Here is a 144,179-nt window from a genome sequence, read left to right on the forward strand (position 1 = left end):
GTGCTGCTGGATTTGGAAATCATTCTCATGACTAAATATTTGTTTGCCTAGTAAGAGCCCAGTGTAGGGCTGTGCTGCCAATGGGTGCTCAATAAAGATTAATGGATGACCGTGCACGTCTGTGTGGGAGTCGTGTGCTTCAGATCCGCTCAGTTCTCCGAAAGACACAGAAATGATGTGGGGAAGGTGGAAATCACAGGATCATCCCCTAACCTAGATCATTGGTTTCCGTATTTGACATTTAAGGGTCCCAAAGGCCCAGATGCTGAAAGAATGGGAATATGGAGTCTAGCGTTTTCCTCAGAAATGATTGGGAAGTGCTGTGAAAATTAGATTCCAAGGCCTACTTCCCAAATTAATATCAAATATGAGAGAAAACTCGGTTCTCAGATGAGGACTGCAGAGAATCAAATATTTTTTTAATTGACACATTTTCTATTATTATATACATATAAAGATGATGAGTAATATGCCATATCAGATGGTTTATTCAAACTGTCAGAATAAGGGCTGAAGCGTGAGTAACTTTCCAGTGAACCTTGTGAGAAATGCAAGCAGTGTAAAGTGGCAGTAACCAGCCATGAGTTCATCAACGACCCAGTCATCCCTGAAAATCTTGGGTGAACAAAAAAAGTTTCCCCCAACGTCTATGGTGGGACATTTCTAGAGGAAAGGAAGGAGACCAGTAATTGAAACTTACTTCACTAAAAAACCAAACGTCCAGGCACTGCCTGGGTTTGCACACTCAGTAGAGTAGATCAGCCATGTGGCCCGGGGGGTGATGCCTTCATTACGAATGATGACTACTGAGCTCCTTTCCAAATCTCAGCAGAACTCTAAGATGTTAGAGCCCTCACTTGCAAAAGCAAACTTTGCTTTGGCATCAGAGAAAATGGAAAGACGAAAGCCTCAATTACTGGGACCAGTACTGTAGGTCTTGGGCTGGGCTGGGATGTGTTGATATTGTGGTACAGAGGAGAGTGTACCAGCAAGCTCATTGGATGGCCCTGATTCCATGCCCAGTTCTGTGTCTCAGTCTCATCGTCTGCAAAGTGAGCGGGTAGAGACTAGCTCTAGGGTCCACTCCAACTCTGCTATTTCATGTTATCCATTATGAGTTCCTCTCTGAGATGAGCATTCTTCGATGGAAAACTCCATGTGTCTTGAGGTTTCCAGTGAGAATTTATTTATACAATTCTACCTTTTAAAAACTCTCCTTTTATCCCTCACTGAACTTTCTTCAGCAATAAAGAGGTCTCATGAATTTTGATAATTTGGCGCATCAGTAAAGAGTGTATTTCATTAATACATTAACCTCCATTGCCATCACACTTTACCATTTTGTCCCCCAAAAGAAAGGCTACTTTTGGGAAGCAACCCATAAGGTGTGATAGGTGTTATGGCCAGGAAAGAACTTACTATGTGTTTGCTGCTTAAACATATGGAAATAATGTAGCTCATGTGAACAAAATATTCTGAACTCTCTCTATATAATTATGCCCAAGTTATAGACACACATTTATAAAACCACAACCCTAAAATAAAAGTTAAAGGTTTGAGAAGTGGGAAGGACTATTTTCCAGTAGCAGGCACAGTGGCTTTCTCAGCAGCCAGGCGGAGAGAGAATGTAGAGACCGGGGGCCAGGCTGAGCCCCACAGCCCAGCCCTCAGTGTTGATTCTCCCAGGAAAGACCTGAAGGAACTGCTGACATTTCTCTTAAAAGAATCAATGAATCTTTGTTGCCTTCTGCTTGTTCATTTGACCTTATTTTGTTTTGAAACAGAGAAGGAAAGAAAGAATGAAACTAGTGGGGTGGGGTGTGGGGTAGGCAGAAGGAACAGAGAAGATGTCCGTGCTGTGGAGCCCACAGACAAGATCACAGGCCACTGATCGTTTCGGGGATGTTATTGTTTGCTTGCTGTAGTGTTATTTGTTCCTGCTTCCCATTTGAGATTCTCGCCCTGATGTAATAAGTCACCATCTTCCCAGCCATCATCCCTGTATTGACAAGCAAATGTCACCCACGTTTGATTGACATCCTTTGCTCCTGAATGCAAAAGTATGATTTACGAATCTATTCTACTTGTTCATTTAAAGCTGTTCTTGTGTGTCTTATATATTTGTTGGTGGGATAACTTGCCTAATATCTACACTGGGGCGCTTTCCGTTAATATTATGAATCCAGGCTTTTCCTTCTCCTGCTCTTTCACTGCAAATGGGGCCCTTTCTCATATTTTTCCTATTTTCCCCATCCCCTATCCTACACGCAGGAAATGTGCTATAGAGCTTATGTCTTTCCCTATCTTAGGAAAAGGTCTTGCCCCCCAGTACTTTTGTAAACACTGCTTGCTTTATCTTAAGACTTTTGAAGGCATTTTGACAAGTGATTATTTCTCATGCATGTAGCGCCTTTAAGTAATGCAACTTCAAATCCAATGCCAGTATCTCCTGGGCTGCTAGAATTGTAAGCCTGTGAGTAGAGTACATGCGTATATGTTCACCATTTGCAGCATTTGTAAAAAGAACCCCCCCCCCTTTATGTGGGCATGTTCATTTAAAGTCATTGAGAAATGTCCTTTGGCTTTTCAACACACCTTACTGTTCTCTGGTAACATCTTATTTCATTTTAGAAGGCTGGTAAGGAAAACTGAAGGTTAAAAAAAAATCACATCTACTGTCTGGAATATTCTAAAGGGCCGTGCTTCTGCTAAAAGTGGCATTTTGAAAAGCACCTTGAAGCACTGATTGTGGGTGAGCCAGTAGAGAAATATTGTCAACCAAGCCACCCGCCTTTCAACCTTCACCTCCACCCTTCAACTGGGGCTGCTGGCTGTGGGGGAATAAGGGACTTAGGTGTGACCCGTGAGTTCTGAAGGCTACTGCACATCTGTCTCCCTCCCCCCAGGCATGTCCAGCGAGAGCGCTGCCATCGCCTGGGTTCAGCAAGGGAGTATTCAGGATCTCACTGTTCATCCATGTGCAGAGAGGGGAAAAAAAAGAGAGGCCGAAAAAAAAAAAATCCCACATTGTCAGAGTAATGCCAAACTCGCTCTGAGTGGGATGAGCAGAGCAGATGCTGCTATGAGATGCCAAAGCGGCTCCCCTTCCTCTGTGCCTTGGGTGCCTATAAATTGCTCCGGCGCGCGTTTGTCAGCCTCCTCTTCTCCTGGCAGGTGGTACCCAGGCAGAATTCTGCGTTCAGTCTCTCTCGCGCTCCGCTCCCGGCCGTGAGGCGCTCGCCGCTGCTCGCTAGCTCCTCCGCTCCAGCCCGGAGCCTCGCCGAGCCGACCGTGCCCGCCGCCGCCGCTCCGCGCGCCCGGGGGGCGCCTGGCCCCAGCTCGCGCGGCCCGCGCGGGTCTCCGGGGGTGCGCCTCGGTTAGAGTTGCGGTGGTTGCAAAGGAGGAAACAACCAAACAAACGAGGCAGGGGAAGGGCGAACAGAGCGAGCGAAAGAAGAGAAGGAGGAGGCAGAAAAAGGCAACTTCAGACGGAAAGTTGGTGCGAACTGGCGCAGTCTGCAAAAACGGAAAAGTCGATGCAGGCAGCGGCGGCATAAAAGTGTGAGCGCCCGGCGAGCGCGAGAGGCGGCGGCTGGCTCTGCCCTCCGGGTGGCCGCGCCGGCGGCAGCCACAGGTGCGAAGGGGCTCGCAGGAGGCGAGAGGGCGCCCTGCGCACCCCTCCCCCCGCCCCCACCCCAGCCCCGGACTTCGGCTCAAGTCACTTGGCGTCCGAACTCCCTCCCCAGCCGCAGCCTCAGCGGGGGGAGCAGGAGCAGGCGAGGAGCGGCCGGCGCGCCCGCCCAGGGGAGTTGGGGTTCGCAGGGGGTTGTTTTCGGCTCTGAGGAGGTCCCCGCCCAACCTTCAAAATTTTGTCCAAAAGCAGACAAGAGGATCGCCCCGCGCTGAGCCGGCTGGTGGGCAGCAGGAGGCGCCTGATCGCCGCCGGGGCGCTGGGGGTGGTGATGGTGCTGCTGCTGGTCATCCTCATCCCGGTGCTGGTGAGCTCGGCCGGCACGTCGGCGCACTACGAGATGCTGGGCACCTGCCGCATGGTCTGCGACCCCTACGGGGGCACCAAGGCGCCCAGCACGGCCGCCACGCCGGACCGCGGCCTCATGCAGTCCCTGCCCACCTTCATCCAGGGCCCCAAAGGCGAGGCCGGCAGGCCCGGGAAGGCGGGCCCGCGTGGGCCTCCCGGTGAGCCCGGGCCGCCGGGCCCCGTGGGCCCCCCGGGCGAGAAGGGCGAGCCCGGCCGCCAAGGCCTGCCGGGCCCGCCCGGGGCGCCCGGCCTGAACGCGGCTGGGGCCATCAGCGCCGCCACCTACAGCACGGTGCCCAAGATCGCCTTCTACGCCGGCCTCAAGCGGCAGCACGAAGGCTACGAGGTGCTCAAGTTCGACGACGTGGTCACCAACCTCGGTAACCACTACGATCCCACCACGGGCAAGTTCACCTGCTCCATCCCGGGCATCTACTTCTTCACCTACCACGTCCTGATGCGCGGAGGGGACGGCACCAGCATGTGGGCTGATCTCTGCAAAAACAACCAGGTGAGTGCGGGCGGCGGCGGGGAGGGCGGGGAGGGAGCGCGGGAAGGTGCGGGCGAGAGGGAGGAGACCCCGGAAATGGGGGTGGGAGCCCGCGGAGGAAGGGCGCGGCAGCCCGGCTCCCGGGAGCGGCGCGAGGGGGGACGCTGTTCCACCTTGGAGAGGCGGGGGTCGTACGCCAAAGAGGGCGCCCGCCGGCCTGGAGAGGGCGGTCCCCGAGTGTAGGACCTTCACTCGGGGCCCGCGAGAGTGAGCGCGACCCTCAAGGGGCGGGAAACCCGAGCTCGGGCCCCTGGACAGCTTGTGCGCGGGGAGTCCCGGAGCAGGAAGCGCCCCCGGCTGTGGGGTCCTCAGCAGCGTAGGATAGCTCTCAGGCTTTGCCGGGAATGGGAGGGCTGGGGGGTGGGGTGGGGGGCGTCCCGAATGGGCGTGCCACGGTGACAAACCCGGGGAAGAAAGACAGGGGCCCGAGGGAGAAAGAAGGAGCCCGGAGGATCGGGTCCAAGCGGGGCGCGTCCAGGGCCGAAGCGGGACCGTGGGACCGGCGGTCGCAAGCCCCTGCGGCGTCCCAGACGGGGAAACTCACATATCGTCAAATTCAAGACGCAAACTCCAGTTTAGTTTTGGCCGCAGGAGAAGGGGGAGAGGTAGTGAGTGCTGATAACAAAAAGAATAGTTGCGAGTCCTGGGTTTATGCCCTAAAACAGCCCCAAACACAGAACCCCAACTCGCCTGGCTGGAGTAGGAGGGCGCACAGGCAGGCGGCCGAGCCCAGCCCCGGGGCTCTGGGCCTCAGTGCCAGGGTGACGGGCTTTCCAAGCCCTGCCTTGTAGCTCACGGCGGTGGCCTCGGCCTTGACTGTGCAATAGCCTCAGATGAGCCCTCGGCCACGGCCACGGCCACGAGGACTTGCTCTCCTGAGCTGGTCGGCGCTGCCAAAACGGCCACGGCTCTGCAGTTTTATGCTGGGGCCACTTTACCGTTTGCTTGAGAAATTCGCGGTCACTGCAAAACCGAAGTGCGTCTAATCCACAAGAGGAAAATAATATTTGTAACTACCTAAAAGTGTAATCAGATCCACTGCACGCGCTGAATCAGCAGCCCCCTTGGGGCGAGGCCTTGCAGCCTGCAGCCTGGGCTGAGTTTTTGGCTTTACCTCTGCTCATTGGGTGACACAAGGAATGGCCCGCGCCCCTGCCGTGGCCAACTTTGACTTTACAAGGGCTATCCGGCTTCATATCTCTCGCCCCTGGAATTCAGACCTTTTAAGCTATAACCCAGGTTTCTATAAGCACCGTTAAAGCAGAATTTCTAATTCTGACACCTAATTCAATGTCAGAATTCTTTCAAAAGTGTAAGACAAATATCCTACATGTTTAAGAGAGAGAAAGGGCAAAAGATTCTGTCCCTCCCCCTTCCTGCGTCCCCACTGTTCTAAAGGAATTTAGAAGTCAATGGCTTAAGGGACATTCTGTTCTATCTCAGGACAGGTAGAACAAAAAGAGGAGAAATGGCCACCAGGAGGCACTGACAGGGTTGTTTATTATAGTTATTATGCACGAAAATAATATTAAGATAAATAAAAATTATTCACAAAGCAGTGGGATAGTTGTAGGTAAATGGCTAAAAAGAGGAGGACTCACTGTGCACCCTAGAGCAATTGTGTCACCCTTACAGAATGGTCTAGGAACAACCCCTCAGTAGGCAGCAATGAGGCACCCATTTATTTACAAATTGGTTCTCTTCTGACTCAAAGGTTAGGTCTGGAAAATACTATCAAGCTGCAGAGCTTGTGTGTAGAGGTATTAGTTAAACTGGAATAAGATTCAAGTTTTATCAGCCAATGTATAAAAACGCTCACATCTTTAAATATCTGAAAATTTCAGTTGCATGAAAAACCAGGGAACCAGTTAAATTAATTTAAATGTTGATATCTAGACTGCTGAGCCCAGGTATGTTGCACCGATTCCAAGAAAACCATTCCATATATGTGTTCTATGGGCATTTTGTTTTTAAAATTAGTTTATTTTGGAGTGTAAGAAGCTCCTTGGTATAATCCTAGCATGTGGATTCTATGAGGATCAGGAAAAAAAATAAGGCAAAATAGCTGACCTTGTATGTGTAATGCTTTCCATTGGCATGATTAAGCTGCTACTTTTGCAAAGGGTGTGCAACAAGTAATTCAGAAAAATAAATATAGTAGCAAACAATATATTTTCGAGTTCACCATGGACTATTTTCGAAAATGGTTGTTACAGTATTACTGTTAAGGAATTTAATCTCTAGAATAGAACTAGTTTGTCAAGTCTGATCTGCAGGAAGTTGCAAATGAGAAATCTTATAAAATCTGTTTTTCATTAATATTAAATAAATACTTTATCCTTGATTCTCAATTATGCTCTCCTCCGATCACTTTTTTGAATGGCGGTTTCCACTCTGAGCTGACCTAATTTGTTTTCATAAAACAGAAGCTCAGAGATCCATGTCAGCGTAATGTTCTGTGGATTAAGTGGATTTGAGAAGCACAAAAATTAAACTAAAAATGCAGTTCACTCTAGGATAGAGGGATGCCTCTGAACTGTAACCATATGAGAACCATTTTATTTATGCTTTGTGTTGAATGCAGGATCACAGATGGAAACATCAAAGACCAGTAAATTAACCTGATGTGCCACTTAACCTTTTGTTTATGATTCCACAGAAGTACAATGAAAATGAAATTATGAGAACATCAGTAGCAATTAATTAAATTAGCAAATGTTACCATAAATATTGTCTCTAATGATAAGCCTTCACTAATAAGATAATGCTAAAACTATACAACCTATTACGTAGTCACAAACATACCAGTAAAAGGACCACGGTTTTCATATTCCCCATGAAACCATCAACCTAAATTTAATCTCACCATTTGTTGAGAGCCCATGACAGTGCATATTAAAGGTAAAAGTTGGACTCAAATAGCTTTACATAGAGACAGGAAATATTTTTAATATGTTTGCCTACTTTTAGCAGAAAACCTGAAGAAAAAATATTGCTATTTGAATACAATCACTATAATAATCCACTGTAATAAAAACTAAAACTGGCTCAAGATTAGAACTATAAAACAATTAAAGACCAATTTTTACTCTAAGAATTTATTAGTTATGGCACCAGTGAACATGAGATATATTGGAAACAATGAATAGTTTGTGGGTTGATATTCATTTATTAGCGAGATTAATGAAATGTCAAATTAATTATCTTTTTAGGGGCTGTGAAACATGCACTAAAGATCAAGCAGAATCTAAATAGTTAACTTATAATATGAAAAGATTTTAGAGCACATTTAGGTAGAAATGGGTATATCAGGCTAAAGAAAGGATGCATCATATTCCCAGAGAAAATGCTGAAATCAGTGTACATTTAGACACCTGAAAATAGCCTCCAGGGTGGATGCATTACTTTCCTCAATAGTTTGATGGCTTAGAGGAAGAATTGCTGGAAGTCGCTGAGCTGGATACTAGAACATGAAATTTGAAGTCCCATTATACCTCTAGAGTATACTCAGGTGAGCAGACATACTAAAGTCATGCATATCACACTGGAGTATGGCAGTGCTTTAATTGAGAAAGTCTTATGGTACAGTATAGGTTCAAATCTTAGAGAATCACTTTCATTACAAAGCAGTCACACTGGCTTTATCCAACAAAGGAGGTGAAAACTGAAAGGGTAACCTCCCAGTCTATGGGATCACACTAATGCATTTGCAGATTTTTGTGGTTACACCTACTGAATAAAAATGGAAACATTTACATGGGTTTGTGATTATACCCTATAGAATAAAAACTGCAGTGTGTATATATTTAAGATTATTGTCTCTAAAACAAGTGATTTTGATGAGTCCTGGTTCCCAAATGCATTCATATAGAAAACAATTTTAAAGCACAATATCTGTAGAACATATACTAAATACCTAAAGCACTAAATAAAATGTGTGTCTGGTTATTAATAATAGCTGAGAAGTATATTATGGATTGATAATTAATTAATATATTACAAATATGGCTAACTACTAGTTTCTATTTTAATTTTTCTCACCCATTAAAAATCCACACATTAAAAAAATCAGGTCATAATAGCACTATCCTCCTTGTAGATTTCTTTTTCCTGGGAATTAATGACTAGGTGAAATTAATGAATCAAAGCCTTCGACTCCTACAAACTTATGATTAATTCCTAGGAAATATTATGACATTAAATTATATTATTACTTAATGATCAAAACAGATCACCTCACTAAATTGGTGTATACATTTGAGTCAGTGCTTCTAACCATAATTGCATGGTATATGGCTTTCATTATATTAGTGTCAGCAGTGTTAAGCAACTGTAAATCCTTTAAGCTCTTTTCTCCTTTTGCTATACGATATCCAGAAAGAAATTTTAAAAATACTACTCAAATTACTTTACAAGTTCAGCAGTGTCAAAGAGCCTTCTCCTTTTTTAACATTTCAGCACTAATGTGAGAACATACCACATGAAAATTTAATTTGAAAGCCTATCATTTCAGTTTTGAAAGAAATGCATGGAAATTCTTGACTTATGTCTCATTTCTCTCATTTTGCCAAGTGATAAAATCCAGCATATTGTACCCCAAGTCATGCATTATTACACAGTGTAGATTTACAAAACCACTAAATCACTGGCTATGTTATTCAGGGAAATATCATTAGAGTGGAATGAAACAAGCCACAAAGTAGAAGATGTTTTACTGAAATAAATCAAATACAAGTCTGCCTACTGAAAAATTTTTTTCCAAGCCAGAATCAAAATATAGCTAAATGAATATGAAGCCTAATTTGAGTTGAGGATGTGACAGAATGTCCATATTACTTGATGTGATAGGCAATTTGACTGTTTGCAAGTGTCTATCAGCTCACTAATGAGATTACAGGCTCCACATGAGTGGATTATAAGTAACCTCTGTCCTCAAAGGAAACCACACATTTAGAATCACCTAGATATAAAGGGGTATTCAATGAGATCATTTGAAAATTCTAGAAATTTTAAGAGACCTCAAATCATGGAAATTTAGTTCCTCTTGTAACTTTTAGATATGTTGAAATTAAATAATTGATTTCAGTGCACACATCACAATTAAGTGATAAAAAGGCATAAATAGAAAAAAAGAACTTTGAAAACCTGAGTGATATAACAAGATGCTTAAATGAGTTAAGCTTCTGGTAAAAGGGGCTTTACTTGAATTAGATTTTGAAAGCCCCAAATCAAAAAGCTTTCTTCCTTTTTTTCTTCCTATATAGTAGAGTTAGAGTGGTGGTATTTCTCTGAGTCTTCACCTACTGTGGGTCTGAATTTTCTAATAAACATGAGAACTAACTGAAGTTTGGATTGAACTTCTATACTCATAAACAGCTAGTTAGAATATTACTATTTGGTTTAACTTAAAATGCAAAAAAATACCATTATTTCCATTTCAGGAAGTGATTGGGCATAGAGAGTCAAGGAATTAGAAAAAGTAGTGATTTAGGAAGAGAATAGATTCGTATGCATTGTTTACAACATATAATAAGAAAAGAGCACTATTTTTTCTCCTTTCCATTCCTCCTTTACAAAGACTTAGTTGAAACTGTTACAAAGACATCCTCGTAAAGCTCCGAGGCCAAGGTGGACTTTCTCACACTAAATTCTGTGCCATGGCAGCAAGTGTGCTTGTGATGCTGAGTGAACAGCAAAAAAGAAAACTTGAGAATGCTCTTCGACAAATTCTAATTCTTGTCTGTTTCACGTAGGTGCGGGCTAGTGCTATTGCCCAAGATGCTGATCAGAATTACGACTACGCCAGTAACAGTGTGGTTCTCCATTTGGAGCCAGGAGATGAAGTCTACATCAAATTAGATGGCGGGAAAGCCCATGGAGGAAACAACAATAAATACAGCACATTTTCTGGATTTATCATTTATGCTGACTGATAACACAGAAACTAAGCTTCTTAGTCTGAGTTTGGACACTGGATTCGTATGGCTAACGTCAGTGAATCAAGGATCCCAGGGGATGCCAGTTGCGGGGCACCTCAGTTGTGTATATGTGGGGAATTCAAATGCTACCTGACTCACATCTGTATACTCAGAAACATGATGTAAAAAAATATTAAAGGCAAGATAAGCAGATGTGTGATTCTCTACCGCCAAAGCAAATACTCCTTATTGTTAGTGTCCGTGTGAATGAAGTCCTCTATAGATCACAAATTTTTATAGAAAAATCTAAGACACTGAATTATTTCTTCAATATATATGATCCTTTGGTGTACTGTGATCTTGCTGCTTTTATCCATGTCAGCTTTGGTTCTTGTGAGTTTATCTGCTTATTATGATACCTGGAGTCCATTCCTAGGGTGGGGAAGAATGATTTTACCCTGCAGGAGAATGTCTGATTGAAATAATGCTGCTTGTCCCCAAAGAAATCGTTTGCCTTGTACTCTTGTTAACTTTAGAGCTAGACCTGGGAATGATTCAACTTCAAGCCTTAACCTGGAATTTTCTGGATTTGAGGGAATTCCCAAGCATATGATCACTTTCACATTTTCTTTTTCATATGAATTTTCTTTTCTCTTTTTTCTGGTGATAGTCTTTAAAAATAGAGGTTGAAATTGTATCATAGGATTACCCTCTCAGTGTGAAAATGTGTAATTATGTATGGTATTTAGAAAATCCCCTATGTGTCCATTTTGTCAGTGGAATGCGTTTAGATTTACTCAGAAAGTCAGAGAAATTTATTCTTTGGTCTTAAATCAGACTGAGGCTTTTGCCTTCTTTGGAACAAAAGATTATTCATAACCCAATGCACAAAGGTTTAATTTGAGCTAATGCATGCGTCACCAAGGGGACACTAAGTAAGGCCTTCAAACAGTTACTACAAGTTGTGGCCTGAGGTTATTTCAAGATGAACAATTTCACATATAAACAATATGACAACAAAGTGTATATATTTTATACAAATACCTGCTACATATATATGTGTGTATATATATATGTTAGATGAAATATAATATATAAATGGCTTCAGACCATAGGCACAGTGGCTGTATAGCTTCAAAAATTTAATTAAAAAAAAACATGCATAAATTATTTGACATTTTGGATTGAAATATATTTTGGATGACAAAAATATATGGAATAGCAAAATAATTTAAATGACTTCTAAGAGTTACCCAGAAAATTAAATTTCAGGAGGTTACAATGCCCTATACATCACATGTCTGTAGATTAAGCCTATGGCTTCTTGATTACCATATGCCAATCAATACTTTCACTGCATTCTGTGGCAGACTGTTACTATTAGGACTGCAGAAACAAAGTGGCTCTCCTTTGCCATGTTTATGAATTATATGCATTTGAATTATCAATTTTTTTCTCTTTTCTCAGGTGGATTGTGGCTGACAGTAAAGTAGATTTTGCGAGTAGTGCAAATCCTTTCTCTCTGGTTAAAATACACTGCCAAAAGCCATCTCTTTAATCTAAAACAAAGATTAAAAATGCACGTTGATATATCCTATCAGACAACTTCCACTATTACAATGAAAAATCTGTTCCCCTCTTAGTTGTCTTTGAAGACTTTTTGACAAGTAGATTTCAAAAACAGAGATTTAAAAATCTGCTTGTTTTTTAGGACGAAGGACATTTGCATTTTTTCATTTAAAGGAATTAGTTTGTTCTCCTGGCTCGTTCCTCTTGGGTACTTTCTGTTCTAATACACAGAAAGCTTGATCATCTTTGATCCACAGAAATATCTTTTATTTAGCAAACCTCAACTTTCCAAACGAGTTATGCATGGTGTTCCCATCTGAAGGTGCTTGGTTTAAATGCCTTGGTCTGAGCAACTGTCATGATTTATATGATTAAAAACACTTAGCCCATTCCTCAAGAATAATGACTCATTCTATTTGGGATTTCTAATATGTAAGATAAGGAGTTGTAATGGATTTTATTTCCATTTAACAATATATATTTATCAAAGAGGAATTGGCAGAAAGGATTTGGAGAATTTTTTTTAGATAACAAATACCATAGTAAAGATTCAACCAAAAGATTAATTTATAAACAGCATTGCACATCAGCTAAGAGTTTTAACTAAGAGTTTTTAAAAAGGTGTTATTTACACAAAACTTCAGGGCTGGGTATCTTTTAAAGAGTAGGCTCCAGAATCAGACTGTCATTTCTAATAGATCTGACCTTTCCTTCACATAAATAAGCATTATCTTTTCTGTTGAGGCCCAAGGAAAAAAAATAAAAGGTAAAGGAAATAAAGGGACTATATATAAGGCAAACATTTCTTTTTATTTGCATTATATATTATTAATGAATTAAATTGTGGCCTTTGTTATTATAAATGTAATGATTCATTAAACTATATTATGTAATATATTTTGACTTCTACGATTGAATTTTTATAATTCAGTACCATGTTATATGTTCATGCCCCTTATGCAAATTTTCCAAAACACAACAAAATTAACAGCAAAAATGGACACCAGAAATCCACAGGCAACAATACTGATTTATTATAAGTATATACAGATAGGTGGACAGCAGATAATTAACCCTCCACACTATTTTTTACCATTGTGAATTGGCAATTGTATTATAGTAGCCTTTGGTAAAAAAAAGTCTCAAAATTTAACTTCCCTTGCTGCAGAAGCTATTTTAAAGTGCCATATTATTCATTAAGCATTAATTAAAGAACAGCAGGTTAATTAGTAGGATCATCAATATTACAAGAAACATTAGATTGCTCCAGAAGGGGGTAATTTAACTAGAAACACTTTAAATTTTCTCAAGTAGTACAGCTGATAGATTAAGAAAACAAAACAAAACAAATTAGGGGATATAGACTGTAGATCATTGTTTGGAAATAGGTACTTCTGTAGTTATATTGTTAAGGCAAAACAGTAGGGCTCAATTAGGCTCAGTAAATCCCTAAAGGTGCAGATGTAATAGTCGGCCAGTTTCTGAGAAGACAAAACTCTTCTAAATCTCATAAAAAGGAAATGATTTTTCATTAGTCCTACGTAGCTCTGATTAATATCTCACAGTGGGTTTGAAATCACTGAATGTTCTCTGCAAGCTCTATACTCAACGTGTGAATTCATAAACAACCATCCTATTTGAAAGTTAGCCATTGCTTAGGGTTCTCTATTAGTATCTTATCAAGTACGTTCTCAGTTATACCTCTAAGCAACATTTTCGGAACAATGTTGGTAAGTATATGAGAATAGCCATGACCTCCATATTTCACGAGCCGATGCTTCGTGTGTATGTCATGTGCCATCAGAATTCGATCTTCATAGCCTTCATCCACCAGAAGACGCACCCTGTGAAAAACGTTAACTCATTATATGGCATTTGTCTCACATTTAACATTTTCAGGTGCTTTAAACTTTTTACTCATAAACCTATTGTGCTTGTCGTAAAGATATCGCCTTCCACTGTGGCATGTGTACTGGGAGACCCTTAATAAATGTTGCGTGGTGATGATAAAGATTTTGCTGCACCCTAGTAGGAACATGATCTTTATTCCATGCACTCAGAGGTTTCTAGCCTGTGATACTTATGACAACGCCTGGCAATACTGCATTAAAGATAGCCTTCAGCAGGATATGCCAGTTTGAATGAATGGCCAATTCAGCATTTCACTAAATAACTTTGTTTTGGATTTGCACCCAGCTCTCAACTCGGAGATACCTCTCTTAGTGGGCCCATTTTTCAGATCTCATTCTCTCTCCTTTTTTCTAGCAAATAAAATCAATGACTATTTGTGGTTTAAACAGGGAAACAGAAGGAATCTTCATACAAGTAAAACATTCTGAGACTAAAATCAGTGAGTTTGAAAGAGAAGGGCAAATGATAAGCTAGATAGTCTTTTTTTTTTTTTTGCTGAGGAAGATTCGCCATGAGCGAACGTCTGTTGACACTCTTCCTCCTTTTGCCTGAGGAAGAGCTGCCCTGAGCTAACATCCGTGCCAGTCTTCCTCTATTTTGTATGTGGGTCGCTGCTATAGCATGGCTGCTGACAAGTGGTGTAGGTCTGCGCCTGAGAACCAAAGCTGGGCTGCTGAAGTGGAGTGTGCCGAACTTAACCACTAGGCCATGGGGCCGGCCCCTAGATAAAAGGTCAGCAGTGGTCCCTGTGTATTTTGAGCATTTGTCCCTTTGAAGTCTATGAGAATTTTGACTTAGTAGTCTTAGAGCATTGGATTAAATTGACCAAATAAAAATTTACTCTGTCTTCTTCCCATTTCAACAAGATTGCTATAAATAATGAGCTGTTCCTTTAAATTTATAGTCAGTTGACTAAAGAACACCTTCCTGGCTACTGTCTAAGCATCTAATCCTCTCTGCTTCGTTAAATGCTATAATCTGTGGTGTGAGTCACCTCCTGACAGCCACCATCTGTATGTGTCTGGACTCTGGACAGTGTCTGTCGTGACTTCCATGGGTCTCTGAAGGCAGGAGATGCAACTTGGAGACAATGGCTCTTCTCTGGCATTTTCTATATAGTCTTGTCAGTCTTCAGATTCCCAAATGGGTCTAGATGCATCGACGGATAGCACCTTCCTCCAAGGGCTAATTATTTGAATGGTATCCTTTTCATTTTGACAGCATTTCTTGGCGTTCCGGTGCATGAGTCATATTTAATAATTAGTCCAGTAAGCAAAATGTGGGGTACTGCACAAAAAAACTCAAGCACAAAGCCCTGCCCTCTGAGAATATACATTTTAAAATAAATTATAATCGAAGGCTAGATCTTGTGTTTACAGGTCAAAGGAAGGCAAATGCCACAGAAGAAAAGCCAACCTGGGCATTTTGTCTAGAAATCTGCATTCACGTCACATGTACCCCATGTGTGTCCTCTAAGAAGATGGAATGCTATTTGTGTCACCATGGTTATCTGCCTCTTTACAATTTGTATAACATCTTGGGGGGCCGGCCCGTGGCCTAGTGGTTAAGTTCGGCACATTCCGCTTCAGGTTTGGTTCCTGGGCGCAGACCTACACCGCTCATTGGCGGCCATGCTGTGGCAGCGACTCACGTACAAAATAAAAGAAGACTGGCACAGATGTTAGCTCAGGGCGAATCTTCCTCAGCAAAAAAAAAAAAAAAAAAAAAAAAATTGTATAATGTCCAAAAGTTCTGATCTGAAGTTGCTTTTGGAACAAACTCTCTTTAAGGGAATTATCTAAGAGAGTTATATAGTCATTTATAAAAAAAAGAGGAAGATTTGACAGAATGCATATACAATGCTGAAGCTTAGTGTGACAAACCTTGATCCACAACTGAAAAGGAGAATCCTGTTACAGAAAATTTTAGGGTACACTTTCGCCCTTATATGTTCTGAGCATTTCCCAAAGTTTTTGTCTCTTTTCCTTGCATGAGAAAAAAATATCTTATTACTACAGAGGCATATCATATGGATAAACAAATCCCTGTAAGAGGCCTTGTGTCATCCCTGAAACACAAAGTTATTGAATTGTGACATAGTAAGGAAAGAATGTAATGGATAAGATGCTCATTTGAAAATGGGAACCCTTAGAACTCATTAAGTCAAGAATCTGGAGACTAGTTATCTCTTAAGAAAGATAATGCCGTGGCTCTGGAAACATAATTATATCCTGACTACCAAGAAAACTGCCAGTCACTCCTAAAATAAGAGATCGTCTCTCATGCTGTGCCATTGTATGGAAGAACAGTAGTTCCAGAGATGCCGCCAGAAGGAAGGAGCCACTACAGAGGAGAAGACAAAAAATGACAGTAATTATAGAAATACAAATGAGTTAGTGTTTTGCAAACAAATATTAGAGAGAGACTACAAAGTGTGAAAAGGCAGAGATATAATAAGATTTGAGAAATGGAGCATAAGATTGAAAACAGGTGTTAGACACAGAATTGCTGGTGCTGAAAACCAGAGGTAGGCAGAAGCCTGCTTCTGTGTCCTTGCGCTTCAAAGCTTTACGACTACTAAGCTCAGAAAAGCACCGCTGATGAACGATGAAAATCAAGCGCCCGAGAGGTGGGGGAGAAGGGGTACTGGGGCACACGCAACCCAAAATGTCATTCAGTAATTACCGTGAGCTGCACTTGAGTCAAGTGATCTAATGCATGGTTTTAATTTAAGGCAGATTAAGTATACATACATACACATATACATAGATAGACACAAACACACCCATATATTATATATAATTTTTGATGTATTTCCATACATTTAGAATATTTACATTTGACACAATGAAAGCTGACCAAAATTAAGTTCTTTTTCTTGAATTAATACCCAAAAGAAATACTGGGGAGCTGATGGTCATCTTTCCCCCATATCTCCTTCATAGCTCCCCCTCTGCAGATCCCCTCTCTTATTCCAGAAGGTCTGGGAGAATCACTGAAGGCACAGGGGTGCAAAAGATACACCTGACTGCCACAAAGGGCCTTAGAAAAAGGAAGCAGGTCCTGGAAGCAAACTTCCTATTTCCAAGATGAATTGTAAAACGTGTGTTGAGAGCCTTCATCAGAAAATCATGGTTTTGAGATCATGAAGGATGAGAAAGACCTACCCCACCACCCCATTTTAAATTCCAGAGAATATTCACCTCTGAGTATGGCATACCTACTAGGGCCCTAAGGAAACCTGTTTGGCTGTATTGAATGATGCTCCTGCGCAAGTAAATTAAAATCATAAAATAAAATAGACAAACAAAAAAGAAGCAATAAATCTGTTTATCAAAAAAAAAAAAGGACCTAGCAGGGGCTTGCCTGGTGGCGTAGCAGTTAAGTTCCTGTGTTCCGCTTTGGCAGCCCAGGGGTCGTCGGTTCCGATCCTGGGCATGGACCTACACACCACTCATCAAGCCGTGCTGTGGCGGCATCTCTATAAAGTAGAGGAAGATGGGCACGGATGTTAGCCCAGGGCCAATCTTCCTCAGCAAAAAAAAAAAAAAAAAAAAAGGAGGATTGGCAACAGATGTTAGCTCAGGGCTAATCTTCCTCACAAAAATAAATAAATGAATGAATGAATGAGTGAGTGACCTAGCTTTATTGATCGAGACAGTCAAAGCAGATTGCTCATGTAGAGCTGAGTGTCTCCATATTTATGTAGCTAATGTAACATTGATCAAGTAGCTCTCTCTAATAATATTAAACTTGAAGCATATTTTACTGCTAGTGAGGTCATCAAAGAAGAGTGCCAATACACAGGGACAGCAGAAGGCATACAGATGGAAAGGTCCACTGCCCAGGGGAAAGATCCTAAGGCTGTCTCAACTGTGGCCACTGGCTCAAGATCTTCCCCTCACCCCCAGTGTGGGTACGTTCAGTGATTGCTCCTTGAGCCTCACAGTGTCTGGACATCACTTCTCTACTTCGGCTTTGCATACTCCCATTCCAACCAGATTTCTACACTCATGACCACATTCTGGTCCTGGTCATCATGGAGAGCTACTTCCATGGAGAAATCTCAATATTCAGTTTCTCACTCTGACCACAAGTTACATCTTCCTGCTTTTTCACTCACCCTCTTCTACTGTATGTATTCATCCACTTCATTAAAGCTTCCTTCCATTTGCCCCTGCTATGTGTTCCCTATATATCTTCCCATTTCTTTCTATTTTTTTTTTTTTTTGTGAGGAAGATCAGCCCTGAGCTAACATCCACGCTAATCCTCCTCTTTTTGCTGAGGAAGACCGGCTCTGAGCTAACATCTATTGCTGATCCTCCTCCTTTTTTCCCCCAAAGCCCCAGTAGATAGTTGTATGTCATAGCTGCACATCCTTCTAGTTGCTGTATGTGGGACGCGGCCTCAGCGTGGCCGGAGAAGCGGTGCATCGGTGCGAGCCCGGGATCCGAACCTGGGCCGCCAGTAGCGGAGCGCGCGCAATTAACTGCTAAGCCACGGGGCCGGCCCTCTTTCTATACTTTTTTCCCTCCAGCTTGGACCTCATGACTCTCATCTCCTTCCTTGTGCCCCTGGCCACCAACTACATTTTTCAGACCGAATCCCAACCCTAGATCTCTCTAACATTTTTTTGCTTCTACTCACAAAGCTTCTTTGGTTCTACTACCAAAATACAAAACATTTTTTTGGGAAAATAATCAAATCAAGTGCATTGGTGCCAATATACAGTCATGTAGTCATGATCTCTAGCCTCAACTGGATCTTGCACATGGCATGTCTCTAGTCAGTATCTCTCTCTCACTTGCCATTGATTCCCAACCTTCATCTTCCTCTACAAGGTCCTGCCCTGAATCCACTCTTTCTTTCTCAGGGATGACCATGTCTGCTTCACCGGCACATTAGAGAACATATGCGGCCATATGTCCTCAGTTTCCTGTTCCTCTCACCAAGACATTTATCTGCATTCACCCCATTACTTGCCTCGCCTCCTCTCATTTCAATGGAGAAAGTATAGCTCCTTTCAACCAACTTTCTATTTGCTTCCCAGATTCCATCTATTTGTCCTATTCTTTAGGAGCCTTGCTCTATATCTATCTCTCCAGATTTTTTTCAGTTGACATTGATTGACCACTTCCATGTTCTACACCAGACACTCAGCTAAAAACTTTGCATACTTTATTTCACATAAATTCTATCACAACCCTGTAGAATAGGCACTACTTCCCTTGATTCATTCTCTGTCTCTGTCCTATCTCTCTGCTCTTGCTCTCAGCCACATAAACACTGCTCAACTCCTAACAAAACTTTCCCTTGATCCTGTCTTGTCTTCTAGCTTCAGCCCTGCCCTTCTGCTCCCCTTTACTACCAAGCTTCTTGAAAGAGTAACCTCCACATTCTCTCTCCCCTTCCTCACTATCTGCTACTCATTCCTCAAGACTTTTCTACCGAGACTGCACTTACTGATTGTGAAATGAGAACTTCTTGGTTCTGAAATCCAATAGATACTTTTCAGTCTTTATCTCACTTGGTATCTGCCACCTATTACAAGTGTTCAAGCCGTTCTGCTTTAAGCATTCTTTCCCACCAATTTCCATAACAACGTATTTCCCTGACATTCTTATCACTTTGAAAACTTCTCAGCCTGTCCTTGAGTGACTGTTCCTGAGTTCACCCCTTAAATGTCGGTGTTCCCCAGGATTCTGTCCGCATTCTCTTCTCTGAGTGATCTCATTCATTCCCACGCTTCCAACTATCACACACAAACCAACCATGTCTAGATTTATGTCTCAGTCCGAATCTCTGCCCTGAGCTTCACACCGTTATCCAAGGGCCCCACTGGAGAGCAATACTTAGATGTTCCCAAACTGAATTCATCCTTGTCAACCCCAAATCTATTTCTCCTTTCAGATTCCCTAACTTGGGGCATTCGATCTTCATATCACCTTGTAACGAAGACAAACCAGGTAGCCATCCATCCTTGACTCCGCAAATTTTCCACCGGGTTGCAGAGAATGACCCGTACAATTGTTTGCTTTCCCCACACATTAGACAAATTTGAGAGGCTGGATTTTATATGATGTTTGGTCTTTAGACGTTATACTTATAACATTTAAGTTGCAATCAACTCTTCAGTGGATACTTTTAATAAAGCCTTTCAAAAATTCATTGTAGGAAGTTATGACTTTAGCGTGGTCAACCCGGGAAAGAAACAGCTTACTTCATTAGGGATAAAAAGAGGGAAACGTCTTTTGTTCTCTTCTTGTCATGGCAGGGGTTGAATATTATCTGTGTTTCTTGTCAGGTGCCCACCTGCACTGAGCTTCTAAGGCTCTGCTAAGCTTTTGCCTACTTAAGATGACTCATTTTGTCCTTGAAATAATATATAGAGATTTTCTCCCTGGAACAATATAGATAAATTTTTCTCTGCAAGTCTCTGGCTCAGCTTGCTTACTGTTTTTTGAATCTTTGCTAATACCTACCTAGATATGAAAAGCAAAAAAAAAAGGCTGGCAAAAGGGAACGCTATGAGAGATTTCATCCTATTTACCTTTTAATTCTTTTATTATCATTGGGCATGTCAATAGCCGGGTTGAATTGGTAATGAAGGAGTTCGGTACCAAAAAGATCAAATTCCAAGTAACAGCCAAGTTGAGCAAACTCCAGTAGTTCCTTCTTATCAAGTATAGTCCTAGAAAAAATAAGACAGACATATTGTTGTTATCAAGAGCATATTTTGCACATATACAGATTAAAAGTTTTAAGTACACTATGTACTGAAACAGTTTAAATCAAGTAAAAGAACTTTTGAGTTTGCTCTTATGATGTGACTATGAAACAGTAAGTTCAATTTGTTACCAGAAATAAGAGAATTTAGCCATCCAAAATAGGAGTTTTCTCATCTACAGTGCTTGGAAACTATAGGCATTTTAATTATTCTGCCATTACTCAAAAACAATTTTGTAATTCTTCTTCAGAATTGTCTTCAAGATATGTTCCATGTTCTTTTGAAGATCTTGAGTGGAACTGCTGTGAACTACGGAAACTATCAAAGGAAATTGGCATCAGGTCTGGTGAACTGGGTGAGTAATACTAATCTGGGTAAAGCATGAAGCTAAGAGAAGGTAATAGAGAGATTTTCTTGTGAAGATCATAAAGTGGTTCTAAACTTAATTCCAAAGTCTATGTGACTATCATTGCAACTTTTTTAAAGGGGGCAACATTCCTACAGATATTTATGTTCTGGTATGCTTATCTTTTACATAGAACTTATTATTTTATGATAACTTTTATGGATATCTTCTCACTTCAATAGAGATCATAGTAAGAATATCACTATTTAGGATGTAAGACTATGTAAATGAATGAGAAAGGAGAGAAACGTTAAGAGAAGTACAGGCTACAGACAGAGGAATAGAGGCTAGAACAAGGGTAGATTATCTCAAGAAATTTAGATTATAACAAGTAAAAAGGGATGCATTAACTTGACCCCAAAAATGCCATGGTAGAGATTCAAATACAGAGAGAAATAGGAAAGAAAGACAAAAAATCCTACCAAAGATAATATGGAAAAAATGCGAGGAAAAAATATACCCCCTTAGACAATTGTGAGGGGAGTTAAGGACCTAGAGAAAGGAAGTGATTGGGATCCAAATTGGCCTGGAGAAGAGTTGGAATGTCAGACAATCATTGTCTTATTAGGCTTTTATCTGCTCTGATATTCTGTTACTTTGGCAACTCTAGGATGCACGGATTAAAGCACTATCATATGTCTATAAATCTGCTTCTAAGAGGTCACAAGCGTTTTCAAAGCCTTTCTTCCAAACCATAGGAGGACCAATTAAGCCTCCCTGTGTCACAAGTGCGAGAAGTTTCTGCAGTACTGGGATGCTTCCTGGGAGTTGACTATCGACTTTCCCTTGGAGCGATCATATGGTAACTGGCTCCTTTTTATTCTTTTTTTTTTGATAGCAAATTTTTTACATTTAATAATGACTTAAATTTGTCTCTTGGTTTAGAATTTATAAAAATCTATTCACCAATTTAGCCTAACTTATAGTTCACAACGTTGTTTAGGCAGGGAGGCTAAAAAATCTTTCCTTTATGCTATAAAATGTGCATTAGTTCTGTGTTATCTTCTATTAATACTACTTCTTTTCCATCTTCTTACCGTGGAGACCTTCTTCCGCTTCCAAAATTACTAGGCTAAAAGAATGTGTGTTTTTCTATAGCAAACATATTCTGTTTTCCCCCAAAGAACCACCATGCTTAAAAACAAAATATATACAATTAAAATAACATAAGGGAAAAGGGATAAGTTTAGCATTTTTCCTTTTGAGTCAGTTCATTCAGTTTGTTAATTACCAGGAGGGGCAAGGTACTGGGGGGAGGAGGGGAGTCCAGAAGGGGAAGGGAAGCACCAGTAACAGGTTGGATCAGACTCTTACATCTGCTCCTTCTTTTGGCCTAATGCCTTAAGACTAAGTTTTCTGAATTTTAACTGATATATTGAGGAATATATTCAATGAAAAGTCCATAGTAAATGAAAAGCCACAGGAAAATCTTTAGTCTTAGATCCAATTGAAAACAAAAAGTGAAGTTGCTTATCATCATCCTAGCTGAAAATTACAAGAACTTACTGTGCGTTTGGAATTGTGCTAATTGCTTTATGTTTATTATCTCATTTAATATTCTCCCTAATCCCATCAGATCTCAGTTTTACAGATGAGGAAACTGGGTCTTGAGAGATTAGATATTCACTCAAGGTGATATGCTGAAACATAAATTCAATCCAAGGCTAGAATCTGTGCTCTTAACTATCATACTATATGACTTCTCCTATTGCTAAATATTCTGTACTCAAAGGACATTTTCAAGAATTACATTGACTGGGTGTGCACATTGTGTCTTTTAATTTTTATTTTGAAATTTAATTCCCTTCTCATAGTACCCTCAAAGTGCACTTGAAAAATAGGGAATTTTAGCCTGGGGCCAAGGGGGTGATAAATCCAAAAGTAAGAGAGAATTACTTTGTGGAGGTCTTTAATTGCTAACTCAGAGTGTAACTACATCTAATAGACAGGATTTGATCATTACAGTTATTTTGGACAATTTGAATGACGTAGTCAAAGAAGGAGAAGGAACTATATTAATCATGACCGTTGCTTACTTTCTCACTAGGAGCCTGACATTGCCCTAAGCCTTTTACAAATATTAAGGGGCACATATTAAGGGTCTTCTATCACCAGACCAGATCTCTCTCCTGCAGTCCAGACTTGCATGTCTGATTGCCTGCTTGCCATCTCTACTTGGATGTCTAATAGACAGCTCAAGTTTAACATGTCTCAAACTAAATCCCTCATGTCCCACTCTAAACCAGCTGCTCCAACACCCTTCTCTGTCTCAGTTGATGCCAACTCCATCCATCCAGTTGCTCAGGCCAAAAACCTTGTAATCCTCCTTGACTGCTTTCTTCCTGTCATACTCCACATTGAGCCCACGGGGATAGATTTTTGGCTCAACTTTCAAAATATGACCAGAATCCAGACAGGTCACCATCTCCTCTGCTACTCCCCTGGTCCAAATCGCCATCATCTCTTGCAGGATCCCTGCAATAGATTCTCACTTGCTCTCCTTGATTCTATCTTTGTTCTACTACAGTTTATTCAAATACAGCAACCAAAGTCTATCTTCACACCTAAGTCAGATCAGGTCTCTCCTCTGCTCAAAACTCCACCAATGGCTTCCCATTTCCCTCAGAGAAAAAGCCAAAGCCTGACAGTGGCCCACGAGGCCCTGCATGATCTCTTTGGATGTGATCTCACAAAATCTTCCTTTAAGGAAGGAATGGGGAATGTAGGGATCCAACACTCCAGATGTCAATTATATATAAATGCTACTTGTATTATAAATGTTACCTGAAGAATATGACCATAGGTAGAGATCTCATTCTAGAGGAAGACTAACATGTTCAATAAGATTCATCCACTGATGAATCTAATAATTTGAAACATGTAAGTTTCAAAAGTAACCCCTGGGAATTCTTATCCCATAGAACAGCATATAGAAAGAAGTATGACTTTGAGGGAAATGGTCCCTCTGTGAAACACTCTCAAAAATTTTACAGTAACAGATAGGGAAAGAGAAGCAATTAAGCTGATATTTTGGACATTAGGAAAATGCAATTAAAAAAGGAGGTAGACAAATTTGCTGTCATTAAAAAGCCAGGAGACAGATAGATAGATAGATAAATTATTATTATTATTTTTACTGACATTTAGTTATGTGACGCTCTCTGGATAACTGAACATTAGTGTAAAGGCAATTAAGAAATGAATTCACTTAAATGCTCCTTACTAAAGTGCAAAATCCGTGGGGAAAAAGTAGTGTCAATGATCATGCATATTTTTCAAAGGAAAGTCCTGAAATAAATAGAATTTAGTATTAGATGTTAATAAGGGGTAGGATGGGAGAAGTAGGTGAAGCAAGAAAATAAACAGTTAATAATTAGCAGGTATTTAAAACAGCCCATTCTCATTTAATACTTACAAAAACTATATGACAAAGGTATGATCATTCCCATTTTATAGATGAGGAAACTAAGTCTCAGAAAAGTTAAGTAACTCAACTTCCAAAGTGAGGAGCTGTGAACCGAGATTGCATTTGTCTTCAGAAGCTATGTCATTTGAGCATGCTGCCCCTTTTGTGATGAGAGCACCCACCCACCACAGCAGCTCCATTCCTTCTCACCAGCATTCACCTATGGGGAAATACACCCCATTACAGAGACATCTCCGAGCACCCTGCACCATGAATGCCTAACAAGGTGACTTAACTACATTAAATTGACATTCAGTTGGATGACTTCCAGGGACTTTCAAGGTGCTACTGAAGTTGCATTTATGCAAGTGACTTTTTTTCCACTTGGAGAAAGGATTGACCCCAGATGTCAGAATGGTACCATGGGAAAATGTACTCTGCTTGACGTCTTTCAGATGAGGATTAAACAGAGGTCCTGCCCCTCCCAGTCATCAATGATCTCATAGCACCTCTCACAAGAGTAGAGGTGTCAACCTCAGCCAGTTCTGCTCATTCCAAATTCTCTATCCATGAATAATTATATTCTTTCTTATTCCAATCTTCCCCAGCTTTTAAGGCAAATATTTTTCACCTCTTGCCCTAAACAGTCAGTGAGGTGATTGTAAGATACAGAAGAGCCACTGCATCCATCTTCAAGGTGGAGGAAGTGATTGCAATATTATTTGTAAAATATCCTGGGATTTCCCAGGAGGAAGATGAGATTTCTGTATCAAGTATTTGTTCTTGTCATTCATATTGTATCATTTCTTCCATTGCATGTTTTACACATTTGCTTCTCAATAAACAAATTCTTCTATATAAGGAACAGGTATAAATTTTTGACAAACATATTGCCATCAGCTAAGAAAATGGTCTCTAAAGCAATTTGGCTCTCTTCATTTTCAGAATACGGTTATCACTTACTAGTGTTTTAAGGCTGGTACTAAGCAAGACAGTTGATTCTGTTTTTCAAACCTCTTTATATTCTAGATCTTATCCAAGTGCTGAGGGGTTTAGTTTAATGTCAAAATGCACTCTGACTGGGAGCAGAGAAGCCTGTGTAAAGTGATAATTTAGACAAGGGTCTATCTTGGTAGAAAGAACTAAGGCGCAGAGGAAAGGATATGATTCATGGGGGTGATCAAGATGATAACAATACCTAACATTTGTCTTGGGCTTCATAGTTTCAAAGAACTCTCAAATACATTATTTCATTTCATACATTCAAGCACATCTTCATGAATTCATTCAGCAAACATCTACTGTCCTGGACTGTCACCTACCTCGCACTAGCCTCTGTGCTGAGAATACAGATATGAATACGAAATTTAAGCTACTGTCTCAAGGAACTTAAAGTCTAGGGAAGGAGAGAGATATTTAAACTAATAATTACAATTAAATGTGTTGAAAACTTGTTATCGTAAAAGCATTCACAAAGGATTATGAAAGAATGATAAAAGAAGCGGCTCTTTTGAGTTGAGTCTTGAAGAATACTACTCAGATAATGGTTGGTGGGGTTCAAGTGTTGGATGAGGGATGGATGATCCAGAAAAATACCTGTTGAGAGGCAAAAAAAGAGAGCTTTTTGTTCTGGAAGATAAGGCTGTAATTGATCAGAGCATGATAAAGTGCATGAGAAGCAAAGCATCCATCCATCATCCATCCATCCATCCATCCACCCATCCACCCATCCATCCATCCATCCATCCATCATCCATCCATCCATCCATCCACCCATCCATCCATCATCCATCCATCCATCCATCCATCCATCCATCCACCCATCCATCCATCCATCCACCCATCCATCCACCCATCCATCCATCCACCCATCCATCCATCATCCATCCATCCATCCATCCACCCATCCATCCATCCATCCATCCATTCATCCACCTATCCAATAAGAAATTGTTGCTCATCTACTTATGACGAGATATGAACTGGGAAAACAAAGACAAATAACACAGAGTCCCACCCTTCAAGAAGTTCAGTGTCTATTAGGGAAGAGACATGAAAACAAATAATTGCTTTATAGACCTTACTGGTGTAATACTAAAAGTACTTCTAGGAACTGGGTTGGCACAAAGAAGGAGATATCAAACTCTGCTTGGCTCATTCAGGAAAAGCTCCATAAAGAAGAAAACCTCTGATGAGCGGCATATTGAAGAAAGACTCTGCCAAGCAGATAAGGGGGAATAGGGTATTTGCAGCAGAGGGACTAGCTTGTGTGAAAAACATGTAAGAACCATCAGCACGGGGCACTCAAAGTCACAGTCAGTTGTGCCTTTAGCCCAGATTCTGTGTGAGCACTGGAGACTGAGGGGAGATGAGGAGGAGGGCTGGGTGGGGACCAGATGACCAAGACGTTTGGATTTTGTGCTGAAGGTGAAGGAGAGCCATTGAAGGGTTGTAAGTCAGGGTGGAGGAATGTAATCAGATTTGCATTTGGAAAGATCAAAATGGTAGCAATATGGAGGCTAGACTAGGGAGCAAGACTAAGGGAGTGATTCCTGTTTGGAGACTATTACAATAGTTCAGGTGACAAATGAGGGCCTGAATTAAGATAACAACAGAGGAATGGATAGGAATGGATCTCTGAATGTATGCAGAGACCTTAGTGAGGCATACAGGTCTTCACATGTGGGGGTGCAGGGGGAGGGAGGAGCTCAGGCTAGCATCTGGGTGAATAATGCTATTGTTGACCAGTCTAGGGTGAGCAGCAGGGAGAGTAAGAGATGGGGCTCTGTCCCATAGCGACAGCAATGGAGAAGGAGAATCAGGGCCTGTCTTGGACAACTGATTAGATGTTGACGTCATTAAATGATACCAAGAACATGGGAGGAGCAGGTTCTGAAACTCACAGTCAACTGATGAAATAATTATGCTATATATTAATGTTATTGCATAAATGAAGAAATTAAAGCTTGGATCTTTTAAGTGATCAAGAACTCAGGTATTTCTATTCCTAGGCTAGCGCACTTTCCATTACACTGTGCTGTGACTTTGTGGTAATTCATCAGCCGTTCCAATCTGTGAATTCCTGGGCCTAGAGAGTAAGCACCATGAGAGCAGCTCTATTATGAGACCAGACTAGCTCAGGGCCTGATATGTATAGAACGAAGGAAGACATTCGATGCTAAAACTTAGGACCTTGACAAAGTAATTTTTAAAAATTGGCATATTAATACAGTAATAAGGAGATACTTATATACAACTGATTTATTAAACACAACGTTGAATTTCAATTGCTGATTATTATAAAAATTGTTTATCGGGGCTGGCCCGGTGGCATAGTGGTTAAGTCTGCATGCTCCACTTCAGCGGCCTGGGGTTCACAGGTTCAGATTCCGGGTGCAGACCTACGTGCCACTTATCAAGCCATGCTCGCGTGGCAGGCGTCCCACATATAAAGTGGAGGACGATGGGCATGGATGTTAGCCCAGGGCCAATCTTCCTCAGCAAAAGGAGGAGGATTGGCAACAGATGTTAGCTCAGGGCTAATCTTCCTCACCAAAAAAAAAACAAAAAAAACAAAACGTTTACCACAAAAGTAATTCCAAAAACACTCTTTGTTTCCCTCCCTACTGACTTTCTCAATTTAAAATCAATGGATATTTATACTGATAGTGTCTTGTGGGATTCTTTATTATTTTACAAGAGCTTTTCAAGAACATATTAAAAGAATTACTAAACTCAGCTAGAACTATTCATGTGATAACCTAAAATAAATTTTCAAATATTTATAATACAATGTTTAGAAGAAATTAATATATAAATTACTATAATCTAATAAATTCCATGTTAATATAATTTTAAAACACTATTCATGTATACTCCTATACTGCTAATGGCAGTCCCACCTTAACTATAAAATCTGAAAAATTCTTAACTGATGAATTGCAGTTAATTTTTTAATGTCAAAAATAAAAACTAAATAGAATGATGTAAGTTTTTAATCTATGGGCTAAACATTGTCTATGGTTAGAAAGTATAATTTGTTACTTCAATTAAATATTTACTGGGAACTCTGGTTTCACATAAACTGAAAACCATCAATTAGAAGGGTGGTATACATGAATATACTAGTTTATTTTCATATATGTAGGTATTTTACAGGTTCATTTATCTTTTTTTATAGGACTCTTCATCAAGGCATTACTTTTATGGAAGTCTTTAAATATTAGAAAATAATTGGGAATGAAAAACAATAGAAAAATAATTCAGATTGCCACGTATTTATTTTATTCCCCATTATCTATATTTGAACAGCATCTTCTTCCTGCATTATTCAGTTCTCTGACTCCTTGGGTCCACACCAGATGTTTAATGACATCACAGGAAGGAATGATGTCACACTTTCAATATTATGACTTCAGTGTAGGCTTAAGCAAAAGGAACAGATGGCTGCAAGAGAGAAAAACCCTTGTTTAAATAAGACTTACACCAGAAGTTGGCTCCGAATTGCGAAATGTAATTAAAACTTTATTTTTAAATACATTTCACAGTTTATACACCCTAGGAAGGGCTTTTTACCATATGAACTTTCCAGCTGCCACACAGCACAAAAGAGGTTGCGTTTTTCATGTAAGGCAATACACAGTTCAAGGAATGATGGTATTGAAGAGAGTGAAGATAAATCTCATAGACATGGCAATCCTATTTGTTAAAATGTCACATTTCATGGGAATGGTGTCAGAGTCATGAAAAATTGCTTTAGAAGAAAAAAATTACTAGTGGAAGGTTTTGGTGAGTATAATGTGCTAGAGAGACTACATGGCCAGCGCCTTCCTTTGCCCTGACATTGGGCTGGTCGGCCCAAATGTCTCTGTTAAAGAGAGCAATTTGGGATATTCAGCAAATATCAATTACCAGCATAACTTAATTGTATTTTATTTGGCACTATTTATGTATATTGAAGAGCTTTGCTATATTTCAGTTTGTTAAATGTTTGTCTGGATTTTCTATTTCATTTTCAATAGGTCCTGCAGTGAAAGGAAATTCATGATAAACAATAATGGGGGGAAATTTGCATAACACTTTAAAGGTTAAAAATAATTTTTCTTAACCGCTTTTGACAGATGAGCAAAAGATTTGGAGGTTTAAGTGACTTACTCAAGGTCATGCAACAAGGTCACGCAGAACTAGAATTAGGCAATGTGACCCCAGCACCCCTATTTCTCCATTGTCCCATGCAGACGTAGAATATACATTGCCTTGGGCCGCCCTGTGGCTCAGCGGTTGAGTGCGCGCGCTCCACTGCTGGCGGCCCGGGTTCGGATCCCGGGCGCACACCGACGCACCGCTTCTCAGGCCATGCTGGGGCCACGTCCCACATACAGCAACTAGAAGGATGTGCAGCTATGACATACAACTATCTACTGGGGCTTTGGGGGAAAAAATAAATAAACAAATAAAATCTTTAAAAAAAAAAAAAAAGAATATACATTGCCTTAATGAAAGAAATAGCTGCTGTCAATGTCATCACACAATTTCAACCTGAAATATATTCAAGGTTTGTGTTTCTGTGTCAGTGAGTACTCGCTACAAACCAGCGTAGACTTTTATGTAAAATTTAAAGTCCTTTTAAACAGGCCATGATGACTTGTTGAAAAGCATCTAATTTTTAAAAGCATCTAAAATTTCTTATATTTTCCTATCATCTACATAGTAATAACAGAAGAAATGTCAGTGGACATTAGTAAATGGAAAAAGGGAAGTGTTATTAGTAAATATTATCTTTTAAAAGTTTTCACTTGCTTATCAGGCCTCTACTTTGTTGCCTGAACTAATTTCTTTAGTTCTGAGCCCATATAACTAAATAAGTTGTCTGTATTATATATAACGTACACAACGTATATACTATACTATATATATATGTATGTATATACTATACAATGCACACCCATTCTTCTCATTGTATACTATACATTGTGCACATAATGCATGCATATACATAACCCTAATAATAAACTGTTAAGAAATACAGCATCGTACACACAGGATTCTAAATGTTATAAACCGTTTCATGTGCATAACATTCCAATTGTTCTTTTTTAAAACTGCTACCATACTACTAAATATATAAAGATGTTTTGCTCAATTTCAGTTTGCCAAACATTTGCCTGAAATTGTTTTTGAATGGTTTCACATTAATTCACTAGTATTCATAGGAATTAAAAGTGCACAGTTCCAAGGATTCCAGAAAATTATTTTTTGTGGCTTTATAAAGACAACCTTAAGGTTAAAAGTCACCATAATTATAATTAAATTATAATTAAATAATTATAATTTATTAAAAAAAATAATTATAATTAATAATAAATTATAATTAAATAATCATTTTGAAGGCAGAAAATGGGTCTTGCTCCCTGCTACATCCCAGTGTCTGGTATATGGTAATTAGGCACTCAATAATTATTTGTTAAATAAATGAATGAATGAAGTGATATTCCACTCATTTACTTCATCTAATTAAGTGCATGAAAAAAAATGTATCAAATTTGTGTCCTTGGAGTGGTGGGCGAGTTTGGCATGAATAATCAGGGATAAAGAGAAAGAAATGCATTGTTAGTCGATCGCCTGTTGCAGAAACTCTTGGGTCAAATTCCTCCACCTTCCACAGGGAGCAGTGTTCAAAGAGAGAGATGTGCCATTTTCTGCACTTAATTATCATTGTGCCCCTAATCAGACTCTAGGCTCTGGATTTCCATCAAAGCCCTTTGGTTTGTTCAATAGATAGCCACGTAGAAAAAAGATTGAGGCATAGCACCTGTCTATTGCTTTCCCGGGGGCTCAAAGTTTAATCTGTAAAGAGTTAGTACCCACATACCTTTCAGCCCTGTTATTTTACCCAACTTTCCTTGGTAATGAAAGAATCGTGTGATCATAAAAATACTTTCGGCTACTCTATAGTACAATACGGATACACCTTCCTTGGAGATGAACGGCAAAAAGACTACCCATGCGGTGTCTTTTTCAATCGCATATGCCCCGTGTTAGACCCGGGGTGGAGGCAGTGCTGTGATTATATGCCGCCTGGAAATGTGGATGGAGTTTTAACAGGTAGCAAAATTATAATAAATGATTAAAAGGCATAAAGCCTCTGTAGATTAAAAGCCGAAACAGGAACACTTAAGTGCTGGTGTGATTTTCCAATAAATGTTGACTTTGGGTGGCTATAACTGTCAAGGGCAGCCCCCTACGATGTTCTCTAGGGTTAACTTCACGGCAGTCAAGAAGTGCTTCCACAGGCCCGTATTTCTTAAGGAGAACAGATGGTTAGGGGAGGGCCTAGACACAGAAGCAGATTTATCTTGTCAGGCTGTTATCTCCAGGTAAATGACCTTAAGCACGGCACACATGGTCACATGACAACAGTGTGGTTCAGAGGTGTCCTAAGGTGATGGCCATTTGTTAACTCTTCCCTCTCAGGGTCCCAACTGCTCCTTTTGGATAGGCATATAGCAGTTTTGTTGTTGTGTGTGCGTGTGTGCGTGTGTGTACGATGTATTTTAAGGCAAAATGCCTTATGCATGAATGCTAGTGATGATTTATATACCTTCAAAAATATTTACTTGCATCAATGTGATTGTGGACATCCTGGAATATTTTATTTTGTATTCTCAAATACTAGAAATCCTACCTTTAAGAGGATAAATGAACAATTTTACAGGAAGTCAAAGCTGAGCATCAGTCCTGCTGGAGAGCCCGGTGTTCTAAAAGGGGCCTCAGGGCAGAGCCAGTGCCTTGACTTGCTACCTCCCCATCCCAACAGCCGATGGGTCCAGAACCTTCTCTTTTGCGCCTAAAAAGGCAAGGTGGGAGAACTGAAATGATTTTCTGTTTTTTTTTTTTTTTTTTTTGGAGGCCTTGTTTTCAGGATGCTCTTCTTTTTTTGTGTCGTCTGTGCATTTTGTTTCATGAAACACATGCCCTCTTGTGATTTGTCCCCATTAGAAAAGCTGAAGTCCTTGCCCTTTCAGTACAGATCAGATTGTGTGTGCAACCCAGCAGACCTCAGAGCATCTGTGAAAGGCTGACCTCGTCAAACTTCAGCCGGGCAACTGTCTTGCTGTGAACAGTCACATCAAAAAGCTCAAGTTGCCTGCATCTGCCTCCCTGATTACTTTTTTTTCTGTTACTTTATTTGGTTTGTTTTTCCAAATGCACTACTTGTTCTAAAGCCATTTCCCGCAGCTGCCTCTCCACTGAAATGTTCAGACTTCTATGTATTTCTTTTTTAGGCACTGGAACCCTGAATAATCCCTAATATAGGTACAGAATGGGTGGCTGCTCTAGAAATGGTCACAGGATTTTCTAGGATGCTCTGAGTTTGTCTGATGTTAGGTCAACCTCTCCATTCTGAGCCATTCTAGAGGGAGGCACTGAAACGGCAGCCAATGAAAATCAGATAACGTAGCTTTACTGTTTAAAAGAAAATACATATACATATGTGTATGCATACATATACATATGTATACCTATATATATATGTTGATTTTATGAGCAAGGAATATACATATATATATTTGATTTTATGAGCAAGGATGTCCTACTGTGCTAGGAGTTAAGATTTATTTCACAATTTCCAACAAAACATTTTCTACTAATGCCAACATAATTTTCTGATTTACTGACATGTCTAACTGTAAACAGATAGAGTTAGAGAGATTCTTCTTTAAGAATCATCGTGAGCCAGTTCAAGTAGTATGGCAGACTAAACATTCACAGAAAACCTTTCCAGCATAGTACATGTAAAATACTGAATAAAATGAAAGGGAAAAAAATCATATTTTTAAATGCTTGGTAAAGCTGTTGGGAAAGTAAAGGACCTCCTCAGGGGGCAGAAACAACAACAGGGCAGAGAAAATGAGGAGGAAGAGGAGATCTAGAGCTAGCATTTGCCTGGGGGTTTTTAATGGGCCAAGTGAGGCAGAGCTGGGGCCTGAATGGGGCAGGAGATAAAATGGAGACACAGCCTCCACCAGCACGTAAAGGGAGCGCCCCTGTCACCCAAAGACAACACCCATGTGGAGGGACTAGGTAAAAACTGGGCCTGCAGAGGGAGTCTTTGCAGATTATATGTCTTTTTCAGTCTTGTCTTCCCGTGCAAGGGAGGCAGGTTGAGAAAAACGTCTCTCCTGAGAATCCATAACCACAAGCCTGCACTCACTGAGTTTAGGGCCAGAATTCATAGCACCAGGGTGGTTCTAACCCCTCAAGTCAAAAGTTTAGTTTAAGAAGTCACAAAAAGACACACACTGTATCATTCCACTCATATGAGGTACCTAGAGTAGTCAAATTCATGGAGAGACAGTAGGAGGGTGGTTACCACGGGCTAAGGGGAGGCAGAATGGGGAGTTGTTGTTTAATGGGTATAGAGGTTCTGTTTTGCAAGATGAAAAGAGTTCTGGGCATTGGTTGCACAACACTGTGAATGTACTTACTACTGAACTGTACACTTAAAAGTGGTAAGATGGTAAATTTTATGTTATGTGTATTTTACCACAATTAAAAGTTTTTAATTTTTAAAAATTTAGTTTAAAGTAATCTCAGGTTGGTACTGCCCTCTAACTGCCTATAAGAAACAAACAAAACAAACAAATAGGAAAAAAAATCCCAACTCAGGACTCATAATTTCCAAGGAATCTAACATCAGAATAAAAAAAATTTTTTTAAATACAAGGAAATAAGCTCACGTGAATGAGACCCAGAGGAACCAACAAACTGTAAAATTAGAGTAAAAAAGACAGTAGAAATTGGATTTATTTAATTACAAGGTAAACATTGTATGCTTAATATTTTTTTAAAGATTGAATTGAAAATATGTTGAAGGACAAGGAAATTATCAAAATTAACCAAGCAGATTTGAAAAGTAACCAAGTAGAACTTATAGAAATGTTAAAAAATTATAGTTCTTAATATTATAAACCAAATTAATAGGCTAGGCAACAGACTGATTCTGCTGGAGAGAGAAGTAGTAAATAGGAAAATAGAACTGAAGAAATTACGGCTCAAAGATGCAAATGGATGGAAATATGAAGGAGATGTTAAGATACATGGAGGACAGGCAATAAGAGCCTACATATATAAAATTGGAGTTCATGATGCAAATAATAAAGAAAATGTGGGTGAAGCAATATTTGAAGAGACAATGGCTACAGTTTTCCAGAAACAAGGAAAGACACATCCTCACATCCAGGAATCCCAAGCAAACACAATTAAAAGAAATTCACACTGAGATAGATCATAGTGAAAATACAGAATACCAGAGACAAAGATATTAAAAGTAGTCAGAAAAAAAGGCATATTACATCAAAGGAAGCACAATTAGTTTCAGCTGATTTATCCACAGCACCAATGTATGTCAGTTGAAAGGAATATCTTTAAAGGGCTTAGAAAAAAATAACTTCTAAATAGAACTATCTATTGTAATTAATTATTATAAATTATCTCTTCTATTAAATTATCTCTTATGAATGAAGGAATAAAGTCATTTTCAGATACATAAAATCTAAGCATTTATTACCAAAACAGATCTGCACTAAAGGAACTTCAAGTGATGTACCTAAAAAAAATCAAGGATAAAGATCTAAGATGTAAGAGGGAATGGTGAGCAAAGAAAATAGCAAACAGAAACACAGACCATTTATATGTTTTATAGTAATAAAATAGTGTCTGGGGCCAGCCCGGTGGCCCAAGCCATTAAGTGCACGTGCTCCACTGCTGCGGCCCGGGGTTCGCCAGTTTGGATCCGGGGCGCGCACTGACGCACTGCTTGGCAAGCCATGCTGTGGCAGCATTCCATACAAAGTAGAGGAAGATGGGCACGGATGTTAGCCTAGGGCCAGTCTTCCTCAGCAAAAAAGGAGGAGGATTGGCAGATGTTAGCACAGGGCTGATCTCTTCACAAAAAAAATAAAATAAAATAATGTCTAATCACTAAGATTAAAAAAAAAATCATGCAGACACAACATCCTGGAAAAAATAGCATATAACAGATGGTGAGTGACTGATGTTAAAGGGTTCTAAGGTCCTTGTATTACTAGGAAGGATGGTAAAAATATTTATTATATTTAAATTTTGATATCATCAATATACATTTTAAATTTTCTATTATGACCACTAATAGAATAGAAATAGTATATATACCTTCCAAAGAATTAAAGGGGAAAAATAGAATAAGGAGGTGAAAAAAATCAATATAAGAAATCAAGAAAGGATAACAAGAACTATGACAAAAAGAAAAAGTGGAACAAGTTATATCAATGTAAACATAGTCAATGTAAATAGTCAGTGTAAATAAACTGAATTTTTCATATAAAAGAAGGGACTGTCTGACTGGCTAAAACCCAAAACCCAGCCACATGCTCCTTATATAAGACACATCTAAATTATAAAGACTAACATAAAAAGATTGGTATGGTCACATTAATATCAGATAAAACAGCATTTAAAACAAAAAGCACTACACGAATTACTAGAGATAAAGCAGTTCAGTATATGTTGATATAAGTTTCAATTCACCAGAAAGATATAACAACTTGTATGCATGTGATAACATAGCTTCAAAATACATAAAGAGGGGCCAGCGTGGTGGCATAGTGGTTAAGTTTGCACGCTCTGCTTCGGCAGCCCAGGGTTTGTAGGTTTGGATCCCGGGCACAGACCTGCGCACCCTTCATTGAGCCAGGCTGTAGCAGGCATCCCACATATAAAATAGAGGAGGATGGGCAAAGATGTTAGCTCAGGGCCAATCTTCCTCAGCAAAAAAAAGAGGAGGATTGGCAACAGATGTTAGCTCAAGGCTGATCTTCCACCCCCCCCAAAAAAAAATATATATACATAAAGAAAAAGATTGAAATATGTACAATCAGAAACTAAAAGTCCACCATGATGGATTTTAACATATTCTCTTAGTAACCAATAGACTGAGCACTCAAAAACTCAGTAGAAATATAGAATATTTAAACAATATGATTAACAACTGTAGTCTAATGGACATGTATAAAGCATTTATATAATAACAGCTGAATACAGTATTTTCAAGAACCTAAGAAATATTTATAAAATTTAAAAATATGTATTATCTCTACTCATTTGTATGTATGACCTACTTCACACTCTTAAAAAGTATTTAAAAATCATCCTTCTTGATTAACGATGTTACATATGTTACATGTATTCTATATCATACAGAGTAACATTATTAAATATGTTATTTTAAATTCAAATGAAAGTACCCAAGATCTCAAGGCAAATAGTAGAGTCAAGATTTACAAGTAGGTATATCTGGGTCCAAAGATTCTATTCATCATACTACGATGCAGCATCTAGGAGCACCCCTCTATTTTATCAGTACAACCAGAAGATTCCAGAAGATAGCCAAGTACTGCTCTTGATGCCAACCCAGTTGCCAGGAGAATTTCCTTTACCTTGATGTTACTCAGTTTCCCCATTAATAACTGGCTTCTCTGTTCTGCCACAATTATAACTTGTTTTATTTTTTCTGCATAGGATTTTACAATATTTTTATTAAGTAGAAGCATGTTATCAATACATTCTGTAGGATCATTAGTTTGTTAAATCGTAGAATGTCAGGTATGATGATGAGGATTTATCAGTCTGTTAATATGGCTTTATTCCAATATGCAAGATAGAAGTAACTGCAATGTATTATTAGACTTATTTGTACTGTGTTAATTCCTTAATCAATTCAATCTAAAGGCTAATGTCTAGCCTTTGCAACACTGTTAGGCTTCTTCATAAAATTAACCGCAGCCAACATCTATATATTTAGTCAACTATTTTGCTGACCCCTACCCAACTATATAATGTGTAGGGGGTTGAGCAGTGGACCCCAAAAAGACATGTCCATGTTTTATCCCTCTGAACCTCTGGAAGTGACTCTATTTGGGAAAAGGGTCTTATAGATCTAATTAAGGATCTTGAGATGAGATCATTCTGGATTATCTGAGTGGGCGTTAAATCTAATGACAAGCGTCCTTATAAGAAACAAAAGAGGGTCCAGCCCTGTGGCATAGTGGTTAGGTTCGAGCACTCTGCTTCGGCAGCCTGAGGTTCGCAGTCAGATCCCGAGTGTGGACGATGGCCCGCTTGTCAAGCCATGCTGTGGTGGCGTCCCATATAAAGTAGAGGAAGATGGGCATGGATGTTAGCCAAAGGTCAATCTTCCTCAGCAAAAGGAGGAGGATTGGCATCGGATGTTAGCTCAGGGCTGATCTTCCTCACACACGCACAAAAATAATGAAGAAAAAAAAAAAAGGAGGAGAAGACACAGACAGACAGGAGGAAGCCATGTGAAGACAGTGGCAGAAACTGAAGTTATGCAGCCACAAGCTAAGGAATGCCTGGAACAACTAGACAATGGAAGAAGGAAGGAAGGAGTCTCCCCCAGAGCCTTTGGAGCAAATGCAGCCCTGCCAACACCTAATTTCAGACTTCTGGCCTCCAGAACTGTGAGAAAATAAATTTCTATAGTTTTAAGTCACCCAGATTCTTATTATTTGTTACAGTTGCCATAGGGAACTAAGACAATACCATCAAACAAATAATATACCTATTACTATTATTTTTTATAATTGCATTTCCCAAAATTCAGATGATTCAAACCACCAGTCACAACAGCAAACTTGAACATTAATATTTGTGGTTTTCTTCAGGGTGAAACCATTCGCTTTCCCTTCCCTTTATATTTGCAGATAAATTTATCACTCTAACTACGAGCAAATACTGAGTATGTGGAACTGGCAGCTACTGTGATGTCAGACCCTGAAACAAAGAAGTGAAGTAAACAGTGACACCTACTCTGAAGGGTTATGAAGGATTAAGTAAATTAAAAGAAATGACTCATGCAAAATACCTAGGATACTCTCTGACATAGAGTGGGGACAGACAGAAAAATGGCGGCATTGACTTTTATTAATGTTTACTGTAACACTTTATAATTACTATCTTCCAAGTAGCTAGTGGTTTTCTCTAGGTGATTAGTATTTGATTGACCTGATGACTTTATTTATTTGATCAGCCATAATCATCTGATGGTTTGCAGTAATTTATAGATATTCTGCTTACCTATCAAGGTGTGACATAACCGTTCTGGAGATATCTGCTCCTGCTTCTTGCAACACTCGAATAATCTGAAATGGTGCACTTGCATTCCTTCCAGGATGAACGATAACAGGACAGCCAAGCTGAGCCTGAGCATGAGCGGTTGCCTGAAGAACCTTTCTTTCACTCTCGGTCAGAGGCCAGGAGCAACCAATTTCCCCAATAACACCACACTTGATACTGGTTCCATCGGCTCCATGGAGAATTTCATTAATGAGGACATCAGTAAGCTAAGGAAGAGTGAGAATGCAAATATTTTACAGACTGTGGAATTGTAACATAGAGTTGCCACAGTATGTGAATGAATTTATTTGTTTAGGCATTCATTCTTTAAAAAATGTATTCATCATTCATTCCATTAATACTGGCCAATGAGAAAGGCATTTTGCTGGCCAAATCTCAAATTCAACAAGTTATTCTAAATGAAAGATTTAATAATATCTTACTGTGTTTATTTAACAAGAAATTCATGGACTTAAGAAAGTCACCATAGGGGAAAAAAGTGACTTAATGAAAGTACATTCAGATTGAGAAAAAAATCTATAATTTAACCTGAGGAGCATCTAGGACATAGAAAGACTGCCCTTGAATCTACGTCAATTGAATAAAATAATTTTTTTTTTCTTGGTGAGGAAGATTTGCCCTGAGCTAACGTCTGTTGCCAATCTTCCTCTTTTTTTGCTTGAGGAAGATTATCCCTGAACTAACACCTGTGCCAGTCTTCCTCTATTTTGTATGTGGGTCACCGCCACGGCATGGCTGATGTGTAGTGTAGGTCCGTGCTCGGGATCTGAACCCGCGAACCTGGGCCACCAAAGTGGAGCGTACTGAACTTATCCACTATGCCATGGGGCCAGCCCTTTCAAGGAATTCTTTAATTCTCCCTTATTTATTCTGTCCTTTACCCTATACGGCATAGCAAATCCACAGCACACAATACTAATATTATACTTTTTGATTCATATTTATATTTACTGATAAGAGTGGTTGGAAGAATGTGTAATCCCTGACATCGGATACTCTACAAATAATATAAATATATAAAAAGGGAAAGGCCTAACTGGAAAATAACGCAGATAAAATTTTGAAATACAAAGTACTTCAAAGGTCAACTTTGCAAAGACTGTAGCTGACAGTCTACGCCCATCAAACAGGCAATGGTAGATACATATGAATATATACACGTATGAATAAACGCATATAAATACATACATGTATGTATAGAAAGAGCATAAACACGTGCAAAAAAAGCTCGCAGCTTATGCTCTCTTTTTGTCCATGAAAGATTTACTTCCTCCTGCCCATTCTTGCTTAAGATCATATTTATGACAAACACAGGGGAATGGATTTTCTTCCACCCCTCCTGGTTCGTAAAAGGAGAAGGAAACATATCCGCAAATGTGCCAAGTCTCTGCCTGCCAAGTTTCACCCTACAGTGAATTTTTATTGCTGGTTATTATAAAATCCAGAAAGAAAATCGAGGTTGCATAACTGAAGCCTATAATGGAAAATCGAGGTTTACAAACACACTGGGGCACTACTACTGAGCATAGATACGATATATACAAATCTGAGTATTAGCACGGGTTTTTCGGTGAGCAGTGCATTAGGATCTCCTTCCTCGACGGTTTCTCTTTACGAAGTGAAATGTTCCTAATTTGGGTCTCAATTGGCAGATGTCTTTGCTAGCTAGCAGATTTCTGTAGCATGCCCAGCTACCTCTGAGCCAATGACATTTCCAAATGTAGATGACACGTAGGGATAATCCAACTCTGACGTTCTGGCTATTCTGAAATTATACACGAATATTGTCAAAGACCTTAGGGCGTTTTACCTGCTCCACTGACATGGCTCTGGTCTCTGAAGAGTGAGTTGCATCCACATAAAACCCAGCTCCGGATATGATATGGATGCCAGTCTCTTCCGCAAGCCACTTCAAAGTCTGCACATCTCGGCTGATCCCGGTGGTTGTGTTCTCCACCAAGCCTCCTCCGCCTTTGGCTTTAAAATACAACAATTCTTCCTTTATGGCTTCTGTCTCCTGATTCAATTGAAGATTCTCTTTATGGGAATAAGGGTTTTTCTGAATCCAAAATAAATTTTTCATCATAATAGGTTCCTTAGAGGTAGCTTCATGAGAGGGAGGAGGTGGGTAGTAAGAGCAGTCAAAGGTCATTGTCAAATGTTCATGGGTCAGAGTGCGGCCCAGTTCACTTGGCTCCACAAGGCCCAGGACGGTTTGGACTTTCCCACTTAAGGAAGACATTTCTGACGTCACCGGGAGACCTAAAAAGAGTGCTTTCTGGAAAAAAGAAAACTATATCAGAAAATTTAACACGCACATAAATTCTGTCCATAGGGGATGTGAGGCTGTGAACGTAGACTCGTGTAAGAAAGAGAATCAATGAAACTAGAGATACGATCTCTCTTATAATCCTGCCAAAGTCAGAGTCTGTCCCTTGTAAATTGCTTAAGTTCACTGCAGCTCTAAGCGACATGCATGGTGTTAAATGTCCCTCAACCACTTCCACTGGGACTCCGCTGCCTGATTTAATCCCAAACTCATCTCCTAGAAATATTTCTTGATATCCAGTTCACATTTTTTTTCTGCTTAATATTATCTCATTAGTCATAGCTATACTTCCTTGGATAATTTAACAATAATCTCCATGGAAAAAAACTCTTCATAATCAATAACATATCAAAACCAGCCATGTATCAGAACTGTTTCATTTGTCATTTTTCAGCCAAATTAAATACGCTGTGGCTACGGATCATTCCACTACTCATTCACTGTCCAACTGGACAAACTTCTGTGGAAGGTCCACCATGTGCCAGAAATGGAGCTATAAAGAGGCAGAAGACAAAATCTCTGACCTTGAGGATTTCACAGATTATTTCCCAAAAAATAACTGGGGAGAGCACACCTAGGCTTACTAATGAAAAAACAAAAACAGAAACAAACAAACCTCTCTACTCTAGATGTTTTATTTTGTCGATGGCACACAGTCAGAAATACACTTTAAAAATACGCAAAAGCAGGCTGACTCGTGGCATAGTGGTTAAGTTCAGCACTCCACTTCGGCAGCCCGAGTTTTCGGGTTCAGATCCCAGGCATGGACCTACACCACTCGTCAGCCATCCTGAAGTGGTGACCCACATACAAAGCAGAGGAGGATTGGCACGGATGTTAGCTCAAGGCTGATCTTCCTCACCAAAAAAAAAAAAGTATATGCAAAAGCAAAAGTTCTTAGCCATAATGGAAGTGACTAGGATTTATTGAAACTGAAATCTGCTGTCTCTAAAAAGAGGAAATATCTCTCTGTTTAGCTGTTCACTTTCATTTGGAACACAAATCAAGTATTCACCAAGTTTCTATCACTGATGGCAAGAACCCCAATTCTAGTGCTTCCATTTGAAAGTACATTTCCTAAATGAAGGGATGTCACTTGCAAAGTAAAGGCACTACTGGAAGAGGCAAACACAAGCATGTGAGCAAAACCGTGGTCAGAAAGGGTGTTCCCCACAGAGCACTAGCCAGACACACTCCGAGGACGGTGAAAAAAATGGACTGGGAAGTGAGTAAAAGAGAGTGTCTTTTGAAGCTCTCAAATTGTCCCTTTAAAAGACATTCTGAAATCATTTTTCCCCACATCCCTTTGAAGGCCCTCTCTGACTTTCTGAGCATCAATTTTCTCATCTGCACATTAAAATAATAATGCATGTTTCATAGGCTGTCATAAGAATTAAACTAAATTTGAGACCACAGGTAAAAAGACTTGTAAATGTGTTTGGCACATAGCTCATGTTCAAAAAATAGTAGCTTTACTATGCTAGTTCTGGGAACTATGATGTATTTCCTAAGTAATTTCTTTGCAGAGGAAGTGGTTGATTAGGGAGGAGATCATGAGAGGGAGCAGTGGGTATAGGACAAACTCATAATGGGTCTAGTGCATACATAAAACAAGGTGAAAACCGATCAGCATCAGAGAAAAGGGAGTACTGAGCTATAGGCTAATTTACATCAAGCCACTGTAATTATCTGGAACTCAGGTATTTGATATATACAGTCGGCCCTCCATATCCAGGGGTTTCGCATCTGTGGATTCAACCAACTGCAGATCGAAAGGCTCACAGGGGTTGCATCTGTACTGAATGTATACAGACTTTTTTCTTGTCATTATTCCCTAAACAATACAGTATAACAACTATTTACACAACATTTACATCGGATTAGGCATTATAAGTAATCTAAAGATGACTTAGAGTATATAGGAGGATGTGCATAGGTTATATGCAAATACTATCCATTTTATATGAGGGATTTGAACATCTGCGGATTTTGGTATCTCTGGCAGTCCTGGAACCAATCCCCCGCAGATACTGAGGGATGACTGTACTGGCCCACAATGCAATGCATAAAAGATTGACTTAGACTGTTTGACAAAGAACTTGAGCACTTATGGCTAGCATGGCCTCTCATTTTTTTTTTTTTTGATAGTGCTCTTCTGCAAGCCACACTTCCAACATCTAAATAATTCACATGGCGGCCATGACGAAAGAAGATGGCATCTGTTTAGAGAATCACTGTGTAGCTGCCAGTCACTACACAGGGCATTATTTTTCATTGATGATGTTGAAGAACTCACTGTTCCATGCCTTATTCCTTGTGACTGAAAGCAAGGAATATGTAGCTGGTTCCTTCAGTTGATGAAATTAGAGTACCATTAATAATAGATTCAATCTTCCATATGGGTTCATTTGCTCTTTCCTTCCTCTGGCTGATGGTCCTACTGAGGTGATTCTAGAGAGTCACTGGGGGGCCAGAAACTTGGATAAATTGATCAAGCACTATCACTTATACCAGAAAAGTACCAAACTGCATATTTAATTGATACAGATTTGAAAGATCAATGTTGGTAAGTTTCAAGCTCTCAAGCTGTGAGTCTTCGTGAAAAAAAAATCACTTAAGAAATGTCATCTCTTCTGGGAAATTCCTCTTAACGCTCTCAGGCAGAACTAGTTGGTGTTTCCTATGATCATACACAATGTCACCCATACTTAAAGGATAAGAAAAGATTAAAGAACAAACTGCAGCCAACACTGCTCTAAGCTGGAATGTGTCTTTTAGTGGGATAAAATATGTGTGTGGAATTCACGGTTCCTGCACAGCGAAGGAATCCCTTTTCGGTCTACACTCAGCCTGGAAGTTGTTCTCTTCTCAGTATAGAGGTGAAGGGCTATTAACGACCTTCCACCATAGAGATGAGAGTTCACAGAACAAGGAGGAAAGTCACAGAGAGTGAGAGGTTCAGTGCACAACCGTGCAGACAGGAGTAACCCCCAACACAGAAGGCAGGCTTAAGGCATTTTGCAGAGCATCCACAGGAAGCTTCCGCGTTGCACATACCCGCACAGAAGGTAGTGGGAGAAGAGATAGCCGGAGCTATAAACACATTTGCGAAAAGCTTTGTTGTACTTCAGATGTGAAATCTGAGCAGTTGAGAGACTGAGGGTAGTCTGCAGTTACTATTACAGCCTGGTCAGAGGAAACGATCCTTCTCATTTCAACGGATATAGAATCAAAATTAAGACATTGAACTTTAAAGGGAAAAAACGACAAAAGAAGAGAATCAGAGAACAATACTACAGCACTGAGCTGGAAACCAGAGACAATATGTAAGATTTGTCTTTTTTGAAAATAGACGCATAAATTAACTTTTTTCAAATATATAGCAAATTTGCTGAATTATTGGTGATTTGGTGGTGGGTGGGCATTCTAGGGGCAATTCTAGTTTAGTTTGACTGAGATTTTTGCCACAGCTATTTCATCCTGCCCATTATAGTTAAGATTTTTCTGTCCACCTAAGTTGAATATCCATTTCAGTTACACTTCACATTTCAGAGGGTAGGACTTCTAGAACTCTGAATATTTGACATTTGAATGAGTGGAATTTCTCTTAAATGCAATGCTCCCTATTTCATAGACATATGCCCTTTTCCTGCCCTGCCTCTGCTGCACCTGCTCTTAGATCTGGTTGAAGGTACTCAATTTACAATTTTAGAAGCAATGGTCAAATTGGCAAGTTGATGTTTGGTGAACTGATTTTCAGTTCACTTCTCCAGCAACTGTGTAAATTCTAATCCCTATAATAAATCCCTGGTTCCGTTTCACTTATAGCTGTTTTCTTTCCCTGATCAAACCCTGATAAAAAGTAGGAAGGCATTTCACAGTTTTATGCAGGAGATATGAACTGAATAACCTGGCAGCCATGTGGAGTATGGATAGGAGGGGGCCAGTGAGCCTGCAAAGAGAACAGCAGGGTGTTGAGAGAATCTGGAAAAAATCAGATGGTGGCCTGGTCTGAGGTGACACCAGTGAGATGGTGAGAAAGCAGAAACATAGAGGTAGAGCAGATGAACGTTTCTAATGGGACTTGCTGGTGCTATAAAAGTATCCCCCAAATAAATGGGCTCCTGAGAAGAAAGTGCTGTCTGGGGAAAATGAGTGGGCACTCCCATTTTTTATGGCTTATATCACAGAGCGGCCGTACTCTATAAACACTGCACTTAAAAGCTGACATTTGATTTGTGACCAAAATAGTTTAAAAACCACACAATATTTTTTAAAGCTTGTTTCAATACCTCCATCATGTGCAGGTTCAAACCTGTGACGTGTCTTAAATAGCATCGGTCTGGTGGCTGAACAGTGGTGACACACGATTTCCTCCTAGCACACATCACCGCACGTCCACTTCCCCAGATATTTACGGTTAAATGGCTCTACTGCATGGAGATTTAGAACTTTTCATATTAAACACTGTCAAAAAATCAATAACCACGCCTGAATAAAGAGAAAGAAATCCGACCACTTGACTACAGAGAGCAATAATGGGACCCAGCAAGTTCTTCAAACTGTGACGTAAATAAAACAAAACCACTCTGAGATATAAATGAGCAGCTTCTATCTTGCATTCAGAGGAAAATGATAAATTTCATTTCCAAGTTTTTTTTTTTTTTCTATTTGACTAAGGAAGCAAGAGGGACAATCTGGGGATATTTCCAAATTCCAAGAACAAATATGAAGATGGTGGCAGAGATGTACCCAGGAAGTGACACTCCTGGAAAAAGGCATTCAGACAGGGCTGCCTGGGAAAGGTCCCCTCCTCTGGGTCAGCTCAGGCCTTCCCTGTCCTGCCCTCCTAGAAGTGAACAGTTCATCTAAACTGAGAGGTCACTTCAGTCAAGTGCTTGTTAAAGTCAGACATCACATTGGGCCACTCAACTGAAGGGAGCCGGCTTGGGGCTTAACTGACTCTTCAGTCCAACACGTGCTAACTGGTCAGTCTTCAAGTCACACACACTACAACTTTGGTCAATAGTACTACTGGCTTCTGGAATTTGTTACCTGTTTAGTCAACAAACTGAAAATATTTTCTCCTTAATAGAAGAAAGGAAGAGAGGGAGAGGTAAGGGAGGGAGAGAGGAGGGGACGAGGAAAAACCCAGTATCTCTACTCAGGTCAAAGTGCAACATCATTACTCACTGCTTATAGTAACATCCAGAGTTGGGACAAATGTAACGTTGTTGAAACGCTACCTGTAGAACTGACCTGTATGGTTTTCTTCCTTTGAAAACCAGATCTAGCTCATCTCAGCCCTTCTCATTCTCAGGGGAAGGTTCCACACTCAGTGCTATGAGATGTTTGATGTAAAATTTTTGATTTACTACTAGCATATAGGCCTGGAAGTGAAACATATACCACGTGGCTGGATACAGCAGTTTAACTTATGTTTCTTCATAAAGATCTCTCCAAGTTGAAGTTAGTTCTCGGCTTTTTATAGAAGGAATTTTCTCTTCCATGGATTCCTAGCAACAGGTTGTCTTCCAGAAACAATATTTTGAGCAAACTGCACAGTGGGTCCTTAACTGTGTTTAGTCATTACAGAGCTTAAGATCTGTGCTACTTTTGATTCCTGGCAAATCACATATTGATTTTATTTATTTATTTTTTTGCTGAGGAAGATTGGCCCTGGGCTAACATCTGTGCCCATCTTCCTCTGTTTTGTATGTGGGACGCCGCCACAGCGTGGCTTGATGAGCGGCGTGTGGGTCCATGCCCAGGATCTGAACCTGTGAACCCGGGCTGCTGAAGCAGAGTGCATGAGCTTAACCACTACACCACTGGGCCAGCCCCACAAATTGATATTTTAAACATATAAAATATCTATATTCCTCACACAATTTCATTTGGAAGGCTATTCTCGAGGTGACTTGTTTAGTTGGAAGAACAGTAGGTTCAGAGTCCAGAGCTCTTGGCTCTTCCACTGAACAGCTGTGTGACTTTGGGCAAGTAACTTAACCACTCTGAGCCTGTTTGCTCCTCTGTGAAATGAGGGGTTGGACCAGATGACTTCCTGATGACGTCCATGGTTCCATGATAACTTGAACTTGGAATGGATATTATTGACTTTCTGTAGATCATTAACTATACATGAAGGCAGTACTCTAAGAACAGTTTTTAAAATGTCTATTTTATATACATGTACATACATGCATACATATACATGTAACGAGAGAGAGAATGAATGAATTTCATTCATCAACTATCAATTTCATTAATGAACTACCAATGAAGGCTGTACCTTAAGAATGGATTTTAAAATGTATATTTTATATACCTGTGAATACATCCATACACATACATGGAGAGAGAGACAGAACGAATGAATTTCAGTTGCAGATCCTTCTAAGTATAAAAGAGAACTCTAGGAGGGATGGGTGGTTTGAAAGAACCCTGAATTTGGAGTCCTGGCTCCAGCGTTTCCTAGGTGTGTGATTGTGGAAAATTTAAAAGCTTACGATGAGTTCACTGTCTCACTTGAAACCTGGAATCATATCTGCCTGACCTACTGCACAAGATTTGAAATTAAAAGCAAATAAGATGATACCTAAAAGCACCACCTAAATTATAAGACCCATATATTTGTTTGGAATTATTATGCTAAATTTTGAATGACTTTCCAAATATTTGCTTGGTATCCTCAAGCAAATGAACCTAGACTTGTTCTTTAAAAAAACTAATGACAAGGTTCAGCACTGAAGTTTATGAATCAAACTGAGGCTCTAATTTGCTTATAAATGAATTCCTTTACTGGAGGCCTGTGATTGTTAAAAGCAGATTGACTGTTGCAATTGACATCACAACTCATTAGGCTTTTGGAAATGACACGCTGAAGTGATTACAGCGAGAGGAGGTCCTCATTATCCGTGAGTAACTGGTCCTGGAAATGCCGTTTTAAATGAATTCGCTTAATACAGCCTGTTAGCTGGCCTCCATAGGTGGCTTTCAGTGATCCGTGCCTTCCAACATTCACATCCTTGGGCAGCCCCCGTCCATGCCGAACCTAAGCTGGCTTGTGATTCGCTTTAGCCAATAGAATGTGGCAGAAGTGACGCTATGCCAGCTTGGGACCCAAATCTTTAGAAGGAGCGTCTGCTTCTGTGCTGTGGGGAACCTTGAGCTGTAATGTAAGAAGTCTGGCTGTCTTCCCCACGTGGAGGAGGAGAGGCCCTAAGACTACATGGAGACAGAGAGAAGCCCCTGCTCACACCAGGGTCCCCACTGAGCTCAGCCTTGTGGCTGTCCCTATGAAGGTACCAGGTAAGTGAGTGAGTCATCTTGAAGATTCTAACCCAGCCAAGATCCCACAAGACTACAGGCCCAGCTGCAGCCAATCCAGCAGAGTCTGGCCAACCCACAGAATGATGGGAGATAACAAAATGATAGTTTGAAACCTATGTTTTGGGGGTGGTTTGTTACACAGCAATAATAACCAAAATATACAGAGACCAACATTGACTAAGAAGTCATATTTAAAGGACTTGATTAATATTTCAAATTAGAAAAATAAAATAAATGTTATTTAAAAAGTCATAATTATAAATATGTCCTAATTCTTAGAATGAAGAATTAATTGAATGGTGGATCTGGGGGGCAGGGGGTATAATTTTTATGACAAAATTATGTGATATGACATCCTTTACTTGACTTTTGCACCCCAGTGATGAAAAATTTTATTATTATTTATTATTTTTGCAAAAATATTTCTGAAGACTTTATTGTTTTTACTGAGGTCCTCTATTAACCAGTTATTGCAACTCATTCTCTCTCTTTTATTTTTTTTGCTGGGAAAGATTCGCCCTGAGCTAACATCTGTTGCCAATCTTCCTCTCTGTTTTTTTTCCCCCTCCCCAAGGCCCCAGTACATAGTTGTATATTCTAGTTGTAAGTCCTTCTAGTTCTATGTGAGCCACTGCCACAGCGTGGCTACTGACAGACAGGTGGTGTAAGTCTGCACCTGGGAACCGAACCCAGGCTGAAGTGGAGCGCACCGAACTTGAACCATTAGGCCATCAGGGCTGGCTTACAACTCAGTCTCTTTGGAAGCATTTATCCTGACCTAATCCATCCCAATTTCTCCTCTTGGACTATTACTCTGTCACATCCTCATTTGGTGTTGTATATAGTTTAGCATTTCTCCAATATCACTTTCATCAACTTCATGACTTACTGCATCTTTTTTTTTTTAAGTTTTCACTTTTACTTTGCAATCTACTTGTATCATATTACTTGATATTTATGAATATTTACAGCAATCAGCCAGAGATGAAGAAAGTGATGCTAAGATGCTAGGCAGGAACAGAAATTAGTATGAAGGAAATAGGAATGCTTAAATGAGAATTAATATTTGAATGGTCAACCCATAGACTTGGTTTATCTAAGTCACCTATTAACTGGGGGAGGGACACTCATAATGAATATATCATATAATGAGATTCAAGAGATTATCTCAGCACATGTCACATTGTACTGAACTAATCTATTCAGGGATTTGTCTTCATTTGACTACGTGCTCTGTGCCTGTGTGCATGTTGGAGGGAAATGGGGGTGTCTCTCTTTTATCCTCTAAACTTATATAGTATCTACTATTTGGTTTGCATTTGTGAAAATGAACTGAACTGAGTAGAGAGAAAGAAAGTAATTAGTTTGTGCCTTAATTAAAGAATGAGAGAGTGGAAAGTTTTGTTCTAAAATGAATAAAATCAAATTTACTATTACTTTAAAATTCAAATATGATTAAAAATTTCCTTTTCTTTTTTTTTGGTTGAAGTTTGAAAGTGGAACTGGCACATAATATACAGAACCAGACTCCAAATCCCATTGGATTAAAATATCCCACAAATAATTACTTTTTTTTATATACAAACAAATGTGGCAGTCTAGTTTAAATTACTCCTTCTCAAGACACAAAGAAATGGAAAGATATTCCGTGCTCTTGGATTGGAAGAATTAACATAGTTAAGATGTCCATACTTCCTAAAGCCATCTATAGATTCAATGCAATCCCTATCAAAGTTCCAACATTTTTCACAGAAATAGAACAAAGAATCCTAAAATTTATATGGAACAACAAAAGACCCCGAATAGCTAAAGGAATCCTGAGAAAAAAGAACAAAGCTGGAGGTATCACACTCCCTGATTTCAAAATATACTACAAAGCTATAGTAACCAAAACAGCATGGTACTGGCACAAAAACAGACACACAGATCAATGGAATAGAATCCAAAGCCCAGAAATAAACCCACACATCTATGGACAGCTAATCTTTGACAAAGGAGCCAAGAACATACAATGGGGAAAAGAAAGTCTCTTCAACAAATGGTGTTGGGAAAACTGGATAGCCACATGCAAAATATGAAAGTAGACCCTTACCTTACACCATACACAAAAATTAACTCCAAATGGATTAAAGACTTCAATGTAAGACCTGAAACTGTGAAACTTCAAGAAGAAAACATAGGCAGTACGCTCTTTGACATCGGTCTTAGCCACATCTTTTCAAACACCGTGTCTGACCGGGCAAGAGAAACAATAGAAAAAATAAACAAATGGGACTACATCAAACTAAAAAGCTTCCGCACAGCAAAGGAAACCATCAACAAAACGAAAAGACAACCTAACAATTGGGAGAAGATATTTGCAAGCCATACATCTGATAAGGGCTTAATCTCCAAAATATACAAAGAACTGATGCATCTCAACAACAAAAAAACTACCAACCCAATTAAAAAATGGGCAAAAGACCTGAACAGACATTTCTCCAAAGAAGATATACAGATGGTCAACAGACACATGAAAAGATGTTCAAAATCACTAACTATCAGGGAAATGCAAATCAAAACTACAATGAGATATCACCTCACGCCTGTCAGAATGGCTATAATTAACAAGACAGGAAACAACATGTGTTGGAGAGGTTGTGGAGAGAAGGGAACTCTCATACACTGCTGGTGGGAGTGCAAACTGGTGCAGCCACTATGGAAAACAGTATGGAGATTCCTCAAAAAATCAAGGATAGAACTACCATATGATCCAGCTGTTCCACTGCTGGGTATTTATCCAAAGAACTTGAAAACACCAATGCATAAAGATACATGCACCCCTGTGTTCATTGCAGCGTTATTCACAATAGCCAAGACTTGGAAGCAACCTAAGTGCCCATCAAGGGACGAATGGATAAAGAAGATGTGGTATATATAAACAACGGAATACTACTCAGCCATAAGAAACGATGAAATCCAGCCATTTGTGACAACATGAATGGACATTGAGGGTATAATGCAAAGTGAAATAAGTCAGAGGGAGAAGGTCAAATACTGCATGATTTCCTTCATTAAGTAGTAGATAATAACAACAATAAACAAACACATAGGGACAGAGATTGGATTGGTGGTTACCAGAGGGGAAGGGGGGAGGGAGGAGGGTGAAAGGCATAATTCGGTACATGTGTGTGGTGATGGGTTGTAACTAGTATTTTGGTGGTGAACATGATGTAATCTATGCAGAAATAGAAGTATAATGATGTACACCTGAAATTTTTACAATGTTATAAACCAATGTTACTGCAATAAACAAAAAATTAAAAAATAATAATAATAAATAAATTACTCCTTCTCAGTGATAAATGAAGAGAGCAGTGGCTACATACATAAAATCCTCATGCCTACAAACTAAACCTAAAGCATGATGTATTTCTTGAACATAATTTTCAGAGGATACAACATAATAAGAAGCTGTCCAAATTTCAAATAGCTGTCTAAATGTCCAAATATCAAATAACTGGGATATTTATTTGGAATTACTGCAGCCAGATAAGCCCCAAAACATGGTGGGGGGAAAGGGATGCTTGCTTTCAGTTTTGTGTGAACAGTGCTAAATAATAAAAACATTTAAAATGTATAACACATTTAAGGAACTTAACTTACACTCGCAACACTGGAAACGTCAAATAACCATTTGTAATTTCTCATGAATAGAAATCCAGCTTCACACTGCAGGAAAACAGCTTTCCATTTTAAATGGCAACTTGGTCCTAAAAGTTAGCAGAAGTGGTCACATTGTGGGGATGCAACAGAAACCATCATTTAGGAGACAGTTAAAACAAATCCGACCAAGGGTTCACTGACTGGTTGGAGAAACAGAAGCAAGATTATAGTGAGTGTGATAATACAACAGCCCTCCCACAGGCAAAAGCTGGAAAGGTGCACACATGCCCAATTTTTCTAAAAAGCGGTTTAGCAATATGTATCTGGAGTCTTAAAATATTACTTTGCTGTTGGGGATCTGTCTTAAGAAAATATTTCCATACATGTAAAAAATATTTATGCACAAAGATTTCATTGTGGCATTATTTATAGGATAGTGACCAAAATATCTCATAATATGGGAATGTTTACATACATGATGGAACATTATGCAAACATTCAAGTTATATTTTTAAAAAATATTTAATGACATAGGAAAATGTTCTTATAATGTGAAAAAAACAAACTATGAAACTGTATTGTAAGTATTATAAATGTATGGAGAGTGTATGTATCTACATATACGTAGAGCTTAACTAGAAATACTAAAATGTTATGTGTATCTTGGGGTGGTGGAAGGAGTAAAGATAGTTAATTTTTCTTTCATTACAATTTAATGTATTTTTCAGTGTTTTATGTTTATCTGTTTCATTTATAATCAGTAAAAGGGACTAAATGGGAAAAGATCAATCTTACCAGTGTAAATTATCTGATGCCTATATGAATGTCACATGTAAAATAACAGAATATAGATTTTGAATCCTCCAACTGAAACACACAGATAGGCAAAGATTTATGAACTCAAAGCTATTTCAAATTCTTCTTTATTATCACAGAGTTCCTAATTGCCAGTCATACCTGAGATTTGATATTGTTCGTGTGCAAATATTTCTGATCAAATTACATGCCTTTGCAGTGGCTATGGTTCACTCTGATTAAATTCAAGCTCTTTGACCAAGTCCTTCATGGACTCATCTCGACTCTAGTGGAGGTCCTGGAGCTCAGCAAGAATTTTGGAAAAGGTTCAGCAACCTGAGTAATTCTTATCACAGTCAAGCCACACAGGGACCAAGATCCCACTATTTAATACACCCCTTTGTGGGGCTAGGAGTGCAGATGGGGGGTTGTCAAGGAGACATTTCCTGGGAAAGTGTCAGAAATTATGACGCATGGGTCATCAATTATTTATAAGTGAAAAAGAGGGATCAAACAAAATAAATTTTAAGAAAAGATAAGCCATATAAGGACAGAACCATAAAAAGAATCTATTTTGTGGCCAGCCCTGTGGCCTAGTGGTTAAGTTCAGTACATTTCACTTCAGTGGCCCAGGTTCAGTTCCCGGGTGTGGACCTACACCACTTGTTGGCAGCCATGCTGTGGCGAAGACCCACAAACAAAATAGAGGAAGATTGGCACAGATGTTAGCTCAGAGGGAATCTTCCTCAACAACAACAACAACAAAAGAATATATTATTTTAAGGAGGGTTAACAGCCTTCTGCAGGTTAGCAGAAAAACAATAAGAAAGATGAAATAAACAGTTATCCATTCACTGGGTCCTCCTCCAATTTGTTCTCCATAGACTAGAGATCCTGATAAAACAGATTCGATCATGTCTCTCCAGCTTAAAATTCCCCTAGAAGTTTCCCATTTCCTTTAGGATTCAGTCCAGAATACTTGGCATAACCTATAAGGCACTGTATGATCTAGTTCCTGCCTGTTTCTCCAAACTCATTCCACACTCCACCCTTTCTCTCTGATCCCTCTCCTCCCTGGCCTTTCAGTTGCTCAAAAACGTGACACTGTTAACCTCAAGGTCTTCCTACAAACTTTAAAGTTTGTGTGTTTTCTCCTTGTCTGATTTTCTGACTAAATTCTCAACTTAGTTTCATTTCCTCACAAGCCTTCTCTATTTTCAAGCTTGTCTGGTCCTAAGGGCACCTTAGACCTGGTTCCCTAGATACATTCTCCACACCCCCTCCTGGTCACAAGGCACTTGGGCGACCTTCTCCCCAGAGCCCAATCTGCCTCTGCAGAAACCTCCACAAGTTAACCCTTTAGCATCTAGCTTCTCTATCCATTAAAAAAATAGTTATCATAGATTCGATAAATATTTATTGAGCATTCCGTAAGGGTAAGACCCTGTGCTGGACAGGTAGGGCCTATGGGAGATACTCAACATGTTGGCACCTGTCTCGAGGTCTTTGAATGTGTTTCTGCCTCTTTTTTCTGAGTTTCCAAATCCAACTCACTCCCACTCCACTTCCCCAACCCGTTTCTTACCCTGGTTAACTCATACCAGGCTTTCAGGATGGGGCTTTGGCATCATTTCTAATTAGAAGCTTTTCCTGACATTCTTCCTCCTTGCTCAAGCAATCTAGGTAAGATGCTGATTCCAGGTTCTCTCCTAGCACCTTGACACTCACTTCTTATGTTAAAGTCTCTCCCTCAGACTGTGAGCTCCTTGAGAGCAGAGTCCATGTCTGTCTGTCAGTCCTCAGCCCCCTGCAGTGCCTGGCACACAGTTAGTACTTAACATTTATATGCTGCCTTGTTTTAATCCAGCCTTATTCCATAAAGGATTTGAGGCCATTTGCACAAAAGACACATCAAGTAGCAAAAATGAATATCAACGTGGGAGCAAGGAATTATAAAAGGAAGTAGAATCAGAACCAGAAAAGAAAAACAGGTTAACGGTTGTTAGAAAAGGGCTAAAAAGAATTTCCTGGAATATTTATTTAATATATTTCTGACAATAGATAATTCTAAGATCATAGCATACCCCTTTTATGGCATATCACAATATTTCCCTGAGTCAAAACAGCTAAAAATTATTAAAAAGCGTGGAAAATATTTCCCCAAATCCATAGATTTTGATGCCATGTTTGTTTTTTCAACTTTCCTAAATCTTCACACTCCAAACTCTCAGAAGATAGTAAACATGCCATTTTAGCTTATTCTTCTGCACCCAAGACAATACTACCTAGGAATACATATGCTTTTTTTTCTTTTAACTTTCCTTCATTTAATAAGAGCGAGACTCTTGAGCATATAAAAACAACAGCAAGTGACTTTATCTTTAAGATTTCTTATCTGAATTGATAGAAGCCAATTATAAATCAGAAAACTAAAAATACTTAGTAAAATTAGTACAGGTGATTCATGGCTGTAGCCATTCCTTTACAAGGAGTAAAACTGGGTGACGGCTCTTAGGCTAATTTTCTAAATGTATGGACCATCTGCACTAATTTCTTTTTAAGGCAGTTTAATTTTAAAATAATCTTTCTTGAATCATAGAAAGGCTTCCAGTAGCATGGAAAACTATATATCTAAAAGGTCTTTCCCACCAAATCATCCCAAGTCCTTTATTTTGAAGACCACATAGTAGACTCATAGAAGTCTTTTTTTTTTTTTTTAATTTTTTGTTTATTGCAGTAACATTGGTTTATAACATTGTAAAAATTTCAGGTGTACATCATTGTACTTCTATTTCTGCATAGATTACATCATGTTCACCACCCAAATACTAATTACAACCCATCACCACACACATGTACCGAATTATCCCTTTCACTCTCCTCCCTCCCCCCTTCCCCTCTGGTAACAACCAATCCAATCTCTGTCTCTACGTGTTTGTTTATTGTTGTTATTATCGACTACTTAATGAAGGAAATCATACGGTATTTGACCTTCTCCCTCTGACTTATTTCACTTTGCATTATACCCTCAATATCCATCCATGTTGTCACAAATGGCTGGATTTCATCGTTTCTTATGGCTGAGTAGTATTCGAGACCTCTGGGACAACATCAAGTGCACTAACATCCGTGTTATAGGTGTCCCGGAAGGAGCAGAGCGAGACAAGGGGGCAGAGAATCTATTTCAAGAAATAATAGATGAAAACTTCCCTAACCTAAGGAAGGAAACAGACATCCAGGTACAGGAAGCACAGAGAGCCCCAAACAAGATAAACCCAAAGAGGCCCACACCAAGACACACCATAATCAAAATGTCCAGAATTAAAGATAAAGAGAGAATCATAGAAGTCTTGACTTGCGCTACCCTGCTTAGCTAATTTAGAGTTAACAAGAATCAGTGCCATGTATGTGCCTTTAGATCCCCAGGCCTAGCCTGTTTGGTGTAAAAAATGGTAGTCATGCAGACAAAGGTCTGAGAGCCACTGCAAGGAGAGCAAGAGGCTCTTCCAGCCTGATCCTAACCCTCCTTGTCCTGTTCTAGTGACTTCCAAAATGTGATCTGCTGCCTACCTGGACACCTGTATGAGAAATGCCACGCCATGGTTGATGAAAAGGAGTCATACGTATACTAGCTGTTGTTTTGATAACCACTGTAATTCCATTCCCACACACGGAGAAGTAGGTACCAACTCTGAGCTGTATTAGCTCTCTGGAAGAAACAGATGCTCACTAAGTGTCTGTTCAACCAATGAGCAGTTTTAGTTCTACCCGCCCTTCAATTCCCCACTGATGGAACGTAATTTCAGCCAAAAGCAATCTGATGTTCATTAGTATTGTGGCCTCTTTATAGGCTTGTGACCAGCCTTTTTCTTCTTGAAATACTAAGGAAAGCAGCTTTGATTTATAGGTTTGAGGGGAGAGCTTGGGTCTTAAATTCTCAGAGCATAGGAAGGCAACATCAAGGAGCCTGCTTTCCAGGCACCCACAAATTTTATCTGAGTTCGGTTCAATGTAGCAAATGTTTGCTGAGGACCTACTATGCCCTAAGGAGGATACTATGGGAAACAAAGATGAAAAAGGAACAACCTGTGGCCAGCCCGGTGGTGCAAGCGGTTAAGTACGTGCGCTCTGCTGCGGTGGCCTGGGGTTCGCAGGTTCGGATCCCGGGCATGCACCGACGATGCACCACTTGGCAAGCCATGCTGTGGCGGCGTCCCATATAAAGTGGAGGAAGATGGGCAGAGATGTCAGCCCAGGGCCAGTCTTCCTCAGCAAAAAGAGGAGGATTGACAGATGTTAGCTCAGGGCCGATCTTCCTCAGCAAAAAAAAAAAAAAAAAAAAAAGAAAGAAAAAGGAACAACCTTGCTGTAGGAAGCAGAAGAGGAAAAACACAGTGCCCGGCATGTGGTGAGCATTCAACGTGAGATTGATATTTTCTCTAGATTAGTGGGACACCTATGGTATAAAGCAGAGTGCAGTAAATGTTAGAAAAGAGGTACAAAGCAAGTGCTCTGGGGAGTATTGTCTGGACAATATTCACCAGTACTGGAGACACTGGGAAGGCTTCCTGGAGGAGGTGGCATTTAGCTGAAGCTGAAACATTAAGAGGATTTTTACAAAGAGGCATTCCGGTGACATAAGCAATAAAGGGTATGTTTGGGAATTTGTGAGCAATCTGTAGAGACTCATACACAGGTTGCACGGCAGGTCCATAGTGGAAAACACTGATGCATGGGCTGGCCCCAGAGGATAAGACCTGTGTTGGGATGGTAACTGAATGGGCAGTGTGAGCATAGGCTGAATGCTGGAGACAGGAGGCCAGGAGATGAGTTAGGAAACTAAAACAATTTTCATTGTTCCTTGGGAGCTTTAAGAGCAGGAATACATTTCAAGGGAGAGGAAGCCTCGATGAGCACTTTCTTTTTTTTCCTCTCTAATTTACAAAAGTGTTAGAATGATATCTGTGTAAAGTATTTTTCATAATCATAGTTTGAAAACAAAATTGGAAAGTCTTAATAGTTGACTAAAAACAGCATGACTTGAATACTTACTGACCTCCCGTGTGTGTTATTTACTGCTGGAAAACATTAAATCAAAATATTTAGAACAATTAGAAAGTTCCAGTAATTGAACTCTGAACTCTCCAACCCACAATGGCGACCACTATTAATATCACATTGTATGGATGTGTCTTCATAAAACTCTAACCGTCCTGAAGCCCTGGCTTTATATATTGTGGGGTCATTACTTTCAAGAGACTACGGAATATGGAAGGTATGATCTACACCGATAATGCTGTGCGTTTCTCTAAGGAGCTTAGGGCACTCCACACTTTAATTAAATCTCCTAATGTCCTTGTGAAATGGGCAAGGGACCAACAGAAAGTGAGTCACTGAAAAGTACCCAACTAGAAGACTGGACCATAGGACATACTTTGAAATGAAATCCACTTTTATTATTATTGTATCCATTTCACCAATGAGGAAATGGGATGATTACAGAGACAAGGATGATGAGCTATCTTCCATTTTCACTGGAGGCAGAGTACACTGCTGTAGGTTCTGAAAGCACCCACCCCCGGGGGGCCTTTAAAAATACTATATAAAAACCATGACCTCTGAGGTTTCTCCTTTGAGATTCAACCAACATTTACTAATGAACACCTAAAATGTGCACCAAAGAAAATATACATTGCCCTTTTCTTCCAAAAGAACACAGGACAAGAATCCCAATTTATCATGATGTATAATCTCTTATCTATGATTGGCTGGTTTATCAGAAGCTTGGCTGAGTTCTCTCACAGCCTCCTTCCCTATATTCCCCAAGCTCCCCTCAGCAACAGAGAGATGAGTGGGCACTGGTCTTCAGGAGGTCATATTGGAAGGAGAGCTGGTTACGGTAAAGACACGGTACAAATTGCAGGGGTAGAAAAAATGGAAAACGCCAGAAAACTGAACAAGTCTTGACTCTTGGTTCTACTCTTAGGATAGTGGTATAGATTCTAAAGTCAGACTCAAAAACGAACAGACATACAGTTATCATATATGATCTAGTTTATAAACCAACTCTCCTTCTTAGAAAGGAAATCAAAGAGCCCAAACCACTTTACCAGGCTATGGCCCCACTCTCTCAATCTAACCGCCTTCTGATGTCCCAGGAAATACAGTCATGGCTCCCGGGGAAACAGAGATCCCACTTTGGGGAAAAAAATGTCATAAAAAGGATAGATGTTGTGGTTTTAGGTAATAATTTTGTATCACTGAAGTCTGAAAAACATGGAGATACCGATAATGAAATCCTATGGCAATATTTGGTTGTAAGATGGTTATATTGATCCAGAATATGCTCAGAATTGTTTAGGTTATCATAAAAATGAAAACAGAATCAAAAATTTTGTAGAGAATGTGTGAATCCTTAAGTTTGAGAAAAACTGCTTTAGAGATAGCCTTTATAAATGGGTCTAGAAAAGAGGGCAAGATAAATTTTGCTTGGTCCTAAGAGAGTGTGGCACCAGACACAGAAATCTCTTTTTGGGGAAGACTAGTATTGGACGTACTAAAAATAAAGTAACAAACAGCTTGTTTTTCCTCCTGAAAACTGATTTACTACAATGGGATCAAGGGCAAATCTGTAATAACTACATGTGTCACAGAGCAATAATCACTCTTTCCCAATCTTTGAGATGGCAGAAAAAATGTTCTAATGGAATTCTAAATTCTCCAGATAAAAAGCCTCACAAAATTAGGAAAATTCCCTACAGCCAAATAACAAATTTTTAATTAACTAATCCCTTATCACATATATGCATTTAAATATAAAGGGAATATAATTGTTTATTTATTCTCCTCGTAAAAATAAGGTGCCCTACAAGATTTAGAAAGGTTGTCAAGCACTATATTTTAATTTGGTACCTCAATCATTGCTATCACTTGCTTCCTAAGAATTCACAGAAAGTCATATTTTAAATATTATTCAACACAACTGTTTATCTATATACTTGTACAATTATGCAAGCAGAAATTAACTTTCATTGTAATTCTAATTGTATTTTAACAATATTGCAGGTATACCAAAGGACTATAATTTTAATTTCTTCTTTGGATTAGATTTATATCTGCAACTTTAATAATTTTGATAAATTTCCTAAATAAAAAAGACATTTGTAAGTCAAATTAAAAATCTGCTGAAACACATCAAATTATTAAATGTATCTAAATAAGGTATGGTTTTGAATTTGGACGAATGGTTTTAAAGTAGACAAAATAAGTATTTTTATTAATATCAATATTAAAATGCATAATATTTATCATTAAAATATCTAAGTTTCAATTAATGTTAATTACTATTTGATCTCAGAATTTTTGAGCTGGAAGGGACTATGGAGATTGTTTAATTCAAAGACTTCATTTTTAGATGGAAAAACTGAATCCTTGATCTTTTGAAGGCCTAATAGCCCAGACTGGAACCTAGTCTCCCAACTTGTCAGTCCAGTGTTCCTTTTATTTAAGCATGTAGGTATTTATTATAAACATCACATTAAGTGATCCTGGTGTCCGTTAATGTGGAAGTACTATGCAGAGGTAACATCACTCATTGGTCTAAGGAAGAAGCTACAAGTATCCAGGACCAGGAAATTGAATCCCAACTCCACTGTTGACTGGATGCTGTGAAGCAAGCCATTTAACTGCACTGTGCCTTCCTTTTCCTAATTAGAAAAATAAGGACTTGAGTAATTTAAACTTACCTACTTAAATTGGTTGTCGCAAGAAGTGGTAATAAAAATAACTCTAAAGCATACAGCATATCTAAGGGCAAACTAAATACTTAATAACAAAAAACTCATCTTAACTATATTTAAACCAAGGAGCAATAACCACTTGGAATCATAATTAGGAGGGAGTATATAGTAGCTATTGTGTGTCCGTATGACATCTGAAAAAGCGAATGCTGGGGGATAGCTAACAAGTTCAGTAGCTCCTAAGTTTTCCCAGTTTTTCGTAATCTATCTTTATGTTGACCTAAGCCATATAATACTTATCACTTGAGAACAAACTAGAACTCTATGATTTTTCCAATGCAACATTCATTCCTAAAGAGAGAGACCAGCTAATGAAGTACCTATAGTGTTGCTAATAGAATCTGAAGAATTTCCTATAGAACCATCCTGTAACTGATCTATGCAGAGCAGAAACCCTGCCAAATACTATTCCTAATAATGAAATATAGTCTGCTGGGTGGCATGTAAAATCGTCCAGCTTGAGCTGAAATTTGCGAACAAAAATTTATCAACCGGATTCTTTTGGATAAGAATAGATCTGGGGGGCCGGCCCGGTGGCACAAGCGGTTAAGTGCGCGCGCTCCGCTGCGGCAGCCCGGGTTTCGCAGGTTCGGATCCCGGGCGTGCACCGACGCACTGCTTGGCAAGCCATGCTGTGGCGGCGTCCCATATAAAAGTGGAGGAAGATGAGCATGAATGTTAGCCCAGGGACAGTCTTCCTCAGCAGAAAAAGAGGAGGATTGGCAGATGTTAGCACAGGGCTGGTCTCCTCACAAAAAAAAAAAAAAAAAAAAAAAAAAATAGATCTGGAAGGGATGGGATGAATAAATAAGTGGATTTTTAAAGTATTGTATAATACCAATTTTTGAAGAAAAAATGTGTACGATATGCATACAGAATAGTCTGAAAGAAAATACCCAGCGATGCTAATACTGGTCATTTCTAGGGAGTAGAATGTTTTTTAGTTTTTTTCTTTTTCTCCTTTGTGCTTATCGGTTTTGTTTGATTTTGAACATGGATTAATTTTGTTGTATATAAAAAAGGTTACTTTTAATGAAAAAAAATAATTTGCTTTAGTCTCTTGATAAGGTACTATTATGCCCACTTCAAACATGAAACAAGAAGGCTTGAAATGTTAAGTGGTGGGAGTGATAGAAATGGGAGTTAACACCAGGATTCTCGTGTCCTGATACTGGTTTTGGTTACTTCAGAGGGCCTGCAGAGAGGGAGAAAATCTGGGGAGGCCACTTCGATGTGGGCTTTCACACCTCGTAAGTGCTAAAGGGCAGAGTTGTACATGGTTTTCAACCATTCCTAAGCTCATACTTGGCATGCATTCTTTACCCACAGTTTTCATTTCTGGATTGTATGTCTCCGTCTTAAATTTAAACAAGCATTGCTTTCAGTGTTTAATTACAATTTAATGGAAATACTACTTGCATTCAAATTAGCTTTTAGTTTTCACATCATGAATGTGCATCCCAGTTATTGTGTCATTATAATCTCATGTTATAATGGCTTCATAATGCAAGTCCCTGCAGAGTTGAATTAGTAGTTTCCTATGGTAATCGCCCATCACTATAATATCATAATCACATAAGCACAGTCCCCCACATGCTTCCACCGCAATCATTTTGACATTGTAAGAGCATTTTAATAGTATTAGCATAGATTCTCCAGAGAAATCATCTCGTTGTCACTGCATTACCATATAAGATTAATTGTGATGGAGCCATGTTGTTATGATATGAAAGTTTAAAAAAAAAAGTGATACTCAGCAGTAAAGCATTTCTCTTCTCAAAAGGTCAGTGCATTTTGCAGTAAGGTTTGCCATACCACCCTTAACTGAATAGATGTCCTTTCATAAGATGTAAGTTTTTCGTTTTGGTTTGTTTTTCCTTTGTGTTTAGGAGTCACACAACAGTAATAAATGTAGTCAGTCCTTCTCTGTGGTACAGAAAGAAAAAGCAGACATGGTCCCTGTCTTCAAGGAGTTTACAATTTAATCAGGTTTACAACAAATTATATGTAGCATATTGGCAAACGCAATTAATACTCTTAGGATAAAGTACTCCGAAGTAACTGGCATTACATAGGGGTGAGAGAAAGCGAATAAGGTATTCCTGCAGAGAAAATGTTTGATAATTAACTAAAGGGTTAAACATATTAAACAGAAAGACTAGTTGGCAGAAATGGGGTGCATGTTGTCAGGGCTCATAAGTCTGGCTACTGTCTTTGTAGTCACTAACTCTGGGAAGAAGGAAGGCTGCCAAAGACACTAGTGGTGGACACAGCCACAGCCCCGCCCCAAGGAGGAAGCGAGAAGAACAGGTTATGGGCAGGAAACCTCTCCTCGGTACGTATCTCTACTGCTTTCAGTGCAGAGAGTGGAAGCCAGACCTTGTTCTTTATTTCTAAGAGAAGGATGAGCAGAGATGTTCTCTTGAAGCATCAGGTCAACGGCCAGAAAAAGGAAACTCCTGCTCAGAAAAGCACTGCCCAGCCCTCAATACTCTCCTTGGTTTGAAGCCACAGTGCAAAATGACTGTGTTGTGTCAGTGACAAATGGCACACACTGCAGAGACTGGCAGGGTATTGTGCTCATTTGAGGGGCCTCTAATCCTCTGGTACGCTCTGGGGACACCCCGGGAGAACTGCAAACAGATTATCATAACTCTCAAGGAATCCTCTCTGCTCAATGTTTAAGTGAGGACAGCGTCACAGCCAGCATCTGGCACCACCACTGGCCCATAGCGGGCATTCTATAAATGTTTAAGGATGGATGAGCAAATTAACATGACTGGAAAAATGCACCAGTTTCAGAGCTGCTGGGTCTGAAAACACAAGGAGCAGATTTGGAATAAGTCCTCTCCAGCAGCATTAACAGCAGAGGAATTAACAACTGGCGATGTCTCTTGTATTATTAAAGACTTGCTTGCCTTCTTGGTTATGGCAAATCACAGCATGCTGAGGGGTAATGATTGCTCATTTTCCCTTTCTCGACTTGTGTGGGCCTGGGAGATCTCAGTGCTCCTCCGTGGCTCAGTCTCTGAAAAGAAGTAATAACACTTTTTAAATTGGAACACAATGAGGATAAAGATCTGCTCTCTAAGTGCTCAAAGCTGCTTTCACCAACAAGCTGTGGGGCAATATAAACTCATTCCATAAACACAATGAGCTGTCCTTCCTTTAGAAAGTTATTTTTAATTTCACAGGTAAAGTCAATGGCACCTGCTATCCTAGTCTTCCTTTTGAGTTCCTGTTTAGGCATCACAGGAAACTAAACTCTCACTTCTTGGCCTATTCGTCCTACTAACTCATTTCATACATTTTTCATTATAAATTCATATCGAAACTTACTTTTATTACATGTGATTATCACTTTTTATTATCTGCTCTGTTATTAGACATACAGACTAAAAATCAAGAACTCAGGATGTTTGAATCCAACTGCAGTAAGAACAGAAATTTTATTTACTATGTAAAATGTATCTTGACACTGCTTAAAAAAAATACCTTGACACTACTCTCGTTCAAATGTACTAAAGGCAACAGAAATGATTCCTGATAATGTTCAAGAGGTTACTCTCTTATTTCATACAAACAATAGTAGCTACAAAATATCTTCAGTGCCACTAAAAATTAATGTTAACTTACTATATTTCAAAAATGGAAGAATGCACCCAGCTGAGACAACATAATGCTCTTATGAATATATCACTATTTCCCCAATAGGAAGAAAAGCTAGAACTTTACCAACTACATAATTACCAAGAAGTTGATATGCTAAAAGTCCATCTTTGGGCAAATCACTTAGACTGTGGGCCTCAGTTTTCTCATTAATAAAACAAAGGAGTTAAACAAGGTGATCTCGAAAGTTCCATCAGATACAAGCTGTATGATTCCATGTGAAGAGCCATTAAATAACCTCTAAACGACCACGGCCACAGCTCCCCATTAGTTCACCATGTTTCGATGTTAAATGAACGGCGAGACATGTGTAGTGGAAAATCAGGCAGAACATTTCTATCCGCGGAATGTGAAACCTGTTGATATCTCTCTCTACACTAATTCTTTTTCTGATCTCCCATCAGGGCAAACTACACTCTAACGAACCATATAATATTATTTATTTTACTATAAACTTCAGATTATCTAACAGATGAGTGAAAAAAAATACCTCACAACCCAGATTACTTTATTATCACTCTTTATACAGCTCATGAATAAAATAGAGGCACTAGTATAAAATAATGGTGGCTTCATTAGCCTTCAAATAAATGATGCTGATGGTCTCAGCAACTGAAAACTCTTGGCTATTTCCCAAATAACAGCTAAAACAATCCATTATCTATCTATGTACATGTGTGTGTACATATATATACAATATACATGTGTATCTATATGTATAGTTTCAACATTTTCTAATCATCACAATACAAGCACAGAAATTATTCTTAAAATTGTTTTGTGCCAACTTTACAACTAAGAATTATTTTATTCTTGGGGCCAGCCTGGTGGTGTAGTGGTTAAGTTCACGTGCCCTACTTCGGCGGCCTGGGGTTCGCAGGTTCAGATCCCAGGTGTGGACCTACACGCCGCTCATCAAGCCATGCTGTGGTGGCGTGTCCTACATACAAAACAGAGGAAGATGGGCACAGATGTTAGCTCAGGGCCAATCTCCCTCACAAAAAAAAAAAAAAAAAACTTTTACAATTCTGATTTGGGTTTTCAAAAAGCAAAAGAATTAAAAATTAATCCTTTTGACCTCACTGTATCAAGAATTAGTAGTAGTATTAGGTCCATGAAGTATTCCTAATGCTAAAAACTGTATATGTTCTTTTGCGTATTTTAAATCGAACAATTAAATGAAATTCCACTGACAAGAATATATAGAACTATATAGAATCTTCACGGAGATCATTTTAAACTTGGATCTCTTCGCTTGAGATATTTTGATCTTTCTACTGAAATACACTGATAGACAAAAAGCGAAAAGACAATGCCTGGGAGGAATGAAGAACGTCAAAATGGGGCACCGTACCCCATCTGCCGGAACCTTCTCCTTCCCCGTACACCCACCAGATCAAATATAGCTGTGAAGTCAAAGTCTCAATAATGTCACTACTTAAAACAGCAAATTCTTTTTTTTTTTTTTTTTTTAAATTTTTTGTTTATTGCAGTAACATTGGTTTATAACATTGTAAAAATTTCAGGTGTACATCATTGTACTTCTATTTCTGCATAGATTACATCATGTTCACCACCAAAATACTAATTACAACCCATCACCACACACATGTACCCAATTATCCCTTTCACCCTCCTCCCTCCCCCCTTCCCCTCTGGTAACCACCAATCCAATCTCTATCCCTATGTGTTTGTTTATTGTTGTTATTATCTACTACTTAATGAAGGAAATCATACGGTATTTGACCTTCTCCCTCTGACTTATTTCACTTTGCATCATGCCCTCAATGTCCATCCATGTTGTCACAAATGGCTGGATTTCATCGTTTCTTATGGCTGAGTAGTATTCCATTGTGTAGCAAATTCTTTACCTTTTATGCACTGAGGCTGCTCCAAAATATTTAGTTACACAGGAGAAAGAGGAGCACCGTGAAGACGTACCTTCCTGAATGATAATGGGGCAAGTTCAAAGCAACACAGAAGCAAAAGGGAATCTACGTCAGGCCTTAAACTTAGGCAGAGATGTGAGTGAGACTCACAGGCGAGGCCCAGGACGGTTCCTAATCCTGTGGAAGCTGGGAGAACTGGATTGGTACCAGACCTAACCGGCAGGAGGCAGGGATGGGGGTAACAGTCCTCAGAAATACTCTCAGAGGAGATCTTTTCTTGCCTAGTGTCATCCTGTAAAGATCCCTCCTGCAATAGTGGAGGACATTTTTATAGCAAGTATTGGGCAGAAGGCATTAGCCGGGCAGGGTACGTTGGAAGCAAGTGGCCTCTTCTTGACTTCCCATGTTAAATGGATTTGCACAGTGGCAAATGGAAAGTCTCTGGAGTTCAAGACTGAACTTGGAGAAAACGCAGCCTGGGAAGCTCTAGAACTGGTAGAAGCTGACTCACGAAGTGATAGACACGCCATACGCCAGGGAGTGATAAATAAAAACGTGTGTCAAATCATCTAGGTCAAAACTAGGAAAGACACTCTTTCCTGGGTAAGGGTTTCAACAACGGAGCGACTGGTCGTAAAAACCATTCTCTACTTACAGGTGTATTGTCTTATATATACATGCATATCTCATGATTCAGATTTAATCTGTCCCTGAAAATGGGATGGGAATCAAATTTTGCATTGCAGGAAGCTATATATTTCATTCATTTCTTCTTTTTAAAAAAACTTTATTTTATCTAAACTTTTTAATATGGACATTTTATTTTACTCATTTTATTTTATTTAAACTTTTTAATATGGACATTTTCCAAAGTTTACAAATGTACAGGGAATAGTATAATGAACTGCTGTGTATCCATCACCCAGCTCCAACAATAAATTCCAAGAAAAGTAGTTTTTAAAGGGAAAAATGTTTGGCAGCTCACTCAAAACTGCCAACGAATTATCGCAAATATTACTAACATACTCTTATATACCCAACATAACAATCCTCTAAGGATTTCTGGCTATTAATTAACTAGAAAATACATTTTTTTTTAGAATTAAAAAAGTACTATTATTCTATTCTGGAGGAACATTGTAAAGCTTTCCAGAACACTGTAGAGGTTTCCAGAATCAACTATTGTACGCATGGTAGACGTGGACGGGTAATGGTTAAACTGAGGTCTTTGATGCTTTCACATTCCCAATATTTCTTCAAATGTAAGAGCTTTTCTAGCTTCTTAGGCTCATCATCTCTCTTCAGAGACTCTTTCTGCTTTCTTAGATATTTTCAGCTGATAATATGGAGGCAATAATGCACAATACATTTAAACAAGGTGAGCACAAGATGTCACTCTCCAGGGTGAAGATCTGAGATAGGAGCACAGTGTACTCTATGTCCTGTTGCCCTTTTTGATGGCACAAGTACATGGACTAATCATAGCAAGTTTTTGATTCAGAGATGAAATTTTGGGTAAAAATATTTGTGAGTTGTTGCAAGGTATACTTGATTATATACATTTTACAGTTAACAGCTTAATAAACTATATAGAATTCATTTAATAAGGTTGCTTCAATTTTTATCTAATTACTTCAATGTTTTAAGTCACAAGCATAAAGCTCTCCTCCAAGTAATGTTAAGAAAAATTCCTTAACTGAGCGGATCCTCCAAGATTTGCAGTCATCACTTGGTTGCTCAAATTTGATAATCAAAGAAAATAACTCTAAAAATGGTAGTTTCCAGAGACCATGATTATTGTAGGTCAGTATTATGGGCTGAATTGTGTTCCCCAAAATTCATATGTTGAAGCCCTAACCTCCAGCACCTCAGAATGTGACTGTGTTTGGAGATAGGGTCTTTAAAGAGCTAATTATGTTAAAATGGGGTTTTTAGGGCAAGTCCTAACCCAATATGACTATTTTGTGTAGTTATATGAAGAAGAGATTAGGGCACAGATAACAGAGGGAAAACCATATGAGGACACAGGAGATGGCCGTCTGCAAGCCAAATAAAGAGGCCGCGTAAGAAGCCAAATCTACCGATACCTTGATCTTAGATGTCTAGCCTGCGGAATTAGGAAAAAATAAATTTCTGTTGTTTATGTCACCCAGCCTGTAATATTTTCTTATGGCAGCCCTAGCAAACTAATACAGTCAGTAATGGAGTTTGTCTAATTCAAGCTACAGAAGTGGCCTTTAATTACATGTAGGGGCTCTGGGTCTATAAAGTGAGTAGAAAATTCGTCAAAAGGGCTGACCAGGCATATGCAATTCAATCTAACCCTTTTTGACAAATTTTGATGACAATCAGGTGAGAGCTCAGTGCATGGACTCAGAGTAAATAAATCATTATTTCAGTTATTTGTCAGTGCTTAATAGGAAAGCTTGCTGAAAATCAGATCCCACACACAACATATGCAGAAGCTGTAGAATGTGAAATACCCCTGAAATGGAGGGTCCAGCTTTATATCGCCTCCAAATTTTTAGAGAACATGATTGCTAAAAATATAACTTTCAGATATTTAAGGAATGTCGTAGATGAGACATAGAAATGTGATGGTATAACGTGATAATTTTGAGAGTTGATGAAAACATTTTAAATATTTCAAAAATCAATACATATATAATTTTGAAAATAGTAAGCAATATTAAGAAAGACATCTTTGCCAGTATACAATAATACTGATGATTTTGTGGATGCAGTAGACTTTCAGTTACACAAAGGAGCATTAAATTAACAACAATGTTTACCAATATTCTCTTCAAAGTGCTTTTCAAACACTAAATAATTATCCAATTAAGCCACTGTAAGATAAGCTGTTATTACTCTGGATTTAGTGAAAAGGACTAATAATTACTATTTTAACAGTCTCTGTGAAGAAAGACTCAATGTTTACTGAACGCGACTGTGAGAACACCCCACCCTTTTAGTGAGTAGGGACCAGAAAAAACAAAAGGTTGATTAACTAAGTGAATTCAGGGGAAGACAGAGATGATTAAGAACTAAGAACCATGACCTGTGAAAAGAGAGAATTTAATATGCAGAGCGGAGACCAAAATAGGCAGAAGGCTATTTATGAATCCTGCCAATATTCAATGTTGCAGACTGACAATGGAGAATCTTCGGTCATGCCCTGAACAACATAATTCATCATGCTAGAGCTTGGGGCAGTCATGTCCAAGCAATTTATCATCATCATATCACTCGTCCGAGTAAGAGAGGGGGAGAACTTTGATTGTCAACCCCTAGGGAGAGTGGATTTATAGCCAGCATCCCTAAGAATGGAGCACAGCTCTGCCCAAAGCAAAATGCTCCCTGCTTTACTTCTGTGTTAAGTCAGGGCAAAAGAGTGGACACATTGCCTCCAGGATGTTGGGAGCAAAACCTAGGTCTGACACTCTTAGATCCGAAATAAGATAGCCAGGAAATCATACTGAAAATACCCTTGAAGCTGCTTTAAAACAATGAGTCAATGGTAAGTATGGATGATTCATTTCAAATGTCCTTTGGCGACAAAATAATTTCTGAAATGCATCCATGGATAACTACATTTGGCAAGAATTATCTCTTAACAATGAACCCATGAACATTCCTCTATATTGGAAAACTTGGAAGGATGCTGAAAATTTTTAAAAATTATATATAAATTATTTATTCACAGGCATACCTCATTTTATTGTGCTTCGCTTTATTGCACTTTGCAGATATTGCATTTTTTCCACGACTCTCCGTGAAAAAGATTACAACTTGCTGAAGGCTCAGATGATAGTTAGCATTTTTTAGCAACAGTATTTTTTTTTTTTTGCTGAGGATGATTCACCCTGAGTTAACATCTGTGCCAATCTTTGTCTATTTTGTATGTAGGTTGCCACCACAGCATGGCTGCCGATGAGTGGTGTAGGTCCCCGCCTGGGAACCGAACCCAGGCTGCTGAAGAGGAGCATACTGAACTTAACCACTAGGCCACGGGGCCAGCCCCAGAAATAAAGTATTTTTTAATTAAGGTATGTACATTGCTTTTTTAGACATAATGTTATTGCATACTTAATAGACTACAGAATAGTGTAAACATACTTTCATATGCACGGAGAAACCAAAAAATTCGTGTGACTCACTTTATTGTGATATTCGATTTATTGTGGTGGTCTGGACCTGAACCTGCAATATCTCCGAGGTAGGCCTGTATCTAAACACTATATATTTATTATATATATTTTATATATATATAGTTCTCTTCAAAATAAAAATGAGAGTCTTAATTCCCATCCCTTCTGAGCATTGAGCCTTTATGTATTATACACTTTAACACTGGCTGCCCTTACAGTGTGTAATTAAACATCTCAATGCCCTTTTGCCACCTTTGATTAAAATCATGACGCTGAGTTGAGCATTATGGAAACAAATACACCTGCTATCTCATCAACAGTCAGAGAAGAATCCGTCACAACAGCAGGCCTCCTACAGCATCTTCCCTCTTAGGCTCCCAAGGTGTCTGGTTCACTGGAAACCAGTAATCCCTGGAGGGTTGTGGCTCATGTCTTACCTGAGTATATTAGTCAGGAAAGGCTAAGTTATGCAGCATTAACAAACAAATCCCAAAATCTCGGATCTAAACACAACAAATGCTTATTGCAAGCTCACACTGTATGATAACACAGGGTGACAGGGATTTCTGCTCACTGTCCTCATTCCATAACCCAAACTGATAGAACAGCCACTATCTAGAAAGTTGGTGGTCACGGTGGCAGAGGGAAAGTGTGACAAACCTCTCACTGGCTCTTAAAGCTTCCACCTGGAAGTGATACATGTCACTCCACTCACATTTCATTGACCAAAGCAAGTCACATGGCCATGGGCCATACCTAACTGGAAGGGGACAGAGAAACGGATAACACTCGTGATTCCCAGGCTGAGCAGGCAGAGACATTTGTACCCAGGCAGATATTGCTTCCATGAAACAGGTAGTCAGAACCACAGAGCCAGTTTATGCCAGGTGGGCAGGTGGAAGCAGTATTTCATGTTTCTTCTTCCTTTATTTTTATTTTGAGAGAGGGATGTCTATGAATGAGAAGTCTTTTTTTTTTTTTAATGAAGGTCTTTTTAGAAAAACCTGGACCACTGAAAATAAGTTATAAAGAGCAGCTAAAGAAAACAGAACGAGGCCACATTGGTGTATGAAAAACATATTCAACAACCATCTCAGGTCCTCCTGGAACAGTGAAGTTCACAGGGCTGTGGAACAGGACACAGTTTCATCAGGAATTCTCAGCATTGTTACCATATGGTTCACTGGGTTATTTAAGACATTTGAGGAGAAGACTCCTCATATGGTAACACTTTAAAGCATGTGGAAGCAAGGATGGGCATTTTCCAAGTTCAGTAGCTCTCCTGTGTTATACAGTTCACTATTTTGTCTCCAAGCTTAATTCCAAGAGCAACCTCTAGAATCCTCACATAGGGGTTCTCTACCTATATGATCCCAGGGCTCTTATGGCCAAGCCCCAGGCCCAGAGGGCACTGAGTACAGGCGCATAGACCTCTCAAGACTCTAAATGTTCTATCTGTATATGGGCTCTCTTGTTCTCTGCTCCTAGCTGGGTCAAACTTTACTCACACTTCGAATTGTATTAAATTGCATTTTTTCAGAAATTCTTTTCATTTCAGCCTTATTCAAGGTATTTTCTGCCCTTCATGGGGAAGGGGAAACTTGTCCAGTGCAACCTATCTTGTAGTTAAGTCACCCCCAGAATACACATCGTCCTGATTCTCCTTCTGCCTCACTGGCCATCCTCCTTTGCTGGCTCCTTCTCCACTGACCTCTAAATGTTGGGCTCTTAGGGACTGAGTCCAGTGTCCTCTTCCCTTGTCTATCTATTTTCTCTCCCTGGGTCCCCTTATATATTTCCAACAGCTTCATATATCATGATGAATGGCTTCCAAATAATTATCTGCAGTCCAGATCTCTCCTGTGAGCTACAGTATAATATACCCAACAGCCTATATGACATCTCCCCTGGGACATCTCATAGACCTTGTGGTAGGCAACCTATACTATGGCCTCCCCCCTGCCCCGGTATTCACACCCCCATGTAGTTCCCTCCTACACTGCACAAGGGTTGGTCTGTGTGACCAACAGCATACAGCAGAAGTGATGGTATGCCATTTCTAGACATCACATTCTAAAAAGACGATGGCTTCCATCTTAGGTTGTCTTTCTCCCTTGGAACATTTCTCTGGGGGAAGCCGTGTCAGGAACAGCTCTATGGGGAGGTCTGTACTGTAAGGAACTGAAGTCTCTGGCTAACAGCCAACTGAAGTCTGTCAACAGCCATGTGAAAGAGCAAAGAAGCAGATCTTACAGCCCCAGTTCAAGCCTTGAGATGACTAGCCCTGGCTGACTCCTTTACTGTAACATCATGAGAGACCCTGGGCCAGAACCACCCAACCATGCCATGCCCAAACTTCAGACCCACAGACACTGTGAGATAATATTTGTCGGTTTAATATGCTAAATGTTAGGGTAACTTTTTTAATGTAGTGATAGATAACAATCCATACATCACAGATTTAATGTGCACCAAATAGAACTTTCGATCTCCCCTACCCCAATTCCCAATCTGTTCTTTCCCTAGGCTTCCTCTTCTTCTTAATTGACATCGACATCTGCCCAGTTTCTAAGCCAGCATATTGAGAATCATCTTTGGTTTCTCCTTTTCTTTCACTGCCACATCCAATTCATCAGCAAGTTCTAGGGAGTCAAAATCCAAGACATTTATTAAATCCATTCATACTACAAAACGTATTAAGAGCCCACTTTGCATAAGTCACAGCATCAGGTGCTGGAGAAACAGCAGTAAACAAAACATGTGAACCCTGCCCTCACATAATAGACATTCTTATGGGAGGGAGTAAATAACTTACAAATAAAATATACAGTATGTCATGTTAGACTAGGTAGTATGGAGGAAAGCTAAAGTAAATAGGAGAATGGGGAATGCCAAGGTGTTCGAGGGGTGTTCAAATGTTATTTTAAATAGAGTTGTCAGAAAGGCCTCACTGATAAAGGGACATTTGAAAAATCCACATTCTCTGCCTCTACTGTCACTGCCCTAGCCTGAGCCACCATCACCTTTTGTTTGGGCTTCGTCATAGCCTACTTCATGTCACTCCTCTGCCTACAACCCATCAGTGGCTTCCCACTGCTATTAGATGAAATTCTAGAGCCCTCACCAGGCTTCACAAAACCCTGCATGACCTGGTCCCAGCCTGTGTCTCCAACTTCATCTGGAACCTATCACCCAAGCTCCAGCCACAAAGACCTTCTGGCAATTTCTAGAGGATGCCAGGTTCTTTCATGCCTCCTTTGCCCTTGCACATCCCATTGCAAGCAACGAACATAGCTAGGTCCTTCTCATCCTTTTAAATCAGAAGACCTTGGGAAGGCTTCCTTTTCACCACCATATCCAAAATGCCCCTCCACACCCTCTCCATTTTTCTTTAGTACAGCCCTCTGTTGACAATTTGCAGCTGTTTGTTAATTAATTTGTTTGCTGGTTCCTTCTTTGTTTCCTCAGGCCCCTCTGCCTCCCACCTGAGTATAAACTCCAAGGGGCTAGAGTCCTCATCTGTCCTGTTCTTCATTGTAGCTGCAGTGAGTCCAGGTATACAATACACACTTATTGAGTGAATAAACCGGCCCTTCCTGACCACCCTGTAATTTTAAATCCGAATGTGACTAAAAATATCACTAAATCATAAAAGCAGAATCTTATCTTCACAAATCTATAGATTTTTAGATGTAGTAGAGACCAAGAGATCAATTACCTTTATGTGCCTAGAAAAGATGAGTAACTTGTGCAAAGTCACAGAGCTCGAACAGAACCAGAATGAGGTTCCACTCATGGGTCCTCAGAGGTCTTTAAACCAGCAACCTCTCTTACTGCCCTATCTACCAGTTTACTCTTAGTCCCTGTTGGACACAGCACACTTGTGACAAACTAAGTACTGGCGGCTAAGGGGTAAGAGCACAGGTTTTGGAGTTCGAAAGACATAGCTTTTTTTCTTAATTTTCCTGTGGTGTGGTCTCACCCTTCTGTGCCTTACCTTCCTCCTCTGTAACATGAGAATACCTCATAGGGCTGTGGAGAGGATTAAATCAGAGTGCACGGGGCTCAGAGACAACCCCTGGTGACTGGCTTTTACTAACTGTCAAAAAATATAGGCTGGGGCATTCCTGTTATGATTCTAAGATCAAGGAATGGAAATAAAATGTATTTTGCTCTTTTATTCCACAAATCTATATGACATACATTTTAGTCACTTTTACAACAATAAAGCAACATCTAGCCTCCACAAATGAAAACATGACTTAATAAAGTAGCACTTTGTGAACTTTGTGTTTGAATTATCATCTTTAAAATTAAGTTGCTATCTTGCTAACAACAGTCAGCAAACCGATCTTTTTCTCTGCAGTGTGCATTGAGATTTCTTTTTGAAGGGGGTTGGTTATTTCTGGAATTACATCAGGCCTTAGGATAACTGCTGTACCTGCTATTGTCTATGTAAAATAAAATGTAACTGGCTAAGTAGGTGTCATAAGTCTTAGAGCTCTTTTCTTCCTGACGTTCATTCTATATAACAATGAATGTGATAATTCCTTAGGATAGGAGTAAACTCGTCAGTTTCCTCCACTGTGTCAGTGATTTAAGGACGAACGGACTCGTGTTTTTACACAAGGCGGAAGTTCTCATGTGTAAACGTGTAACTGCACCTGAGGTGCCTTCACAAATTTCACCACTTCGCGCCTGTAAATCCCATGCGCCCGTCCATAGGGAAGGCGCGCCTAAGTGTGTTTGGAATATATTTGTGATAGAAGAACCAAGAAAAACGGTAAAATAAAGAGCAAAGCCGAGGCCAAGGCTTAGAGGTGTGGTTTCAAAGCTTATTAAAGGAGAACCAGCATGGAAGAGACGCGCCCCACCCCAGCACAGCTGCCCGACGACGACCCGGAGCATTTCTGTCGAGCATCAGAGCTCGGGCCACGCGGGGCCCTCGGGCCTCTCGGCCTCGGGTTGCAAGTGAGGCTTCGCCGGACCAGACTTCGGGGCAGCCAGTTCCACGCCCAGGCCAGCCCCCTAGGCCTCGCGCGGCCTCACGATCCCCGTCTTGGCAGCGTCCCCAGCAACTGGGGAAAGGCTCGCCAAAGCGCGGGCTGATTTAAACCTCCCTCCCCAGGGCGGGCCTGCGCGGAGCTCCCCGCAGGATCAACGCGCAGAGCTCGGCCGCCGCAGCTCCCCGCGTGGGACCCCACCTTCCTACCCGGCCTACAGCTCCCGCGCCCGCTCCGGCTCCCGGACGCCTTCCTCCGCTCGCTGCGCGCCGCCTTCTCCCCCGGGACCCGCAGGGCAACTTCCCGGCGCGTAACTTCTCCCCACGCCCCTCCCTCTTCACCCTCCCGTCTAGTCTTCTCCCCGCCCCTGCGTCCCTGGGCCCAGTCCCGCGGCCCCGCCCCGCCCACCCCGACCTGAGGCCACGCCCACCTCGGCCCGGCCACGCCCCACCCAGGTCCTGGCCCACGCCCAGCAGGCGCCTGTCGGGGCCCGCCCTCGCCTTAGAACACGCTCAGTGGGCTCCTGCCAGGCGTCGCTCTGGACTCTCGGCCACGCCCAGGGGCCCCTGCCCCGCCCCGCCCGCCTCCAGGCCGAGTCTGGGCTCCAGCCTGCAGGCGGCCTGGCCTACCCCTGAGCCTGCAGCAGGCTTGTAGCTGCAGGATCCGCTCAGCGGCTGGGCTGGGAGCCCACTTCCTCTGCGCAAGGGTCTGTTGTAGATACCCTCCAGATATCCAGGAAGGAGAGGTTTCTCATCTTTCTCTAGTTCGGCTGAGTCGAAAGGATCAGGGGCTCCAAGAGGAAAGCAGCAGCTGCGTTTTCCCCAGATCCCAGTTCTCCTCCATAGAAAAGCCTGGAACATGGAGGCTTGAGTAGCTATTTTAGTTTTCTCCAACGATAAGAAATCAGAGGGGGTGCACTAGCAATTTGTTGTCACAGGTTTTGGATCACCATCCTGAACCAGACAGCTTTGGGTTTACTCCTCCACTGTTTCATGCCGCTGGGCCTGAGGTTTCTCATCTTTAACGTTAGAGTCTGTCCTGGAGCATTGAACTGGCCCCAGCCCTTCAGGTGACAGATGGGCTTAGTGAACATGGGTGAGTCAGTCTCAAAGCATGGTGCTAGGAGCACTTGTCACAATACAGAGAAGTATTACACTGTATTCAGTTAATTTCATCCTGAATTCTGAGACAAAAAGGATGAATACTCAGATAGAAGAGGCTTCAGGTGTCATTAGAAAGGAAAGTAAACAATAATAATAATAAATGATGTTTCCCGAGGCCAACTCTGCTACTGTAGGTACTCTGTATATGTTATCTTGCTTAATTTTTAGAACAACCTACATGTGGCAGGATCAATTTTGTCTCCAATTCCAAAAGGTAAGAAAACAGACTTGGAGAGAGAAGTGCCATGTGCAAGGGTCGGGACTAGAACCCAGTTAGTTTGATGTCACTACATCATGCCTTTGTGGTAGAGACTGGGGCACTTTGATAGGAGGCTAGGAAATTAATAATTCAGAAAAAGAGGATAAAAGGAAATAAAGGGGGTTTTTTTGTATGTATTTTTTTGTTTTTTAAGGAGGGTAAAAGTGTGAGAAGTTGGCTGGTAGGGGATAGGCAAGGAGAAAATACGGTTGAAGAGCAATGGTCCTTACGGATGGTGGCTGCTTAAATCTAAGGAACAGAGAAGGGGATAAAAATAGGGCCCAGGGGTGGGAGAGACCAGAATAGATGCAGAGGTTAAGAACTCCAGAGGGATGAGTATTGAGCGAGTTGAATATTGCTGGGAATGAGTGGGGCTCACACTGAGATGGTGTAATGAATAGATGGATCGAGGGAGGCTTCCAGAGTGATTTCAGTGCTGGCTACCACTTTGATTGCCTTGCTGCAACCATGAAGCCGTATAAATGTGTACTTGACAATGGTTGTTAAGGAGAAACCTAAAAGTCCATTATTTATAATGTTATGTATTTTACTAGTCCAGGCTGCCACACGTGAAATTATACACAAGATTCATGTTAAGAAATGACTTCAGCTTTTCTTCATGAAAGTTACTAAATTCTCCACTGCCCACATTACACCCATTGTGGAAGATTTGTGATGGATTTCACATGCAGGCTCTTCTGTCTACGGCTTTACTCCGTCAAAAGATAGTGTTAAAGAGAAACTGGTCTAGATTTTATTTCTCTGAAAGAAGTAGCTTCAAACAAACCTCAAATTAATATGCAGGAGTTTTATTTCAGGAACTTTATCAAATTTCCTGAAATAAAATTATTTCAGGAAATAATTTTGAAATAATTATTTCAATTATTCAATAATTATTGTGAACACACGTGTTCACACCAGGGGAGAGAAATTCATGCAAATTCAATGCACAACAGTGAAAAACTTTGGTAGCAGATAGCATTTGAATATATACTGTAATTCCATTTGACGTCATAAGTGATTTAAGCACTACGGATAGATAAGTACCTATCTATTTTAAAATAATTAAAATATGGGCCAGCCCCGTGGCTTAGTGGTTAGGTGTGCACTCTCCGCTGCTGGCGGCCCGGGTTCGGATCCCGGGCGCGCACCGACGCACCGCTTCTCCAGCCATGCTGAGGCCACGTCCCACATACAGCAACTAGAAGGATGTGCAGCTATGACATACAACTATCTACTGGGGCTTTGGGGGAAAAAATAAATAAAATTATAAAAATAAATAAATAAAAAAAATAATTAAAATAAACATCCTTCAGTACTGGCCCCCACATCTACTAGCCCTGAGGACTGGCAGACAAGAATGGATGAAACGGGTCTTTTATGATCTTCTGCCATCAAAATTGATAATCTAGCATGAAGCCTTGTTGCCCAACTTCATTTTTTAGCATTTCTTCCTGGAAGAGCTTAACTTGGAGATATTTTTTGAAAGCCAGAATATCAGTGCACTGTCATATGTCTGTGATGAAATAGCCAAGTTAAAAATCACATTATTAAGGAACCAAAGGTTTCCAAATCAATCTCTCAGTTAAGAGTTTAGTTCAAATGCACTCTCATTTCCGCTGTACCTGCTTTTCATTTTCATAGGGTCTTTGAATTTTGACAGTACCTGTACTCAGAAACACTAAATTGGCGGAAAGATTGAAATCAAAACCAAACATCAAAACCCCCTCACTGTTTGGGTTAAACTTCTGGAAAGTGCTCAGGTTTTCATCACTCTAGTTAGTTGTTTTAATATTTATGCAAAAATAGTCTGTAGAAAAACATCTGGAGAGGACAAGATATCAAGTCATCCGGGTAATTGTCAGATGAGCAGCAGAAAAAAAGCACAACTAATGATTTCACTTCGTAAATGCTCTTGCTGTCAGGTTGTAATTGTTAATTGGAAGTTAAAATTTACAATGCTGCAGAGATTTTCTTCATTTAAGTTTTAGTCATGATGTGATAAAATAGTGCCATCACTGTTAGATATCAGTGTCACAGAAAGGCTAGGACAGAGCTTTCAACAGGCATTTTTCTACCAAATTCCTATTCTTTGTACCTCCCAGAGAATACAACTAACTACTCAATATAGTTGGTTACTTCACCTAGAGGCAAAGGAAAAAATGGAAATTAAAACTATTCTAGTTCTTAAAGGGCTGAATTGAAAACATATAATCCCCTAATTTAGGAAACCTTTTAATGGGGACTATTCCTTTATAAATGAGTCACTACAATCTTTTGTAGAAGCCGATTACAAGTTTGTCTTTAAAAATATTATGACTATACAGCAACTGTGGAAAATAGTAGAACAGTTCCTCAAAAAATTAAATACAGAATTACCATATCCAGCAATTCCACTTCTAGGTGTATACCCAAAAGAAGTGAAAGCAGGGACTCAAACAGGTATTTGTACACCCATATTCATAGCAGTGTTACTCACAATAGCCAAAAGGTGGAAAAACCCCAAGTGTCCATTGATGGATGAATGGATAAACAAAACATGACATATTCATACAATGGAATATTATTTAGCCTTAAAAAGGAATGAAATTCTGATAATGCTGCAACTTGCATGAAGCTTGAAGATATTGTGCCAAGTGAAATAAGTCAGACACAAAATATTGTATGATTTCACTTATACGAGGTGCCTAAAGTAGTCCAATTTACAGAGACAGGAAGAATAGTGGTTACCAGGGGCTGGGGGGAGGGGAATGGAGAGCTACTGTTTAATGGTGACAGAGTTTCAATTTGGGAAGATGAAAAATTCTGGAGATGGATGGTGGTGACGGTTGTCCAATAATGTGAGTGTAAATGCTGCTGAACTGTGTACTTAAAAATGATAAAAATGGTAAATTTTATGTTATGGATATTTTACTACAATAAAAAAAATGTTTTGACTTGAGACAGCCATTTGTACATAACTTGTAAAAGTTTACTTGAATTTAGAACACCTATTACTCTCGCTAGATTTGCTAGTATAAATAAAAAAGTCATGATTTTAATTATATCACCATTAATTTAAAAAATCTTTAAATGGAATTGCCTGTTTTTTTTCTGGCCTGGTGATTCCTTTTGGTATTTGTGACAGAGACTCAGTGGTATTTGGTGGCTAGGTCCTCACTAAACTGATTTCCTCCTCTTCCTGGGCACATAGCTATACTACATTTCCCAGCCTCCCTTGCAGATGGGTGTGGTCCTGCCACTGAGTGCCAGCCAATGGGATGTGGTAGAAGTGACATGTGCCTTCCCGAACTGCCCATTCAAAAAACCTCCCACCCATCCACCTTCCTCCACTCTTTCTTCATCCATGGGCAGGATGGAGAGAATTTCTAGAACCTGGGGATGGAGCCACAGGAAAGAAGGGGGCTGTATCTGAATGGCCGTGTGGAGCAGAGCCCTCCTACCAACTCCAACTATGAGAAAATATGAGTGAAAATTTTACTTTTATTGTCTTAAGCACTGAGATGTGGGGATTCCTTGTTAGAGCAGATAGCCTACTCTGATTAATATAGTATTTGTCCTGTTAAGAGAATCAGGTAGTTCCATGTGCAAATTGAAAACCACCCTCCTTTAGCCAGCCATTAATAACTAATATTAAATGGCTTCCATGATGGCTTCTAAATCCTTGAGAGAATTATTTAAGTGTTAGAGGCATCTATTAGCATGCAATAATGTTATTATTGATCTCTAATAAATACAGTGTTGAGAGCTAAGTTAAACAGAATGAAATTAAACCCTCAAAAAAGCAGAAGAGTTATTCATTAACTTTAAGTCCAAGCATGTGTGTCTATGAAGACTACCAAATGGTAGTTTTCTCAGTGTTGAAAAACAAAACAATGTGGACTTGAAGCAAACATTAAAAGGATGACTTGAATTTATAATTCAAACAACTTGAAATTTTTTCCCTTCAGTGATATGGATAATTTCTTTGTTTTCATTTCAGGATCTTTTATAAGTGTGTGTGTGTGTTTTGCCATGGAATTAGTTTAAACTGCTATTCAGAAAGCTTGTTTAAATACTGGTTTTAAATATTGCGTACTATGTAAGGAACACAGCCTTTGCAACGTTAGTCGCTGAAGAACTCTTCCGTATGAGTAGTTGGCAAACTTGTGTCACTTAGTAAATACTGTTAAGGGAGGTAACAATATACGAAGGTATACAAAAATATACTAGGGTATATAAAAATCATGTTGTAGCTAAAATAACTGAAGAGTTTGCTTCGAACTTCTAGCTAGAATAAGGGGGAAAATCAGGCCTTCTGTTGGAATGAATCTCCTGACAGAATGTGCTGGGGTTAGCTCCATTCTCAGAGAATGTGCAGAACCAGGCAGTACTGACCAGTACCTTTAGAAGTGGTTCTAGAGTCTGACAGACCCTGTCAGCCAGCAATTCCTGGCTCCTCTACTTTCTTGCTGTGGGAACTCTAATTTCCCTGAGCCACGGTGTCCTCGTATAAAATGAAAATACTATTACCTCCCTCTGGCAGCTTACTGGTTGTGCTTAAGATCCAGTCTCCTTTTCTTTCACGCTAATAATTTAGCAGGGTTCATGGCCACCCAATTAAAGATTACACTTTGCGGCCTGTCGTGCAGTTAGGCCCGGCCACGTGACTTAGCAGATATGGTATGTGCCCCATCCCGCTGGGAGATGATGAGAATTGAAGAAGCTGCGTTGGGACCAGAGATGGAGTTTGTGTATTGAGAATGTCAGAGACCCTGTACCGTCGTAGGATTTGTGTGTGGATTAAGTGATGTGCCTAATGAAAGTGTCTTATCTGGAATCTTCAGAACAGTACTAGGAGGTTTGCTAGGTAGGAGGGGTAATTAGGGTTAAGTATAGAGAAGTCAGAAACAGCAAACAGAATGAAGTAAATAGTGCACTTTATTGATTTTTTAATAATTTTATTTATTTATTTATTTTTCCCCCAAAGCCCCAGTAGATAGTTGTATGTCATAGCTGCACGTCCTTCTAGTTGCTGTGTGTGGGACGCGGCCTCAGCATGGCGGGAGAAGCGGTGCGTCGGTGCACGCCGGCGGATCCGAACCTGGGCCGCCAGCAGCGGAGCGCGCGCACTTAACCGCTAAGACTTTTAGATAAGAGGGTAGGTGGGCCTCAGGCTGTGGTACTCAACGAGATCGCCGAAGTGAAGAGCATCAGACAGAAGCCCAGGATCCTAAGGTTCAGGGGAAGGGATTCCACACCCAGGCAGGCGGCAGGAAAATCAAGTATCGGAGCCTTGGACGAGGAGCCTAGGAGCAAGGATTTAGGAATATTGGCCAGTGTAGTGGCACTGGCAATAATGCTAATCATAGTAACAAAAATAACTATCATTTGTTGTCAGTCTGTGTGCCAGTCTCTACTCTAGCAGCTCTTTGTAAACATTTTCAAGATTTTAGATTTATATAATCCCCACTTTACACACATGGAAACCGAGGCTCAGAGATGTGCAGTCTTTTTGCTTAAGGTCTCATAGCTAATAAAAGGCTAAGCTGAGATTCAGATCTAGGACTAGCTGACTCCAAAACCCAAAGTCTAAGAACTAACTACCCAGTGATCCAGGTAAAGTGCTCAGCATAGGACATATCCAAGGGATCAGTGAATGTTAGTTGTGATTATCTAGACAAGGGAGTGAGTATCTGGCACAGATCCAAAGAAGCAAAATCACACCTCAACTGGAGACTCTGGGAGGCCAGGCTCCCTATATACCGTGTGTGTGTGTGTGTGTGTGTGTGTGTGTGTGTAGGGTAGGGGAGAGCACCGGGGAGGTGGGAGGACATAGAGGTGGTCTGCTGGTGATTCACATTGGAGAGTAAAAAAGTGAAAAGTCAGGAGGCAAAGTCATTCCTAATTCCAAACATTCTTCTTTCTCTTGCATTGTGTGGAGAAGGAACCAGATGCTTTGAGAACAGGGAAGCTGGAAAGGCAACCACTTTCCTTGATTGTCACAGAATTGGAGATTTTTAGAGCCAGAAGAAGATCTGAAAAACAATCTAGTATCCCACCCTCTCCTCTTAGAAGGAGGCAAAGGACATGCACTGGGATTTCAAAGAATCACTGACGGCTGAGAAATGAGTAAACTCAAAAGGGCTTTTCACTCAAAGACTCTGAAGTTCCGGAGAAAAGTTTTGACTTTAGAGAAGCAGAGTGAGTCAGAAAGCACTCCATAATCACGGTACGTGTGTGAGATTAAGGTTAAAATACGTGTTAATAGTAACAGCTGTAATAGGAAAACTTCTGTATTAGGCTTTGGCATTCTTTTTTGTAAGGTTCCTTAAAACAGAGCATTTCATTATTCTGATGTTTAGATGGTAATAGGATGTGAGGGTGGTGTGATCATTTTAATAAAGAGATATCTTTTTTTAACATAAGGTGCATAAATGTGTAGAAGCTTTAAGAGAGTCTTATTTAAGTATCAGGCATATTTTTCATTGATACAGAAGAATATATTTAATAAATATAATGTAAGTTATAAAGCCTAGTAATAAAATAGACATCTGTGAACCCACCACCCAACATTACCAGTACCATTGATGCCCCTTGCATGCTCTTCTCTGGTCCCATTACTCTCCTCCATCCCCCCAACCAGGGGCAGCCACTCGCCTGAATTTTATGTTAATTATTCTCTTGCTATTCTTAGAGACACCCAGTATTTCAGGCACCTCCACCACCACCATCTCCTGGATGTAGGATTCCAAAGAGTAGGGCAAGTATAACAGTCATAAATCAGAGTTGCAACGTGACAGCAAATGCCATATTTCTTAATACAGTTTTCCCAAATTTAACTTATCTTTAAAATTAGCTAATGATGGTACTTCTCTCAGACATAGAAAATAAGGCAGTAGTGACTTTTAAAAGTTCCTCCAACAACGGAATTAAGCACATAGTATGCTAGTTAAAATCCATAACAAATTAATAAACTTGACTTGGCCTCAGCCTTATAGGGATTATAATTTCCCAAGGAATAATGTCTACCATAGTTACATCTTGAGAGGACTATTTTAACATTAATACTCAAAATTCTATAATGTACAAAGCTTGAGTATACAGAGGCTTTAAAAAGTCACAAAATATGTATTTACAAGAAAGACTGTTTTGCATTTGGCAGATTTTGAATGATGGAGGAAGACCTCCTGGCTTACTCCTCTGCTCCTTAAATCAGAGATCCCAAGCTTTTCCTGGTGAAACACTATATGGTATTTCTCACAAAGACTTCCTTTTTATAGGTGTGGGGCAAGGAATTTTTGCAGAGAGGATAAGAAGTTGATGGGAGGAGTTGTGTCCTCACTGGCTTGCCTGCTGGAATTAGGCCAGGGGCAGATCTGGAGAGCCTGAGCTTGGAGCGGCACCAGGAAAGACTTCAGATCCACCGCAGGTCCTGCTGGACCTCGTGTTAATTTCATCGTCCCTGATAAATACCACGGATAGTAGGTGCTCCACCTTAATACTGCCCGGGATCTCCCAGCTAAACATCCTGACTCAAGTCATTAGACAGAAAGAAACCTGGGAACCAGAGACCTGGATCCAATGATGATTTGAGATAAGAAGGTATGCAACTTTGTCAGCGAGTGGAGGGGGAATGGAGAAGAGAAGACAATGCGAGCAAGTGCTGGCTCTGAGTTTTGCTCCCCACAAAAGGGCAATGATGTTAAATAAGTTGTTTCGTTATTTGATTGGAGCAGTATTTTTGTATCAATGGTCTGAAAGGTAATGTTGGTTGTGTCTTATTTTGCAACAAATTTTGATACCTTTCTAAGTGCGTTTGGTTGTGTGCTCTGGAAAGGATGATCCGGTGATGGCACTGGCAAAGCTCTCAGCATGGAGATGCTGATGGTTAATATGTGTCTGCTCCAAGACAGTTATGTTGTACTTTGTTTACAAGCAGCCATGTGCTATTAAGAATCTACCTGATCAGCAGATTGGACAGAAGTCCCTTTGCCTCTTTTGGGAGTTGTTCCTTGCCTGTGAACTGCATGAAAATCTACTCTGGCTCTTCGTTGCTCACACGTGACCCCACCCTAAGTTATTCCCGTGGTTCTGCTCAGATTCGTGATCCTAAACCAGCCTTATTTGAAGACGACTTCCTAATCCGTGGGGGATAAACAGAAAGACAAAGAGGAAAAAAAGGTGGAAAACACAGGATTTGAGATTAATCAGGAACTTATTTAAAAGGACAAGCTATTCTCACTTCATTGATTATAGTAATAGAAAAACCACATTTTTTTAACATTCAGGCAAATTCAATATTTTCAAATAAATCATATAGGAATAAAATATCACTTAGACCCCCTCAGAGATGGGATTATTACTTTCCTACTGGCATGGGTGAAGTCATAGAAATGTTTATTTCTCTAACTTTTTTGCTTGCCTTCTTTCCTCTTTCAGATAACAGGACAGCGAGGCTTATCAGCACAAAAAATATTTCTGTCAGCATCCGGAGACCATGGAGTAAATGTACAAAGAGAGGAGTTATGTCAGCCTGCACTTTTAACCTAAGACTAGACACCAAGAACTTCACTAAATTAAAAAAAAAAAAAAAGTTGCAAGCTGTCATGGTAATTAACAGTTGGTAAGGTACAAATATCTTCACACATCATATAACAGGCAGATTGCGCCTTTTGACAGGCAGTAGAAACCTCACATGAAAATATTTCATTGAATGTGAGTATTAAGGTAGAAAACATGACTTTAGGTGGGAAGAAGGAAAAAAAACCTCTTGCTATGCCAAGACACATTTTTTTCTTCAGTTGGAAAAGGATACAGTTCAAATTAGCAGTCCACACATGGATCATGTCTTCATTGAATTGTGGTGCTGGCATGATATGCTCATCACCCCCAGTAAAACCTCTGTCACCACTTTCTTTTGAACTACGTTCAGTTATAATGAGAGGCAATGTGCAGAAGTTGCTTTTAGGTTCAAGTGAATCCCTAATGATTTAAAATATTTGAGAACTTTAATTTTAAAATTAGAATGGTGTCTACATATGAATTCAGAATCTTGACTAAAACTTCACTTTACAGTAGAAATGAATATCCTATGGGAAACTATTATAGTTGCTTTCCCTAGGAGGTGAATCTTAAGCTCCATCATAAGAATAAATTCCAAAGACAGAATTAAAAATTGAGTGGTTTTGAGTAATGGTTTTAAAATAGTGAAATGAACCGTTTTCTGTAGAAAGGAGGAGTTCAGATGTGGTTGACGTTAAACTTCAGAACATTGGAGAGTCACAGTATACTAAATGTTAGGCATTAACTTTGTATTCCTGAAGGTCTCCACCGTTTTGCACACTGTAATTATACTCATTTATATTTGACGGCAGAAAGAATTACATTTGGATGACTTAGAAGTAGGGATGGTTATAATGGCTGACTGCCTCTGGAAATACAAAATAATAAATTTTTTTCCTGGTAAGGATAGTCTTAGGCAAAAGGTTTCCATGAACAAAAATTGCCTTTAATGCCTCCCACCATTTTCCCTATTTGCTTCCATTTTAGTCTGTTTGGTGATTGTCACTCATGCTGTCTGGACTCCCCATTGTGCACTCTCTCCTCGCTCTGGGATTTGTAGTAATTCTTACTGGGTAGTGCGGCACCTGATTCGACCTGCCCAGCAATACTCCTCACCCACCGCCAGCACTCTCTAAGTACCACCCATTCTCATTCAGTCACACCGAAATGTAAATCCCTTGTCGATGCAAGTTTCTGTTCTCAGAAGCTAGTTATTTTGATGGAAAAGAATTCCATGCTCAATCATTCATGAATGATAATGAGTTCATGAGTTGTCCATCTAGTTAGGACATTTGCATACTATTAAGGGTCATCTGGAAAAGATACATTTTCTCATCTGAGAAAAACAGATCTAATAAGATACATTGTAAAAAAAAAATGTCCCATGGCCAATCAAGTTTGGAAAATACTGCCTATTTATATCCATTATTAGAGATTCATAACACTTTGTAGTTTTTCCAAACATGGGTAAGTTCCACAGTAAAGATAGCTATTTGTTTATACCTGTGAATTTCCCAAATTTATGAACATTAATAAACATATCTGTGTGTATTTTTTTCTTAGTATAACACCTATTAATGCTCCATGGTGAACATACTTAGAGATATACTTTCTTAAATGAAAGTGGTGATTTGTCTGATGGTGTGAATTTCAGATACCTTGCTGGTGCCTAGGGTGAGCATTTTGGAGTTAGATTGTTTTTCAATACTTCCGAAGTCACACTGTGTGAATAGCTGTCTTCTCCATCTATGAGTATTTGACTTTCCTATCCAGTTTACTGTAATAGATGATCAATTCTGGTTTTAAGTTTATTCGAAGAAATCATTCATCTGTCCTTTTACGTCATCATTGAACTTAAAGCCCTCTTCAGCAGCTCATCCAAGACAGAGGAGTGTGTATTTTCTTTCTACAAAGAATAAGTGTGTATTTTCTTTTCTTTCTACAAAGAAAGGCCTCATTTTGTTTCCTCTTGCCAATTATGACCATTTCTCTTCACCTAGAGAAGAGAATCTGTGCTATCAAGGATCATTGCTTTGGGCATGTAATGCTCACCACATCAAATCCAGTAGACCAGCGATCACTGCTGTAATCTAGAAAACTGAGATAGGCAATGTGTTTCCCTTGACATGCATCAGCTCTGTTGAAGAAGCTGTGTGGGTGGTGGGGTGGCTGCTTCTCAAGGAATCAAGTTGCCATTTCAAAGCTGAACTGTCCAAGTCTGCATGCGTCTGAAACGGCTTGCTCTTATTTGGAGCAGTTTCTTTGTGTTATTTAAGGTTAGAATGGAGAGGCTGTGCCCAGGAAATCACATCTCTCTCCTGGGCTTTTGGCAGAGCAGTGGCAGAGCCACTTTTCACTTAGGATCCGTTTTCATTCTCCCATTAGCAACTCTGTCTGGAGAACACGCCAGCTCTCTACCTAAGGGCTTAAGGTCACCTGGTGAATCTGAACCTTGCTTGAGATAGCATCAATAATTTTATTCCTCTATAAGTTCAGTTGGAAAGAGAAACATTAATAGAAGCATAAATGCTTATCAGTATAAACTAGTGTAGGATGTATAATTTCTAGTGGAAAGTAGTGTGCACTGCTTTATGAAGGAAATAATACTATAATAATTTACTGAAGAAAGGTAGCTTCACCCATCAAATAGTACTTTCTTGAACATTATTTGAAAATTTACGGGGGAAGATATTGTTCTCCAAAAGCAAACCAAACCAAAACACAATTAAAGACAAACGAGAATTGGAGAAAAAGACAAACGTTAGAATCTTAATGTTTGTCCTAAAACAATGGAAAAGGTATATTTGTCTATATTTCCTTAACCTTTAATATAATTTTTAGGAAACATTGCTCAGAAATTTCAAATATTACTAATAAAAACAGATTAGAGAAATCGCTTAATTTGAAAAATGTACAGTTTTTAAAATTTACAATAAAATTTTTTAATTTAAATTTTAAAAGGTACAGTACTCAACTAACCGAAAGCTTTGATGAACTCCAATGAGTGTCAATTTACCTCTCTGTAAAAGGGAATAAATATTGGGCATACAGTAAGTTTTATGGGTTATAATAATGTGAAAGTATTTTATAACACAAAAATATTAAGCAGATCAAGTTACTATTATTATAATTCAAATTGCTTTTAAGGGAAAGTTATAAGAAAGCAAGCTATTCTATTTAGAAAAACACAATAAAACAAAACCACAGCCCCATGCCAGTATACCATCAACCCATCCATGCCTTCAACATCCATGCTCCAACACAAGAATTGGAGTGCTGAATGCTTCTCTTAAAATACTGGCAGACCCTGTACTGGCAGATTAATAAGAACAAACTAAAGAATATGTTGTTTACCTTCTAAGAAAAGAATTGATGCATTTTGGAAAGATATTCAATAATAAAGATCGAAATAAAAAGGCTTTCTGCTAACCTGGAGTTAAACAGAAGGTGTTAGTGGTTTATTGTCGTTAAAAATTACCAAACACATTCCAACTGATCACAATGCCTTTCAGTGAATATTTACTCTAATCCAGGTGAATAGTGACCTTTCAGACAAGGGGTACTGAGTTTTTAATCCTTTTTGTTTTGACAATGGAACATGAGGGGTGACAGAGTACCCCACTGTCATTAAGCAATTCTAATTTACAAAGTGTTTCCCCAGTATATTCATGAATTAGAGGTTCATTGTGTTACACTAATTCCAGAGAGCAATTGCCCTCTGGATAGACTCAACCTCAACCAGTACAATAGGCCTGTACCATTGAGAACAGTGGTGGGTAAGCTTTTATTTGTCTTGGGTCCCTTTACATTCTTAAACATTGCTGAGGATTCCAAAGTGCTTTTATTTATGTTGGTTATATCTCTCAATTTGTATCATATTAAAAATTAAAACTGGGATTTTTTTTAGGATACAAGAATGCCTAACACACTTTCCACGAGCTGTCAGAGCAACGAAGTCCTCACACGGCGTGTGGTCTCTGAAAAGCTCCCACTGTAGGCTTGTAAGAGAATAAGAGTAAAAAAGGCAAATAACATCAAAGTATTGATGTTATATTATATATTATCAGAAGAGTTATGATCTCAAGGACTCCTAGAAAGGGACCCAGGGAACCCCAAGTGACCTAGATCGCAAGAGAACCACTCTTGTAATATAAACTGTTTCTTAAAGACTAGTCCTTTTTGCATTTTGGTGGGCGTAGGAATCACAGGGGTCAGGAGGAAGGTAGTGGTTAAAATGCAGATTCCTGGGGTTCTGCACCAAGAGATTCTGATTCAGTTAATTTGGGATAATGTTCAAAGAATTTTCCTAATTAAAAATCACTACCCCACCCCTCTTACCTTTCACCCCCCTACACCACGCCTTCTTGTGATTTTCATGCAGGGAGTCTGGAAATGCGCTATGACAGACCCTGCCTGTATTTTATTGTTGGGTTGTTAATATTCATCTTTATCAAATTTATCCTGAATAAGCATGTGTGGTATTGTGGACCAGAGACAGATTTCATATTAAGTATCTCATAGTAAATAATAAGTGCCTCTGTCCCCCTTGCCCCGTGGATCAGTCTTATCCCTGAAGGGATGTGATGAGAGCCAGGTCAATTGTCCTACAGGAGTAGGCAAAAGATGAGAAAACTGATTTTTGCCTGTTTATAAGGGTGTGGAAGGCAGCTGCTCTCTCCTCCCTAGAAAGGGTCTCCTCCTCACTCCAGTCCTTTTGTATGTAAATAATGTCTCCAGGAGCCTGATAGCCCCGGTGTCTGTGCTTTTATGACCTTGAGAACTCTCTAAGTTCCTGGGGTCATCACTCGAGGAAATGCAAATCCAGAGGGAGATAGCACTCCGGTCTTCCAGACACCTTGGGCTTAGCCTAGGGACCTACTCGGACTGTAACTATTTGGTCCACTTGGGGAGATAAGAAAAGTTAGTACCCTTTCAGATCAGAGCAATTAGCTAGACAAATGGCTGCAGATCAAATTCTCCTGGTAGCTGAAGACACTTAGAAGGCTAGGGCTTTTTACAGAAACACCGAAAAATTCCACGGAAGTTTTATTTCTCCACGCCTGTTTACCTAGAGGAGAAAGAAAGAAACTTTCTAGTTGATCTGCAGTACAAGTCATTCTGTCACTTGGACCTTATGATCTAGCAAATTCAGTCGTGCCTGCGGTGTCTATGGAATATGGGGATGGGTTATGGACCCTGGTGGATTTAGGTAGTCAAGTGTCCCTTTTATGAGTAGATATCCAATAGCAAGGATTGTCAGGAAGGTGGGGGAATAAGACCATAGAGAAGGCTGCCATTGGTTCAATGCTGTTGTGGGTAGTGCTGCCCTTAAATCCAGGGCAGAGCAGTCCCTGCCCTGGGTCCTGTGCATTAGAGGGTCACACACACTACACACACACACACACAAACACACACACACACATTAAAGAACATATAGGCATCCCTGGCATTTGGGATCTGGTGCTCAGTTCTGTCACTGCATGACTTGTAATCATAAACATCCATTCTTGAAACTAACACTGTTCAGGCCATGGGAAAACACTTCTCCATATCTCTTGCCCTGCGTCCTTGAAACAAAAGGTGACTATTCCCAATGCTGTGAATGAGGGTGGCGTCCCTGCCAAGATGCCAGATGGACACTGCTTCAGAGAACAAGGGGAGTTTGGGCAGCAAAAGAACTTAGGTATGAGAAGAGAGAAATTAACTTGTACCGTCCTTCTCAGATACTATCAGTGCAACTTAGTCTTACATTGGGAAATAACATTTCTTAGCAATACTGAACATCCATTTTTCTGCTTCTCTTCATGTTCTAATTTGCAGCACTGAAGATACTCATGAATTAATATGGTACGGGCATACCTTGGAGATACTGCAGGTTTGGTTCCAGACTACCGCAATAAAGCAAATACCTCAATAATTCAAGTCACATGAATTTTAAAGTTATTTTTACATGAAATATCACAATAAAGCAAGTCACACAAAAGTTAGTTTTACATTATACTGTATTAAGTGCATTATGTCTAAAAAAAATACCTAATTAAAACATACTTTATTGCTAAAAAATGCTGACCATCATCTGAGCCTTCAGTGAGTCATAATCTTTTTCTGGTGGGGGGGTCTTGTAAAAAACACAATATCTGTGGAGTGCAATAAAGCAAAGCACAATAAAACGAGTTATGCCTGTAGTTGCTATAGTTGCACATGGTAGCTGAGGAAATTTTGCAATATTAATTCATGTTATTCTAACATGAATTAGAGTAGGTCTAATCTGCCATTATTACCTCTGAAAATGGGATGTTGCTGCCACTGCCAACAAAGGATTTGAGTCATTAGCTCCCAATTCAAAGTCAAGAGTTTATGTACTGACAATGTACAGCAACTAGAAGGATGTGAACCTATGACATACAACTATCTACTGGGGCTTTGGGGGGAAAAAAAATGAATAAATAAAATCTTTAAAAAAAAAAAAAAAAAGAATTTATGTACTGACAGATCAAGGATACCTATGCACCAATGCCTAGCTGCAGAGGAGGTGGTGAAAGTGAATATTTGGTGTTTTGGGCTTCCGTGGTAGGAGGTAGGTTTTGCCTCCTACCAATTCCCAGATGATGAATGTTACCCAAGTATAGGTAAAGATACAGATAGTGGACAGCCAAAAAAGAAAACAAAACAGAATGAAAGAACAATTAACAACAACTACACAAGTAATTCACATTGTGCTGTGTGGGAAATAGAACTGTGCTACAAGAGTGGTATATGCCCAGATATGGAATGATTTTCTCTTAAAAATCTTATCAGAAGACTTGCCATTGCTACCATTGAAAAAGGTAGCTTTTAGGAGGGGTTCCGGTTCAAGATGGTGATGTAAGAGGATCCTGAACTCACCTCCTCACATGAATACACTAAATCTGCAGCTACATATGGAAAAACTTCCTCTGACAAAAACCCTAAACACTGGCTTAGTGACACCTAGGCATCAGATGAATGAGAGAAGGTGTACATCGAAGAGGGTAGGAGAGGCTGGGGCACAATCTCATCATAGACCCTACCCCTGACATGGCGACCCATAGTTGGGAGGGAACTCAAAACAGGGACCTTCTCCCTGAGGAGTGAAGAGTTTGAACCCCACATTGGGCAACCTCCAACTTTTAAGCCCTGCGCCTGAGAGACGAGCACTCAAAACATCTAGCTTTGAAAACCAATGGAGCTCACATCCTTGAGAGCCACAAGGCTATAGTGATCTGAGAAATGGCTCTAAAGGGCTTGTGTGCTCAGACTCACCTGCCTCAGGGCCCACTGCAGAAGCCGGCAATTAAAAGACACTTGGATTTTGTGTGGGAGAGGCACCTTTGCTTATCTTAAAGCATTGGCCTGAGGGGCAGGCATCTGATTTGACACACATTTGGGGGTCTGCTGGAGTGCTCTCCAGGGACAGAGATTGGAGGGCACCATCTTTGTGCTCTCCCTCTGCCTTTTGCCAGCTGCTGAGTGTTATCTTTTTTTTTTTTTTTTAATCTAGACTTTTTTTTTTGGTTTGTTTCTCAGCCGGCACCATCTCTACGCTCTCCCTCTGCCTCACTCCACCCAGTGGGCACCATCTTCATGCTGTCTCTCAGCCATGCTCCAGAGCACGCGTATTGCTCAGAGGGGAGCTTGTATACATATCTAGGGCCCTGGTTTTTAATTCTGATGCCCTGGTCTTTGCAACTGCTGCCCAGGGGATACCCCTTGATTGCCTGGCTCTGGTGGCCAGGGGGGCTTGCAGTCCCATAGAACTGTGTATATTTGCATACTTTAAAAGCTTCTGCTGAAGGATCTGGCTTCCAATCAGCCTGAATCTAGGTGCTGCCTGGGATCCTGCCCTTTGGGACACTGACAGGTCTTGGCACACCCTCAACTACTGGGAGTCACTAAAGATAGAATAGGCTGCTGGACAATCACAAAAGTTTGAGAGACAGCCAAGAACTATGGCAGGGCTGAATGATAAGATTCATCTCCTACACGGGGCTGCTCCTTCAAGACCAGAGAAGTGGCTGTTTCATCTAATGCATAGAAACCAACACAGAGAAATGAAGAAACAAGGAAAATGAAGAAACAAAAGAATATGTTCCAAACAAAAAAACAAGATAAAAACAAAGGCAAAAACCTTAATGAAATGGAGATAAGTAATTTATCTGATAAATAGTTCAAGGTAATGGTCATAAAAATGCTCACTGAACTCAGGAGAAGAATGGATGAACACAGTGAGAACTTCAAAGAACATATAGAAAATATGAGGGGGGCGAAGTCAAGATGGCGGGGTAGGCAGACTCTGAACTCACCTCCTCCCGCGGACACAGCCAATTTACAACTACTCGTGGAAAAATTACCCCTGAGAGAGAAGTGTAAACTTGATAAGAGGAACTCCTTCAACAAAGGACAATCCTCATTGAGTTGGAAGAGGCAGAAACTCACGTCTGGAGAGGAAAAACGCCACCTTCACAAGCCACAGCGCCTCACGGCCGCCGGGAACAGCCCACAGGTCCGCAGCCTCCCTGGAGGTGCAGGGCCCTGAGCCAGGAGCACCCCCACTGTGGGCATTTTGTGGACCCAGCACAATCGAGACCAGTGGCAGAATATCTGACTTTGCCTGCTACTAAAACATTGGGGAGTACCCCCAGAAAACCTGGTTCACAAAGAAATTAAAACTGGCTCTTAAAAGGCTCACGTGCAAACTCACCCATTTCAGAAAGCATCCTAAAATCACCAGAAAGAAAGGTGCACAGTGCTTTGGTGAAAAGAGACTCACCTGATAGGCCCTGAGTGCATCTCGGTGAGAGGTGAGACCTCTCCAGGGACTGGAACATTGGTGGCAGCCATTGTTGTGGCCTGGTGTGGGCGTGCTGACACAGACGCCATTGGAGTTCTTGGTGAGGCCTGCTAGCCCAGGGTCTGCCCCACCGGCTAGAGCACCGATTTAATCCAGCTCAGCCAGGGCAGACAGCCCACCCCAGAGACTGGCCCCATCCAACAACAAGCCCTCAGGCAACTTGTGGGCCTGCATAGATTGGTGACTGGATTCTCTGCAGCCTGGCAACTGAGCCCACTTCAGTGGGGCAGGGCATGCACAAGGAGCGGGTGGAGAGTGTGGGGCGGTGGTGGAGTGTGTGGGGCTCCCGCTGTGGAGAGACTGGGTCTGCTTCGGGAGGTTGGGGCGCTCACACGGGGCAGGGCTGTGTTGACTGTGTGTGTGGACTTGTGGGCGGCAGGGCTTGTCAGCTGCAGAAGACTTGTGCTTCTCAAAGACCCACATAGGGGTTTTGCCCACCTTCCAAAGCCTGAAACAATTGGGTGCTCCTGTGCCTGAGGCCAGCCCCACCCAGCTGCAATCCTCAGAGAGCTGATAAGAGACCTAATAGGCTAGAGGCTTACAGCAATTGTAAGGCCCTGAGCCGAACAACCAGCCACAGTGGGGGCATACTCACTTAAAAGAAATACTGCAACACAAATGTGGTATTAGAACTTGCAGCCAACTGTGCTGGGGCCCCCCCACACCTGATAAAGAGACTGAAGGGCCCACAACAACTACAAACAGCTGAGCATTACAACAGCTGGCCAGGAGCATAACTCGGCGTACCTGGGTGCATACAGGGAGAGCAAACAGGCCACAACAGAAGGACACACGTAGCCCACATAGGGGTCACCCCTGGAACATTGAGAACTGAGGGAAGCACACTGCAGGACTCCTAAGGCATCACTTGTATAAGGACACCTATCCAAGAGCAAGAGACATAGCTGACCTACCTAATACGTAGACACAAGCACAGGGAAAGAAGCAAAATGAGGAGGCAAAGGAATACATTCCAAGGAAGGGAACAGGACAAAACCCCAGAAAAGGAACTAAGTGAAACAGAAAAGCAACCTACCCAACAGAGAGTTCAAACTAAGAGTGTTAAGGATGCTCACTGATGTGGGGAGAAGAATAGATGAACTCAGTGAGAATGTCAACAAAGAAATGGAAGATATAAAAAAGAACCAATCAGAAATGAAGAATACGATACTGGAAATGAAAAATTTGCTAGAGGGACTCAAAAGCAGAGTAGAGGATACAGAAGAACGGATCTGCAAGCTGGATGAAAGACTATAAGAAATTACCCAAGCTTAACAGGTAAAAGAGAGAAGAATTAAAAAGAGTGAGGACAGTCTAAGGGACCTCAGGGACAACATCAAGCACACTAACATCCGTGTTATAGGTGTCCCGGAAGGAGAAGAGCGAGACAAAGGGGCAGAGAATCTATTTCAAGAAATAATAGATGAAAACTTCCCTAACCTAAGGAAGGAAACAGACATCCAGGTACAGGAAGCACAGAGAGCCCCAAACAAGATAAACCCAAAGAGGCCCACACCAAGACACATCATAATCAAAATGTCTAGAATTAAAGATAAAGAGAGAATCCTAAGAGCTGCCAGAGAAAGACAAGTTACATACAAAGGAAATCCCATAAGGCTATCAGCTTACTTCTCAGCAGAAACCTTACAGGCTAGAAGAGAGTGGCATGATATATTTAAAGTGCTAAAAGGAAAAAACTTAGAACCAAGAATACTCTACCCAGCAAGGTTATCGTTCAAAATGGAAGGAGAGATGAAAAATTTCCCAGACAAGCTAAAATTAAAGGAGTTTGTCAACAAGAAACCAATGCTACAAGAAATGTTAAAGGGACTCATTTAAGGGGAAAAGAGAAGACCACAAATAGGAAAAATTATCTATTTCCATGATAAGATGGCAATGGATACAAATGCACAAAAAAGGGGTTAGATATGATATCAAAAACATAAAATGAGGGAGGAGGGGAGTAAGGAGTAGAGCTTTCAGACAGAGGTCAAACTAAAGAGACCATCAATTCTGTATAGAAGAAGAAAGGAACAGAGAAGGCCTACTAAAACACTGAGAAAAAAAGTTAAAAAATGGCAGTAAGTACAAACTTATCAATAGCTACTTTAAACGTCAATGGACTAAATGCCCAAATTAAAAGGCATAGGGTGGCTGATTGGATAAAACACCAAGACTCATATATATGCTGCAGACAAGAGACACACTTCAGACCTAAAGACGTTCACAAACTGCAAGTGAAGGAATGGAAAAAGATACTCCACGCAAATGGCAAGGAAAAGAAAGCTGGGGTAGCAGTACTCATATCAGACAAAATAGACTTTAAACAAAAACTGCAAAAAGAGACAAAGAAGGGCATTACATAATGATCAAGGGAACAATCCAACAAGAGGGTATAACACTTGTAACTATCTACGCACCCAATGTAGGAGCACCAAAATACATAAAGCAATTATTAACAGACATAAAAAGAGAAATAGACAGTAACACAATAATAGTATGGGATTTTAACACTCCACTTACACCAAGAGATACATCATTCAAACAGAAGATCCATAAGGAAACATTGGCCTTAAAAGATACACTAGAACAGATCGACCTAGTAGGTATATACAGAACATTTCATCCAAAAACTGAAGAATACATGTTCTTTTCAAATGCACATAGAACATTCTACAGGATTGATCACATATTAGGCCACAAAACGAGTCTCCACAAATTTAAGAAGATTGAAATAATACCAAGCATCTTTTCTGACCACAACAGTATGAAACTGGAAGTCAACTATAGGAAGAAAATCAGAAAAGCCACAAATACGTGGAGATTAAACAAAATGCTACTGAACAACGACTGGGTCAACGAAGAAATAAAAAAAATACCTGGAGACAAATGAAAATCAAAATACGACATGCCAGAATTTATGGGATATAGCAAAAGCGGTTCTAAGAGGGAAGTTTATAGCAATACAGGCCTATCTCAACAAACAAGAAAAATCTCAAATAAACAATCTAACAATGCACCTAAAGGAACTGGAAAAAGAAGAACAACCAAGCACAAAATCAGTAGAAGAAGAAAAATAATAAAAATCAGAGCAGGAATAAATGAAATAGAGACCAAAAAAATAGAAAAAATTAATAAAACCAAGAGCTGGTTCTAGTGTGTCTTTTAAGGCCAATGTTTCCTTATGGATCTTCTGTTTGAATGATGTATCTCTTGGTGTAAGTGGAGTGTTAAAATCCCATACTATTATTGTGTTACTGTCTATTTCTCTTTTTATGTCTGTTAATAATTGCTTTATGTATTTTGGTGCTCCTACATTGGGTGCGTAGATAGTTACAAGTGTTATACCCTCTTGTTGGACCAAAAAGATCAACAAAATTGACAAACCTTTAGCTAGACACACCAAGAAAAAAAGAGAGAAGGCACAAATAGGTAAAATCAGAAATGAAAGAGGAGAAATTACAACAGACACCTCAGAAATACAAAAGATTATAAGAGAATACTATGAAAAGCTATATGTCAACAAATTCAACGATCTGGAAGAAATGGATAAATTCTTAGAATCATGCCACCTTCCAAAACTGGATCAAGAAGATGTAGAGAATTTGAATAGACCAATCACCAGTAAGGAGATCGAAACAGTAATCACAAACCTCCCCAAAAATAAAAGTCCAGGACCAGACAGCTTCCCTGGTGAATTCTACCAAACATTCAAAGAAGACTTAATACCTATCCTTCTCAAACTCTTCCAAAAAATTGAGGAGAGGGGGAAGCTCCCTAACTCATTCTACCAAGCCGACATTACCCTGATACCAAAACCAGATAAGGACAACACAAAAAAAGAAAATTACAGGCCAATATCACTGATGAACATCAATGCAAAAATCCTCAACAAAATACTAGCAAATCGCATACAACAATACATTAAAAAGATTATACACCATGATCAAGTGGGATTTACTCCAGGGATGCAAGGATGGTTCAACATATGCAAATCAATCAACATAATACACCACGTTAATAAAATGAAGAATAAAAATCACATGATTATCTCAATAGATGCAGAGAAAGCATTTGACAAAATACAGCATCAATTTATGATAAACTCTGAATAAAATGGGTATAGAAGGAAAGTATCTCAACATAATAAAAGCCATATATGACAAACCCACAGCTAATATCATCCTCAATGGTGAAAAACTGAAAGCTATCCCTCTAAGAACAGGAACTAGACAAGGACGCCCACTGTCACCACTCCTATTTAACATAGTACTGGAAGTCCTAGCCAGAGCAATCAGGCAAGAAAAAGAAATAAAAGGGATCCAAATTGGAAAGGAAGAAGTGAAACTGTCACTATTTGCAGATGACATGATTTTATATATAGAAAACCCTAAAGAATCCACCAGAAAACTTTTAGAAGTAATAAACGAATATGGTAATGTTGCAGGATACAAAATCAACATACAAAAATCAGTTGCATTTCTATACACTAACAATGAAGTAGCAGAAAGAGAAATTAAGAATACAACCCCATTTACAATTGCAACAAAAAGAATAAAATACCTAGGAATAAACTTAACCAAAGAGGTGAAAGATCTGTACACCAAAAACTATAAAACAATGCTGAAAGAAATTGAAGGAGACACAAAGAAATGGAAAGATATTCCGTGCTCTTGGATTGGAAGAATTAACATAGTTAAGATGTCCATACTTCCTAAAGCCATCTATAGATTCAATGCAATCCCTATCAAAGTTCCAACAACATTTTTCACAGAAATAGAACAAAGAATCCTAAAATTTATATGGAACAACAAAAGACCCCGAATAGCTAAAGGAATCCTGAGAAAAAAGAACAAAGCTGGAGATACCACACTCCCTGATTTCAAAATATACTACAAAGCTATAGTAACCAAAACAGCATGGTACTGGCACAAAAACAGACACACAGATCAATGGAATAGAATCGAAAGCCCAGAAATAAACCCACACATCTATGGACAGCTAATCTTTGACAAAGGAGCCAGGAACATACAATGGAGAAAAGAAAGTCTCTTCAACAAATGGTGTTGGGAAAACTGGATAGCCATATGCAAAAAAATGAAAGTAGACCCTTACCTTACACCATACGCAAAAAGTAACTCCAAATGGATTAAAGACTTCAATGTAAGACCTGAAACTGTGAAAGTTCTAGAAGAAAACATAGGCAGTACGCTCTTCGACATCGGTCTTAGCAACATCTTTTCAAACACCATGTCTGACCGGGCAAGAGAAACAATAGAAAAAATAAACAAATGGGACTACATCAAACTAAAAAGCTTCTGCACAGCAAAGGAAACCATCAACAAAACGAAAAGACAACCTAACAATTGGGAGAAGATATTTGCAAACCATACATCTGATAAGGGCTTAATCTCCAAAATATATAAAGAGCTCATGCATCTCAACAGCAATAAAACTACCAACCCAATTAAAAAATGGGCAAAAGACCTGTACAGTCATTTCTCCAAAGAAGATATACAGATGGCCAACAGACACATGAAAGGATGTTCAAAATCATTAACTATCAGGGAAATGCAAATCAAAACTACAATGAGATATCACCTCACCCCCTTCAGAATAGCTATAATTAACAAGACAGGAGACAACATGTGTTGGAGAGGATGTGGAGAGAAGGGAACTCTCATACACTGCTGGTGGGAGTGCAAACTGGTGCAGCCACTATGGAAAACAGTATGGAGATTCCTCAAAAAATCAAGGATAGAACTTCCATATGATCCAGCTGTTCCACTGCTGGGTATTTATCCAAAGAACTTGAAAACACCAATGCGTAATGATACATTCACCCCTGTGTTCATTGCAGCGTTATTCACAATAGCCAAGACGTGGAAGCAACCTAAGTGCCCATCAGGGGATGAATGGATAAAGAGGATATGGTATATATACACAATGGAATACTACTCAACCATAAGAAATGATGAAATCCAGCCATTTGTGACAATATGGATGGACATTGAGGGTATTATGCAAAGTGAAATAAGTCAGAGGGAGAAGGTCAAATACCATTTGATTTCCTTCATTAAGTAGTAGATAATAACAACAATAAACAAACACATATAGACAGAGATTGGATTGGTGGTTACCAGAGGGGAAGGGGGGAGGGAGGAGGGCAAAAGGGATAATTCAGCACATGTGTGTGATGATGGGTTGTAATTAGTATTTGGGTGGTGAACATGATGTAATCTATGCAGAAATAGAAGTATAATGATGTACACCTGAAATTTATACAATCTTATAAACCAATGTTACTGCAATAAACAAAAAATTTAAAAAAAGAATAAAAGAAAAGAAAATATGAGAAAGTACCAAATAGAAGTCACTGTGCTGAAGAATACAATAAATGAACTGAAAAATACACTAGAGGGCTTCAACATCAGACTAGATGAAGCAGAAGAAAGGATTAGTGAACTCGAAGACAGAGAAGTGGTATTCAGCCAATCAGAGTGGCAAAATGAAAAAAGATGAAGATAGCTTATAGAACTTATGGGACACTCTCAAGCATAGAAGGAAAAGAGAAAGAAAAAGGGGCAGAAAAATTATATGAACAAATAATGGCCGAAAAGTTCACTAACCTAGGGAAGGAGATATATATCCAGATCCAAAAAGTTCAGAAAGTTTCATGTAAGATGAACCCAAAGAGACCCACACCAAAGACACACTATAATTAAAATGTCAAAAGTTAAAGACAAGGAGACGGTCTTAAAAGTGGCAAGAGAAAAGCAGCTTGTTATTTACAAGGAAATCCCCATAAGATTATCAGCAGATTTTTCAGCAGAAAGTTGGAATGGAGTGGAACAATATATTCAAAGTGCTGAAAGAAAAACTTCCAACCAAGAATACTCTACCAGGCAAAATCATCATTCAGAATTGAAGGAGAGATAAAGTGTTTTCCAGACAAGCAAAAGCTAAAGGAGTTCATCACCTCTAAACCAGCCTTACAGGAAACGTTAAAGGGACTTTTTTAGGCTGAAAAGAAAGGTGACTAATTAGTAACAAGAAAACATACGAAAGTATAAATCTCACTGGTAAAGATTAATATATAGTAAAGGTAGTGAATTAATTACTTATATAGCTAGTATGAAGATTCAAAGACAATATTAGTAAATATAACTAAACTACAATAACTAGTTAAGGGATACACAAGATAAAAAGATGTAAAATGTAACATTAAAATAATAAAGCATGGGGGAGGTAAAGTAAAATGTAGAGCTTTAGAATAGGATCAAATTTAAGTTGTTACCAATTTAAAATAGTCTGTTACAAATATAAGTTGTTATATGTAAGCCTCAGGGTAACTGCAAATCAGAAACCTATAGTATAAATACAAAAGATAAAGAGAAAGAAATCTAAGCATAGCACTAAAGAAAGTTATCAAACCACAAAGGAAGAGAGCAAGAGAAGAAAGGAACAGAGAGGAACCACAAAACAGCCAGGAAACAATTAACATAATGGAAATAAGCACATACCTATCAATAATTACTTTAAATGTAAATAGACTAAATTCTCCAATCAAAAGACATAGAGTGGCTGAATGAATAAAAAACAAGACCCATCTATATGCTGCCTACAAGAGACTCACTTCAGATGTAAGGACACACACAGACTGAAAGTAAAGGGATGGAAAAAGATATTCCACACAAACCAAAAGAAAGCTGAGGTAGTTATACTTATATCAGAAAAAACAGACTTTAAAACAAAGACTGTAATAAAAGACAAGGTCATTACATGATGATAAACGGGTCAATCCAACAACAGGATATCACATTTGTAAATATTTCTGCACTCAACATAGGAGCACTTAAATATATAAAGAAAATATTAACAGCCCTAAACAGAGGAATAGACAGCAATACAATAATAGTAGAGGATGTTAATACCCACTTACATCAATGGATAGACCCTCCAGACTGAAAATCAATAAGGAAACATTAGCCTTAAATGACTTGTTAGACCAGATAGACTTAATAAATATATATAGAACATTCCATCCAAAAGCAACAGAATATACATTTTTCTCAAGTACACATGGAACATTCTCCAGGATACTTCATATGTTAGGACACAAAACAAGTCTTAATGAATTTAAGAAGTCTGAAATCATATCAAGCATCCTTTCTGACCACAGTGGTACGAAATTAGAAATCAATTACAAGAAGAAAACTAGAAAATTCACAAATATGTGGAGGTTAACAACACACTACTGAACACTTCTTTCAAAGAAGAAATCAAAGAGAAATCAAAAAATATCTTAAGAAGAATGAAAATGGAAATACAACATACCAAAACACATGGGATGCAGTAAAAGCAGTTCTAAGAGGGAAGTTCGTAATGATAATTGCCTACATCAAGAAACAAGGAAAATCTCAAACAACCTAACTTTACACCTCAGGGAAGTAGAAAAAGAAGAACAAATGAAGTCCAAAGTTAGTAGACGGAAGGAAATAAAGATTAGAGAGGAAATAAGTGCAATAGAGACTAAAAAGACAACAGAAAAAATTAATGAAACTAAGAGCTAGTTCTTTGAAAAGGTAAACAAAATTGACAAACTGTTAGCTAGAATCACCAAGAAAAAAAAAAAAAGAAAGAGAACTCAAATGAATAAAATCAGAAATGAAAGAGGAGATGTTACTACTGATACCACAGAAATACAAAGGATCATAAGAGACTACTATGAACAATTGTACATCAACAAATTTGACAACCTAGAAGACATGGATAAATTTCTAGAAACAAACAACCTACCAAGACTGAATCATGAAGACAGAAAATCTGAACAGACCAATTACTTGTAAGGAGATTGAATCAGTAATCAAAAACCTCCCAATAAACAGAAGTCCAGGACCAGACGGCTTCACTGGTGAATTGTACCAGACATTTAAAGCAGAATTAATACCAATCCTTCTCAGATTCTTTCAAAAAATGGAAAAGGAGAGAACACTTCCAAACTCATTTTATGAAGTCAGCATTATCCTGAAACCAAAATCAGACAAGGACGCCACAAGAAAAGAAAATTACAGGCCAATATCCCTGATGAACACAGATGCAAAAATCCTCAACAAAAGATTAGCAAACAGAAATCAACAATACATTAAAAGGATCATAAACCATGATCAATTGGGATTTATTCCAGGGATGTAAGTATGGTCCAATATCCACAAATCAATCAACGTGATAAACCACATTAACAAAATGAAGGATAAAAATCGTATCATCCTCTCAATAGATGCAGAAAAAGCATTTGACAAAATTCAACATCCGTTTATGACAAAAAACTCTCAACAAAGCGAATATAGAGAGAATGTACCTCAACATAATAAAGGCCACATATGACAAGCCTACGCTGATATCATACTCAGTGGTAAAAGCTGAAAGCTTTTCCTATAAGATCAGGAACAAGACAAGGATGCCCACTCTCACTACTTTTCCTCAACATAGTATTGGAAGTCTTAGCCAGAGCAATTTGGCAAGAGAAAGAAAAAGGCATTCAAATTGGAAAGGAAGAAGTAAAATTGTCTCTGTTTGTGAATGACATGATCCTATATATAAAAAATCCTAAAGACTCCACCAAAAAACTGTTAGACTTAATAAACAAATTCAGTAAAGTTGCAGGATACAAAATCAATATGTAAAAATCTGTTGCATTTTTATTCACTAATAACAAACTATCAGAAAAAGAAATTAGGAAAACAATTGCATCAAAAAGAATAAAATACCTAGAAATAAATTTAACCAAGGAGGTGAACCTGTGCACTAAAAACTGTAACACGTTGATGAAAGAAATTGAAGAATATACAAATAAATGGAAAGGTATTCCATGCTCATGGATTGGAAGAATTAATATTGTTAAAATGTCCATAGTATCCAAAGTAATCTAGAGATTCAATGCAATCACTACCAAAATTCTAATGTAATTTTTCACAGAAATAAATAATCCTAAAATTTGTATGGAACCACAAAAGACCCTGAAGAGCCAAAGCAAATCTTAAGAAAGAACAAAGCTGGAGACATCATGCTTCCTGATTTCAAACTATATTACAAAGCTATAGTAATCAAAACAGTATGGTAATGGCATAAAACCAGAGTCATAGATCAATGGGACAGAAGAGAGAGCCCAGAAATAAACCCACATATAAATGGTCAATTAATTTCCTACAAAGGAGCCAAGAATATACAATGGGAAAAGGAGAGTCTCTTTAATAAACGGTGTTGGGAAAACTGGTCAGCCACATGCAAAAGAGTGAAACTGGACCACTATCTTACACCATACACCAAATTAACTTAAAATGGATTAAAGACTTGAATGTAAGACCTGAAACCATAAAACTCCTAGAAGAAAACAGGCCATAAACTCCTTGACATGGATCTTGGCATATGAGACTACATCAAACTAAAACTCTTCTGCACAGCAAAGGAAACCATCAACAAAATGAAAAGGCAACCTACAGAATGGGAGAATATATTTGCAAATCATATATGTGATAAGGGGCTAATATCCAAGATATATAAAGAACTCACACTACTCAATAGCAAAAAAAAAAAAAAAAAATTAATTAAAAAATGCAGTCCAATTAAAAAATGGGCAGAGAATCTGAACTGACATTTTTCCAAAGAAGACATACAGATGGCCAACGGATACATGAAAAGGTGCTCAACATCACTAATCATCAGGGAAATTCAAATCAAAACCACAATGAGATATCACCTCACACCTGTTAAAATGGCTATTATCAAAAAGACAGGAAATAGTAAGTGTTGGCGAGGATGTGGAGAAAAAAGAACCCTAGTGCTCTGTTGGTGGGAATGTAAATTGCTAGAGTCATTATGGAAAACAGTATGGAGGTTCCTCAAGTAATTAAAAATAGAACTATCATATGATCTAGCAATTCCCCTTCTGGGTATTTAGCCAAAGAAAATGAAAACACTGTCTTGAAAAGATATATGCACCTTCATGTTCATTGCAGTATTATTTACAATAGCCAAGACATGGAAACAACCTGTGTCCACTGATGGATAAATGGATAAAGAAAATGTGGTATATCTATCTATATCTATATCTATATCTATATCTATATCTATATCTATATCTATATCTATATCTATCTATATGTATCTATATCTATATCTATATCCATATATATATATAATGGAATTTAATTCAGCCATAAAAAAGAAGGAAATCTTGCCATTTGTGACAACATGGATGGACTTTGAGGGCATTATAGTAAGTGAAATAAGTCAGAGAAAGACAAATACTATATGTTCTCACTTATATGTGGAATTGAAAAAAAAAATGAGCTCATATATACAGAGAACAGATTGGTGGTTGCCAGAGGTGGGAGTCGGGAGTGGGGAGGGTGGGCAAAGTAGGCGAAGGGATCAAAAGGTACAAATTTCCAGTTATAAAATAAATAAGTCCTGGGAATGTAATGTACAGCATTGTGACTTTGGTTAATGGTATTCTTTTGCATATTTGAAAGTTACTAAGAAAGTAGATCTTAAAAGTTCTCATCACGAGAAAAAAATTCTTTGTAACTATGTATGGTGACGGATGTTAACTAGACTTATGGTGGTGATCTTTTTGCAGTACGTACAAATATTGAATCACATCTCAATAAAAAAGAAAATAATAGCTTTTATACTCTTCTTATTCTCCACCATCTCCCATACATTTGCTGAAATTAAGCTTCTAATTGCTCCTTTTATTTCCTTTTTTGCTTCTCTTTAGTTTTTTAAAAATTCTATTCCTGGGAATCAAGATTATTCTTGGTAACCTGTTTTCCAATGCTATGCACAATCTCATTTCCTTTTTATATTTTCTCAAGGAGGCTACTGGATGATTGTGTCAATCACATGAGTGCTTGTTAAAAGTGACGATTCCTGGAATCTTTCATAGTCCTTCTACATCACTGTTTCGAGAGTGTGGCCTCAAAATCAGAATTTCCAGAACATTCTTGTGCATACTGAAGTTTGAGAACTACTTAATTTTTTAAACTTACTTTTCACATTAGTTTCTTTTATTGCAAATGGGAAAAGAAAACTTTGCAATCCCCAAAGAGCCTATTTTCTAGATGACGGAGAATGAAACAAGTAGTTAAGAGTGAATGAACATGCATTATACAATCAAGTCCTTGTATTTTTTCTAAAAATCAGGACCTGTGCTCATTTTGAAGTGAGTCTAGACATAGCCCCTCCTTTAGTATCTTGATGAATTATTCCTGAAGAAAAGAGAAGGTACGAGAATGGCAGAGTTGGCAAGCCCTTCTTTCTTTTGAGGAGGTTTGAAATATAGATAAGGACTAGATGCCCAAAGACCCAGCTATTGTGTAATCTTGGATGGATCCCTTCATTTACCTGGGTTTCAGATACCTCATACATAAGGTGAGATGATTGAGCAAAATCATCTCTAAATTCCCTCTGAGCACTAATGAATAATCTCTCTCTCTTTTTCTCCAGGGAAGCATCAAGTTGAGTTAAAGGCAAAAATTGAAATGAAGATAGAAGTTCTCTTAAACAACAGATACTGAAGATGTATGTTGTTTTACAGCCAATTTTCCTTTTATTTTTTTTAAAATAAATAATGTTACAATACTATACAGCAGTGAAAAAGAATAAAATATAGCTATACACACCAAGTTGGATGCATTTCAGAAAATAATATTGAGTGAAAAAATCAAGTTGCAGAAGAATCCAGACAGCAATTCCATTTACATCAACTCAAAATATTCAACTCGAAACTACACATTGTTTGAAGGTATCAACATATATGCCAAACTACAAGGAAAAGCAAGGCAATGATAAACCAAAATGCAGGGTAGTGGTTTTCTCTAGGGAGGGCAGTATGACCTCTTGGAATGGCACATAGGATCCCTCAAAGGTGCCAAAAATACTCTATTTCTTATCCTGGATAGTGGGCACCTGGTTGTCAATTTTATTGCAATTCATTCATCATACCTTATACTCTTGTTATTATTATTCTTTTGTATCCATTTAGTTTTTAATAAAAGCAATTAAAAATCAGTCGAGAACATGCATGTCTTGATATATAGTAAATTTTTCTCCTCTATCGTGTGTGTTTTCATATTCTATTCCTTACAGACTTCCATGTTTAAGTAAATAGATGTTTCATGAGAAACATGAAACAGAACCCTGTACTTGGTAGTTCTTCATATAGAAACAAAATAGCATCAACAACACAAGGTAAGAGAACATCAACAAATATGTAACAGATACCTTTGCTAAAGTAAACTGGAACGGTGTAAACACGGATTGTGAGAGCTATGCATTTCTGCAAATAGAGAAATTTGGTGCCAGATTTCCAAAGCATCGCCCTCTAGAGCTACTATTAGCTCCTTACATTTGAATAACACAAATTCCTTTTATTCACAAATATTAAAAAGTAGGGCTTACTCTTCCCCATCTCCTTGATCACGAATGCCATTATTCATTTTTAAATATCATTATCCAGGCATCGCTGGGCAAGAACTATTCTTCAAAAGAAACCAGGTTGCGTGAATGTTGAGTCTGGATTTCTTGGCCACACTTTTGAACCCAGGAGTCTCCTGCTAGTAAATCAGTGACTTTTGAGGCTCTAGAAAATGTTAAATTAGTCATCATGCCCCTCACTGCAGTTGGCCAGGCTTTTCTGCTCATCAGAGAGAAAATATGTAGTGAGGTAGGAAAACAAAAAAACAGTGAGGTCTGAGATTTTAGAACGCGTGAACTTTCCCCCAAGTGTAAACACCATCAATGATGGCCACCACGTTCCCCAACACAACGAACACACTCTACCTCACTCCCTTCTTCACCAAATCCCAGCCAAGATTCGGATCCTAGAGGTCATAAAGCTCTGTGTGTGTGTGTGTGTGTGTGTGTGTGTGTGAGACAGAGAGAGAGAGAGAGAGAGAGAGAGAGAGAGATGGAACAGCTTCCTTAAGCATATGTCTAACTTCTCTATATCCTAGATTATATAAAAAGAAAATAACCTCATCTCTCGTGTGAGTACATAGTACAAGAATTTTACTTCCCTGAAATTCAGTATCTAACACTGGTCATAATTAAAAATAGTTAGAAAATAGAAATAATTTGCTCAGTTGGTTTTGAGGCACACGCTGTAAATTTTAGGGTTTGTCCTATCTGTGAATGTTGCGGGAATACATTTAACAAGCAAAAGTCAAAGTAGCTTGCAGCCGTTTATCCTAGAAAATGCAAAAGAAAGCCATGTCCTTTCTTATATCTTGTTGCTATGGAAAGTTTCACAGTCTGGATATGCACCCTAAACTGTTTTCAAAAACAGAATAGACAATGCCATAAAAGTGAAATTCATCATTGTTCTAAATATTTAAAACAGAGGTAGCATTTAAAAATAAAATTTAAAGGATTTCTCTTCTACTAAGATGGAAAATAAGTTGTCTCCATTTGTAATTTTTATAGAAGTAAGATCTCATTTGTAGTCGCTCGAAAACAGAGCGATAAACCTGGATATAACAGAGATAACATACATGACCCTTAAAAATGGATATGGAGAGGGACATACAGAGCAATGGAAGAGACAGGGCTGAAAAGATATGCACAGAATACTGACTTGAGGAACCTCATAATTCAGTGGGTTATTACCAGATGCGCATTCTCTGCTTTCATTTCAGTTTAAACTGAACCATTTAATGAATAGTAAAACAAGATAATATCTTGTAGGAGCCCAAACTTATATATAAGTCAAATTAAAGGACCCCACAATCAACATGATCAAAAGAAGCTGACATTTCTCACAGAAATAAGATCTGAAAATTTTGGTGGAACTTCTTATACTTCTCTTCAGACTCCCAGAGAAAGACCCTATTAAGGCAAACGAAATTGTACCAAGTGCCTTAAAGAGGTGCCTGTCTGTTTTAATTTTCCTGACACTCCTCAGTGGGGCTTGGTCTAATAGTGATTGTGTAAAGCTGTTAGGAATGCATCTGATAGAAAAATGCAATTGTCAGCTAGTGCTTTATTACTTTGATGCTATTCAATCATTTCTCTCATGACTGTTGTTACATAAAAGGATATATTGGTCTACCATCTCAGCCCCTAATTAAGCAACAATGAAGTTTTATACTAATATTGGATTTAAAGGGAAGATTGTAAATGCATTTATCTTCCAATCTTACCTAATTATTGTTAGTGTACAATCCTAAACATAAAGAAATCCATTTTAGAAATGGGTTTAACAATGCAATGCATTTTGTATTATTTTTCTGAAGTCTAATTCTCCAAACTTATTGAGTTTTTAATGCTTACCTTTCATTTAAAAATATAGATTAGAATGACTTGATATGTGACTGACAGATTTTCAGACACCTTTTTTTTTTGCATGTATTACAAAAATAAGTGCTATAGAAATGTCACATTTCTTTAATATTATGTTTTGATTTTGGAGTGATGAACCAATCAGGGAAACACTGAGCAGGTAAAAATTAATCTAAAGGAAATAGGAAATCTTTTGCAAACAGGTGACCATTTCCAAATTAGCAAGAAGATCAATGAGATGAAAATAGTTAGCTAGTGCAATCCAATGAAACAAAAAAAGGATTGATCATCAATCTACTCCTTGATTCATTTGTGTCTACTTTAGGCACACATAGTGTTTTCTCTCAACACCAGCTATTTATATTTCCATCTTTGTACACAATAATTTGATATTTCCTGGCCCTAGCCATCATAATCATTAAGCGCTTGCAAATACTAGATGATCTGTGTCCACCTGTGTTCCTGCCTATCTTTCCTGAAGACTCCTTCATTCTCAGTACTACTGATTTTGATTCTTGTCCTAGTTGGTCAAATACTATGTCAACTCCAACTGGCCTCCTGTTACTACCCTCAGATTATTTCTTTGTGTCTAGGCAATATATTTCCAATTTCATGAAATAAGTACCTCCCGATGCTGGCAGGCGCTTTACACATAATATCCTTTAATCAGCAACATTGCTATAGGGTAGATATAATTATTCTCTTTTTTTTTCATATAAGAAACCAAAACTCAGAAAAGAAAACAACTTGCCTAAAGGTCTCACAGCTTCTAAGTGGCAGAGGCAGGATTTAAACCCAGGGCTTGCCAACTTTGCAACAAGTGCTCTTTGGAAGCCTTAAAACAGTTTGGTGGAGTTGTCAGCCCAGTGCCCGAGAAAGCAAAGTGGTCTGCACAAGGACTGTCTAAGAGGAAATAGAGGGTGATTAGCTAAGGATAGGCTGGGTTAGCACATTTTGAAGTGAGGACTGAGATATCTGAGAAATTGCTGATGATGTCAGATAAGTCTTATGGGGTATCTGAGTGGGCAGCTGACTACGGATTAATGGAAAACAAACTGCATTTAGGGCACGGGTTTTCAACTGGGGTGATTTTGCATCTTCCCTCTCCCCACTGCCGCCCCGCTGCCTTGGGAAGATTTAGCAATGTCTAGAGACATTCTGGGTGGGGGTGCTACTGGCATCTAGTGGTTAGAGGTCAGGGATGCTGCTAAACATCCTATAATGCACAGGACAGCCCCACAACAAAGAATTATCTGGCCCAAAATGTCAATGGTGAAAAACCCCAGGCGAGGGTGATTTGGAGGTATCAGAGCAGGAGAATATTGCTCCAACATGATCCATTTCACTGCACTGATTTTTCTTCGTGGGGCCAACTGTTTTCACTTAATTATGTTCAATGAGTTGGATTTAAATTATTTCAAAACAAATGAAGCAATGTTTAGCTTGTTCATTTCTGATGGATTGATAGCTGATTTGCTGTTATGCTATAGATGCAAAGTCTTTAGGAATCTTTCTTCACTCAATGTTCTTTGACCCTAGTAACTTTGAAATAACTACTCACTTAAAAATAGCACTCCTATTTGTTTGTGCTGGGGGGAACATCCTCACTCTTTCCATTGTTTTTAAACCGGAGGTAAAAAAAAAAAAAAAAGTGCTGTCTCTGCAACCTCCCTTCTGTTTGTGTCAAATCCTATAGAAATTTGAGATGCTGTTATGGCTGGTGACAGGAGACAACTTCTCAGAATGTAGTATCACACTCTCTAATCTTTAAGTGGAGACACTTCCTCTTCATTCTCTGTAGGTTTCTTTTCAAAACACTACAATGAAATCATTCCTTTTCCCTCCAAGATGGAATCTTAGATACAGCAGAGTATTATCAGCTTGTACATTCATGAGACTTTTTTTTTTTTGAAGATAAAGTTTCTTCTGTGTCGAATATGAAAAGGCATCTTAATGCTATCTCTCTGACTTGTTCTCCGTGCTATTCCCTTTACATGTTCACATTATTCATAGCAATACCCGCTCTTTTTTCTTTTTAAATAGTGTGGCTTTTAAGCTGGGCAGACCCGGGTGGAAATGATCAGGGAGGATTTTATAGAAATATTACTTCCACAGCAGAGCTTTCGTTCCCTCCTAACAGATTGAATGAGACAGTGTTTGTCCTCTCTCTGCTCCACAGCGCGGAGAATGTTTACCATCTTATCAAAATCCCCTTCTCTGGAGGTCTCGAAAGATGAGTCAGAAATAAAGTTTTTTCTTTTTTTTTCCATTTCAGCCATTGATAGGCCATTCAGGGCTAAAGGATATTGATTATGATCTTGGATAGAGAATAGAGCATAAGGACGGAGAGGAGCAGTTCTCGGCTGCATTGCTCATTTTTCCTCTGACAAGCTGCTGGCTTCACAAAGCAGAGCACTCGGCAGCATCTCACTGGGGGCCTCCGTGTCCTCATTCGCTAGAAGTAATGCGAGCTGCCCCTCTGGCCTCCCCCGACTCTATACAGTGTACTTGATGTTCCACAGATAAGGGTGCAAAATAGCTACAAGATTATCAGGAAGATCAGCTATCCACAAATATTTATCAAGTGCTCACCAATAAACAGAGTAATGAGAATTGTGCCCACTTGTTCACAAGCAAAGGACATGGTCTGCTTCAGATCAACACCTATTGTTATTGTCATCATGATTATGTTCAAAAGGCCAGAAGCTGTGAACCATATTTTAAAGATCAAAGGTCAAGAGGCAATACACTTCACTTAAGTCAAAACCTTCTCATTTCCAGATAACTGTTCCAGGAGTGGTAACTGACATGAGGGAGCTAGAACCTGCTGGTAAAGTATCATCTCATTTGCTCTTCTGTGCAGTGACTGTAAGAGTCACCTCTCTCTACAGCTCCCTCCTACCCACCTTGCCCATAAAAGATTTGCTCCAGTCCAAGCAGGCACTGTCTCTCCATATAACGTTTCCCCTTTGCTGGAATTTTCTCTAGCAACGTTTCACCTTCGTCCTTCTAATATTTATTCAGCACCAAGTGCATATGAGCCTTAAACATTCTGACATTTCCAAAAAATAGGTGATTATTAGCTCTCATTTTCCAGGTAGGAGACTGCAGTTTGGGTAGTTAGCAACCCGCCCAGCGTCACACAGGAGTAAGTGATGTCACTCTGAACCTCTGTGGTTTAACTTCAGACTCAGTTATGCCTACTCTATCTGACAGACTGGCTTATTCTACCCAACCAGAGAAACGAATCAGTACTTGATGGCCTTCTTGCTCTCCTAACCATCCTGGTCATTATTGCTATGGGGACCTAGAAACAGTATGAACCATGTCCCCACCCTCATAGATTGTTGAAGATCACCCTACTTACTATGGTGAATGGGTAGTTCTATAGTTTTTACTAAGAACTGAGCCCTGACTTATAGTAAGGAGTCGTGAAACAGGAATCAAAATCAAAATTTGGGGAAAATGCTAAGTTCTTTTCAAAAACAAAATACATCATAAATAAATTAGGAATAATTCCATTTATTCACAAACTCATACTTAACATTAGATAAAAGAAGAACCAGAGGCTCCTGACTGGAGCCTGGCTTCCTTTATTCCCATCTCTAAGTGAGAAGGATGAGGTTGTTTTCTTCTCCAGTTTCTGAGATGCCTTTCCAGGAGTTTCAGTATTTTATTTTCTGGGAATTTTCTTGGGCCCTGGGTTAATGCACATTGCTTCTTACACATGTTTGTTTTCCCATATTGCTTAAGTTAAGTGAATTCTTTTTTCTGCTTTGGTCCCTGGATAAATCTTCATTGTGTTTAGAGAAAATTGAAGGCTCTTGTTGCTAAAAATAAGAGAGATGAATCGATAGTTAAATGCATTAAATAAAAACATTATACTTGGCTGAATGTGAGATTAGCAAAGCATAAAAAGTACCATTATAATATATTCCACTTCCCTTAATTTGACACTAAACTGCTTGCTTTCCTTTATACATAGTCTACATCAGCTCACCAGAAGGTTGGTAGTTAAGAAACAAGCTGTTAAATATTAAAGCTGTATCTATGTAATTGAATGTTTTTGGTATGGCTGTGTTCTAAATATATGCTATTAAGATACTGTTCTACAAAGATATTTAATTACTGACATCTAATCACGTTACTGCTGTTTCTTTAACCAAGCAAAAATATGAAGTGCTGAAAACAGTTTCATTTTAAACAGCAACATTTTATTAATCTCAGCAATGAAACCAAACTCAAATCTCCAAATGAAATCATCCCACTTTTAAAGATAGCACTTCTCAGTTTGGTAATCTTTGAGTAATGCTGAGATAGATGGCTATACTTAACGTGTTAAAACATCCCCACAAATAATGTGCACAATAAAAGTTAATTATACTTGTTTATTACATCATTACATCAAAATAAAATCTAAACTATGAAATTCACAAGGAGAATTTCATAGTCAACTACGGAGAACTATTATAGATGTTTATGACCACAATATTTTTAATACCATAGACAATTTGGGAAGACGTTAAGGTGATAATCAGATAATAGTGATATCTTTCACTTGTATGGTGTTTGCACAAATTCGCAAACATTAGCTCATTTTATCATAACAGCTATCATAACAGGGCTATGAATTAGGAGAGGAAGATATTGTTGTAATAATTTTGCATATGGGGAAATTGAGGCCATGGGAACTTGTGTGACTTGTAGTTCATACAGCAAGTGAAGTGGCAAAACTGGTATTATGACCCAAGACTCTGAATTTCAATTCTTGAAACTTAGAAATTAGGTTAAATGTTAGTAGTTTTATAATAGTGGTTTCTGATGTTCAGTCTTACATTTTTTGAAATTAAAAGGGTATTGTTTAAAGTGATATGGAAAAAATGACTTGAGCAATAAATATTTTCTCTCAGACCAAATATACTAAAAGTTCTAACTTCGTGCAAATACCACAAATAGTGGCTTTTGTTTTAGTTTTTTTTTAACTACAAAGTCATCTTTGTTAAGAGATAATATTTTAGAAAATTTTTTTTTACTTCCTGACTTTTCTTTTCATCCTCATTTTATTTCCTCTTACAAATAGGTTAATTTTTATCAAAGAGAATTGAGTGGCTATTTCTCCCTAGTGTCTGTGAACGTATTCAGAAAAAGCAAGTAGGAAGTAGAGATGATCATCTTGAATGCTGAAATAATTTCCTAAGGGTGCCAGTGTTAAGCATTGACAAGTCGATTTGGTCTTCATTCATAAGGAAGGAGTTAGGAAATTTGAAGTTTGATCATTGGGTAAGAAATTGGACATACCACTCTCCTATCTCAGCTATCGTTAAGATATTCAGAACAAATCAACTGACCAGCATTGTAATTTCATGAATGGATTCGAATATTGGTTTACTAATCTAATAGGTATGAGGGTGCCCAGCTAAATAGCTGGGCATTCAACTACCATGATAGCTTTCAGAGGGGTTAATCTAACCTGCCTGGAACAAAATTCTGATTTAATCTTCCTCATTATCTATATCAGAAGTCAGCAAACATTTTATGTATAGGGCCAAATACTAAATATTTTAGTCTCTGTTGCAACTACTCAACTCTGCCATTGACACAAAAAAGCAGTCACAGCCAATATGTAAACAAATGGACACAGCTATGTTCCAGTAAAACTTTATTTAGAAAAACAGGTGGCCACAGGCTATAGTTTGCCGACTCCTGATCTAGACCTGTTGGATTTTGTTGTTCTGCGATTATCTATGAAACGTTATGCCAAAATGCTGAATTTGATTGCGTTTTTCCAGCCATTTGTTTTGCATCCATTGTAGACGCAAAAATTTGTTTATTATATTTTCTTGTCAAATAATAGCCTTATAGTTAAATTATCCTCACTCTTTTTTTTCTCTGAGCTTCTTTTCCACAAACATTCAATTTGATTTATTAATAACTGCTAAGTAACAAGCAAAATTCCAGGCACCAGAGAACAAACTTAAAGACCCAAGGTACCTCCTGGGAGACAATAGCTTGACAGGGAGACTTTCATAAACAAAATGCACCTGAGTGTTATGCAGCTGGCATGGACATTTGAAACAGGAGAGTGGGACTTCAAAAGGAGGAATGTTAGACAGAATAATGGCCCCCGAAAGATGTCTATGTCTTGATCCCCAGAACCCGTGAATGTGTTACCTTACATGCAAAAGGGACTTTGCAGATGTGATTACATTAAAATCATGAGATGGGGAGATTATCCTGGATTACCCAAGTGGGCCCACGTAATGGGAAAAGTCCTAGTAAGGGAAAGGGGGAGTGAGAAGAGTCAGTGTTAGGGAGGGAAATGTGAGGGAAGCAGAGATCAGAGTGATTTGAGGAAGGGGCCATGAGCCAGGAAATGCAGGCAGCCTCTAAAAGACAGAAAAAGCAAAGAAACAAATTTTCCCCTACGGCCTCCAGAGGAACTCAGTCCTGCTGACACATTGATTTTAGGACTTCTGACCTCCAGCACTGTAAAATAAGAAGTTTGTGTTGTCTTAAGTCACTAAGTGTATGGTAATTTGTCACAGCAGCAGTGGGAAATGAACCGGAGGAAAGCGTTAATTTCTCTGAGGTGGAGTGGATGTAGAAAGGATCACGGGGAGGTGATTCCTGAACTGGGGTTTGACAGATAAGGGAGTATTCTGGGGCCCGGAGAGGGTTGGGGAAGGAAAGGCCATTCCAAGCAGAGGGAGCAGTGCAAGAACAGATTCAGAGGCACAAAAGAGATTGATGGTTTGGGCAGTTTTGAAATTTACTAATTCACTTGCTAATTCCTCATCGAGGTTCTGTTCAAGCAGGGCTATGGGAGAGAATAAGGAGAGAATAAGGTAGAAAGGATACATTTGTGAGTGATTGTGGTGGAAAAGCGGTAGCGCCTTCTCTCATATGCCCTAGAGCCCTCAATGTCCCGGTTAGAAGTGGACCAACGAGCACCTCTTCTCACTGTCACTGAAATTTGGTAACTAGAGGCTGCTGCTGTGTCCCTCAGTCTTCCCATCTGAGTCATCTCTCAAGTGCAGCTTGCAACAGCAGGGATGGGAGAAATGTTGCAAAAACTGTACTACAATCTTAGTGTTAATTTATTGAACAAATGCTTTTGGGCCAGAAAATAAACTCTGGGAGCCTAACCTAAAAGAAAAGATAGTGATGTGCTGGGAGAGTGCTTCCACAGCTGAACTACCTCTATGACTTTGCTCACAGCAGATCGCTGGCCCTTAAGCAGAAAAGGCAAAAAGGGGTTGGTGTTTTTAACTGAGCACGTTATCAGATATTTATTAAAAATAACTACGTACTTACACTGTGCTCTTATATGAGATATATCCCACCAAAAAATGTCAATCTGGAGTTTAGTCATGCGTGTAGAGATTAGTTTGTTTTCCTAGGATATGCCTCTTTGGTCACTGGTTCTGTCATAAAAAATGTGTTAAACAAGTGTAATTGATCATTTGAGAAACAACTTTGCTCTGATTATACTATTCGAGAAATGAAAGCAGATTTGAACTTTTGCATTTCAAACCAGGAAACTAGTCCCAGGAAAAAAAATTTCAGTTGAGAATAGGTCTGATTTAGACAGATATCGCCAAAATAGAAGGATGAAGAAGATAATTTATTAGTGTTCAGCTCGGACATATGCTCCCTTTTCCTTTATAAAGTTGGAGTTCTACTTCCCAAGTTTATTCCAGAGTGCTGTATTTGAGTGTAAGCTACTTGAAGGTGAGAAGCATAACTATCCTTAATTGTCGCATCTTTCACAGTTCCTAATACAGTGTCTTACACTCTCTAGGTGTTTAAGAAAGTGAATGAATGAATGAGGAAATTAATTAAGAATAAAGGTAGAGTTGGAATGGAGAAAATAATGCAAACAACAGTAGCATTTTAATCCTGTTGCTTATTGCCATATTTTCTTATGTTTTCCAAATATCTTGTTAAATTGGATTTCTTTTCTCCACTTGCTTCCTCCCTTTTTATGAGAATAGCACTCTCTTTTCTAGGGACTGGTGAAAAAAATATCAAGAGGTTACATCAGGTTCATAGAGCTTTAAACGGGAATTCAATCCAACCTTAGCAAACTATTGAAATTCTGATCTCTTTCCCCATCCATGTCTGTGCTGTATGGGAGGATATCATATTGCCGAACTTGTAACAAGATTCAGTCATTCTGATAAATATAAATTATTTATCACTTACTTCCCATTTTATGGCCTTGATGGTATTTAGAATTATATTACCCGGCATCATAATGCTCCCTTTTCCACTTCTCACAGTATTGAGACCCTCTGCTAAAGGGACAAGTTGGCAAATGCAGCATAAGAGTGACAGGCTTTCAAACAGATAGATGACATGATCGTATAATTTAATCCCACCACTTACTGCATAGAAGCCTTTATGAAGGAGAGAATCACATTTGCTATTTTTCTCCTTTAAGGATGTAAGCAAAGAGACATTAATCTTCCATGATCGAGGTATTGGTTTGATTGCTTACAAGGATGCAGCACCCTTTACCAAGAGTGCAGTACATAGCATGAGCTATGTGAGTTGTTAGTCTCCCATAGCAGCTTGATGAGGAGCCCTCAGATAGTTCAAATCAGAGACTGTCTGGGAAGAGGTCCCCTGGCAGATAACTGAGATTCTAATTCCAGGGAGAGAAATATGAGTGCACTAGGAGACTAGAGATCAATGCATAGTGGCTTGCTGAGGTTGTTAACTCACACACCCTCACAGTTGACCTCCAAAGCCCAACAACTCTATTGCTGGAAGTGAACAGAATGGAGCAGAAACCAGAAAGAAAAGCAGAGAGAAAGCAGGGAGTTTATCTGATTATGTGAGACTCTAAGAGCTAGAGCCATTCACTTCCAACGATGCCTGTGGGCAATGAAGAGAGAGTCTACCTTAGAAGATACAAATGTAAACTTAACCAATGCTGGAACTGGGATTTGGCAAGGTGTTCGAAGTTCTCCTAAAGCAAGCCAAACAGAGTCAGGGTTCAAGAAGATAGTTAAGCCAGAGATAGGAAACAGCAGCTGTAGGAGTTAGGCAGCTGAATATGTGATTGATATGTCTTTGGTCTTTGGAACATCAAAGATGTACACACTGATAGAACCAAGAATACATTAATTAGAAAGGAGGTTCTGGCCAAAAGACAAGAAAAATGAAATAATCAATAAGTCAAGGGGAACTTGTTTGCGGTGATGGATGTAACATCTGGTAGGTGGTGACCTCCTGTAAAGAAGTCAATATTAATAGAGTCAGATGGTTATTTGGGGATGTTTAAAAAGGGGATGGGGCCAGAAAATGTGCCCTCTCTAAATAAATAGACTGCAATGCTTTGGAGGAGCCAGGGAAATCTTAATAAGGAATAGATTTCATTGATAAGTGATCTTGGGATTGATTTAGACTGAAAAGTATTCATTCAAATAAGTCCTCCTTGGCACCATTATGCTTCCCTTTCACTTCTCACCTTTCCTTTTACTTCATTCTGCATTCTCATGGCAGGAGGAAATTACCAAACCGCCTCTCATAATTGTCTCTTAACAGAATATAAGTTCTATGAGGGCAGGTATTGGGGTAGAGTTTTTTTCCTGCTGTATCCCCAGTGTCTGGAATAGGGTCTGTCACTTAGTACCTGCTCCATACATACAGTCATGTACCACATAATGACATTTTGGTCAATGATGGACCACACATATGATGGGGGTCCCATAAGATTAGTACCATAGAGCCTAGGTGTGTACTCGGCTATACCATCTAGGTTTGTGTAAGAACACTCTTTGATATTCACACAATGACAAAATTGTCTAATGATGTATTTCTCAGAACGTATCCCCGTCTTTAAGATGCATGACTGTATTTACTGAATGTCTATTTAGACGGTTCCCGACGTATGATGGTTGGACTTACAAATTTTCAGCTTTACAATGTTGCGAAGGCGATAGGCATTCAGCAGAAACCATACTTCAAATTTTGAATTTTGATTTTTTCCAGGGCTAGTGATATTCAGTACCATCCTCTCTCATGACGCTGGGCAGTGGCAGTGAGCTGCAGCTCCCAGTCAGCCATGTGATCACGAGGGTAAACAACCGATACACTTACAACCATTCTGTACCCATTCAACCATTCTGTTTTTAACTTTCAGTACAGTATTCAACAAATTACATGAGATACTCAACACTTTATTATAAAATAGGCTTTGTGCTAGATAATTTTGCCCAACTGTATGCTAACGTAAGTGTTCTGAGCAGGCTAGGATAAGCTAGGATGTTCAGTAGTTTAGGTGTATTAAATGCATTTTTGACTTAGGATATTTTCCACTTATGTTGGGTTTATCTGGATGTAACCCCATCGTAAGTCGAGGAAGATCTGTATTCCCCTTTCGTTTTTTCTTTCTGCTCCTAGTTGCTTTCTTCTCACTTTCCCACTTCAACTTGCTGCAAAAACTCTGAGCTACAATAAAACAAATAATAGAAAGCTTTCTGTGGAGTTGAAAGCATCTCTGATTTATCCACTCTCCTCTCCAAACAGTTATCAGTAGAGAGAAATCATTTTGTAGTATTTCTGGCTGGGTCATTATTTAGTCCATGCTTGATTACATTTACAACAGGGAACTCACTTCCATTCTGGATTCTCCATTGCATTTTTGGAGATATTTAACTGTTTATTTCATTGTCTTTTCTTACACTTAATATGCCTTCTTACGACTATCACATACACCTGGTTTTGCCTAGCACCAACAGAGTAAGTCTACAGAAAATCCATTATTTGAAGAGAGACAAATCTTTTTTTTCCCAAAGCTATCATAAGGAATATACATTAGTTTCTCGACTCTTCACCATCCTAGTAATCCCCTTTTGTCTGCTTGGTAATTGGAGGATGTCTCCTCTTAAAATGTCACGCCCAGAAGTGAATCTGTTCCAAAAAATATTGTTTGACCAGCACAGAATAGAGTAGAACTATTCTCTTCCAAGTACTGGAAAAAAAAATGCACACATAAGAATAGCAGTAACAGGGGCTGGCCCGGTGGAGTAGTGTTTAAGTTTGCGTGCTCCACTTTGGCGGCCTTGGGGTACACGGGTTCGGATCCTGAGTGCAGACCTAAACACCACTCATCAAGCCATGCTGTGGCAGGTTCCACATATAAAAATAGAGGAAGATTGGCACAGACGTTAGCTCAGGGCCAATCTTCTTCAACAACAACAACAACAAAAATAGCAGTAACAGTATTAAACTAACAGTATTTTACTGTTGGCTCAAACAAAACTTGTGTCAATGATACCCTGCTGAAGCAGTCCTGATTTTCTTTTCTTTCCACTTGTGCATCCATTGATTACATGATCTTATTGTTTTTGATTCTCATTCCAGTCCTTTGGGATTACTTTGTAGCTTGATCATTTTCCTTTCCTGGGCATTTATTCCTTCCATATTTTGCATCATCTGCATATTTGTAAGCATGCTTCCTGGGTCTTCGTCCAAGTTATTGATAACACGGTTGAACAGGACAGAGCCAGAGAGCAAGCATTTTGTCTTTCCATTAGAAACCTTGTTTTAGGCTTTTGTGGCTGGTAATCCACCTTTTTCAGGAGGATTGTATCTCTCTGTGCCATGGATCCACATTTCAGCTAACATTAAATCATCTTATCCACAAGTATATAAAGGAACCTGATTTTGCTGAAATTGTGATATATGTCTGAGTGGCATGCTCTTTATCTACAATTGTAGGAGACCTATCAAGAAAGAAAATGTACAAACCAGACACTTGCCTCTAACTGTGGAAGAGAAGAGTTGTAGAAAATTGGTCTTCTTCTGAGCCAGGCAGGAAAATATATGGAATCCTGAAAAATATCTAATTGGTTGTTTATTTCGGGTTTAATCCGTAAACAGTGGTTCTTAAACTAACTGGAAGTCAGAATCACCTGGGTGGGGTAGCTTGTTAAAAGAGCAGAATCCTGGTCCCTACCTCCAGAGGTCCTGATTTAGTGGGCTGGGGAATGGCCAAGGAGGTTGTGTTTTCATCAATGTTCCTTAGGTGGTTCTGATGCAGGTGGATGACATATGGACAAATAATGTCATACTGAATCCATGGAAAGCATCGGTCTTGACTCTTGTTCATTAGCTCCCCTACTCGCTCCATGATGAAGCCTCCCCTTGGTACCCTTGCAAATGGCATCATTTGCTCTTAACTTTTACATTTCTTCCTTGACATTTAAGTTGACCCATCCCGTGATTCATTTGCTTGAATCCTAACTTCCTAATATACCCAAATATGGTTACATATTTAATAGCAAGGTTGAAACCAAATGTGTTGCTAGGGGTTGGTTCAGGCATCTTACGAGGCTTTGGTGTGGCATGTTTTAGGATGGGTTAAGCTTTACATAACCTGTATGCAATACCATTATGAGTATTGTGTGTAGCCTTCTCTGCATTTACTTAATGCCAGATCCAAGCATATGGCCTGTGAGTCTGGTGACAATAATACCATTTACTGGACGATTGCTATGAAACGGTTACCTTATATTTATCATCCTGTTTAATTATCAAGGGCAGATCCAAGATTTGTGGGTCCTGAAGTGTATACAAGCTGAGAAGCTCTGTTTAAGAAAAGGAATAAAAATTACAAATACAGCATTAGGTAAGGGCCTTGAAGAGACCCATGCCAGTGAACGGTCCTGGAGATGAAGCTTCATTAGCTCTACTGTAAATCCACCTGGGTCTTTGACAATGCTAAGAGATAAATGTCTATAACCCATGCACGATTGAGGAAACTGAGACTTGGCAAGTTTGAACACCTTACTGGGGATCACACAGCCAAACATGGTAGAACTGGGATTTGAACCTAGATGTGACTCACTCCAAATGTTACACCCCCAAGCGACAATGGAGCTCTTCAAATGACATGTGCTCATGGCTGCCCTTGATTTTGGTGGTATCTTGTTTTAGGATGTCCCTGCACACCCTGAATTGAGGACAATGAAGAATGAAGCAATTTGAAGGGAGACAGGCCATTTAGTTGATTCAGAAGAGAAAAAGGTCTGTGACGAGGTTTCTAGAGGGGTATGTTCTGCCTCAGTCCCTCTACTCGATTTCCCAAAGATTCATTAAATTATGGTCCAAGGAAAAACTACTTTTTCTTTTGCATCTTGTTCTCATAAAATAGCCAATAGAACTAAAATAGAATTTTATTATTTAAGGATATTTAAAATAATGTCTTGACAAAAAGATTGTTAGTGAATGGGAGAGATAGGTAACATATTTTTTTTTGAGAAACTATTACTTGCCCAGCATGTAATTCTCACCATGAACCCATGGCATAGATACACAAATCTCAATTTCTCCAATGATTGAGGAAACTGAGACTCAGAGATTAAGTAAATAGGTTTAGTCTATACTCCTACCACAGCTAAGAAGAGGCTGCTATTTATTTTAAATAAAGAAAATTTCTACAAAACACCACGTCAAATCCACATTTATTTTAACACAAATTAATTTAACACAAGTTATGGTTTTCTGAAAAAGGAAATAATGAGTTTTATTTTCACAGATATAAAACATGATTTATCCTATATGGTATAGCATCAGTGAAACTCTTTAATTGCAGTTTATTTAAGAGGTTAGTTAAAAAGAGTTGGAGGACCTATTAACACCCAGTACAAAAATGTGACAGAAAAGTAAGAGAATAGACAATTCCAACTTCTAATTATGAAATCGTTCTGTTTGGGTTCAGTGCAATTTTCAGCAAGCTCATTAAAGTCCTGTAAGGGACCATCTCTCTACCCAGAACTGATTGCATGCAGCCCCCCTGAGAAACAGTCTGACTGCTGGCCTATGTCTTTCCTGTCATACGGGGCTACATGGCAGCCTCTGACCTTACAAGAGTGGGAACGTTCCATGAGGGCTTAGAAAATATTTCTCTCCCTTGATTATCTATAGAGAACAGTCCCTAGATTGTTCTCAACACTAAAGGCAAGTAATGGTTGTGAATGCACACTCTGAAAGCCTTTGAATGCACGGAGTAATAAAGAGCAGTATGTACGTGCCTTACAATAGGTAATAATGAGAATGCATACATTAACTTCTGCTTGGAATGATTTTATCCAGCTTTGTGCGGTGCAAACATGCCAACTTCCCCCAAGACTAGGAAACTAGATTTTTGGTTTTGTTTGGCCCACTGGGCCTTTGTTATACTACAGAGGTTATACAATACAGGTATGTATTTTCTTTTACATTTCTCCCCTCATCTATATTTTAATTACTAATTCTTTTCAGAGGCTGTCTCTAACAAAAGTCTCGAATCTATTAAGGGGCCGTACAGCAGAAAAAATATTTAAATTAGATGTAGTTCCTCTTTATCAGTTATAGTCTCTACAAACGTATCGTAAAATTTAACAGTTTATAATTACAGTAGGGTTTCAGTTTAGGTTCACATTACTTTCTCTACCATTTTCATAGGATCATGTTTCCTGGATCTTCCTCCTTCTGTATTGCTAGAGGAGTGGTTTACTAATTTCAATCCGGTTGTATTTCTGCAAGTATCTGTTGGTACCGTTTCCTGGGGTGGAGTAGGTCTTATTCGCAGAGTGCTGGTCCAGACCACCTGAGCAGAGGCAGCTGGGCTGCATCAGAAGTTGGCATGTTTTCCCCACTTGGTTTCCAACCATATGCTTCATTCCACATTCTGGCACAGGTTCTACGTGCTTGTGTAGGAACAGCCTAATCGGCAACAGCATCCTACTCCAGGGAGGCAGCCCTTCTGAGATAATCAGATATGCTTCCTTCACAGCTCTGTGGATTTTACCTTGCCCGTCTATAGGGTGAGAGCCTCTGATTATTGCCATGGTGATCAATTTGTCCCCTGGGAACCAGCCAGAGACCATCAAACTGATTTTATGCGGCCATTAGGTAATGCTGAGAATCTTGGAGAGAATTGCATTTTTGTATGAAAGGAATCCCTGTGGACGAGCAGTGCTAGGTTTAATTGGACTGTATGGTTAATACTGACTGAGAGGGGACAAAGGGTCTGCAGAAATAGTCACAGAAGTGACCTGACTGATGGGTTAGTCATATTCTGCTCCATTGTCCTTTTCTTCCCTTTTTAGATATTTAGCAGGAAGGAGGTGAATCTCAGTGTTTTAGGGCCAAAAGCTATAGGCTATTTGTGAGTAATGGATTTGCAGATAACAAATAGTTGGGAAATTTTTAGAGTACAGCATGTATTTAGGTCTTCATTGACAGGACACCTGAAAAGTAATTGTTGCTTCTTAGAGACCAATTACTATACATCAGCCCGGCTGGAGACCACATTCCCTCCCTCCTCCGTTCAGGATGCAATTCTGCCATAGAGAATAAGCCATTCATGAGCACCGTTCTGGACCTTAGGAACCTCGCCCCTCTCTTTGCAGGTATTACCTAATGAACTCTGCTCTGATGCCAGAAAGTCCATTGAGGGCTTGAGTGCCACAGCCTTCTGAGCTCCTACTGCAGTCTTCAGTGATTTCAGGGTGGATGCTTAAGTCGTTAACGAGAGTTTAGGTGGATTCATAGCCTTGCATGATTGATTAATTTCTCTACCGTTAGGTGCATGCTGTTTTATGCTATATCTACAGGTATAGATGTAGATACCTATATAGCACAGGTGCTATGCTATATTGCCTTGAGTGGGCATATAGCCAATTAGAGGAGGGGGGGAAGACTAATATTAAAATCTTTTGGCTTAAATCAAGTACACTTGATGGTCACAAGACTGCATTTGCCTTGGTGTCCATTCTGTTCAGATTTTCCAACTTCAGTGTGGACTGGGCTAGTCTTACATACTTCCAACTATGCTGACTCCTATGTTCAAATGCTTGTCTCCCTCACTGGGATTTCCATGCCAAAAGAAGATAAGATTGTCAGCAAAGAAAAAGAGCATCACATTCTGGAATATTGTAAGTCATAGGGCCAAACCATCCTGCCCCCCTCGCCCAGTGTGGGTTTTTGCAGTTGTCTTAGTCTTAGCTCCGCCTTCCCTAATGTCTTCCTATACCTCAGCCCATGGCTTACACTTATCTCAGGCGTATACACATAGAGAGGGTCATTCATTCCCACACCTGCTTAAACTGGCTGAGGCCCTGCCTAGAGTCCTCCTCTCTCCCAGGACACTGAGCTGTTTCTCTTTCGCTCATCACTAGAAATGCTCCTGAATTCCCTCCTTCTCTCTGCAGACCTCCCAGAGATGAGAATAGTGCTCACCATTTCCCCTCATGGTGAGCATGTTAAACTCAGTGGTTGCTTTCCTTGGTGCCATCTTAATTACGTATGTCTTCATTTATGTTGCCAAATGCATTCATTTGAATAACTACTGAGTGATATATTTTGGATCATTTCTGTTTATGTTTTCTTATTCTATATTCCTATACGTGAAGATCTTTGTCAGCCTAACAAAAAACTAGCAAACTATTGTGCTTTTCATGTGTACCAAAGTGATGTGCTAGGTAAAAAACTAAGAATATGAAATTTTCTTGCAAAAAAACAAACAGGACCTCAGCAGTCATGCACAATTGACATTTACTAGATGCTTCTGGAAGATGATGGTGATGGTTTATGACATCTGGTTGGCAAATCACACCTGCTCAAATTGATTGAAAAATTACCTAATTTTAGTTGATGGCCTCAGAACTCTTTGAATTGTAGATTCTGTTACTATTACTTATTCTGTGTTATCTAGGAATTTCTCTCATTTTGTTTAATGTCTGTGAAGTTTTGTTCTTTCTCCTAAGGGTCCAGCTTTTTCAACTTTTTTCTCTCCGTTCATTTTCTGTTTATTTTTTTCCTTTCTGAGACTTAATTTCTGTTTCATATTCATTTTCCCATAGCTTCAGTACTTGCTGCAAAATGCTTTTGTCATCACTCAGCAACATCCTTTCATCACTTCTCTATGTTCAGGTTGCCATAGCATTCTCTCTTGGTGCGGACACTATAAGTAGCAGAGGAAAAAAATTCTTCACTCACTAATCATTTGCTCAGTCTCCAAGTCAACTGAGCCCATAGCAGAGGTTAATCATGAAGCAGATGTCCATCCATACGGGACATTGCTCATAGACAGCGGTCACCAATGAGTCATCTCTGAATCAAGAACTTCAGCAGATGACTATTTACTTTTCAAGTAAAGGTCAACCATTTCATCTGGGTTAAACCACTGGTTGAGTCAAGTTGTAGAAAGTCATATACAGGTCAAAAAATGGATCAGCAATGTAATAAAGATTAGTTAACAGCGGTCCTGGACCTTTGTACTCCTCAGTAAGTTTTCTTCTTTTAACATACTGCTCTATTTCTTTGTCAGAGGATTCTTTGGACTAAGGATAGTTTTAGATAGCCCTAAAATTTCACTTCAAAGAATTCATTAAATTGTATTTAAGTTTGTTTTATACCTTATGAGAATCTCCATTTTACGAAAATTTCCTCACTTTTTAAAGTTAATTCCATTAATCTCCCAAGTCATTCCTTGATCTTCTTAGGAGATATGAACTATTATTCCAAGTTCTTCTCTGTGGAGAAACATGCTTATATCTCTGTTTAAATTCCCTCCTAATTTCTATTGAAATGTGCTTAAAATGTCATGATGAAGAAAAGAGTTCATTTTTTTAAGTCTATATCCAAGATGAGGCCACAGTAGTTTTAATAAATTGGCTTAAACATTGTGTTCAAAATAAAAATTACAAAAAGAATAACTTGAAGGAGTGAAAAGTTGAGATAGAAATAGAATTTGTACAGGGAAGCTGAGTAGAAAATTGGAGGCACAGAGAGGTCCAGCAAGCAAGAAAGAGAAAGATGAGAATGAGCTCTGACATCCAGCAGACATGATCTGGAGTCTTGGTTAAGCCATTTACTAGCTGTGTGACCTTGGACAGGTAAGTTAACTACTCTGTCTTGTCCTTCTCACTTGTGAAATGGAGGTAATAATAATAATACTTCATAGGCTTCATAGGGTTGTTCTGAGGAATAAATGAGTAGAGGATTTTAGCAGTATGCCTTGCACATAGCGTGTACTAAATATTTCATTTTGGGGGAGTTATTATTCACTCTCTGCTTTTGTTTATGTTTAAAAACTAGACAGAAGCCTCTTGATTGTTTAGAATGCTCATTAGGAGTCGAGGCTGTGCCTCAAGATCTTCCCACGTTTAGGGAAAAAACTAACAGGTACAACTCATTCCTGAGCTATATAGGAAGCACCATTTTCATTAATTCCAAGAAATTTAACCTAAGCTACATCTTGATTAGCCTTGAATAAAGAAGTTTTAGAGTAAATCAGAAAAGGAATTTTTCCCCAAGTCTGGAAATATAAGAAGAGTCAATATAAGTAGATATTGATAATAGTCCAAAAGGATATATTTTTTAATTTAAATCTTAGCCTACATAATAAATCATGTTAAGTTGTGCCATCTATGCAGGCTTAACTGTAGGGTAGTTGAAATTCAAAAAGATCTTATATTTGCTTTGTTGAGCTGTTGGGAACACGGTGTCATAAGCTTGGCATTATTGCCCACCTGATAGTAACTTTCCTGAATTTCAGGCACAGTGACTATGAGAAGTAATAGCCTCTGTGTAACAACCTTGAAAACTCAAATATACTGAGTGATTAAAAATGTTCACTGCTTCTTCTGGAAATATATATATTTTACAAGAGACCTATTGAATTAAGGAAGAAAACACTGCTCTCAAAATTTAAGCTTCTGGGTTTGGTTGAATTTTGTTTTTAAGTTGGGACTGAGGACTTAGGAGCTATTACCTGTGTAGCACCTATAAGCATTACATCTGTAACATACATATTTGTTATTGTACAGCAAATTATGTTGTATAATTCAGGAACAGTTTCATAGGATGGGTCACAGTGGTTTCAGTTCTGCTGCCAACAGCTGGGTTTGGCCAGGAAATTTTTTTTTTCCAGCTTTATTGAGGTATGATTGACAAGTAAAAATTGTATATTTTTAGATTGTACCATGTGATTTTTTAAGGTGTACAGTGTGATGATTCAATAAATGTGTACATTGTAAAATTCCTACCACCGTCAAATTAATTACACATCCATTCCTCAATAGTTACCATTTGTGTGTGTGTGGTGAGAACACTTAAGATCTACTCTAAAGTGTTTACAAATTGCTGTTGAATTTAAATGCCTTTAGGTGTGACCTTTCTAGTTTGTCACAGGCTCCTCTGTTCCTACTGTGTTACCTTTCACCTAGTTCCCATATTTCTCCAATCTCTGATCTACTCACACAAAAATAATTTGTGAAGTAGTAGAAGAAATCAGTTTAAACTTTTGTGGTGGTGGTGGTGGTGGTGTAACGGGGTGGGGTCCTCTAGTCTAAAGCCTAGCCCTCAACTTTTGGGGGCCCCATATAATCTCAAATACTTACCACAAAAAAATACTGGTGCTCAGCGTTGACATAGCTACTTCCATAATCCTAAACATCTGCAGTGGTGACTAAGTCCCTTCAGGCCCCAAAGAAACTTTATCCATATTTCCTGTTCTCTCACCAAAAGGTGATTGCACTAGAGTGCCCTCGAGGAAGGCCCTCAAGTTTTGTGGGTTTGATGACGTTGTAGTGCTGGGTTGGAGACAGGGCTGAGGACTGGGGTGGGCTTTGAATAGTGGAAGCGCTTAACTAAGGGGAAGACAAATTAATTAAGTTACCAGATCTTTTCTCTAAGATAGCATGAATCCAATAGATTGCATAAAAAGTGTCATTTCCCAGTAGAACCTACAATCCAATTTTCAGCTTTCCTTCTTTCTAATCCATGGTTCTGAAGGCACTCACGAAGTAGTGTGATAGTCACAATAGTTGCAGGTGTTAGCAGAGGAACATTTGCAACATTAAATGGATACCCTGTTCTTAAATTTGTATATATATAGGTCTAAGTGTGTGAAGCGTGATGTCAATTCTTTACAACGGCAATTAAATAAACATTGAACCCTAGAATTACAAATAGTTTATAAATATATTTATTGAGATTTAATTAAATTTTCAAAAAATAAATGAATATTTAAATAATTTTGCTTAAAAATTTTAGTTAAATTGATCAAATTAAAATTTTTCAATTTACATTAAATGTAATTCGTATTTTCCCTTAATTTTAATTAATCTATTATAGAAGAAAATATATTTTTAAAAAGTATGTGAAAAATGGTTTTAGATTTTTTACATTACATTTTGGATGAAAATATATTCATTTTATCACTTAAAATCATTACAGTAAACAATTCTTTAGGTGATTATTGATATTTGAATAAAAATTATATAAATATCTTCATTATAACAACATAATTATTGAGTTTGTGGAAAGAAAAATAAACTTTATGGAATTATTTATAATTTATGTTATATGTCTTTATCTTATTACTCACTGGTGCATCGACAAAATATCCTGATATATATAAAAATAATTAAATTTAGTCATTTGCTGTTTTACTGATTTTTAGTGTTATAAAAGCCATAGCTTTGGGGCCAGCCTGGTGGCGTAGCGGTTAAATTCACGGGCTCCGCTTCAACTACCCAGGGTTCTCAGGTTTGGATCCCAGGCATGGACAGACGTACTGCTTGTCAAGCCATGCTGTGGCGGCATCCCATATAAAGTAGGGGAAGATGGGCACGGATGTTAGCCAGGGCCAATCCTCCTCAGCGAAAAGAGGACGATTGGCAACGATAGCTTTATATACATTTTTCTATTTTGTTATTATGAAGGTATATTTGTTAAGGTGGTAGAACATAATTTATTTCATAGTTTTTAGCCTGATTTTTAATGTGTAAATATTTAGACAAATATAATGAACGTTGCATTTGTCATTTTAACCCGCATCCCACAAGTGTTAGGGGCAGGACTAGACTGAAGCAGAGTGGAGCATCCATAGGGAAATCGTTACTTTCATTCCCCTCCTGAGTCCTAGAGATGACTTTGTAGAAACGTCCTTTATGGCCACATGACAGAAATTCCTTCCTCTATACTGACCTTGTAGAAGCCGACTCATGCATCTCTCTATGTCAGTTAATTGTAGTCCCGTATTCAGATTCCTTGATCTCAGATATTTCTATAGCTGCCTGCTGTATCTTACAGCCCTTGTCTATAGACACAGATCCTTTGCTAGTAGAACCTTGTCAAACATTGATCTAGAGAACAAAAAAGAATTAGAGGGTGGAATTAATACTACCCACTCTTCTAAAAAAAGTGGAATTGATGTCTTATGGTGGGGAAAAATGACACACTTAAAAAATGTCATATTACCTAAAATTGTGCTTACGTTTTGTGTCATTTTGGGGATGAACATATTTATGTACTATTCCTATACAAAAACGTTATGCATCTACTTACTGTGGAATTTAAATGAAAAAGGAAGCATTGTAGATGCATTAGTAACTGTCTTCTCATATGAGGTAGGCATCATAGCATTATTACGTGAATTCAAGATAAAAATAAATTCAAAGTGCATCCTTTACGGAATTTATATTCTAATTTCAGTTCTATTTTTTCCTTTTAAGTACTTTAAAAGTAAAAACAGAGCTTTTTGTACTGCCAAAAAAATACATCTGTGAAAACGTGACCGTGTCTGTGCTGATGTTGAAGTTCGCTGAGTTTTTCTCACCTTATTCTATTTTGTCGGTGAAATTAAACTGGAGAGTCCTAAGTGCAGGCCATGGGACTTTGCCATTAGGGAAAGTCTTGAACTTTTCTGCCTCTTTTATTCTCTCACTCTTCCTTATGAAAAGGTTCAGAATGAAGAAGGGAGCTGTTGAACAGCTCTGGGAAGCGAACTGACCCCTCTTAGTTATCCCTAGTCCTCCCTTCTCCCTCCTTCAAAAAAAAAGATAAAAGATGACTGAGCAAAACTGATCCCTTAAACTCAACAGCTGCTGCCTTTATAGGAAGGCGTCCCTGCCCGTGACTATCTGATGACTCTATCTTCTTATCTCTTGAACAGTTGAGTAACTTGACATTGTTGATTTCTCACATTTCTTGTGACCTTCAGGGCTGCTCTCCAGGAAGCTTCAAGGGTAAAGACCTGAGTGGTAGCTCCTTAACTCCCAGAGAGGAAGGAGCCTAATTCGACCTTTCCAGGTGTCCCAGTTGCAATATTTTAATTTCCTAATAGTCACTGAAGTGCCTTTTGCCTGTGATATTGGCTCCCACACTCTCAGAAAGCATGCATAATAAATATTCAGTGGCTTTTTTGCATTCTTAGGTGAATGGAACCTACAAATAAGTATTAAAAAATGTATAATTATGGGTGGAATCTCATGAAATTTGTGTCTGTGTGTCCATATTATAAATTTTATGTGTCAATGATCAACACAAAGAGGTAGTTTTGTGCAGCGGTCTAAGCACTTGCTGGTCATCAGGGTCACCTGTGCACCTCTTAAAAATTCAAATTCCTGGGCCCACTGTTGACCTACCAAATAAAAGTCTGGAAGCAGTGAGAAGGATTGGAGGAGTTGGAAATTATGCTACATATATTCCACTTGCCTCTCCACATCTGTGCTTCAGTCTTTTCCACTCTGTTTGAACCCAAGAGGCTGATCTGTACAAACAGCATTACTGAGCACCCTCACCTCTTGGCTTCCAGGTGTGTTCAGCAAGGGGAGGCCCTAGCAGGAGACAGGAAGAAAGGAGGAGGGTGATCCTGGGTATTTCCCCACCCCCCCACCCCTCCCTGCAGGTTGGTTCTAGCTGGTGACCTCCCCCCCAAAGGTCCTATCAAGGCAAACCTCTCCATAGGACTCTCTTCTGTTTCCTGATAACAACTCCTTGTCTCTTTGGTCTTCAGGTGATAACTCTCTGGGTTACTGCACTTTCTCTCGTGGTTTTCTACTCTACCCATGTCTTTTAAATAAATTCTTTTATTTAATAAAAAATAAAATATGTTATTAAATTCTCCTCAAATTACCTAATTTGAGTGTGTCATTTCTCTTTTGTTGGAATTTTGATATGCAGTTTAAAACACCCATCTAAAATTTGCAGGATCTCCTTGTTCCTGGAGATAGCACATTGCTACCTATCTTATAAAAACATTGAGTTTATTTAGAATGAGTTCTCATTCTGTATATGCTTGTAGCTAGTGATTTAAAAAATTTTTGACTTTTGAAATAAAATTGATGGCACCCACTTAAATTGTACAGTTCGATGAGTTTTGAAAAATGTATATACCTGTGTAATCACCCCGACAATCAAGTTAAAGAACATTTCAATCACACCAAAAAGTTCTCTGTGCCCCTTTCCAGTCTGTCTTCTCTATCCCAGCCCCAGGTAAAAACTGATCTTACATCTGTCACCACAGATTAGTTTTTCCTGTGCTAGAATTTTATATAAATGGAAATATACAGTATGTACTCTCTGTGTCTGTTTTCCCACTCATCATAATGTTTTTGAGATGCATCCACGTTGTTGTGTCTGTCAGTGGTCTGTTCTTATTTTATTGCTAAGCTATTTTCCAATATATAAGCATACCACAATTTCTTTATGCATTCTGCTATTAATGGACATTTGAGTTATTTCCAGTTTTTGGCTATTATGAATAAAGCTGGTATGAACATTATTGGATGTCTTTTTGTGGATATTTATTTTTATTTCTCTTGAGTAAATATCTGAGAATGGAACTGCCGGATCATAGGGGAGGTGTATATTTAGCTTTATTAACTGACATCTTTATAATATTGACCTTATAATTCATAAATATGGTATATTTATCCATCTATTTAAATTTTGTTTAATTTCTCCCCATAATGTCTTGTAGTCTTCAGAGTATAAGTCTTGCATACCCTTTCTTAGATTTATTTCCAACTTATGTTTGTTCATGCTATTGTAAATGGTACAATTTTTTATTTGTTGATAGTCATTAGAAACACAATTGACTTTTATATACTGACCTCGGAACCAGCAACCTTGCTAAATTTACTTACTAATTCTAATAGGTTTGTTTTCTTTTGCATTTTCTATGTGCAAAAATCATGTTAACTGTAAATAATGAACATTTTATTTCTTGCTAATTCTCAGGCTATTTTTTTTCTTGCCTTATCACACTGGCTAGAGCTATATGATTTTCAATAGAATTATTAACAGGAATCCTTGTCTTTGTCTCAGTTTGGGGAAAGCTTTGAATATTTCACAATTAAGTATGAGTTTTTGGGAGATCTTTATCAGATTAGAGAAGGCCTTTCTATTCTTTCTTTTTAAGTGTTTATTTGTTGTCATGAACGAGTACTGAATTTTCACAAATGCTTTTTTGGAACTTATTTAGGTGATTATCTCTCAGTCACTTTTTATAGATTTATCTGTAGGCTCATTAATTTTTTAAGAACCTACTTTTATTTTCTGTCTCTACCATCACTTGGATAATTTAATTTGATGCTTTCTTATATTCATTTGCATATTTCCTCCAAACTTCTAGGAAACTCTTATGTTATTATCCTAAGTAAAAACAAAAAAAAGTATGTTTATTCAATTCACATTTTATAACTTTTATAAGCTGATTAAAACCATTTTCACTTTTCATGCTTTTTTTTATGGGTAATACCCCAAAACATATGTTTAAACTCTCAAACCCACTTATATTTTCGATCTGTTACAATTTGTATGAGTTGTTTTATTTCCTGTGAACCTACAACTCAAATAATGATTGCTCCTAATTTTAGAACAAATAAAATTAACAAAATAAGTGTGAACTACATGTGACCAAAAATAGTGATTGGTAAAAATGATCTTTAGAAAACATACATCTGCATAGTTAGTTCTTATGCACTCAAAATGTGATATTCTTTATGACTTTTGGGATCAATCTGATGCTTGTTGTCAGAAACAGGCTCTGAGATGGAGATTAGATTGCAGGCGGTTTGTTAGGAACCATACTTGTAAACGAGCGAGGGAAGCCAAATTGGATTGATGGAGAAGTCAAACTGCAAAGCAGTTGCAACAGAGACCTCAGTGATTCCCACAGGGACTTGTAAAGCTGAGATGCTCTTCAGAGTCGTCTCACCTTGAGGCAAGGGGTCAAGACTTTATACTCTTCCCTGGGCCAATCATGATATGGGCTGCCTTTTGGAAAGGCATGCCATTGGATTAAGACCAGTTCCTGGAGAGGGACTGAGCTAAGAACTTGGTCGCTAACATCTCCAGCAGCTGGAGAATGAGTACATCAATCCTACAGGGGAGATCCAGACAGCACACCACAGCATCCACTACACTTCTGTATTTAAGAAGATATGATCTTATACCAATGATTTAGAATTGGGTTAATCCATCTTTCTTGATAGTGTTTTGATTTTGTTTACGTAACACCCTACAACGCAGTTTCAACTATGATATGATGGAAAGAGATGGAATTTGGAGATAGAAGGCTGTTTTTGAGTTTCAGTTCTGCCATTTGAGAGCTCTTTGTATACTTGTAAGTTGGGTCACTTAATGAACCTACATCTCAGTTTCCTAGTCTATTCAATGAAAAGAATAGTATATCTTAAAGTTTAAATGCATAAGAAATTAGTTGGTCAACTGTTACTTTATGCATTCCTTTTGAGTTTTTGCTGACTAAGTTTCTATAGTCATTTGCAGATTTACTTCAGCTATTCACAAACTAAACCCCATGGAGTGACTTTGAAAATATTTGATTGCACTAGTTTAGAAGCAGGGTAAAATGGCTGTTTCTAAGGACCTCTGAATAAATTAATTAGTCTCACATAGACTTCACCTTCCCTAAAACAGATAGAAGCTAAAAGGCAATGGCCATTTCAATAGAACACCTACTTCAACCCCATAAAAATCTCTGCCCTTATGATTAACATTACATTTAGTTTCAAAGGAAAAGTAGGTCTTTACTAGAAGATGAAATGGCCTCTGAAAGTTGATATTATTATTATTCAGACTTGCATTTTTGCAATAAACACAAGTGTTAATATAAACAAGGAGAAAAATGGAATAATATAAGCTAGTGAGTTACTCATTTCCAGACAAATGCCTTCTAAATTTCCCTGCTGAAGATTGCATAATGTCTCTTCTTTGAGTAATCTTTTCCTTGTCACGTAGAGACAGTGATCGCTCTTTTCCAATAGGGCATATATGGTCTTCTTTCTCTTTCTGTGGCACAGATTATCAATTCATAAGCAACGGCTGTTTGGGGCTGAATTTTGATTTTCACTGGACTAAGCTAGATATTTTTTCCTGTGGCTTATGCTTAATGAAGGCACTGAACACGGAGGCTGTAACTGGGTTCAGAGGGCAGAGTGCAGTGGGAAAACCTACTTGGAATTAAATAACAGCTAGTAGTCAGTCTGTGACCTTTGTTATTCTACACAAGTATGAAATGTGTTATGTCTCCTGAAAACTCAACTATGCTGCATTTTCTCCTTTCCTCTCCCTGCCCATGAAATGACTTTATGCAATTTCCTCTTGTATGCAAGTCAGTTAATAACTAAATTCAGTCAAAATCAATTTGCGAATAAGTAAACACCTCGTAATAAATAACATACTTTCAAAGTACGTTTGTTGGATTGATCTAACATCATCCAATAAGATCTGCCAATATCATTTTATGTTAACTTCTGTCATGTTTAAATGCTTTTATAGGCTAATTGGGCAGTTGGTAATTTTGCTATACCTATGCTATTTCTCAGATATATGGCATGTAACAAATAAATAAGATGTCCACAAAGGTATTTGTATCAAATGTTCACTGAGGGGTTCCTCTCTTACTGCCCTCACACACAGAAGCTACCCTGGGAGATGAATGTGCCAGGATAAGTTATCTGGGGCTCATAAAATCTTTTTCAGAAGATTGAAATAAAGTCAGTGCTTGCAGAAGACAAATCAATTGTGACATTTCTGAATAGAGTGCGATGCATTTAATTAGCACAAGACATCGTGGCAAATGCTGAATTACCCAATAAATCACTGGATGCTGGAACCCATACAGAGCATGGAATCAGCTGTCTTGTGAGATGTACAGCAAGTGATAATAGGGAGATCTGGCCATTTGTATTGTCACTTTGCCCCATTTTCTGCTAATTTTTTTTCTATTTTGACATTTGCACATGGAGCCCCTTTAATTATTCTAAACTATCAGCAAACTCTGTCTCCACCTACTCTGAGAATATTTTATAAATATTTGCATTTGCAAAAGACATTCACTACTGTTGATGTGAAATGGCAGATGTGGCATATAAGGTCCTCTGTGGAAGGACAGTAAGTGCAGATAAAAATCCTCAGCTCAGACATTCTGAAAAAGCAACTAACAGGGTCATTGTATTGCAGTTCATTGAAAATATTGAAGGTGTTACTTCAGTCATTTTTAAGTCTCACAAAGGTATCTACCAGTTTAGGCAGAAAAATGACTTACTTTAATGTTTGACACCTTTGGTTTAAAATTTTTTTTAGCTTGTAACTTAGACGCTACTTCAGTCTATCTTTGAAATGCTACAGCTAAGGAGCATTGAGGCTTAAATCCAATGTTTTGGCTATTGAGAATCTGGGAAAAAATTGAAAATGAATTCTAAATGAGTCTTGTTGGCTCTGGAAGACAAGGCAGAACATTCTTTCCAATTGAAGGATATTTTATACGTAAATTGTATACTAGTGAGGTTCTACTAGTGAGGCTTTTATTGACTAGCTTTCTATGATACAAACATTAAGGTAGCTTACCAAACAAACACTAGACCATGTAAAAGACCCCTGTTCCATACCCACTCCACATTGCTTCTCTGCCTCTGATACCATGTTAAGTGGTGACATTTCAACCCCTTGGTGGTAGAGGGGGTAATGATGCTACTGACTATGAAAGTATGAGGGGTACAATGTAAGGAAACAAACAGATCTTTATTTATAAGAGTCAGTTTCCTTTACCACAGCTTTTTAGTCTGATGCAGTCCCATTTGTTTATTCTTTCTTTTGTTTCCTTTGCCTGAGGAGACATGATATTCAAAAAGATACTGATGTCAAGAATGTACTGCCTATGTTTTCTTCTAGGAGTTTTATGGTTTCAGGTCTTACATTCAAGTCTTTAATCCTTTTTGAGTTAATTTTTTTTGTTTATGCTAAAATGCTTCTGCATAGCAAAGGAAACCATCAGCAAAATGAAAAGACAACCCCCCAACTGTGAGGAAATATTTGCAAATGATATATCCAATAAGGGGCTGATTTTCAAAATATGTAAAGAACTCATACAACTCAACAATAAAAAAATGAACAACCTGATCAAAAAATGGGCAGAGGATGTGAACAGACATTTTTCTAAAGAAGGTATACAGATGGCCAACAGGCACATGAAAAGATATTCATCGTCACTAATTATTAGGGAAATGCAAATCAAAACTATGATGAGATATCACCCCACATCCATCAGAATGGCTATTATTAAAAATACAAGAAATAACAAGTGTTGGAGAGGGTGTGGAAAAAAGGGAACTCTCATACACTGCAGGTGGGAATAAAAACTAGTGCAGCTACTATGGAAAATGGTATGGATATTTCTCAAAAAGTTAAAAATAGAAATACTATATGATCCAGCTATTCCGCTTCTGAGTATTTATCCAAAGAACATGAAAACACTAATTTGAAAAGATATATGCACCTCTTTGTTCATTGCAGCATGATTCACGATAGCCAAGACTTGAAAGCAATCCAAGTGCCCATCAATGGATGAATGGATAAAGAAGATGTGCTATATACATACAATGGAACACTACTCAGCCATTAAAAAAGATAAAATCATGCCATTGTGACAACATGAATGGACCTTGAGGGTATTATCCTAAGTGAAATACGTTAGACAGAGAAAGACAAATACCATATGATTTTACTCATATGTGGAAGATAAACAAACACGAAAATAAAGAGAACAGATTGGTGATTACCAAAGGGGAAGAGGGGGTAGGGCAGAAAGGGTAAAAGGGCACATATGTATGGTGATGGATGGAAACTAGACTTCTGGTGGTGAACATGATGTAATCTATACAGAAGTTAAAATATAATGACGTACACCTGAAATTTACATAATGTTATAAACCAATGTGACCTCAATAAAAAGAAAAAGAATCTTGGGTCTGCAAAGCTGGAGTCTGATTTTCCTGGAGAGCGGAAACTCTAGAAACACTAGCATCGCTCCTCCGAGGTCATGGAAGTCTAGCTTGTATTGCGATGGCTTCTAATCACAGTGTGGAGAAGAGGGAAGGAGTCTCAGAATCACCTGGGAAGGTCCCACTCCTCCCTCCCCCAGACATCCTAAAATGTGGACGGACAAGAGATCTCCTTACTCCAGGGATCTATAGGGGTAGGGAGGCAAGCATGAATCAAAAAATAAAACCCACAGGCATCCAACAATATCTGCTATGTAGACACTACCCAAATCCATCAGCACCTTGTACCTTTCTTTCTTGTTCTCCTCATTACTGTGCTTATGGAAGATGATTTCCCTGCCCCAGCGGGCTGAATCTTGATTAAGTTAAGCCTGTCATACCAATTCCATCTCATTTGACAATGACTGGTTGAGGAAAGATGTCATACACTTCTGACCCATGGGACATGAGGGAAGTCTGTTGGACAGGTTCTAGGACAGTTTATTTGCTCTTATATGGAGGCACAGAAGGAGAAATATCCTTTTCTGGCTCTGAATGCATTTGAAGGAGGAGAACTAGGGCTGATGTAATCATTTTTAGTGACAAAGGCATAGCCTGAGGACTAAAGCTAACACTCTAAGGATGGAAGTGTTGATAGGGTGACCAACCATCCCAGTTTGTCTGGGACCAGGGGTGTTTCCAGGACTTCGGATTTTAAATACTAAAACTAGGGATGTCTTGGGCAAACTGGGACAAGTTGATCACACTAGAAAACAAAAGCCTGGGTCTTTTTCATTATCATCAAGCTGTTAAGTTAACCGACTTTGCAAAAGGCCTACCTCTGGACTTTAATCATTATGATATATGTCCTTATTGTTTATGGCATTCTGAGTTGTGTTTTGTTTCGTGCAGCTGAAGTGTCCTAAATGAGCAATATGGAAGGAATTTTATTCTAAATAAAATCAGACAAAAATGAGTGGTGCTATAGTAATAGAAATATATGGCCTTTTAAAATATGTTCTTCTTAATCTTAGACCTTTCACTTATAGTCAGTAACTAATTCATGGACACATTAAAATTCATTTAATAGGAATTAATAATCAGTTCACAACCAGCCATATCATTTTGACTTATCATTTTATATGGCTACTCTCTGCTCTTAGGGTGTAGTGAATCCTTAGAAATATGAATAACCATAAAGCAGACCAAGCATGTACTATTGCTCAAATATCTTTTACATCAACAGCGATAAACGTCGAATAAGCAGGTAAGAATTTGAAAAGTGAAATAGTCTTGATTAGGAGATTCAAATGACCAAAAAAGCAATATAGGAAGCTCCGACAAAAAAAGGGGCCACAATATCATCTTTTAAAAATTATTGTTACTTTTTTAGATAACTGTAGATTCACTGATTATTATTTTAATTGTCTGGGGCTATATTTCTCAATCTGTGCTTCCAGGGAGAAAGGTTGCATTAGAAGCCTGTCGCGAAGTCTAAGCAAAGCATTAGACAGAGACTTGTGCTCTTCACTTGACTTCATCACAAACACCGCTGAGTATTTGTGGAGTGATTGTTGAGTACCGACCTCACACGTGACCTCAGACAATCAATTCTGTCATCCACTTAAGCACAAGAAGAATGGTAGAACTTCAAGCCAATAGAATTGCTTAATTGCCTAGGTTTCACAGCAATGGCTACTCCAAAAAGCACCACAGATAATTGGACATTTTAACATCTGGCAATGGAAAATTCTGGTCTAGAGGGCTCTATTTCAGTGAGTACCTTGGGAATCCATTTCCAGCCATCTCTGCTATTAAATGTGCTATGATGCCCCTCAAGAAATGAGGAAATGTTGGCAATGGAATCATTAGCACACTCACTGCACTCATCTATTTATCTCCCTTCATCAGAGCTGGATGGCGGCAGATTTCAATGTCTGGTCAACTGAGGCGTGGAATCAGTGAAGTGGCGGGACTTGTGACCGACAACTGGTGATGACAGCCATCTGGAGGAAATCCTCAGCAGACTTAAGGAGGTCTCACACTCAGTAGAAGGATCTGTAATTCCACTTTGTAATTTGTACAACTTTAACAGATATTTCTCCTTTGAAAAAGATAAGAATTTCTGAAGGAATCCAAACTAAGCCCTTCTTCTAGATCCATGTTTTCCTTTTTCAGGCTAAATAAGAAAATCTACTAGCAAGAATATTTGATTTCCAAAATAATATATGTTTTCAAAAATTGCTGCTTTGCAACTGAGTTTTAATATCTTTCCTTGCCTTCAAGTGTTGCAGTTTTTTCTTGCAAAAACTTTTCTCTCATGAAAACATATGGGTACAAATGTTTGATTATATTAATGTCATTACTCACCTAACTTTCCCAAAGAAGCTTCACTCTGCCTCTCTAATTATCCTTAAGAACGGACCCATAAAGCACTCGGGGTATGCCCCATAATAAGTAAAAGTTTCTGTTTCTAAGAGAGCAACAGAAGTTAAAAAGCAAATATCAAGTCAAATACTGCTTCAAGATTTAGGGAAAGAGCATATAAATCATTTATAATATTTTCCAAAGAAAATTAGAAGAATCCTAAATTTCCCTCTAAATTAATACTCCAGTACTCTTTTATTTTTCTCCTTGAAATGAGATACTGGAGCATAGAGGCTTCGATGTAGGGCACAGATTTTGCATTCCTACAGACTTGGAATTCAAATCCTTGTTTTACCACTTGCCTGTGTGACATGCATCAAGTTAAACCTTGAGAGCTTCCAATTTTCTCATTTGAATATTGGCATCACAATATCTACTGCATAGGGTTGTTTTAAATTAGAGAATGTAAAGCAATTAACAGAGCACTGGATAGTTCTCAATAAATGGCATCAATGTTATTAGTAGTAATTTGGATTTATGTTATTTCTAACTACGTATACAATTTCTTCACATGACTTCATGTTGCCTTCTCAAGCTTGACACATTCATCAGCCCGCTAATCTCCTTGTCAGTCTCCCTTACCTAATATTTTGGAACATTTTCTTATTGTTACCAGTCTTTCAGCCAAAGCACTTTGGTGTCATCTTTGACTCTTTTATTTATTTATTTTTGTTTTCATAGTTAGAAATTTGATTATCCTTTATAGACACATGCGATAAACGAATATGCAAAGAAATAAAAAATCCTTTCTCCACACTATGAGTCATAATCAATATCAGAGAAAGAAAAGAAAAAAACTAGAAATTTTTCTTGCTTTTCTTCCACTGGGTTGTTTTAAAGGAGAGAATTAGCTACTATGTTAGTTTCCTAGGGCTACCTTAACAAATTACCATAAACTAGGTGGCTTAAAACAACAGAAATTTAGTCTCCCACAGTTCTAGAGGCTAGAAGTCCAAAATCAATTTATTTGTGGTGCTGGCAGCGTTGGTTGTTTTCTGAGGGCTCTGAGGGAGAATCTGTTTCATGTCTCTTGCCTAGCTTCTGGTGATTACCGACAATCCTTGGTGTCCCTTGGCTTGTATCTGTATCACTCTGATCTCCGCCTTCTTCTTTATGTGGACTTCTTCTCTATGTGTCTCTGTGCATCTTCAAATCTCCCTCTCCTTTTAAGGACACTAGTCATTGGATTTAGGGCCTGCTGGAATCCAGTATGACCTCATCTTAAGTTGGTTACGTCTACAAAGAACCTATTTCCAAATAAGGTCACATTCTGAGCTTCCTGGTGTACATGAATTTTGGGGGGACACTATTCAACCAAGTACAACTATAAATAAAATTGATTTTCAAAAAAAGAAGAAAAAGAGTGAGTTTGCACTCTCCTAAAGAATCTACCACTAAAGCAATCTTTTGTATGTGTTCTCCTTTTTTTATTTCTAATTTATCACCCTAGATGAGGTTCTAGTGTACAGAGCTAATATTTTAAAATACGTAATGTGATCTATTGTGCTTTCTCAGGTCCATGAACTTGGCTTAAATTGGCTTGATACATCCATATCCTGGGCGTGGGAGTTGGGGGAGGAGAGAAGAATTAGGATTTGTTACAGAGATAGAAGTAATGTCAGCTTTTGACATTCAAAATAGGTCTTTGCAGCAAAGATAATTGCCTTGTAAGCCTATATATTTAGTTGAAAAGGAATTTACTTATTTATTTATTTATTTTGTGAGGAAGATTGGCCCTGAGCTAACATCTGCCAACCCTCCTCTTTTTGCTGAGGAAGACTGGCCCTGGGCTAACATCCATGCCCATCTTCCTCCATTTTATATGGGACACTGCCACAGCATGGCTTGACAAGTGGTGTGTCGATGTGCGCCTGGGATCCGAACTAGCGAACCCTGGGCCACCGCAGCGGAGCATGTGCACTTAACCGCTTGTGCCGGCCCAGAAAAGAAATTTCATAAATTATTTTGGCACTAGTCTCCCTACATTTTGGCATATTAATTGCTAAATCAGGGATTCAGGTCATAGAGTACTCTCAAAATAAATAGAAAATACCAACATTTGTGATTAGTGCTTATCTAGGCATTTGGAATTGGAAAGAAGGAGGGGTATAAAAACACCTCTGTTTCCTGGGTTGTGGGAAGGAAATTAGGAGGGAAAGGGAGAAGAGTTAAATAAGAAGATATGGGTCAAAATTTTGTCTTCTGGCTAGGATGAAAAAGTTCATGACAGACCATCACTCCTGCCATAATAAAGTGGATAACCATAAAATCTTTATATATTTTAAAGCCAGCAGAGAGCTGTGGATGCGAAGAAATCTAAAGGAACTACATTCCCGAGGTGGGCAAGCCTTTCCTGAGTGAACAAAAACTGGTAGCCAATTTCATCTCTGGGGCAAATTGTCATGTCTGAACATGGGCAGGACAATTACTGGTCTGCCATAGGCAGAGGGACTTCCTGGGGTAAGGAGATACCAGCAGAACTTTAAACCATCAGATTGGAACGTGGAGCAGCCTTAAATTCAGAGCTAGTTCTCCATAATTCCTGTTTGTTCTCCCACATCTCCCTAGAATTTTTCTGAGTACCGGGAAATGTAGGAAGCTGAAGATGGAGCTAGAAAGCAGAGAAAGATCAATAGACACAGCGCAGATCTTGCCTTCAAGACATTTGAAACCAGAGTGAACAAAACTAACTAATGGAGCAAACCATCCTCGATCCAGTGAAACTCCTGATTGAGTCACAGTAATTAATTACTCACCCCACTTGCCAGGCAGAAGAAAGGATAGTCCTCTCTGGAGGAAAATACTAATTACTCCAGTTTCTATAGTTCTTTAATCAGAATATCTGACTTATAATAAAAACAATATGAGACATGCAGGCAATTATGAGAAAATAACCAAGAGGAAAAATCGTTAAAAGAAGCTCACCCACAGATGACCCAGATGTTGGAATGAGCAGATTAAAGACTTCAATAATTAACATTATTTTAAAGAAAATACGGGAAAAGATGGAAAATATGAATGAAAAGATAGAGAATTTTAAAAGAACAATGAAAATGCTATTAAAGAACCAGATTGACATTCTAGGACCAAAAAAATACAATATCTGAAGTTAGAAATTCATTGGATGGGCTTAACAGAAGACTGAACATGGAAAAAGAAAGGACCTGTAAA

At 39.0% G+C, this 144,179-nt stretch overlaps 2 protein-coding genes across 3 annotated transcripts; one reads left to right on the forward strand and one right to left on the reverse strand.

Annotated features, from left to right (window-relative positions):
- Positions 1-3,812: 3,812 nt before the first annotated feature.
- On the forward strand, positions 3,813-12,971 carry C1QL3 (complement C1q like 3). The gene is made up of 2 exons (XM_004425334.3): positions 3,813-4,550; positions 10,343-12,971. Exons 1-2 carry the CDS (start codon positions 3,963-3,965, stop codon positions 10,520-10,522), a joined length of 768 nt encoding a protein of 255 aa, XP_004425391.1. The 5' UTR covers positions 3,813-3,962; the 3' UTR covers positions 10,523-12,971.
- A 115-nt stretch (positions 12,972-13,086) lies between these two features.
- Positions 13,087-75,646, reverse strand: PTER (phosphotriesterase related). Of its 2 annotated transcripts, none has more exons than XM_004425335.3 (5): positions 75,542-75,646; positions 40,534-41,001; positions 38,664-38,929; positions 20,539-20,679; positions 13,087-13,920 (listed from the first exon to the last, which is right to left on the reverse strand). In XM_004425335.3, exons 2-5 carry the CDS (start codon positions 40,963-40,965, stop codon positions 13,710-13,712), a joined length of 1,050 nt encoding a protein of 349 aa, XP_004425392.1. In that variant the 5' UTR covers positions 40,966-41,001; positions 75,542-75,646; the 3' UTR covers positions 13,087-13,709. The 2 variants fall into 2 exon arrangements, with proteins under 2 accessions (XP_004425392.1, XP_087276914.1); XM_087420788.1 differs by lacking the exon at positions 75,542-75,646 and adding an exon at positions 52,030-52,121.
- Positions 75,647-144,179: the final 68,533 nt, after the last annotated feature.

This window comes from Ceratotherium simum, chromosome 32 (assembly GCF_057802395.1).
Source record: "Ceratotherium simum simum isolate JZ-2026a chromosome 32, ASM5780239v1, whole genome shotgun sequence".
Classification (NCBI taxonomy): Eukaryota; Metazoa; Chordata; class Mammalia; order Perissodactyla; family Rhinocerotidae; genus Ceratotherium; species Ceratotherium simum.

Coding starts and splice junctions, on each gene's coding strand:
- C1QL3 (XM_004425334.3), top strand. CDS start 3,963: ATGGTGCTGCTGCTGGTCATCCTCATCCCGGTGCTGGTGAGCTCGGCC. Junction 4,551..10,342: donor ATCTCTGCAAAAACAACCAG/GTGAGTGCGGGC, acceptor TGTTTCACGTAG/GTGCGGGCTAGTGCTATTGC.
- PTER (XM_087420788.1), bottom strand. CDS start 52,074: ATGAGAAATTACAAATGGTTATTTGACGTTTCCAGTGTTGCGAGT. Junction 41,002..52,029: donor ACGTTTCCAGTGTTGCGAGT/GTAAGTTAAGTT, acceptor TCTTTTTTCCAG/AAAGCACTCTTTTTAGGTCT. Junction 13,921..20,538: donor GATAATAAAAGAATTAAAAG/GTAAATAGGATG, acceptor CGTTTTTCACAG/GGTGCGTCTTCTGGTGGATG.